This window comes from Aulonocara sp. 'chitande type north' Nkhata Bay, linkage group LG22 (genome assembly GCF_057382095.1).
Source record: "Aulonocara sp. 'chitande type north' Nkhata Bay isolate Kocher_YH1m ecotype deep benthic linkage group LG22, A_spYH_male_GT1.1, whole genome shotgun sequence".
In the NCBI taxonomy this organism is placed as follows: domain Eukaryota; kingdom Metazoa; phylum Chordata; class Actinopteri; order Cichliformes; family Cichlidae; genus Aulonocara; species Aulonocara sp. 'chitande type north' Nkhata Bay.
The window spans coordinates 18,056,222-18,200,400 of record NC_141364.1 but is presented as its reverse complement, the minus strand read 5'-3'; the positions used below and the strand labels follow the sequence as shown (position 1 = coordinate 18,200,400).

At 41.7% G+C, this 144,179-nt stretch overlaps 3 protein-coding genes across 6 annotated transcripts in view; 2 read left to right on the top strand and 1 right to left on the bottom strand.

Moving 5' to 3' along the window:
* Positions 1–729, top strand: part of fam8a1a (family with sequence similarity 8 member A1a) — a 5,006-nt gene extending 4,277 nt beyond the window's left edge. The window contains exon 5 of the mRNA XM_086280961.1: positions 1–729. This exon is cut by the window's left edge and continues 1,413 nt beyond it. The gene's annotated coding sequence lies outside the window, so the exon portion shown is untranslated.
* A 24,573-nt stretch (positions 730–25,302) lies between these two features.
* Positions 25,303–136,189, top strand: atxn1a (ataxin 1a). 3 transcript variants are annotated; one of them, XM_086279755.1, is made up of 5 exons: positions 25,303–25,557; positions 62,291–62,477; positions 106,606–106,721; positions 125,791–128,139; positions 133,339–136,189. In XM_086279755.1, the coding sequence occupies exons 4-5, from the start codon at positions 126,301–126,303 to the stop codon at positions 133,933–133,935; spliced, it is 2,436 nt and encodes an 811-aa protein (XP_086135881.1). In that variant the 5' UTR covers positions 25,303–25,557; positions 62,291–62,477; positions 106,606–106,721; positions 125,791–126,300; the 3' UTR covers positions 133,936–136,189. The 3 variants fall into 3 exon arrangements, with proteins under 3 accessions (XP_086135881.1, XP_086135882.1, XP_086135883.1); XM_086279756.1 differs by lacking the exon at positions 25,303–25,557 and adding an exon at positions 32,982–33,118; XM_086279757.1 differs by lacking the exons at positions 25,303–25,557; positions 62,291–62,477; positions 106,606–106,721 and adding an exon at positions 117,487–117,639.
* A 5,732-nt stretch (positions 136,190–141,921) lies between these two features.
* Positions 141,922–144,179, bottom strand: part of gmpr (guanosine monophosphate reductase) — a 7,446-nt gene continuing 5,188 nt past the window's right edge. For both annotated transcript variants that reach the window (XM_086280522.1, XM_086280523.1), the window contains exons 6-9: positions 144,152–144,179; positions 143,611–143,653; positions 143,059–143,218; positions 141,922–142,694 (exon numbers count right to left, since the gene is read on the bottom strand). The exon at positions 144,152–144,179 is cut by the window's right edge and continues 79 nt beyond it. In XM_086280522.1, coding sequence (XP_086136648.1) covers positions 142,514–142,694; positions 143,059–143,218; positions 143,611–143,653; positions 144,152–144,179 — 412 coding nt within the window. In that variant the 3' untranslated portion in view covers positions 141,922–142,513. The remainder of the gene's footprint in view (positions 142,695–143,058; positions 143,219–143,610; positions 143,654–144,151) is intronic.

Genomic DNA, 144,179 nt, shown 5'->3' with positions numbered 1-144,179 from the left:
GGTATATGCAAAGCAAGATGGCATGCGAGGCTCCTGAATGGCCTACTGTCCCCAAAATAAAACTGGAGGAAAAGTCCATCTGCAGTCCTGAGTCAGGCTGAGAAACAGAACACTCTTTACAAATTGCACCTTTAATTCTCACCACTGTATCGCTCTAAATAAGCTCAGAGGACAAAACTAAAGTATTGTGAGGTTTTTGCTCATCGCAGAGTGTGTAAAGTTGGAAAGCTTGTTGTCGTGGAATAATCCCGCAGCTCATGTGAATTTTAATAAGTGCGCTACTGTATGACACAATCTACTGTTTCCTTTTTTTTTTTTTTTTGGTGAACCTGAAAGGATTTGATAACTTTTACCTTTTGTGATTATGTAGTTGCAGTATGCAAGATTTTTGTACCACTAAAGTGCATGTCCACTATTGTGTGATTGTTTCATTTTTCTACAAACTGAAGCTAACTGTTCTTTAATACTTTGTAAGAAAAAGTTATAAATAATTTAACGTATTGGCAACTTGCAAACACATGGGCAGCATTGTTATTAGAGTACGACACTTTGCAGCCTCTTTCTTTCTTTAAGCCAACAATGATCAGTCAAATGTCTAACATGCTGATAGTTTCTTTGTGATTTATTAATGCTGAAAAAGAACATTTAAGAGTTGTTTTTATGTGCCCACGGACCATTTAATGAAGTGTTTTTTTCTGATGTGGTGACATAAAGTTGTCCAATTTCTTGGGGGGGGGGGGTACGGAGTGCAAATAGATTTCTAAATTCTCTGCTCATGTTTTCTCTCGTCAGTCTTGTAGCTTTTGTGACTCAGGGCAGCTTTTATTTTGAAAGGACCCGCGTTCGTATGACCGCTGTTACTCTTCAATTGTAAAGACTCGTTTTGTTAGATTACCCGTTGGACTGTTTTCTAACACAGACATCTAATCAGCCAATCACAGGGCAGCAATTCAGACAAGTAGACATAGTTAAGACGACCTGCTAGAAGTTCAAATCGATCTTGAGAACAGAGCATAAATAATGTAATCTAAGTGATTTTAAGGGTGGTATTTCAGAAACTGCTGATCACCTGGGATTTCCCCTCGCAACCAGAAACTTAACAGAAGTTTCTGTTTTTTATAATAAAAATACATTAAAGCATCTATTCTTTAAAAATATGAATAAAACATTTTAGTAGCCATAATGAAAGTTTACATTTGCTATTAACACAGGAGATTACGCTCTCCACAGTAAAAATGACTTCTCAGCCTTCAGAGGAAAAACAATTTCAAACACTGATGAAACTGGTTACAATTCATCGAATGGAAAAAGACATTTCAGATTTTAAACAGTTATTACGTCATATTTAATGTTATTTAGGCTGTGGAAAGAGGAAGGGTTGAAGATGTACTGCGGTAATAAAATAACAGCAGAAAAGTTTGCTTTTTACTACAGAGTCTGATACATTTGTTCCAGTCATAAAAGCAACTAACAAAAGGGCCCTTAAGAGACCAAAGGGTAAAAGAAAGAAAAGACAACAACACTGACAGATAATCTTCAGAATACATTTATGAATTAGTTTCACTTGGGTGTGCACGTCATGACAATGTTTGCACTTTACCACAAAAGGCACTTTGAATTAAAGTAAAGTATAGTTCCAGTCGGAACAACAGCAACAGTCCTTCCAACAAAGCACTCAGTCAGGTTGTTTCCCATCACATGTCTGCACACTATTAGTTCCTGTTTTCATAGAGCTGTTAATACTGACGTCTTTACGTTGAGAACTGACATCCTTTAACTGCTGCACACTTGGGACCAGGCCACATGAGGGCAGCAGAGTGACACAGGCTGAGGCGCAGATGCTAGAAATACGAACCATCTTGCTTATTGTGCCTAACATCCTGTTGTATCATCTTTGTAAACGAAGCAGCGCTTCTATTGTGCTTTTCTACTCTGAGCACTCAGATTGCTTTCTACTGTGAGGCCCATTCACCCATTCATACAAGCACTTTATCCTCTGACATTCATACACATACAGTGAACAAACCATCAATATTCCCATCAGTAGATGACCCGCTCTACCTCCTGAGCCACAGCCACTCCCTCAATTCCTGTCCTGTAGGCCACAGGTGTGTGTCAGACATGAACCCTGAACAGGTAGCAGTCTTACATTCATGACAGACAAGAGAAATCAAAAGGCTTTTGCATAGGACAGTGAAACATTTCCCTTTGATTTTAAAAAATAAAGTTAATTATATAAAGACAGGCTGAATTATGTCGCGTGGGGATACTTTGTTTGTGTATATGGTTTTATGTATTCAGTACAGGGGACATTATGGTCTATGTTTAGAAAAAAAGAAGTGAAGAAGTGTAACTTTGCAGCCCCATTAAACAAGTGGGAAGAGGACAGTGATTCTTTAAGCCTTTAAACCTGCAGTAGGTGATGCCCATGGACACTTGGGGGCAGCAGAAACCAGCTGTGAACACAATCGACCACCTTTTAAGTAGATGAACTTGTAAGAAAACATTTGCTGATTTACACCTCCAGTGCCATTAGCATTAATTCTGTGTCGTGTTTAATTTGGGGGATGACTGTCTGTCTGTCTCTGTTGGCTCTGTATTTAACTTTTCCAGGGTGCGCTGTACCTCATGACCTGTCACAGCTGGGATAGGCCCCAGATAAGTAATTAAGAAAATGGATTGGTTAGTATATTCCACTACAGGTGGTGTTACTGTGCATAGCACTGCTCTTTTGTAATACTACAGTGACTTGGAATTAAGACTCATTAACCATAATGGTACAGCACTGGTTCCAGTTGAATCAGTCATAACTGAACAAAACGTTTGGATTCTACTTACTGTGCAAAACTCTTGATCCACCTGTCATTTCCTTATTTTGTTTCCAAAGAGCCAGACAAGTGGTCTCGAGTAGCTTTCTGAAGGTCTTCAGTTATTTATCTGTTGTTTACTCATTTTTAGTGCAGTCTTTGTGCCTGACCAAAGACTGGGCCACTTATTACTGACCTAACAAATAACTTTGCAAGGAACCAATTTAACAGATTTTTAGCAAAACATCATTTGCTCCCATTTCTTTAGTTGAATCTACCAAAGATTCTGAATTTAACACAGTTTGACAGACATAAAACAGTATTTTTGCAACAACAAGGTAATTCCCAAAGAGCTACTATCTAAAGTCTTATATCTTACATTACAAAATATGAGGAAACTGGACAAAGAAGTGTGTGTAAAAAGCTATCTACAGCAGATGAATGAAATCTGAAAGTCATATCCTTAAGAAATAGGAAGGAATCCAAGACACAGGACCTGAGAGATGCATCTGGCTCTCCAGGTGATCCATCTACTGTTCACTGAAGCCTCATCAGATATGTGTCAGTGGAAGGGAGGCTGACTGGAAGCCATTCTTAAGGAAGCGACGCAGAGAGAAAAGGCTGAGGTATGCCAAATACCAAATAAGTACCAATACTTGTGGAACGATGAATCCAAGCTTGAAACCTTTGGTTCAAATCATCGGACAGAGAGATACAACAGCAAGAATCTAAAGCCATCTGTAAAACACAGTGGAGACTCTGTCGTGGTTTGAGACTGCTTTTCCATCGCTGATATCGGGAATCTTGTCAAAATGAACATAAATAAGTACCATCAGATTTTGATCCACAGGTAACAGATTCCTTTTTCAGCATGACAATGATCCCAAACACACTTTCAATACATAAAAAGTATGTTAAACCAGTCATCACTAATCTGGGAGTTAAAATAGAGGCAAATCTTAAACTTGAAAGCCAGGTCAGAGCTGCTGTAAGATCTAGCTTTTTTCATTTGAGGGAATTAGCCAAAATAAAGCCTATCTTATCGAAACAGCATTTTGAGACAGTAATCCATGCCTTTGTTACTTCTAGGCTGGATTATTGTAACGCACTTTATTTTGGGGTTAGTGATGCGTCCATTAGGCGCCTGCAGGTTGTGCAAAATGCTGCAGCACGTCTTTTAACTGGAACAAAAAAGTTTGAGCACATTACCCCAATTTTAATTTCACTCCACTGGCTACCTGTACATTTTAGGATTGTTTTTAAAATTCTCTTATTTGCTTTTAAATCTCTTAATGGCCTGGCCCCCCCCCCTACCTCTCGGAGCTACTACAACCATATACACCTCCCCGTTCCCTTAGGTCCGCCAATCAGCAGCTCCTTAAGGTACCAAAAACTAAGTATAAATCTAAAGGTGATCGTGCTTTTGCTGTAGTTGCTCCAAAGTTGTGGAATGATCTACCCTTGCATGTTAGGCAGGCCTCTTCTCTCTCTGAATTTAAAAGTCTTCTTAAAACATATTTATTCGCTGAAGCCTTTGGCATTGATTAGAGGGGTTGACTCAATTTGTTTTGACATGTTTCAATTTATTTTAGTTTTTTAGTTATTTATTTTATTTTATCTTATCTCATTTTAATTTTCTTTACTTATGCTTTTAGCATGTACAGCACTTTGTGAACTCTGGTTTTATGTTAAAGTGCTTTATAAATAAAGGTGGTATGGTAAAAGCATACCTGGACAGAAAAACACACAGTGGATTGGCCTCCCCAGAGCCTCAACATTACTGAAGCAGTGTGGGATCATCTTGACAGAGAAATGAACAAAAGGCAGCCAACATCCAGAGAAGAACATTGCATGTTCTTCAAGGAGCCTGGTGAAACATTCCTGAAGACTACTTAAAGAAATTAAAGGAAAACTTGGATAAAAGAGTTCAGGCTTTGTTGAAGAATAAAGATGGTCATACCAAATATTGACTTTCAAGCTTGGTTTTTGACTTATGTGCTCTATTTCCATTTATGGTTGCACATATTTCAATAAATCCCCGAACCTGTTTCCCATTTTCCAAGCAAATATAAAGAAACGAGGGGTTTTTGCACAGTACTGTGTGAAGAAATCTACAGCAGGTATAGCTCCCACTGGCACCTCTCACACATGAAGACTCAAGATACCTGCCTGTCCTTTAGAAAACATGATCAAGTTGTTATTCAGAAACAGCTTATTTAGTTATCATAGGCTCATAAATAACTTTAGCTACAGCTACTTTTTTCCTAGTGCCAAATTGTTGAATTTTTATGAGCCGTTTTCAAGCAGAGATTAGCTGGAGGCATATTTTGTCTCATGGTCCCATTGGGAAGACACAACGCTCGTTCGGCTCTCCTCAGAATGGTAGTTTTTAAATAGCAACCATTAATCCTAATGAATTAGTAATCATCACCAATCTCTTGCCAACTTTCTCACTCCAACATGCTCACAAATGACACTAATGAGAAATCACAGCCACCATTCACGACTTTTTACTAACTCTAGTCTTTTAATTTCATTGTCTTTATTGCCAAAGCAGATGTGGCTTACCCTCCTGTTTTCATCTGTATATTTCTTTCATAGCTTTATTTTTAAAAATTCTTAGCAAAATCTAGCCTTCGGGGACCACTAGATCAACTTGTAGGTTGCTCTGATGCCCACGTGTGTGGCCTGGAGCTCCAACAGGGGTAGAACATATGTAAATGCATCATCTGAATTATAAATGTATAGCACCCTCCATAAATTTTGAGCTAGTAGAACTTAGATATGAGTTTAAAAAGAGGATTAAAGTCCTTAAATGGCTTTGAGGCAACGGGAAAATTAGCTTTCTGCTGTATAATCTCTGTGCATGGGAAAACTATCCAAACATTTTGTCAGCTATTGTGCATGATTTTAAGAGTTCATCACAGTTCGTCCTTCAGTAGCAAGTTTTTGTGCAGAGAGTCATGAGTTGTTCTCTGTGCCAGGGAACTGAGAGAGGCTTAGCAATAATTACGCCTCGAGTGGCTCTAATACAAATTTCACAGGGAGACAGAGTGGGGAAAGAAAAACAACAGAAAGTGTGAGACACAGAAAGGGATTAAGAGAAAGACAAAAGCCCAAGAGGAAGGAACGGATTGGAAAAGAGAGTTCAAAATGAGAAAAGAGGGAGAGTGCAAAATGGGAAGAGACGACGAAGAGAAAGGGAGGAAGGGAGCGAAAATGAGAAGGAGTGAGTGTGAGAGACTGAGGGACACCATGCTTGAAAATTCTCTCTGATCTCTGAGCTGTGGGACCAGAGGCAATGGAATACCCCGCAGAACTCTATTAAAATTCACCCAGCCTCACTTAAGCGTTCAGTTATTATACAAGAGATGCCCTGCAAAGCTCAGCTTTCTCTGTTTGTGCTCTGTCGCACGCACACACACAAACATAGTGCATGAATGCACATGAAAAAGACAAACAGCCATGGCCATACACACACACACACCCACACAACACAAACCAGCACTTTGTCCTCACTGGTACACATACTAGTGACGGTGCCTTTGAACTGTACTTCATACAGTATACACACATACTTCCTGCCTTTATATGCAGTCTGTTATTGTAATTGTGAAATTTGTACAAACTTTAAGGAGTCACCATCTAAAACACAAAACACTAAATCGAATCGAGCTGGAAAGACTGATGTTTCTCCAGTGGTTATTTGGGCTGGCTCCAAAAGTGGTATAATCCCATAGAAAGTGGATGCAGCCACTAGATTTTAAAGCATCAGCAGTAGCATTTATTTATTTATATTTTGTCACACTTTGTTTTGGGGGCTGGAAGCCATGGATGACAGGAGTGGAGTGCTAAGCTTCCTTAGCAAGCTGCAGCCTGTTCAGGTGCAATGCATAGACATAGCGGCTAATTAGTGTAGGTAATGAAGTAACTGGCTAAAAAAATGCTAGAATTTCATCACTCATCAAATTTGAAGCGCAAGTTTCTTGAATGGCCTTAGCCACATTGCATGTTGTATTATTGTTAGGCTAATCCATTAAAATGCTTCAAATGTCACCAACAGCAAAAACATGGCAGAGAGGTTAACTTCTTTGACCCCAATTAGCAGATCCCAATCAGCTCCAGCAGCCTGCATCCATCAGTCAAAAGTGGCTATGCCCCTAAGTCTAATGTCCAGGTGGAAGAGTTACATAAAAACTCTTCTCTACACTTTTTAATGCTGTAAAGTTTTTATTTTTAAAATGTTAACTTTTAGGGAATGTCACACTTTTGGATCCAGCCTCACGTGGCCACTAGAGGAAGTAAAGTTCCTGTAACAAGAGTTTGGGATTTAGAGTTTTTAGCCGTTCTGCACTGATGGGGCTTGATCAATCGTCATAAACTTCCATATAAAAATGCCCAAATTTAGAGCCTGGCTCAAAAAAATGGTTTGAGCATAACAACCCCTAAGCGGGAGGTGTTTTGGGCGGCATGTCTATTAAAAACCAAATGATATACAATATTACAAGTGCGGGTGCTTTGACTGACAGGTACATGCTGACACCTGTCTGTAGTCTGTACCTGTTAGCTAGGCTTTGAATATGCTAATTCACGTAACTGAACTCCTTCTCTTGCGTAGGCTATTTGCACTTAGTGTTTTTATGTATCTATTTGTAAAATTAAATGGCTCAGAATGCTCTTAATTGTTCTAACAGACTGTCAAAGAAGTGTGTGCTGAATGTTGAGTGATTTTTTCCAATAAGTAAGTTAGCTAGCATGAATTAGCACAAACTGCAACTTGCTAACCAAGCTAGTTAGCATTAAACAATAACTTAGCATTCAGTCATCTTGATTAAATGCAGTCACTTCTGCCATAAAGCCATCCTGTCAGGCTTCAAAACTGGGCTCACAAACAGGTGACAGTGGCTACCTTCATGTTTTATACAGAAACAAAGGCTGACCAAACTATATGCCTGTTAGCAAACAAATGGACACCATAATAGCTTTCAACATATTTAATATGTATTATATATATTTTAATTGATTCAATTTGTCTAATAAAGTTGATCTGGCAAACTTACACACAGAGTAGTTAGCCTACATTTAACAGTTATGGTGAAATATTTTCTCACCTATGGCTTGTGTAACAGAGATACCTTCTAAGCGAATTGTTTAGGTGCTGAATACTCTGTGCCTGAATGTTAAGTGTGAGGGGAACTAGAAAGGTTGTGAGGTTATGATACTATGTGGGATCATCATTTCACAAAACACCTTTAAAGAAATGACAAAATTCATTCAGTGGTGTAAACGTCACTAACAGTAAGGCAAGGCAAGGCAAGGCAAGTTTATTTGTATAGCACAATTCAACAACAAGGTGATTCAAAGTGCTTTACAGAGACATTAGAAACAAGAACAAATAAAAAGCATGATTTAAAATTGATTAAAACAAGCAAATAAACTAACTAACTAATTAACAAACAAACAAACAACAGTATATAAAATCAAAACAGATAAAATCAGAACAGTAGATAAAATCAGTAGTTAAATGTAAGTTTTGAAATTTAAGCTTAAAGTGTGGATTTGGTGCTTTATTCAAATGCAGCTGAGAATAGGTGAGTCTTCAACCTGGATTTAAATAAACTGAGTGTTTCAGCTGATCTGAGGCTTTCTGGGAGTTTGTTCCAGATATAAGGAGCATAAAAGCTGAATGCAGCTTCTCCGTGTCTGGTTCTGACTCTGGGAACTGATAAAAGACCGGATCCAGATGACCTGAGGGATCTGGATGGTTCATACTGGGTCAGGAGGTCATTGATGTATTTTGGTCCTAAACCATTCAGAGCTTTATACGCCAGCATCAGAACTTTAAAGTCTATTCTCTGACGGACAGGCAGCCAGTGTAAGGACCTCAGAGCTGGACTGATGTGGTCCACTTTGTATTAGAGTAACTTACAGTATTAGAGTAACTTCATCACTGCCTCTCTGTGAGGCAGTGAGAAGACCAGAAGATTCACCAGGTCCAAAGGAGGTTACGGGACGCACTGGTATAAACTGTGACAGCATTTTCTACTTGACTTGTTTTCTTTTAGTAAACTAAGTAAAGTTTATACAGTCACACACACAGACACACACACACCTGTAAACTCCACACTATAAAGAACAGATAGAACAGGACTTTCCATGTGACTCAGCAAGCTTACATTTACTGGGAATTTTTTTTAAAGGACACCCCCACCCTCAGATAGCTTGCAAAATATTGTTACAAGCCTTTGGATGCTTTCCAACGCCGCACACAGCTGAGCAGAGCCAGGGAGCAGCAGCAAACTGGTTGTGTGTGTGTGTGTGTTTGTCTGCTGTAATAATGAGAACGTTTTGTACTGTGCATCATCTGTGAAATGCAACAGAAACCCATCCCTTTGTGTGTAAAAGTGAGCAAATGCTAAGTTGTGTTACTGTGTCTACTCAAGCGTGTGGCAGCGACAGGCTGTATGGCAGCAGAGCCTCTGTCTGAATAATGCTGCTGGAAAGTGGAGGCGAGAATAAGTGACTGAAGAAGAGGTGAAACTGGGAAGTAGGACAGGAAGGGTTTGTATAACTGATAAATTAATATAATGGCTGGTGGGATTATGTCCAATTCAAACCCTTTAATTTCATTAAAACATTTTTATTCTAAACAGATGAATTGAGCCTCTCTCTACACTGCCCAACAGAGGGAGTTCATTTTAAACTGTCTGCTTCCCAGAGCCAGCTCTATTGGTTCTCCAGTGGCGTCAGTGTCGGAGGCAGCTCAGCCAATCAGCACTCTTCTGGGCCACAAACATCTGAAGTAGTAATAATGTGGAATGTGCTGGCTCGGCATGAGCTGTCAACTGGAGCATGTAGTACTATACTATATACAGACGGGGGGAGGAGACGTGTGGAGAGGAGGAGGAAGTGGTAAACACTCGATGACAAAGCAGCAGTCTCATTGTGCGTGTGTGTACAACCCGTACTGTCAGCTGTTCTATTGCCTAATATGCAGAAATGCACCACACCCTCTCCGACTCTCCCTTTTCATAAGAAGTCATGCACACGTAAATATAATTTCCTAACAACTGCACTCTCGCACAGCTTAAAATGCCTTTATATTCAAATCCAGGGTCTGGAAGAGCAGTCTATGTCTAGGCATGCATTTCAGGGCTTGCAGCGTGAGAGATGAATATTGCTGTACTAATGTTGCATGCAGTCCTCCAGAAGACTCAACCTGGAGACTGTGACCTCTGTGAGGGTGCATTGCATGTCCGACTCGTTGGTTTTGGGCTTCTAGGTCCTCACAGTCAGCAACAAACCAGGATTAGTGCATCTGGTGGGGCCTCAACAAACCCAACACCAGCTTGCCTCTGGTGGAGGTATGCACAAAATGCCAGCGGATTTAAAATTATCCTCAAGTTGGCCCCTGGCGTGGGTGCACCGTATGCCCATATGTGTGGATGTGTGCCTGTTAACAGGTGGCATTTATGTAGGCGATTGTCTGTGGCTTAGTGGTGCCCAAAGGACACAGGAGAGAATCACAAAGCATAAATGAACAGGTTACTAGGAAAGATTAAGTTAGCCTTGTACAGATATGCAAATAAAAGTTATGTATCGCTGCCAGTCTCCAAGTTAGTTAGCTGAAAACCCCACCCTCCTCTCACAGATGGCAGCGTCTGATAGGTCATAATCTGGCGTGATGACTGACAACATGTGCTAATGCAAGGTCGGCTGCTGAGGTCTGCTATTAATAGCAGCAGGCTAGCACACGTGCAAAGAAGAACAGACACAACATATTGCACAAATCAACACTCTGCTGTGTTATTTAACTGCTGGGGTTCATTAAGTACTACATGCAGTACTTAATAATAATATCCAGTTCAGGTAGAACAAGAAACGGGCGCGCTGAAGGTATCAGCTGCCACTGAAGCTATTGTTAACATTTCCTTCTAAATTGACTCTCTTGTTATCAGAGCTTGCGGCTAGGACTTGCTCTTCAAATGCTTCTTCATTAGCTGCCGGTGCCCGGCCATAGGATTGGTTGTCTATCCTCCATTATCCATAATACTGTGTCCTTTTTAATTTGCACACACATCTTGCACAGCATGGCGGTGGTGAAATGTGCCTCTGCCCCAGTTGTGAAATAATTTATCCATGATCGGAAAACACAGTGTTTTCCACTGTAAATGAATCATATGCCTCAGCGCGTGCACGCACACGTGCACTCACGCACACAAGGGGGAAACCATCAGCTGGGATACATGACTCAAAGAGACGTGCCGTTTGGAACAACAGTGAGTAAAGACTTTTGTTGAGTTGTGGGGGCATTTATAAGGCAAAGTACACGCTGCTACTTTAAGCGTTATATCAAATACTAGGACTAAGGAAAGACTAAGGAACTGGTTGTGGACTTCGGGAGGTCTAGAGCAGGTCCACTGCCGGTTCAGATAGAGGGGGAGGAGGTGGAGGTGGTCAACAAGTACAAGTACCTCGGGCTGTGGGTGGACAATAAACTGGACTGGTCATGCAACACAGAGCACCTGTATAAAAAAGCCCAAAGCCGACTGTACTTCCTCAGGAGGCTGAGGTCTTTTAACATCTGCAGGAAGCTCCTGAGGATGTTTTACCAGTCGGTGGTTGCTGGAGTACTTTTCTATGCTGTGGTGTGCTGGGGGAGCAGCACAGCAAAGAAGGACTCATCCAGGCTGGAGAAACTGATCAGGAGGGCTAGCTCTGTGGTCGGCATGAAGCTGGACACTCTGGTGACAGTGGCAGAGAAAAGGACATTAAAGAAACTGATGGACATTATGGACAATGCCAGGCATCCTCTGCACACGGCCATTAACAACCAGAAGAGTCTGTTCAGTGACAGGTTGCTTCTCCCCAAGACAAGAACTAACAGACTTAAAAACTCCTTTGTCCCACACGCCATCAGACTGTTTAACTCCTCTCTGGAGGGGAGAGGGAGGGGAAACAGGAGGACAAAGGAGGGGGGAACAACTAAGCTGTAGTGCCTCTGCACCTCACTGTACAATACCTTTTGTGCAATACTTTTGTAAATAGTCAACAGTGCAATAGACCTCAATACTTGAAATGTGCAATTCACTTGTATTTTTATTTTTTATTCCTATTTATTCTATTTATCCCCTTGGTATATTTTATTTATATTGTCTCTGTATTTATATATACAGTGGGGCAAAAAAGTATTTAGTCAGCCACCGATTGTGCAAGTTCCCCCACTTAAAATGATGACAGAGGTCAGTAATTTGCACCAGAGGTACACATCAACTGTGAGAGACAGAATGTGAAAAAAAAAATCCATGAATCCACATGGTAGGATTTGTAAAGAATTTATTCGTAAATCAGGGTGGAAAATAAGTATTTGGTCACCTCAAACAAGGAAAATCTCTGGCTCTCACAGACCTGTAACGTCTTCTGTAAGAAGCTTTTCTGTCCCCCACTCGTTACCTGTATGAATGGCACCTGTTTGAACTCATCATCTGTATAAAAGACACCTGTCCACAGCCTCAAACAGTCAGACTCCAAACTCCGCCATGGCCAAGACCAAAGAGCTTTCGAAGGACACCAGGAAAAGTATTGTAGACCTGCACCAGACTGGGAAGAGTGAATCTACAATAGGCAAGCAGCTTGGTGTGAAAAAATCAACTGTGGGAGCAATCATCAGAAAATGGAAGACATACAAGACCACTGATAATCTCCCTCGATCTGGGGCTTCACGCAAGATCTCATCCCGTGGGGTCAAAATGATCATGAGAACGGTGAGCAAAGATCCCAGAACCACACGGGGGGACCTGGTGAATGACCTGCAGAGAGCTGGGACCAAAGTAACAAAGGTCACCATCAGTAACACACTACAACGGCAGGGAATCAAATCCCGCAGTGCCAGACGTGTTCCGCTGCTGAAGCCAGTGCATGTCCAGGCCCGTCTGAAGTTTGCCAGAGAGCACATGGATGATACAGCAGAGGATTGGGAGAATGTCATGTGGTCAGATGAAACCAAAGTAGAACTTTTTGGTATAAACTCAACTCGTCGTGTTTGGAGGAAGAAGAATACTGAGTTGCATCCCAAGAACACCATACCTACTGTGAAGCATGGGGGTGGAAACATCATGCTATGGGGCTGTTTTTCTGCCAAGGGGACAGGACGACTGATCCATGTTAAGGACAGAATGAATGGGGCCATGTATCGTGAGATTTTGAGCCAAAACCTCCTTCCATCAGTGAGAACTTTGAAGATGAAACGAGGCTGGGTCTTCCAACATGACAATGATCCAAAACACACCGCCCGGGCAACAAAGGAGTGGCTCCGTAAGAAGCATTTGAAAGTCCTGGAGTGGCCTAGCCAGTCTCCAGACCTCAACCCCATAGAAAATCTGTGGCGGGAGTTGAAAGTCCGTGTTGCTCGGCGACAGCCCCAAAACATCACTGCGCTCGAGAAGATCTGCATGGAGGAATGGGCCAAAATACCAGCTACTGTGTGTGCAAACCTGGTAAAGACCTATAGTAAACGTTTGACCTCTGTTATTGCCAACAAAGGTTATGTTACAAAGTATTGAGTTGTATTTTTGTTATTGACCAAATACTTATTTTCCACCCTGATTTACCAATAAATTCTTTACAAATCCTACCATGTGGATTCATGGATTTTTTTTTTCACATTCTGTCTCTCACAGTTGAAGTGTACCTCTGGTGCAAATTACTGACCTCTGTCATCATTTTAAGTGGGGGAACTTGCACAATCGGTGGCTGACTAAATACTTTTTTGCCCCACTGTGTGTGTGTGTGTGTGTGTGTGTGTGTGTGTGTGAGAGAATATATATATATATATATATATATATATATATATATATATATATATTCTGTAACTCTGTAACTTCTGTCGGTGCTGTGCTTTTTTGGAAATCGAATTTCCCAGAGGAACCCACCCGAGGGATTAATAAAGTTCTATCTAATCTAAATAAAGTCTGTGCTGCGGATTTTATGAGCAGACAAGAAATGTGTAATCTAATAATGAAATTCCAAGTCTTACATTCAAACAAGTGTGCATAGATGAAATTCTACAAATCCAATGAAATAAAGAGCAGGAGAGCTACAGCTAAAGAGTAACCGTCGTTCCTAATAAGCTGACAACCATTTGAACTGCTACATGAATTTTTTGGCTTCTTCTAATAAATCTAAGTTACAACTTTTGCCAGTTTGCAGGTCTGAAGACAACTGAGGTCAGTGTTGTGTCACAATCTTCCCAGGAATGGACGTCCCAGCAAATTCACACCAAGGTCAGACTCTCCACTGTTTAGAAAAAAACTGCAGAAAACCCAAGAGCTGCATCTCAGACTTTGCAGGCCTCAGTCTTTGGGCTTGTTCTGCAGTCAGGGGACTTGAGCACCTTGCAGTCATTGACTCAACCGTGAACACCTCTGTATACCACAGTGAGGACGAGAGCTAAAACTGAGTCATGCAGCTGGAGAATGATCCCAACACAACAGCACATCTACGACAGAATGAGTGAAAACGAAGGTGTAGCAATGGTCCAGTCAAAGTCCACGGATCTTAAGAGGGCTGTGGATAATAGAATACCTGCAAACCTCAATGAACTAAAGCAATGCTGGAAAGAAGAGAGACAGAGCCAAGAGAAAGTCATGCAGGAAAAATCTTTACAAGTTACTGCTGCTAAAGGTGGTTCTACAAGCTTCTGAACCATAGAGTGTACTTAGTTTTTCACTGGATTCTATGCGGTCCTGGGAAAATCTTCTTTTCTTTCACACGACACTACAAAGAGAAGCTGATGTGAACAGTGAGTGGTCAGGAAAATGCCGAGCAAACAGTTTCTTTTTCTTAACACATTCACACCAAATGACAGATGTGATAGTAAGACGAATACTCAAGCAAGGTGTGGTTGCAAATTGTTGACACTCAGCCGCATACAAGAAAACAAGTTACATGACATTACGTATGGGAAAACGGTAGCTGTACAAGGCTTTATCAGGGCTGCTACTATAAAGTTAGTAACCAGACAAAACAACAAGGCAGTTTTGATTTACACTTTTACACTTCTACACACAATCATTAGCTTCATGTAAACATATTTATTAAAAATACGTTAGCGTGCTTTGAGGCATGCATTAACAGTTCACTTTTGTCCAGCCATTGCTGTTACATTATTTCATCTTGTATTTCTTTCTCTGTTTTTTTAAATATCCATTTTGTTTCTGAGCTCATGACAAGTGGACTGTACCAAGTGTAGAAAATCATGGGGGCCACCTGGAATCGGTTACCTTAAGTATATTGTGTAGTTTATTTGGCAGTGTTAAGTTAAAGTAACTGTTAGGCTACTTGTTTGTTTGTTTTTTTTGTGGTATTAGTTAAGTTGTGTTGGTTTCTGCCGTGTGTCTCTGTGCCATTGACAGATATTGTCTTAGATAGTTGTAAGTCTTTTATTTACTTAATTTGATTTATTTTATTTTTTAACAGGGTTAATGATCATTAATAAACTTTGCTGGAAAAGCACCAGAGTTAGCGGTTGGATAATTTTCATCCATAGTCACTGGCTAGATCTTGAAAATAACCTAAAACAAAACAATTTAGTGAATAATGCCAACATTATAAAAACATATAAAGGGGAAAAAAAGAGGAAACAGACGTAATGAAGATGGCAAATAGGGGAATAAAACCAACTCGGCGCAGACAAAATTGATCAATCAACCATGTAACCATTATTAATTAATAGCTAGGCTCGAGTGGCCTTTGTTTGTTTGACCTCTTTTACCTGCCCAGAACTTCATTGTTTGACTCTTTTGGAGCTTGATCAGCCATTTCTGTGAAAAACACCAGCTTATTGTATTTCAAAGCTTGTGTCCCAACCTTGTCTCGTACCAGCTGAGCCTCTTGATGATAAGCCTCCAGTTCACTGTTTGCTAAATCTATAAAACTTTGGGCTTTGAGATGTCACATTCAAATGAAGCATTCAAAACACTGGGAAATATCTTTGCCACTCAAAATAATTATTTACATTCCACCCACATTGACTGCACATAAATCAACACTGTTCAGTAAGTGTAAGCAACGTAATCACTTAAAATGATGAGAGTTTCTCACTGAGAAGGCTCTTCTTCACTTATTTTGATGACTGCACAAGCAAAGAGGCACGGTGGTAACGATTAATCGACAGGGTTTTGGCGCTTGTGCGAGCTCAACGTTACGAGGCCTCTTGTGGCCAGACGTCTAGGGAAGCAGTGCGTTGATAAGACGGCAACTTTATTGATTCAAGTTTTTAAAAGGCCTTTGAAATCGAGCGTCTAGACGATCTGGCCTTGTGGATGCTCATGTTCAATTACACTGTAAGAGCAGAGCAGTCAGTTAACTTTGGAGGCAAAAATGAAACGGCGAGAGAGATTACAGAGGAGATGAGGTCTGCTTTCTTTTTTAAAAGTTTGCATCACAGTAAAAAATTTACTCACTCGTTATTGAATTAGACGACCGCTGTGAGCGTCTTGTTCTCTTGATCGCATTGAGAATTTTAAACCTGTTCCACTTGCAAGTGAAATCAAAGTGGTTCACATGAGAGAGTATAATTAGAAAGAACCGATTAAGGAAACTTCAGGGAAATCCAATCCTAGTATGTACAATGCAGGATGACACTTTTATTATAGGAAGAAGACAACATTTGGAAAACATGCTCATTCCCTTTCAGAGAGACTAAGAGAAGATCAGCACCCCTCTCATTACCCTGACTCTGTTAACAAAATTCACCACTGCTAATGCTTTATTACTACATTATAACTTGCTTGTTCAATCTATACAAAAAAATTAAAGGAAAAAAACAAATATAGAGTGTAAACTTCTGTTTTTGATGAAGAAATACTTCAGAAAATCCTCCCCGTACAAAAGATTTTGGTATCACAGTGGTAATAATGTCAGTCCTGGATACAAAGTGGGGCTTATGTATGTCACCAAATGTGCCATCTACACTATTTTTCTCATGACAATGAAACAACCTAAAACCTCTGTGTTTTTCTATCAACAGACTGATGGTGAAAATAACACTGAATGTGTACACATGGAAAATGCCTGCGCTCCGAGGCGTCTGAGAGACGTGTGAAAAAGCAGCTCTAACCTCAATATACACATGCTAAAGATTGTGGTCAGAGGCTGAAGGCACAGAAGGAGTATTGATCAATGAACGTGACTCGCTGTAATCAATGCCTGTTGGGAGACAGTGCATTGACAGATGTCTCCTGTCCTACTGCTCCACTTTGTCCTCTAACGAGATTTGGAAAAATCTAAATCCAGATCTTGATCTTTAGATATTTGCTTTCAGTAATGACTTGAAGGGAAAAAAGTCTTTTTCGAGGGAAAAATATAGCTTGTTTCGTTGTTTTGTCTGACCATCAAATTACAATCTGAAGAATTTATAAATCAGGAAGCATTCAAGCATTCAAATCCACACACTGGAAAAGCTCGGCGTGTTATATTTTAAGATACTCTGTATCAGAATGGTATTAACTAGCTAGCTTTATAGGTACTGATGGGTGGAGACTTGTCGGCTGTTTCTCCTTGCCTCCAGACTTCATGCTTGATTTCCCCACTCTGTGCCGAGCATGGCATCTTCCTCTCATCTACTAGTAAAAAATGAACAAACACATGCACCCACCGGCCACTTTATTAGGTACTTGTTGAACAAAATATCCAATCAGCCAATCACATGGCAGCAAGTCAGTGAAGTTAAGCACGCACACATGGTCAAGATGATCTGGTGAACTTCAAACTGGGCATCAGAATGGGGAAGAGCATTGATTTAAGTGACTCTGAACGCAGCATGGTTGTTGGTTATTTTGATTATTTCAGAAACTGCTGATTTACTGAGATTTTCTCGCACATCCACCTCTAGAGTTTACAGGGAATGGCCTGAAAAGGAGAGAAGCAGTTCTCTGGGTGAAAATGCCTCAAAATGCTTTAAGCTGATAGGAAAGGAAAGTAACAACCAGCCTCTTCTCACAATTGAGCTGTGAAGAAGAGCATTTATGAGGAGCAGGTGGTCTACAGCAGCACAAGCCCACACCGGGTGTCCCTCCATTCAGATAAGAATAGTAAACTGAGGCTACGATTCGCACAGGCTCACCAAAATTAGACACCAGAAGTTGGAAGAAAATTGAGTCTCAGTTTCTTTTCAGAATTTGGCCTTGAATAATTGAAAGAGTATTAGCAGGGTCTAACTAAAGAAAGTGTCCAGTAAGCGTATCTCCCATGCATTCTTTTCACTCGACTGATCATGCTGTTAATGCCGCTCTTCTTAGCAAGGCTGCTGTATTAAAAAAAAAAAAAAAAAAATTTAAATCTGGGCCAAAGTCTAATGTGCAATCATCTAAGTTTAAGAGGAATTTCTCGACGCCCTCAGATGCCGCCATCACAATAAATCAAAAGGACATTCTGCTCTATTTTTCGCCTCCCAGTCTTTCTCCCGCTCACTTGTGTCGCCAAACGTGGCTCGTCACACTGTCAGTTTTTCTCTCTGTTCCTGCGACACAGTCATACTGTCAAACACGCACAAAAGCAAAAAATCATGCACCCGGGCAGATAGACAGGGTGTAAGGGGAGTGCCACAGATTTGTCAGCTGCCTCTTTCAAGCTCATCCATTATCCAGCTGACTCCACTCTGACCCCAGAGTTAGTGGCCATGTACTGTAGGGACCTGTCCCCATATCACTCACCTGTGCATGCGCACGTGTGAACCTGTGTGTATGTGCTTTTGTGTGATTGCATCCCTTGCCCGGTCAATTATTAAAGCGACTGCTGAGCAGGAGGAGAGTGCCTCAGACATATTAGAAAGAAAAAAAGAAAGTGCTTGTATTTTGTTTGTTTGTTTTGGGGACAGAAAGTTGAATCTTTTTAGAAAAAAAGGTCTTATACAGAAGAAGAAATTACGATAAAGGTGAAAGTGAAATTAAATAATACAATCAACATGATTGTGTGCAGAAAGCCAGGGGCTCAAAGGGTGAAGCAGCAACTCGGAATCTGTGTAATAATAAGAAAAACATTCTGTGCCCCTCTAAATTTGCAGTTTCATCTACAAAGGCAGCAGTCTAATAATAAGTTCTAGGTCCAGAACTAAGAGCCAATTATTTTTTTCATACAGATGGAGCTTGGCTGTAAGACACACACACACACACACACACATCGCGCTCACGGATCTCATTGTTCTGCGCCTCTCTTTCAAGCTTTATTTATGTTTTATCAAAGGCAAAGTGTAACGTTACTGCTGATCTGGTGCAATGCTGACAGCCACGGTGTGAGCATGAGACATTTATGTGTATCAGAGTTTCTCCTTTCCAATTAAGACTGCGGGGTTTTTATACACATCACAATGAGACACTTTTAGATTACTTCCCAAATTCTGCCTCCCCGAGACAGCCAGACTCAGTTGGTTGCTGTTAATACACAGATTAGGGAACTCTCTTTGCATCCTAATCCTCCCTGCTTTCCTTCTCCCTTGTTGCGGAATAGGGAAGGTGAGTGAGAGCAGGTTAGCCGATAGCAGGCTTTCACTGTAGGATTACACTTGCAAGGGCGACTTTAAGTCTGTGTAATTTGGTTGCTGGGGAGGTGGTGAGAAAATGACGGCACTTTAGCGAGATTTGAAAGGTTACGCACCGATTTAGATGACGCCGAATCATGATTTCAGTTTCCTCAGATTCTGAATTTAGTGAAGATATCATAAGATGCATAAATGGTGTTGCTGTAGAACAACAAAGCGGGAGAAATGCCGAAGCAGCTAAATATATTGATGCATGTGTATTTTTTAGTTCACCTTTTGCCTTCAGAGCTTCCTTAATTCTTCACGGCACAGAATCAACAAGGAACTGGAGATTTTGGTCTATATTAACATGATAGCATCACACAGTTGCTGCCGATATGTGGGAAGCACATGCATGATGGGAATCTCCTGTTGCACTAATTCCCAAAGGTTCTCTATTTGACTGGGAACTGGTGATTGTGGAGGACATTTGAGCACAGTGGGTTCTCAAATGTTATGTGAATGGTCAAGAAACCAGTTTGAGATTTGAGGCAGCAGGATGAGCAGCATTACTCTGATAGGCTATGATCTTACTAAGTGTTATGTCCTTGTCCTCCTGTGCCTGTTACTTTCACTTTCTCTCCTGTGTGTGTGTCTGTGGTTGTATCTACTGTGGCAGTGTGCTCTGGCTCCTCAGTCAGTTTAAAAAAAAGAAAAAGCTGTCTTTGATTTGGACTTACCTATGTCTCTTTGGAGAAGATGCTTGTGGATTTGTGGGGAAACACCAGTGTGGAAAAGGGAAAACTGTGGAAGACAGCAAACCTGCGGGGAGAAAGAAACCGTTGAAGGAAAATGATTTTGGAACAGGCTCTGTTTATTCGCCTGCCTGCCCCTTTGCTCCCTGCTTAGATTATGACATTTTAGTCTTGATTGACTGAGAAACATCAGTGAACAAAATAAATCTGAGCTTTTAATTTTAATGTCTGCATTTGAGTCCAGATCAAATCTGGTTAATGACACTAAAGGGCCAAAAGTGCACCATAAAAATATCCTCTGCATCGTTACACCACAAGCAGCAGTCTGAGCTGGATGGATCCATGCTTTCATGTTGTTCACTTCATGCTGTTCTGACCTCACCGTCTGAATGTCACGGCAGAAACTGAGACTCATCAGACCAGGCAGACCAGACCAATCTTCTGGTGTCCAATTTTGGTGCACACTACCGCCTCAGTTTCCACGTGTGTGAATTTAGAGACGCTCTTCTGCATACCTCGGTTGTAACAAGTGGTTGTGTGAGTTGCTGCTGCCTTCCTCTCACCTCAAAGAAGTCAGCCCACTCTCCACTGACCTGTGCCAACAACAACAAGAGATTTTCACCCAATAATCACCCTCTAGCCTCATTCTGATGCTCAGTTTGACCTGGAACATTTTGTCTTGCTCATGTCTACATGCCTAAATACGCCTACATGACCATCTTTACCCATGAGGTGAGATCTTGCATGGAGCTCTGAATAATCGCACCAAAAGTTGTCACATTGTCAACAAGCTTCTTGCTGATGGTCTTTTAGCCCGGTCAAGCTTTGTGTAGATGTACTGTAATATCTTCTCCTTAATGTCCTTTAACAGCTCTTTGGTCCTCTCCATGGTGGTGGAGAGGTTGGAGTGGAAGGAATCCATAATGTGGACAAGCCTGCTTTATACATGTAATGAGTTTAGATATGGAGTATCTGTAATTGACTGATAGTCAGTCTGTGGGAGCCAGAAATCTGGCAGTGTTATAGTGGATCAAATACTTTTTTCACTCAATGACAAAACATTTATGTCATGTGTTTTTTCTGGATTTGTTTAAAAGGTGTTTATTTTGTGTAATTACAAGCAAAGCTGTGGATAATTCTGCATTTATGCAACTGTATGCTGCAGTATGTGACATGATAGCATGTAGGGAAACGCTGTAAACCAATAACCACTTCCACATTTGAACAATGGGGGGAGCTGTGAGTAGCTATGAAACACACCACCTCCCCTCTGCGCACAGAGAGGGGACTTGGACAGAGCGCAGCCTTGAAATCTGAAGTGACAGCTGCTTTCAGAGCATACAGGAGGAGCGCTGCTGTTCTGCTAAAAAAAAAAGTCTGTATTGGTTTGTTGCAGAGAATGTGATGAGCTGACACGATGATGCAGAGGTCCACATATACAAATGAAGAAAATGCAATGCCACGATTCCTGGAGAGCTCCAGCCCATAATAGGTGATTGTAGTGTGTAGAGTAGCATGCACTTCAGACACGCTGCTTCTCTGTCACTCTCCGCTGTCCAAAAAAAGAAATGTCCATGACCATTAAAATCTTTGAAAATCGCTGTAAAGCTGCCTTCAAAGACTGGTGATGATTAATTATATATATCTCCCTTGGTCCCTGCTTTAAGCTCAGTGTGTTATTTATTTATCTGCCAGATAAACTGTCAAATCCCTTATTTGTGCATACTTCTGTCTGTTAAGTGGATGTCTCTAATTTGGAGCTGAAATGCGTTAAAGCTTTTCTTTCTGGAAAGAATAAAAACAAAAGTGTGTGTGTGTGTGTGTGGGGGGGGGGGAATTATTTTTATATATGACTCATTTACTATGCAGGTACTAAGGATGTCACTCTCCATGTTCAAGGTCTGTTTCCATACACGCCCCACCTGGCACACTTCATTGTACCCGAGTGTATACTGTTCATACCTCCTACAAAAAACACAGGTACATCTCTAGGGAGGAACCCAACCCTCGAAGAATCTGCTCCTCCCATGGGAGTAGTTTCTGTTTTATTCTTCAAGCACGCTATGGCCCTGCACTACACACACACTGCTATGGAGTCACGTTGTGCTCTGAACGGTGCAAACCAATGTCAATATCAAACAGAGGGCTGCTGAACTGTCTGCAGAAGACGTTTAGCATCCTATATGTAAAGATTAGATCGGCGCGTTGTAAGAGTGAGTAGGTGTGAACCTGTGAGTGCATGCAGAGAACAAGAAGGTGCAAGTACATGCTTGCGTATGTGCAGGCCCGTGAGCTCGAGAGACACTGAGGAAGTATTTTTATTAAACTGGTGATCTATTTTGAAACGTGTGGTCAACTTACTGCTTCCGCTTGACTCTGGCCTTACACATTTGTTATTATAGGAAGTTCTATTTTAGCAACACGGCGTGAAACTGAAACTACGAGGTGCATTATGGGTGGTAGGTTAGCACAAAAGTACGCAGACATCTGGCTGATGTAGTAATGACAACAATCAGTCAAATCTCAACGTATTTAAATCTCCTTTATGTCTCAAAGTTGCAGATCACTTCCACAGTTTTGATGGCCTTCTGCATGTTAGTGCACTATTTCCTTTACTACTTGGACTACAAGGGCTTCCAGGATCAAATGGCACACATGTGGTCTGGATATTAAATGTTTGTTGTTGTTTTTTATTTAAATGAAGCTCTTCATTCTCTGCGTACACTTGCTTGTACACCGCATCTCTTCATGAATGTAATGCTAGCCCTCTAGCACACAGGGCAACCTACCTCTCTGTCTCTTTGTTTGGGATGCATGTGACAAGAGCACAATAGAGTGCTGGACAATAGGCCACTTATTGAGTGACTCGCAGGGAGTGGGACAGATCCCTGATCGTCTGTCACTCTGCAGCCTCGTGCACCCTTCGGCTCTCGAGCAGTGTCAGGTTGCATTCTCCTCTGACGAAGAGGCAAAGGCACTTGTTGTCACATTGGAAATCTGGGAGAGGTCACGGAGGTCAAGATCATAAAAACACAAAAAAGAGGAGAAGGGGTTAAGCGGGTGTTTATTTCTTTCATCTTGATAGCTTATTTCAGTGGCACAGCTTAGTTTTTGTGCTTATTTGACACATGCTTTACGCATGATTATAACTGATAATAATTAACTAGAGCGAATTGAATTTAGCCCCCTTAAAGTGAATTAGAGTTAATCAGGACACGAGTGCATAAACATCTTTCATAAGCATGTTTTCTAGCATCACTCCATCGTTGTGTTTATGTTTGTAGCTATGCGTGTGTATGTGAAAACAGTCGCTGTCGGCAGCTGAGATATTCCATCATGTCACTGTCAGCTGACTGTCAGTGACTGCCTTCAGCCGAACAGATCCTGAACTCTCTGGCTTTAAAAAAAAAAAAACATACCATGACCTTCTTCTCTTCTGAGAAAAAGCAGAAGTTTCCCGGTGCAGTCAAATCCAAGGATGACATGTTTTTTTGCAGCAATTCAAGCTGAAAACAGGACGGACCTCGTAGCATAAACAATAAGAACAAATATCTGAAGTGAATCTTGAGTTTTTGCTAAATTGCATCCAGGATCCACAGGCCTGCTGCGTGTTATATTTATTCATTCAGACTCCTAATATGCTTTGTGGCTTGTGTTCAGATAATATTCATTAACTTTTATGTTGTCTTCTTCATTTATCACACTTTATGGACTTTGTTTTGCTGCTGTGACACTTTTGTTCCCCTGCATGGGCTAATAAAAAATATCATCTATTCAAATTAGTAACACTAGATTATATAATACACAGATGTACAAATATACTAACCAAAAGAAAAGGAAAAGTACACAATGTGTCGCATTATTATTACATATGTTTTACATAATACATATGATATTATTAGATTTAAATGGTTGAAGCAGTGACCTGCAGCCTTTTGATATTTTAGCCAGTGGAGGTGGATCTACTTTATGACTCGTTATGCCTCCCTGCTGGTGACAGCTATGCTACGAGGCATTCTGTTTTCTGGCTGTCGATCTGTCCATCCTCTCTATGTGAAGGCGGTGTCTCTGCACGTCTGGCACAGAAGTTCACATGCACTGAGGGATGAAAGGATTAGCTTTAGGTGGGAAAAGGTCAAGGCCACTACGACTTTGTAAAAATGTTTTTGGCTGGTGCTGTACAAAAGTTATGAGCCACATTAGATATTGGCTGCTTTTTTGCTTTTACTCATTTTCAGTCCTTGTACGCACTTAACACTGACCTATGAATTAAATGTTAATTTCTGTCTGTAGGCACTTTGTTACTAGCAGGCTGCTGGAAAAACACATAATTTGTTCCCATTTCTTTTGTTGAATCTATGAAAAACACCTAAGCTAACAAAGTGTGACAGACAGGAAACAGTATTTTTACATCTCGAAGAGCTATTTGCTGAAAATCTGGCATGTCTTGAAATGGTGTGCACTGCATCCTTGAAAAAAAATCTGAGGAAACTGGACAGGTGGAGGACAAAAGAAGAAGTGTCAGGCCTAAAAACAATCTACAGCAGATGAACAGTCTGTCCTTAAGGAATGGGCCCTTCAGCTGATCCATTTACTGTTCACTAAAGCCTCATCAGAAATGGTCTCTGTGGACGGGAGGCTGTCAAGGAGTCATTCTGAGAGAAGGGAAAGTGCCATCAGATTTTAATCCACCAAGCAATACCATTTGAAAACCAGCTGGTTGGCAACAGCTTCATTTCTCATCATGACAGTGATCCCAAACACACTGCCAATGCAATAAATACATACCTGGTTAGAAAAAACAAACAATGGAGCATGATCAGTCATGGATTTGGCCCTCAGAGCCCGGACCTCAACATTATTGAAGCAGTGTGGGATCATTTTGACACAGAAATATTGATTAATAGATCCCCCCTTTTTAAGCCTTAAGTATAAATGCCTCAGAATTTTACTTTTGTAATATAAACTCAATGTTGAGCTGTGCGGGGTTGTATTGCAGATAAAGTGTTTACACTGCTGAGAAGCCACTTTTTGAGTGAGGCTGAGTTAAACAGAAATAATAATACTAATATTAACCATTCTTCCTTTCACACAGCGCGCTTTTGCATTTGCTCCTGAAAACGCAGCCCAATCTCCACTGTGAGTAAAACAATCTTACCAATAAAGGAATACTGTGTATTCCCACACTCTGGCAATGTCAGTGAACCTCTCTTGTAGCTCTGTGACTGCTTTCTGTGCTCCGAGCTCTCATATTTTTGCATGAGTAGTTTACAAACTGCTCCAGATTTGAACTTCTCTCTCGCCCTCCCTCCCCCGCTCTCTCTCTCTCTCTCTCTGAAGGTGGGGGCAGAGAGCTATTAGCTGAGCGCTGCAGACATCATTAGGAGGGGAGACGCTTTCCACCGTCAGCGCCGGAGCAGAGCAGGGGAGCCCTGGCAACAAGGAGAGACACAAACTCAACAGCCCGCTACACCCCGCAGTAAGTCGCACAAAACTATTTCCACAGAGCCGGTTTCGCCAACCTGTCACCGTTTTGACGTTGTCACTCTTCTCTTTTGGAGCTGGCTAAATTTAAAAAAATGGCTGGAAGAACTGGGAAGGGTGGCGCTGAAGCTCTGGTTTACTTCAAAGCCTTAGAAAATGTTTACTTCGCACTCTGACCTATTTTTAAGTGACCACACAGTACGCGGCCACGAGGGCTGTGGGTGGGTATACTTGTCATTTGGAAACGTCCCATTTAAACAACGCAAAGTGTTGTTTAAATGGGACGAAAGAGGGGCGGAGGTTCGGCTGGATTCTGACCGAGCGAGGAGCGCGTCCGCCGGGTGAGTTGGGAGTCGGGCAGGCGCTGTACTTCCAGTAACTGCGCCACTCGACCTCGGCTCAAAACATTTCCTCTTTGCAGACTATTTCTTTGTCGGACATGTCCGAATAATGTCGCTTCGGGCCACATAGGTCTTCTTCTGAACTCTTTTCTTATTGACAGGGACTGTCAGGGGAAAGCGTTACATTTTTTTTAAATCTACGTTTCACTATCGCGGAAGTGTTTTCTCCACACGAAAGGAGGCGAACTACTAACCACAGTCCACATGATTTCTAGATAAAAAAAAAAAGCGTAACCGCAGGTGTTTTGCATGTTTCGATTCTTAGGAAGCATTTATTGTTGCGCACGTAATACTACACAATGTTTTACGTTGCCAGCTGGTTGTAAAGGACATACGGTTTGTGATTGCAGGACTACCCGTGATGTCATTCATCCTAGCATGGACCATTATATAACGGGACTGTAGGGAAGCCTGTGATAGCAAGCTATTTTTACTCTGTTTACACCTCAGAGCAGGGTAGGCTATGCGTCCCAAGTGGTAGCCAATGCTTTCACTCACACTATAGTTTTTTAACGAGCATTCCTAATGGCAGCAGACTGATTGACAAAGTGAATGCTCAAGATTAAAAAAAGAAAAAGAAAGAAAAAAGCTGCGCTTCTTTCCACCAGCTGCATGCTTAAGTCTTCCTCTTTTCTGATGATATCTGTGCAATTTATAGGAAAAACACGAAAAAACAGAAGTGGGTTTGCATTACTTGTTGATTATGTCATTTTCATCTTTGAAGCCTGTCCTGTAGCCTTAAGCAATGAATGACTGGACACCCCATAGAGCGCTTTCAACACAGAGATATCTCAGCAGACAGCTGTGATCGTGGTTAAACTTGCTTTCTATCTAAAAGGCTTGTTTTGCTACTTTTTAAACGTGTTACTGAAAGAAATAGAAAATATTGCAACACCAACAAATTTGAATCTGCAGCTTTCAGTAAAAACACACTTTCTGTTTTATTCCATGGTTCTTGTAATTCACTCACTTGCAGCCACTGTGTGTTAGCAAACACTTGCAGAGTGAACCTATAGAGTCAGTGCAGCCCGTCGGCTCCGGTGTTATTACTTACCTGTTTTATGGTGTTGGACATTTCTGTTAGTGCTGTCGCTAGTTCAAGAACTTCTGTCCTCCGTGGAGGATGCGAGCACAAACGTACGAGTGACCCATTAATTAAATTCCTTGCTTGCTTTGACTCATGCCTGTAAACACATGTTTCAGATTTTATCTGCACTGCCTGTGATTGTTGTTGTCCAAGTACTGAAAGAAATGTGATCTCGTGGTTGCCATAAATCCCATATACAAGCTTCCAACATTTGTGTCAGTGCAGTGAAACACACATTTAGAAACACCTTCATGTGGTACATGGTGTGGAAAAATATTCATAGATCAGTGTGAAGTTACTTTATAATAGGGCTGCCACGATTTGTCGACTAGTCACGATTACGTCGACTATCAAAATCGTCGACGACTGATTTAATAGTCGACGTGTCGTTTGAAGCTTTGTAAGATCGCAAAAGACGCAGGAATAATAGCAGGATTTAAGAGTGTAATAACGGACTGAAACAGAAGATGGCAGCACTGCATGTACAAGGATGCCAGCTGCCGTTAAACCCCGAAGAAGAAGAAGCAGCTGTGTCCCAGAATTCATAGCGCGGCCCAGCTTAGTTTCCAACAATGGCGGTAGCTAGTTAGTTTTAATATTACTCTTATTATTCTTTCTGGGTCACAAAATAAACGTTTAACATATTTTCAGGCGAGAATGTAGCTGTGTAAACCTCAAATATCGGCTCAGTTTATCAGGACACCACATATTTTCAAAAGCGCTCCGACGTTTTCGGAGACGTCTGTTACCCACTAGCTCGATAGCTATCCGGGGGCTAGGTCACTAGCGCCGTGAGAACACCGGACTCCCGGCAAATTGTTTTCAAACCCACCGCCGTCTTTCGCGACTCAGGTTAAATATATATGAGTCACTTAGATAAATTAAAAATGTTGTTGTTTGGCTTTTTTTTTTTTTTTTTAGTATTTTATTTGTTCCTGAGTAAATGGTTTGGCTGAGATTAAAGTTATAGTTTTTACACAGCTGAATAAACGTCAAGCAGACAGCTGATTATCAGAAGTGTGAGATGCTGGAGAATATACTCCGGTGTCCTGTTATATTTTAGATAGCAAGGAGTTTATTCAACTTTACCGAAACAATCTGCAAATTTCATTAAAATTGAATAAACTATCATCTTGTCTTTATTTTTAGTTAGCACCTTAAAAGCTTAAAGCTGTAAGCTAATGATAGTTATAGAAGAGCAGATGCTGCTGGTGCAATAAGCTGTAGTTTTACGTCCAGTGGATGATGATCTGATTAGTCGACTAATCGCAAAAATAATCGGTGACTAGTCGACTATCAAAATAATCGTTTGTGGCAGCCCTACTTTATAATTACTTTTATTGTTTAATATTAAATAATTTGGATTGCTTATTTATTCAGAAAGACAGCAGAAAAAGTGTGAAGAAAAAATAATGCACACTAGTTTGACTTTTGTCTCTTTTCTGTAAAAAAAATACATAATCGACACTGGCCAGCCATTTTTTAGGTACTGGTATTCGGTCAGACCCTTTCGAACACGCAGATCAATGCATTGAGTTGGTGGCATGTGATTGGCTGTTGTATTTGCACTTAACAACATGGCCATTAAGTCTTTATTAACCATACTGAAACTATTATGTATTTTTTATGTGTGACTGGTATTAAATACAGCAGGTTGGAGAAGAGAGGAAGGGGTCGCATCCAAGAGGTACTCGGGAAATACACAGCTCAGCTTCAAATCTTTAACAAGGGATGGATTCATGTATAATGATGGGAAGGATGTGGATAATGAAGTGAGTGGGATCCGGTGTTAGTCCCTGTGGGATGCCATGGAAAGGTCTTTTTAATTGAAATAAATTTCTCTGCTAGCGAGGTCAACTAGAGGCGTCCAGGAACTGTTCACGACTGAAGCTTTATAGATGTTAATCCACCGCGGTGCATTTTTAGCACGCAAATATCCACCGCTGTATGATGGCTGACAGCGTGCAGCACGAGCAACTGTTTGCCTTTTGTCCCGTCCCCTGCACCTTCCACAGGCAGCAGCTTTGCCTGAACCGCTCAGAATGTTTCTGGTGGTAAGAATGCTTATGGACGGGTCTGTCTCCTGCTGTGTGCTACCTGTGAAAATGAGCAACTTCCGCCAGTGTGCTCACCTGATTCTCCAGACTCTGGTGTTCCGGTGTGAAAACAGCTTATGGCTGGAAGATAGATGCATTATGAATGCTTGAGCAGAAGGGAGGTGTTAATATAAAGGGAAGACGGGCAGATTTTTAGAAGGGAGGTAAGCAGAGGGTGTTGTAGTGATTTAGGTAGAGTGGCAGCGATTTGCCCAGTGCTAATCCAAGACTGTTACCATGAGATGCTGAAAAGTAAACTTAGATTTTGTTGTGCTAGTTACAGTTTGAATTTCAAAGAGTTTTAGATTGAGTTTGTTTGAGTTTCAGAATATTTTTTACCCACATTTCTCCAAAAAGCGTTGCCTTACTTGTAAGGAAAAGTATGAAGCAAAAGTCCAAACTGTTGTACAAGTCGTGCGGCTGTGAATCAGGCATGCTGCTTCAGCCGCTCTCCCGCCGCACGCACGCACACATGCGCACACTTTACCACTGCTGCTATAGCCTTTGATTTGAGCCGCCACTCACTTTCAAATGGTAATGAGTGGCAATTAGAAGCCAATGTCCTAATCACAAGTCATTTAACTGAGCTTGGCTCATTTGCCATATGTGTGCACGGACTCACACCGTCAAACACACATGAATACACACATCTGCTAGATCACGCTAGAGTGTCGTCTTTGGAACTTGCGCTGTGTGTGTGTGTGTGCGCGTGTGTGGAAATGAGCGGGAGATTTTGTGTCAGTGTGTTTGTGTGTGTTTGTGAGAAAGACATAAAGAGAGATCATTTCCAGGTAATGATTGGGTGGAGATTTCACGCCTGAATGAATAAGTGACAGAAATGGTTTAATACTCTGAGTGAATGATGGGTGGGAGGATCAAATAGATCGACAAATGTGCGAAACAGGTGTCTGCGTGTTTCTGTGTGTCTCTATTGAGCCATTATGTGGAACAAAATGCTTACTCTTTACATTGGGTTGCACAGAAAATTTGACAAGTTGCACTGATCCACTTGTAGTGCAAAAATGCCATAAATAAAGTGGGATTTGTCATAGAAATGTATTGTAAATTCTAATTGGCAGTATTTTTATGCCTAAAAAAGACAATAAAATTATCATATAAATTACATGTGATTTTTGAGACTACTTGAGGCTACAAAAAAAAGAAATTTGCAAATTTTTTAAAAATTGTGGCATGACTCTTGAGTTTCGATTTGAAATACGTTTCATGCCTTCACGTGGGAAAAGTGTTTCAACCTGAACCAAAATCCTTATCGGGCGCTTAGATCTACCCGTGTAGTTTGGTGCCTCAACCTAAAGAAGCAGTGACTGAAAATGAAAGTTGAGTTTAAAATCTCACAGTAGAATATCTAAAAGCGAAACTAATGTGTGGTATTCCAACTTCAGTCTCATTTTGCCGAAAGTCTTGTGACTTGTGGTGCCGCTGCGTGCCTCCTAGTGTGGTTTTGTTGTTTACCGCTACAGTTTGCGCCCATGAAGACAAGTCAGTTAATAAACTGTTGTGACTATTGCGCGAACGGCTTCCGGGCAGTGCTGTTCCTGCAACTTTCTCCAGTTTGTCCCTGGGGATCCTCAGCTACTCCCGTGTCAAAGTTGAGCTTAATCTCTCCAGTGGGTCCTACGCTGACCTTTCCCACTTGGCTTTCTGGTAGTTCTCCATCATCAAGCATCCAAATCAGGTGCCAGAACTGCCTTACCAAGCCACAATGTTCAGAATAGTCACTAAACACCTTTATGTCTGTTGCTGTAACACAAAAAAATGTTATTTGCTGTGGGATAATGAAAACGATGCCGCATTCACACCAGACCGCAGTTGCGAGTTAATCTGTGGTTTTCTCCTTTTCTGCTAAAAGTTACCCGAGAAATTGACAGAAAGGAAACAGTGTTGGTCAGAAATGCAGGGGTATAATAAAAAAAAAAGAAGCTCAGAGGTATAATAAAAAAAAAAGCTCAGAAGTGTGGGATCGAATGAGGTGAGCCCGAAAAGAATGACAAAAAGCCAGTGAGGTGAGCTATGAGGGACCAACAAAATAAAGTGTGTGAGGAAAAATGGTTTTAAAAAGGTAGAGAGCAGTGGGTGGGGATGGGGGCAGATCAAGCGATCGAGCTGTCTTGTTGAACTGTGCGGTGTGCTCAGACCTTTTCAGCTTTTCCTTTTATCCTCCTCTATTCACGAGTGCGGCGAGTACACATGCACGCACTCGAGATAAAGGACACATTCACGTACAGTATGCTGCTATTAAGGGGATCAATGAACGTTTCCTTGTGCCAGAACACTTCACCATGTGTTATCATGTTTTTTTTATTGACTAGTGTACAGTCCTGTGTTCCTTAATCTGTCGTTTGTGCCCTTGAATCTGCAGGAAGAGTGAAAAACATGCCACTGTTTGCTTGCGCTATTTGCCAGTATTTGTCCCGATCATAGTTTAGTTTATTAGTGTACAGCTATCACGACATTAGAGGACCTAAGAAAGGATTGCTCTTGTTTGCCACTTTGCAGCATTCAAATCAAATCAAATCAAATCACTTTTTATTGTCACATCACATGTGCAGGCACACTGGCACAGCACATGCGAGTGAAATTCTTGTGTGCGAGCCCCACAAGCAACAGAGATGTGCAAACACAACAACACAAACGAGCAAAATACAAGAATGGCCAACCTGAAACTAATAAATATATGTACAATATATAATAGTGTATGCATTTCTGGATGTGTATACTAAATATTTTCCTACGTGTGTGTGTGTGTGTGTATACACATTTTTACAAATTAAATAGTAAAATAATAATAATAATAATAATAATAAAATATATAAAATATACAGAGTTGAATATGTGCAAAACAAGTGGCATTTATATACAGTGTGGAGTGCATAATGTTGAATCCTTGTGTGTGTGTGCTCAGACATTAGAGCCTTTGTGACCCTGTTTCTATGCTTACCGTCTTTATTTTGAAGTGGCTAATCAATACCAATCTTCTGAATGACCAAGATAGTCCCAGTGCCCGAATGAGCGAACGAGACAGACAGAGGAAGATAAATAGAGGGAGAGAGGACTAAAGCCATCCTACAAACTTGTGTTACGCTGTCGGGTCGATAAGCTGCTGTATGGCTCAATAACCATGTGAAACAGGGAAGCTGGCTTTGGGACTTACTTTGGCTTTTCGCTCTGTAATGGCTGCCAGTGGAGCTGACATGATATAGGGTCGTCTGTTTTCCAGGAAAACGGTGTAAAAGGCTGAAATAGTCTAAACTCCAGGGTGTATAAATAAAAACAGAATAATAGGTAAATGACGAGCACGCAGGCTACGAATTTGAATCTGTAAGCCAGTAAGATCCCCTGAACTATAAATGAAAGGCAGGTGAACATGCAGTAGTTCATTCACCATGCTCCCGCTTGTTATCTCTTTTCCAATAAGGAACGAAAAGTTTTAGTCGTGGGCCTTTTGAATGCTAAAATAAATGAAGGAGAACCAAACAGGTAACGGCTCAGCTATTAGTAGGGAATGTGTATGTGTTATTGGTTTTATATAGGGCGTAACAGAGGAGTGTCTCTTTAAGATGAGGCTTGAAAGAGCCACAAAACATTTGGTGGGATCATTGAAATCTGGTTTTGTTGCTAAAATTGTTAATTTGCTTATTTCAAAAAAATATTCCTACTTATCTCCAAACTACAAAATCCTTCTCTTCTCTTCTCTTCTCTTCTCTTCTCTTCTCTTCTCTTCTCTTCTCTTCTCTTCTCTTCTCTTCTCTTCTCTTCTCTTCTCTTCTCTTCTCTTCTCTTCTCTTCCTTATCAAAGGCAGTAGAGGATTACAGAGGGGAGTTGACGCTGACTGGCAGGCAGACAGCTCCTGCAGACTCTTCTTTTCCCCAGCAGAGCTTCAGGCTCGGGACAGGGATAAGCTGACAACCTGGGACACAGCCAGATAGATAGAAAGAATGTTAGGAATTGGGGTAATGTACATTCATTGGAGCACAAATGTAATGAGTTCTACATTACATTCACAAATACTGTTTGGGTGAAGGTTATGGCACAAGATTAACAACTAATGAATTCTTGTGCTCATTCTGACTTTATTGGAGCTGATTTATGGGGCAGTACTACGTTAATTAATCAAAATACACTGTTACTTGTGCTATAATTGATTACATCAGGTCATGGTTAGCTTTATTAGTCATCCCAGACAGCTGGATAAACCGAATTGGACCATGCCATTCAAATTCTTCCTTTCATCTTTTCAATTACAAAGAACATTATACCCGTTCTTGCAAGTCGCTTTTTGTATTCATGCATTCAGTTATGTCATGTAAACCAGTCTAGTATGAGGCAGTCGTTTTGTAATTTCCCATTTGCAAATTAAACCTTAAAGTTTAACAAACTGTAGACCGAGCTGGAAATGAAGGTGTCTGGACATGCAGAGAGTCCATTACATCACGCTAACTTGTTTGAATTGTGAATTCCAGTTAAAGTGACTCTAAGTGCACCTCTATTTTTGCTGGATTTACCTCAGTGGGTAGCAAAAGCCCCATGTCCCCAGTTGCAAAGTGGGTGTGTGGGTATCAACAATGACTTAAGTCTGAGCCAGAAGGATATGCATTGAGTGAGAGGAATTCAATAACAGGAAAATGGCCAGTGATAGAAACAATCCCTGGAATACCAAAACCCACCCTTCACCAGTGTTATTCTTGGCAAAACATTGCTTTCCATTACTACTGTTTACTCCTTGTAAGGCCAGGGTCAGTGCAATGCACCAGAAAACTATGCTGCCTGTCATTTCATTGATGGTCCATGACGTGGCATGTGGAGTAAAGACGAGAATTCAAATAAGGGCTAGATGCTCTCTCTATCCTTTTTTTGACATTGCACCGATATGTAGTAACAAAAAATCATGGTTAAGCATATGGCCTGGGCCATACATGGGCAAACACTTGATAACAGGTCGAGACAAGTCTGTGCAACTAAACCACAAGCAGTATTTAAAACAGTGTCTGCAACACTGAAACTATTTCCTCTGACAAATCTGTGGTGTGGTTTGAATAGAGCTGGGTGCAGTGCTGCATTTCTCTGTCTATCTGTATGTCAGTCCAGCTGGCTCCATGTCTGGCTGGTAGCTGCGGCTTGGCTAGTTCACCTTTATACTGGATGGCTGGCTTTGGGTCAGCCTCATCTGGCTGGACATTTGGCTTGATACTTGGCTGCAGGCTAGCTTTCTGACAAGCTTTCAGGGTACATGTCTGACTGACTGACTCGCTAGCTATTATTTCTGGCCTTTCCTTTAGCTATGTAGTAAGCTCATGACATTGGAACAGGGTCATTTGGCTGTGACAGTCAGGGAGGTGTGCTAAAACACTCCTTCGGAGCGATCCAGGATGATACTTGCCCGGCCGCGATCCCCAGGAGTCCATTCCCAATTACAGTTTCAGGACCTCTTTGGAGAAAGTGTCTTTTCTTTTTAGTTTGTTATTCTCTTCCATCGGCATTAGACTAGAAAATATTTTCACAAAGTTACAGCACTTGACAAATTTATTACACCACCTGTCATAAAAACAAGAAAACGCAAATTTAAAAGAATAAATCACATTTTCGTACCCACATTCGAGCCGGCACACTGGACCGAGAAGTAGAACATCCAAACTAACTAACATGAATTCACACTCGAATAAATCTGTCGCACAGACACTTGTGGGAATCGAACTACCACCGTTCCAATCAGTAGACAATCTATGTGCTCTATGTGCTGAGCTACAGCCACCCTCTATTGAGGAATGCAAGTAAATAACTGTAATTTGGCATCTTAATTAAAAAGATTTTTTCAGATTTTTTGTTGTTTGTATAACAGTAAATTGGAAAATCTTTATAGTTTTGCCATTAAAAATATCATTTTAATAAAAGAAATGTGATAAAATATTTTGATAATGATCAGTAATTTAGTGCAGCTGTGGTATAAAGATTACATTGGGTGGTGGTCTAATAAATTTGGTTGGCACTGTAAACCAGTGGCCCGCAGTTCTTGTTTGATGAAAGTCACTGTATTGTATGCATTACTGGGTGATGAGAGCTGACTTGTACGGTGGTAGCATCACTCCTGCTTTGAGTGAGTTGACACAAGTATGGTGCAAGACAATTATAGGAATTCATTTCTGTACAATAAAGAGAATTCATTTTCTTCCTGCTGTTTTACCGTCTATAACAGTTTTCTCTTCTATGCTTTTTTTAATAGCGTCACGCTTCTATTATTGATTTGATTGGAATGGTGTTTTGCAAGATAATGCGATCTTTGTTCTCAAGTTTAGAAATAATTCCCTGAGTTGAGAAAAACAAAAACTGTATATATTATGTGTAGATGTGTACGGAGCCTGGGAGCTGCCATATGGAGGAAAGACATAGCTGGTAAAACAGGAGACCGTTCATGTGTGAAGTGATTTTTCTGACACGACTGTGAAGGAGTGAAGTTATTTATAATTTTTGTAGTATTTGTAGTATCGGTGTTGTAGAGGGTCGGTTGGGTGCACGTGGAGAGACGCCTCCTCTTGTTGAAAATGAAGTTGCAGCTTGTTATTCGCCGTGCTGTGGCTACAAAGAGGAGCCGCCCGTGTTTTACCAACAATTTGCTCATGAGTTATTGATTTGGAAAGCTTAAATTTGTGAATATCATTCCAACAAAGTAAAAGGGAGACTGCCTGGGCTGTCCGACAGCTCTTATTATTGTGTGTGCACAACTTAACCAAAATGGGGAAACAGAAATGGGAATAAATTGCATCTTGTGGTCACAATAAATCAAAATGCAGGAACAAAAAATGTCAAAATAAGACAAAAGAATAATCAGAAAGTTGTAATTTAGTATAATGTGGCCTAAAAAATGCCTGTTCCTCAACTCTGCTTTCTATTATTTTTGTGTCTTCAGTTTTATAGCTGTATATTTGTGTGCATTTATTCAGGCATTTGTGTGTTAGTTTTTGTGGATGCTGCAGCTCAGTCATGTTTTCGTGAGTGTGTTCAACAGTGGGTGACTGTGTGGCAGGCCAGCTGATGAGCTATGACACAGATAAATGAGGTCAATGTAAGGTTTCACTGTGGCCAGACCAGGTCCAATTCTCTGACACTATCATCTAATATTAGCTGCCAGAGAGCTCAGACTAACGGGGCCCAGTCTCATACCTGCTATGGGTATAGATATTGTTTAAAGTGAGCCGTTCTTGTAGACACTCATACTAACATGCAGTAAGGCCGTCATGAACACAGAGTAAGAAACAACACGTACGGGATGGCCATGAATAATCTAACTCTTATTGAGATCAGACATTAACAACCTTACATGCAGCTCAGTATCAGCATATATTTGAAAATATGTGCACGGATACTGTGCTATAGCCAGCGTACACACCTATCCACAGGGACTTGCCCAAGGGAATTACCTGTGGTAGAAAAAGAAAGTTCCCTAATGGGAAATTACTAAGCACCAAAAACTTTTCTGTTTTTGTACATTCCCTAACTTTGACTGCTCTTAAGGGAACTTTGTAACTTCCCTCTTACGGGAACTCTCTTACATCTGGTAATGCATGCATACATGTGCAGTATTTAAAAATACCCGTGTACTGTTTGCAGTATGTCTACAGGGCTTGAATTTCAGCATAATGTTGCAGGTATTGCGCGTAATTTAATTGATTCGGGAAAATCTAGTGCTGGAGGTTTCAGCACACAGTTACAGAGAGCAGTTAATGTTCAGCTCAGTGCTTCCATCGGTGCAGAACGACCGGTCAGAAACACTGCAGAGATGGACTGACATCCAATCTGGACGACACCTGGCACGCTCTCTCTCCCTTTCTCTGTGAGACTGCAGACTAGGAACCTGCGAGTTACTATTGCCTGCTCTAACCTTCAGTCTTCGTCTCTGACCCACATGTTATTTCTAGCTGCACACCCTAACATAGACGCCTAGAACCTGGCCTGATCCCCCATCCCCCATAAACACTTCCCTTCTCTTTGGGAACCATTTAAGGTGGAATCCCCACTTAAGTGGTGTGTTGCTCCAGATATGATTTTCCGGCCCTGGCCTGTTGTTTAACGGTCTGACAGTCTATTAGAGAAACTAAACCACAGTTCAAATGGCTTCAACTGAAGTCTGGCAGGTGGATCCCTTTAAAAGTATCTAGGTCGAGGGCTTCTTCATGTTGAGGCTTTTCTGCAAATGTTAACTTGTTTCAGTCATAGGTCTAAGCTGTGATATTGTTTCCATTTAGTAATGTAGGCGTTGTGAAGAGCTATAAGATCATAACAGTAATTAAGAGCCTTGGAAATAAATTGACTGGGCTTAGCTTTCATTGTCTGCTGTTGACACTGCTTCTGTGCTCTCTGCTATTTTCCTCTGATAGCATGGCCCGTTAAGGCCACAGCAGGGCAGCACTGTTAAAACAATTTGTTAGAGAACTGTATTAGTTTTACTGTGTGTTTTTCAAAATTCAGAAATAATATTTCTGACTGAAGATTTGGTAGTTTGTATATGGGTGCTTACTATGCCTGCCTGTCAGATGTCAACATTCACCACTAACGTAACTGTGTAACTCCCCTTCTCTTCTCCCGTCAGACCTTTCCCCTTCATTTAGCCTCAAAATTCAGGAACAGCCTTTTCGAGGGGAAAAAGATGCTCTCTCTCCCCCTCCTCTCCAGTGCTTTGGTTTTGGATACCAGCGCCTAGTCAGCTCGGTTTAATGCTACATGATGTGCCATTAGCTCTCCTAGCTATTTGCCCCCACAGCATCTCTAGCAGGGCTGCTTGAGATGAAGCTGAGTGCATTTGCAACCTGACAGGGCACGCTACCTAACTGTTGAAAGGGTGGAGGTTGAGAGCACTGAGGTAGCGTACACCTTTAAGAGGCATTTTATGGCTACCATTTACATTCTTACCTAAAGCAAGAGAAATGGTGTGGAGAGAGAGGGAGGAGAATCCATGTGTCCATTTGGGTCAAGGGTGGAGTTAAAGCATGCAAAAAACATGTTGTTTCAGGACATTGAACTTGAACAAACTACACCTGTCATAACAGCTATTTCAGGAAAGGGCGTAACTGTTGCAGACATCATCGTCTCGAGTTGCTGTTCAGTCTTTTCAGCTTTCATTATGATAAAATAGAGACAACAATGGCATGCTTTAGAGATAAGATGTTGTGAAAGGTAAGTGAGGTAAAGCACCTCAGTGCGTGAATGTAAATGCAGACAAATATGAAAGAGATGCCGTCATAGCGCAGAAACAGACAGACTGGTTCATCACAGCAGATAACTGCGTGGACACGACTGGTATGTTAACTACACTGTGTGGTGAAATGCACAGTACTTAAACACTGCAAGTGCGTGGTGTAGTAAACAACATAGAACCGAAATGAATTCGCTTTAGATCTTTTCCAGCTGGGATCAGAACAATATGTGATTCACATAAGCAGTCGGTACATCCGTAGTGTAAACAACACGTGTGTGAAAAAAATGTAAGTTTAGTGATAGATTTTGAGAAATGGCTATGTGATTCTGTACTATGACAAATGCTTACAGAGTAAGCATGCTTACTTTCAGCCCAGCCCGATTTGCTATCGTAGCTCAAGCCAAACAACAGCTTATAAACATTGCATGTAGAGCCTCTGAGATCATTGGTTGCGATCTACCTTCCATAGCTTCATACTATGCCATCACAATGGCTAGCAGGATTGTTTCTGACCCCTTCCACCTAACACATCACCTGCTCAGTCTTCTCCCAACAGGGATAGGCTCGATCAATTAGATGTACTTTTTGTATTTGTATTGTGTTGTGTTGTATTGTGTGTTGTTGGGTGTGTCTTGTAGTTATATGTGAGCACACTGAGACAAATTCCTATTAGCTGTGTTGTTTGAATGGCTACAGCAAGGTTGAGCAAGTAAATCACAAACAGCATGAAAGGAGAAGCTGGAGTGGAGTTGGGTTGTAAAGCGGCTTGCAGTGCGCAACACATGGTGTCACGCTAAAGCAGCATAAATGTTACACAACCATATGAGATTAGCCAGTTGAATGTGTAAAGGTGCTGAACAGAAAGTAACAGGTTAATGACAATATTACTCAGTTTGCGACTTAACTGAACCACCCTGGCTGTAATAAATAAATTGGAGGCTATTTTGTTTAATGTGCTTTGGTGTGGTAGTTTTAACGTAAACATGCACAAGAGAGCGGGAGAGCCATTTGAGGATACTTTATGTAGATGTCCAAAGCTTTTCTATTTCTTGAACTTGAAAAACAGAGATAAAACCAACTGGAAACTTCACAAGGTCTCTTATTGTGGATATGAAACAAAGTAGGGAAGAGGTTTCCTGGCCTCCTGATGGAAACCCAACAGCAACATTGATGCACACACTGCTAAGTTTATTCACTCAGATAGACCCGAGCTCTGTGATATTTGCTCTTGAACAGGGCGACCCTGAATCACAACTATTCACAGCAGCTAACATCTGCAGATACCTTGTTGCTTGAGTTCCTGTAAAACAAATTAGAACAGCAATGGTCGGGTTTAAGCTTGTCAGTGCTTATCATGATTCTTATGAGATACTATAAACAGGGCTGTAAGTGCATGTTTCATCTTCCCATGATTCAGTTTGCTAATAGGTTCTCTCCTCTTTGCACCGCATTTAGTTTGTATTACACACATTGTATGATGTGGCACTTATTCATCAGTATTGTTTTAAATTGCAAGATGTGAGAAAATGTCAAGGTGGGTGTTTGTTTTGAGGAGCTGAGCTCTATATTTAAGATTCGAGGAGGTTAAAATATGAGTCAGCTGTCTTGCACCATGGTTGCTAGTGCTCGTGGCTTGTTTATAGTGTGTTGTCTTGGTAATGTCAATATATTGATAGTTAGGGAAATACACGTTAGGGATACTTAAGAAAAGGCTGAAGTACTTTCAATATCCTGCTCTGTGCCAGTATCTTATTTAGAAAATTTAATGCAGCTTTTCCATGTTATTTGCATGCTATTCTGCACAATGTGAGCATTATCAATCCTTCTAACTGTGCAGCATGTGTGCTTGAATGTGTGTTTTAACACAAAGTGCCAGTATGAGTATGTTTGACTTCCTATCTGCTGACCTGCAAGTCCAGGCCTTATCAGTATGACCCAAAAGCTATCTGTATTTTATCAGTTTCTCTTGGAAGTGATGTTGCATCAACAGTTCCTGAGTGATCAATGTAAAACTGGACACATCCACAACTTCAAAAGGTTCATGTTTCAAACGTGTACTTTCATTTCCCAAAATCACAACACAGAAAAATCCAGTCCCCTCTCCCAGCCTATGATCTAATTCTCAGGAAAATTGCACAAGGCTGCTAAGAAGCTGCTGGATTTGCAGGTTTCTGTTTGAACTTTTTGCACAGGTCTTTCTCGGCCCTAAGTGCGTTTGCCAAGTGCAGCACATGATCGGAGTGGACCAATAGTAATACTACTCGGTCCCGTATGCTCCAGCTTTGGAAAAGAGATTTGTAGGGTTTTATTGTTGTTGTTTACTTCTAATCTTCTAAAACTGAGGCACAGTTTCATAATGCCTCGTAAAAGTAGTAAGCTTGTGTCCTGCACTCATTTAAATGGGTTTCTGTTTGTAAGCCCCGCAAGATGGAAAAAGCCTCGGATCAGTTTGTGTATTTTGTGCACGGTGTGCACATGTTGAGAGATTTGTAACTGGCATTATACCTCTACCAAGCATAGCCCAGATCAATTGCTTCATACCTGAAAGCATATGTTCAATACATCATTTTGGGATAAACTGTGAAGTATGATGCGTCTCTAAAGCATTTTTCTCTGTAAAGCTGATAAACAAGAAACCCTGATGCGTTTCTCATGATTTCTTTTATTCTTATTAGTCTCTAATGTGGAACTTAGCATTTGGAAAATCATGCAAATTTGAATTTTAAATTCAGGGTACCACAGTATGTCATTGGCACCTCTTGTACAGACATGTAACTGAAAGCCATTTTAGTTTTTTTTGTTCCAAAGTAGAATGATTCATGACAGATTTCCAACATTTGTGCGTGACTCAGAATGAGGTGGATCTGCCAAAAATAGCGCACGTCTGTGTCTGACTACCTGAAGTTTAATTAAGGATTGCAAAGGTTTGTTTTAGGTGCTGCGCAAAGGCTGAAGGTAAATGAATCGTGCTGCTCCAAAACAAATGAATGGTAATTGTAATAACTGACATTTGGAATCGATTGTTTAACAAAAAAACAAACATGTAAAGCAAACATATATTTTTATACCATGAAATACAGAAAATTAAGCATTTCTGTAATAATGTAATCTGTAAAACATCTGTCCTTTGAACAGATGTGTTTGCTGTTCAAAGTCCTGCAAGAGGTAACTGGCATCTGAATTCCCTGAGAGCTATTTTTAGTGGTTCCAGTATTTGCAGATCTGCAACTTTTCTGTGAAAAGTTCCAAGATCACAAATCAATGGACCAGATCATCTTTTAACACTGGAGGTGCAGTGAAAGGTTTAAGAAATCCTGGTCTTGCACAGAATAGCATAGTGATAGAAGCAAGAAAGAAAAAAACCCAAGCAAAACAAAAAAAGAAGCAAAAAAATAAATAAATACTGTGCTATTTTCGAAGTAATATCTCAGATAGAAGCATTTTGCAATTCTATAGCAAGGCGAGCATTATGACTGCAGAATTTATTGTAATAATAATAATAAATAATGGATACTTTTAATGATGCCTTTCAATCCCCCCTGGATATTCTTAATCCTTTAAATTGATCCTTTAATTTGTGTTCGCGTAAAAAGCTCAGGGTAAGCTGTTCTTAAAATATGCAGTACTACATGGCAAAAGCAGTTTGAATTCATAATCAGCTAGTTTACATTAAAAGCTGACATATATCACATATCACATTCACACAGATGAGACATGAGGGTATCTTTCAACAGTTAGTGGACACCCACTGAAGCAATAGGGCGCTTTATTTTTAATATTTGGGGTGTTCTGGATGTGCTGTTATAGCATAATTATGCAAAGCACCAAGTAAACAGCATTTCAGTCATTTTTTGTTCTGCCAGCACGAGTAAGTGGTTGGCTCCTGTACTCTCCTTCATGGCAGGTATCACCCAATTATTAAGCCAACTTATGGACCTGTTATCTTGTGCTGTATTTATGCACATATAATGGACACAGGGCTAGATCTAAGTATGTGTGCATTTGAGTGGCTGTGTGTGTGTGTGTGTGTGTGTGTGTGTGCTGAGGTGGGCTAAAAGGAACTGCAGTAATTTCACAGAGAAGAAGAACTGTGCGCCTGCCCCACTTTCAGTCTTTTAATCATGTATAGACACTCGGGGCGCTCCTCTGAGTAAGTGTGTGTGTGTCTGTCTCTGTGTTTGTACGGCACTCGTGGTGTGCGTGTGTGTGTGTGTGTGTGTGTGTGTGTGTGTATGAAAGAGACGTACAGTATGTGTCAAGGGGGGAATGCACTTAGAATTCCCTGACCTCAGACAACCCTGTGTGTGTGTGTGTGTGTGTGTGTGTGTGTGTGTGTGTGTGTTTATTTTTTCTAATGCATGCATTTTTTTTCTGCACAGAAAGGCAGAAGCAGTCACTACTAAAACCTGCCCTCATTTAAACTTTCGAGTGCAGTGCTGGCAGTGATTCACTGTTTTATTTTGTGAGATGTTAATGCACTCTAAAAGTACTGACAGAATACAGCTAAATACAGTAGCTACAGAAATAATGTAAATGTTAAGGATGTCCTAGCAAGCCTACGCCTTCGTACTTAAAAACAAAAAACCTTGCCAAACAGATGTGATAAGAAAATTCACCATTTATATATTATCTAAAGCGCTTCCTTACTTATTTAACTGGGGCCATTAACAGCTAAATACAAATCCCTAAGGGGTGTGCGCGTTTGAGTGAGTGCACATTAAATTTTTGGCCCCTCCAACTATGTAATCTCAGCATGACCTTGTAGCAGTTTGTAGCCCCATGGTGCCCATCCCTGTGACTAACGCCCAGTGTAACAAGCTGCCACAAGCAACTGTACTGTTATACTTTACAAGACCACAATATAATGCTGTCTGTAGCTGGACTACAAGCTCCTACATGCCTCTCTTGCCTGTGAAGTATTTGTGATATATACATTGATAGCAAAAGGCCATACACCATTTTAATAGCTGACCTCTTTTAAAAAATAGTGCCGTATTTAGTCCTCACTCTGTGGAAGTATTTGATCCATAAGTTCCTGTTCCAGAAAAGTGCGCACAGTGAAAGAGGAATTAAGGACCTGGCAGTATGCAGTTAATTTACAAGAACATGTTGGACTTTAAACCAAACGTTTGTCCACCTTCGTCCTTGAAGGTGCTCTCCATGGGATTAAGAAAACTAAAGAAAACAAAACAATTCATGTATTTTAATTTGATTAATTGATACTATTAGAGTTTTCAACAGTGTGTAACTGCAGGGCTGAGGAGATTTCACACTAAGGCATGTTTGAGCTAAGCCCCTGGAGCCTGGAGAGCAGCACTGGACATCCAAGTATTGACACCTTGTCTCACTATGGCTTGCTAAGAGGCAGCAGGGTGTGGCCAACACAGGGTTAGGTACTCTGACCCTTTGACCTTGGTTATATAATTGACTGTCGCTCTGTTGTAGGAGTGAGCGGGAGCAGTCTTTTATGATGTGTCACAAGACAAACATAACTCAACAGTGACATAAAGCCTCAAGAAGCAACTGCGCTGACTTGAAATGTCACATTACTGTTGATGTCAAGCTCCATATTTAAGCTCCTAAAGGAGGGAGTGTGTTTTTTTATGGCTTTTCCCCGGGCCTGTGTTTTTGATGAGTTTGCAGGTGTGGACGCACATAATGCAAGCTAAAAATACACACGTCACTTGCAGTCAAGGTTAAACAAAGATAACTGGACCTTATTTGGGTTAAGGGCAGTGCAGCATGTTGGAAGCGAGCCATGATCTGTCCCGCACGCATGCACGCGCTCACTCACACATCTCTCACACACACATATAGTACACACACCTGTCAGTGTTGGCATCTGCTCAGTTCTCTTTCTTGTAGTCTCTCTGTTCCTTTGTCCTCTCTGTCTTGGTCACTTGGTCAGGGACAGCTGGTGGGGCAGTGTGAGCACCTGTACTTTTTATGTGTGTGCATCTTTTTGTGTGTGGTTAGGCTTATCAGTGTGGCTAGGAGGATGTATCTGCAGTGTCCCGGCCAAATGTCTGTGCATCAGCATGTGTGTATGTGTGTATGTGTGTGTGTGTTCAGTGTGTGTTAAGTGAGCGTATGAGCACCTGTGCTGCCAGCAGGAACCTGCCACGGGCGTAGTGCTTCCTGACGTATGCTGGTGACTTCCTAAGGTCACGCTGTGAACCCCATAATAACTATTATCTTCTTAAAGTTGAGCACAGTGTCAAAAGAGGGATGGTAAAGTATTTGGTGCAGGACAGATAATGCCTAATATGTGCACAATTATTTTTGATGTGTTTTCTTTGGTTAAACACTACCCTGAGGGCAGGCCACATGCACACACTTCTGGTGTGCACGTCAGGTCTGCCTTATGTTCAAAAGTGAGATTTTCAGTCATTTGTAAGGATGAATCTTTTTTTTTTCTTTTTTCAAAAACAACTTAAACTTAGTCAGCATACAAAATAGTTTCAAACAAGAACAAAGCAGTTGTTAAATTAAAAGATTTAATACTGCCTGCAGGCCTTCATAATAAGATATGTATGTTTTTCTCCTCAAACTTTATCTCTCAGCCAATAGCTGTTCTTGTCAGCAGCTGTGTTTGACCCACTTCTATTCAACTCTCAAGCAAACATGCAAATAAAGTGTATGTAATGTTGTATTGCACTAGTATCCCATGGTACATGTTTTTTTTCTTTAGATGGAGCAATTACATAAGATGCCTTACGCCAGACTAATTTTCCTTATCATTTTCTGCAGCTTTGTCTTTTATAAATTCAGTTCCTGTACAATGAGACACCCCTAATTTCTTTATATTTTGTTTCCAAGGAGCCCACTTTTATATTTTTTTTTTAAGTGGACTTGAGGCTTTCAGAAGGTTATGCCACTTAACACTGACCTATGAATGATGATATGAAGCATTAAAAAAGGCACCTGACCCAAGAGTTGAACCGATCCAGGTATGCAGGTAGGTATAATTCAGCACTGAACCAATTTCAAATTGCATCTTCAGGCCCTTGTTATTAGCACCCTATTGCAAAAACGCATAATTTGTGCTTATTTCCTCAGATGAACTCTATTTGAAAGATATTTCCTCAAATAAGAGAAAATGCAGGCATTGGACCTTAGGCTTCTGGGTGAAAGCCCTGTTACTACCTCATGTGACCTTCATTGGTCTCCTGCTGGGGAAAGGATGCTTCCTTCAGTACATATTAAAAAAAAAAAAGTATTAGTAAAAAATAAAAATAGCCTTTAAAGCTGATAGATGAAGAGAGATTTGAGGTTTAGCTCTAAATGTTTGAGTGGATTCACCTTTTTTTCACGGCGCTTTTCACTTTTCTGGAAGATGCCACCCCAACATTTGGTCCGATCGTAGCGTAGTTTCTGTCCTCAACCAGTGAACTTTAACTTTGGCTTGTACAAGCAATTATAACTTCAAGAAGAAACGACTCTCTTGGCACGGCTAAAAGCATGACAGACAAGAAAAAGAGTAGAGGTTGACGCCTCATTCAGCACATTCTGACAGGAATGAAAGTGTGGGGGCGAGTGAGACTAAACGCTTGTGTCAAGGTGTTGAATGAGGTCTCTTGAAACCTGCTCGAGCAGCAACAGTTTGGATCCGCTTTGCTCTCCTGTGGTAGAAAGTCCGTAATCCGGCCATTATACGTGTTGTCTGCCTGACTGTCAGATTACTGCTCGAGAGCGCGCCTGTAGCATTAATGCTGTTTGCTGTCCCCGTTCATATTTAACTCAGCTTCGGACTTAATTTTCAGTGGTGGGTTTGCTGGTTTTGAGCTCTCGTTCATATCGGCGTCTCCTATGTCTGGGTGCATCGAGCGTTCTACACGTTTCCAGAACACATGTGCTTGCTTGTGGTTGGGAGTGGGAGAGAAAACCTTTGCAGGGAATCAGTGGCAGAAGATTATTACTATGCATGCGTGGGTAGTTCTTACTGTACAGTATGTCTTTTAAATGTTTGGAAAAATTGCAATTGAAGTAGTGCAGTGTGTGTGTGCCCATGTGTACACCTTGAAGTGGTTTTTCTCGGTGCATGTGTGTTCCCTGTAGGTCCTCCTCCCAGCATATTCCCCTTATCCTCGTATTCGGATCTTAGGGAGGCGATCAAAGCCGGGCTCCCTGCGACTCCAGCGTCTCCAGGCTCTCTGTGCTAACGTGGCTCGACTGAGCAATGCTGAGCAATTCCCTGAGGTGGCAACTTGCGCTCCAGTGTTCAACGCTAGTGAACTCTGTCGGCTTCACTTGCACATGTTAGCTCTGCTGTACCAGCGTGCCATGTAGAGAAGACCGTTTGTTCACTTTTTCCTCTCTTTTTTCCCTCTTTCATTCAGTTTTCTTCTATGCAGATGCACTTTGGACTCTGTGTCTGCTCTGAATTTTACTTCCCCCCCACCCTTCAGCTCACATCTCTGTCTTGTGTCATAGTGATGTTGTTATGTTGTGATGTGTTACCCTGGAGAATACTTGCATCAGTAGACAGGAAGAGAGTATATAAAAACAAAAAAAGAAGAAGGAAGGAAGAAAAAGAGGAAGATCTTAGTGGGGAAAAAAGACAAGGTGACGGACAGGAAGTAAGAAACGGATTATGTTGGATTTGATTAAACCTTTGTTAGTTTACTTTTAATTTTCTGGTTCAAGGACACGGCACCACATAGTAATCTTACCAAGGAACTGACTGATATACAAAGTGTGCTTCTACTTGCTTATAGCTTTCTTTTTAAAGCCTTTTGTAAAATACTAAACACAACCTCAATGACTGACCTTCTAGTAAAGTTCTTTGTTAATATTATCATCTCATGGCTTTAATTAGTTGTTATTATTTCATAAGTGGTGTAACAACATCAGGTGACAATTAATGGCCCCTCCTGCAAAGGCGTAGTGCAGAGGCGTTAGACAGTGAGTAAGTGCTTTCAACGTAAACCTCTGAAGCATTTCCCCAACACAGCCAGTTTCTGTTGGTGCCTCAATGCTGAGTGCTGACAAAATATGTGCACGTGTGTTTTCATCTGAATTTACCTCTGTTGGTAATCTACTTTATGAACAGAGTGTTAGAGCATTGTTTGATTGCCATCTCGGTTTGCTGCTGTCACAGTGTATTATGTTATATTTTTAAACGAGGTAGCACCATAAATAATGTAAGAAGTTCTGTTTTGGAATGTCGAGCTTTTCTGACGGCACCGCCTTGTTTGCAAACAATGGGCGGGTCTGAGTGTGACTTGTGTGGCCTGACCAAGATTTACAAATTTGATTTCTTATTTTTATTTGGTATAGCCCAAAATCAGTGCTTGAGTCCATAAACTGAGCATGAAAGTTTTCACTCTTCCCCCTCGTGTCTCTGGTTCTCTTAGACCATAGAGGGACACAAACTGTCAGTCCAGCAAATATAATCTCAGAACAGTTTGATGTGTATTTCCCTGCCTTTCCTAGACCTCACACCCCTCACTATTTGTGGAACATCCCCGGGCCTCCCTGAGCCTGGTTCTGTTAGAGGTATCTGCCTTCCTCGCCACCGTCGCCAAGCGCTGGCTCACAAGTGTTGGTCACGTCATTGGGTTTCACTGGCCAGCGACATTCTAGTCTCGACCTTAAAACACTGAATGCCTCGAAATTACTTTTTTGTAAAATTATGAAATTGATTTTGTGTCGACATGTGACAAAGTTTGTTTGTGAAAACAGCACACAAAGAAAGAAATTACTGTCCTCAAAGCTGCAAGACTCTCTTGATGAAAACAGTAATTTGATGTCACAGACATGGAGCTGTTGCTGTACTGCTATGTGCCTTTGTTGTTTTAACACGTTCATTTTAATCTAGATTAACCCTTTAAGTGACAAAAGTTACACAAATACCCAACCAAACTAACCGTTTGAGGCAGAGGTAGATTTCAGTATTGTGTGGGATAAAATGCTGCAGGCAGAAATAAGTTTTGAAAGCTGCTGTTTGTCAACACTACTCTGACTCTCTGACTATAGCGTAGAGTTAAATTAATATTCGTGTTTCCAGGCAGCTAAAAAACATAAATAACTCATACATACCCCTCCTCTTTAAACAAACTATCTGTAACTGAGTGGAAACAGTTTATTTAGTGAAACACTCAAATTAAATATTCTAATCTCAGAATATTTTAATAATAGTGCTTCTGACATCTGACATGTCAGAAGCACCAATTACTGAGATATATGTGGTGCATGTATGAATACTGCATGAATGGCAGTGAAGACATATCTGTGTTTGTCAGCAGGAAAAAGCCCGATCATCAGGTACACAGAAGCACATTTGGGACACTTTTTAGAGTGCTACACTTTGACCCGCAGTTGTAGTGCTGAGGGTTGCTAAGTGAGTTGCATAACCAAGAGTTCATGTTCCTGTTACAGCCTCATTGTGTGTATGGGGCTCTTACTTTCTTTCACTGTCACTTGTTTCTTTTCATTTTTAGTTAATTTAGTTGTGAGGGACCAGACAAAGAGCGATTCATAAGACCCTTATGAAAAGGACACCGAGGGAACAGTTTACCCTGCCCGGGATAGGGTTACCGGTAGAGCTGGGCGATATGGACCAAAATTCATATCTCGATATTTTTTAGCTGGATGGCGATATAAGATATATATCTCGATATTTTTTTAATCCCATAAAGTAAGAACAAAAAGAGAGTTCTTGGTCAAAGGTACTTGTCCCAGATGTCACACATGTAACTTTTATTAAGATACAACTGTAGATGTACACGAAAAAATTGTCAAAAATAAATTGTCAGCATTTATTAAATAATAATGCTCCATTTTTTTTCTTTTCATACATAACAAAAAGCTAAAAATTGTAAACTAAATGTAAAATGTAAACTAAAAAGATGCAGATCTAAAATAACAAAGGCATCTTGCTCTTTAAAAAGTGCTTACACTGAATTAAAGTTTTCTAAAGTGCTTCTTTGTGTGTATTGCTGAACAATCATCTGGTACTTTGTGCAAAAAACCAAACATGTAAACAGATTGAATGAAATTAACAAAATTACATTCTTTGGTCAGTGGGTCTTTGTGCAAATCTCCAATGACAATAACAATATAGAAAGAACACAAACAAGCAAGGCCAACAACTGTACAGCTTACAGATTTTGTGCCAGGAAAACTAATCTGTCAACATTATCAGGCTTCAACGATGCCCTGTGGCAGGTTACAATGTTTCCACTGCAACTAAAAATCCTTTCAGAAGGGGAGCTGGTAGCTGGCGCACAAAGATATTTCTTGGCCAGGAGGCTCAGTGCTGGAAAGGCAACTTCATGTTCCTTCCACCATTTGAGAGGGTCAGCATCACTCTCTACACAAACTGACAACAGGTAGCTAGAAAATTCATTTTCGATTGCTTCCCTTTTTGTGAAACCAGTGTTGGTGGCTGTGCTGTGCTGGAAGAAGCTTGCCAGTGATCTCTTTTTTTTAGCTGTGTGTCCTACTGCTGCTTCTTCTTGGTCTGCAGACTCAGGCACGGCTGGATCAGTCAGCTCAGACAAACGCGTACCCTGATAGCTGAGCAGAGACTCTGCCTCCAAGATGAGTTTATGTTTTAGTGCATTAATCTTCTCACTAGGGATGTATTTTGCCCTGAACCGTGGATCCACAAAAGAAGCCATGTCCAACAGGTCACTGGTGGATGGATCTGCATATTTATTGTTGAGGTAATCCACAATGCGGGTCTTGATGGATTTACACAGCTCACTATCCTCCTCTCCAGGTGCCAGGAGACTAGTGTTAAACAGGTGTAGCACAGGTCTGACATAGGACAGGGTCACATACTTCTCTCCTGAAAGTGCATCAGTGAAGTCCTGACAGGGTTTGAGAGCTTTCTGAACTGCTTCCAGGACCTCTATGTCCTGCCAAGTAGGGACTAGAGGTCTGGTTTTCATGTCGACAGAGAGGACTTTAGAAAGTGCTCTTTCCTGCTCCAGAACTCTCTCTATCATGAGAAGCCTTGATCCCCAGCGAGTTGTTGCCTCTGTGAGTAGCTGGTGACTTGGAAGACCCAGCTGTATTTGCACTTCAGCCAGCTCTCTTCTCTTCCTCCAGCTGTAGGAGAAGCTGCTGACGACTTTCTTACACAGAGAAATAGCCCGGGTAATGCGGGCATCATCCATAGCATGTCCTGTGACACACAAAATACAAACTTTTAAAATCACTTTAATTGTTATGTTAAGATGCAAATCACTCAAAGGCAAATTAACATCCATCTCAGTTGTATAGAATGTGATGCATAAGACTTAACAATATTTGCAAAATGTGTCGTGTATTGTATAACCTAGAAATGGTTCTAGTTAAACTATCTTGGTAAAATCACCAGATCACCAAATGATTAGAACATGTTTTTTTTCGTTTTTTTTACACCTTTTAATCTCACTATGTATTTAAAAATGTATCCCTGTCTTGTCTCAGCTGTGGTCCTCATTTAGTGTCACAACTCAATCTAATACAAAGACAAATACACCCCAATACGTTTATTGGATTTAATAGGGATAGTTTATTTATTTGTTCAACTAACTTTCGATTTCTAAGTGATAGATGTATATGCTGGCTATGACTTATAAAAATATTTGTCTTGTGGTCCATAGGCATGTTTAGCTCTACAAGAGACTCTATACACTTTTCATTTATTAGCGTTTTTTTTTCCAAATCAAAAAATTCAGTATTGCACTTACCAATGGCCAGATGAAGCCTGTGACCAAAACACTGGATCCTCGACCACTTGTTCAGTTGAACCGCCTTGACAATATTAGCCCCGTTGTCAGTTGTTATAGCAACCAGTCCCGTCGGGTTGAGCTTCCAGGTTTTGAGCACATCCTGCAGGGCTTCAGCTATATGCTCTCCGGTGTGGTCTCGAGGAAAGTAGCTGGTCTGGAGACAGGCAGTTTTCAGTTCCCAGTCTTCCATGAAATGTATAGTCACACTCATATATGGCTCGCATGTCCTGCTGGACCACATGTCGGTTGTCAGTGCGAAGTGAGACACTTTGGTGAGCTGGGCAGCGAGACTCTGTCTAACATCAGTATACATTTTTGGCAGTGCTTCTCTGGTGAAGTATTTCCGGCTAGGTAACTGGTATCTTCGGTCAAGAGTTTTTAGCAGCTGTATAAAGCCCTCTTGTTCCACAGTTGAGATGGGGACCATGTCTTTAGCAATATGATAGGCCACTGCTTTAGTAATTTCCCCCCACTTCTCACTTTTTGTATCATATGGCACAGCACGAGTATATGAGTGTTGTAAGGTGGTCTGTTTCACGGCAGGAACCTCGGAAGACTTTGCGGTCTGGGCTACAGCACGCAATTTCACACACTCTTCATACTGCACTTTATGGCGCAGTTGTAAATGGTGGTAAAGATTAGTGGTGCTCGAACCTTTCGTTGCGACGCTTTTTCGACATTCTCTACAGAATACATTATTCTGCTGCTCATCTGACACTTTGAACCCGAACCATCTCCAAATAATTGAGCCATTGGTTTTCTTTTTTCCGACGAGCTCCTCTTCGCTAGCTCCTGTGTCCATCTTGTTGCCAACTGGAGGTTTAGCGATGGGGGAGGGGGTTTGTGTTCAGTGAGGGTGAGAGGCGGGGCAAACAAACCCAGATGAGAGAGAGGCAAAATAGCGGCTCCACAAGTGTAATTATAACGCAACATAGACTATATCGATATAAACGATATTGTCACAGCTTATGTCTTGTATAAAAATGGGTGCCCGAGGGCGAGCGTCTGGTGGCCGGGCCTTAGTCCATGGGGCCCGGCCGGGCACAGCCCGAAGAGGAGACATGGGCCCATCCTCCCGCAGGCCCACCACCCGCAGGAGGCGCCATAGGGGTCGGGTGCATTGTGTGCCGGGTGGCGGCCAGGAGCGGAGGCCCTGGAGGACTGACCCCCGGCTGCCAAGACTGGCAATAGGGACGTCACCTCTCTGGTGGGGAAGGAGCCTGAGTTAGTGCGTGAGGTTGAGAGGTACCGGCTAGATATAGTCGGGCTCACCTCTACACATGGCTTGGGCTCTGGAACCAGTCTCCTGGAGAGGGGCTGGACTCTGTCTCAGTCTGGAGTTGCCCCTGGTGAGAGGCGGCGGGCTGGGGTGGGTATCCTAATATCCCCTCGGCTTGCTGCCGGTACGTTGGGGTTTTTCCCGGTGGACGAGAGGGTTTGTTCCCTGCGCCTTAGGGTCGGGGAACGGGTCCTGACTGTCATCTGCGCTTATGCGCCGAGTGGCAGTTCAGAGTACCCAGCCTTCTTAGAGTCCCTGGGGGGGTGCTGGAGGGTGCTCCACCTGGAGACTCTGTTGTCCTGCTGGGAGACTTCAATGCTCATGTGGGTAACGACAGCGAGACCTGGAGGGGCGTGATTGGGAGGAACGGCCTCCCTGATCTGAACCCGAGCGGTGCTCTGTTATTGGACTTCTGTGCTAATCACAGTTTGGCCATAACGAACACCCTGTTTGAACATAAGAGTGTCCATAAGTGCACGTGGCACCAGGACGCTCTAGGCCGTAGGTCGATGATCGATTTTGTAATTGTAATTGCGGATGAAGATGGATGGATGGATGGATAGTTTTACTTGCATATAGAGCTGGGCGATATGAGATTTTTTCATATCACGATATGTTTTTTTCATTTCAGGTGATAACGATATCTATCACGATATAAGCCAAATAACTATATTTGTAAGATTTAAATGTGCCGTTGCTCACAAGTAAAATGTGAAATAATCAGCAACTTGTTTTTATTTAAATATTTATTTCCCATAATAAGTTCAACAGGGTAGATGTACTTAAGGAACATGAGACTTTTTCAGATAAATAAAGGCAAATATTGCAAACTACACAAAAGGCAGCCGCTAAAGCGTTTAAGTTTCAAAATAGAACAAACAAAACGGACTAAATTGTCAATTCCACTTAGAAACAAAATATTAATTCTAAAAATAAATCTTAGTTTGTTTTTCAGGACTCAAAATTGACTAACTTTTGTCAATATCAAATAAACTGAGAACTAAAAGGAAATTCTCAATCTCTCCTTGTTGTATAGCTGAGCTTTTCAAACAGTTTTAACAGTTACTTTAGTCTGACAAAAGCCGAATGACGAATTAGCGCTTCCAGTCAGAGACTGAGGCTACGTCCACACGTACACGGGTATTTTTGAAAACGGAGATTTTCCGTTTTCATTTTAAAAAATAATCCCGTCCACACATAAAGGCAGAAATGAAGGAAAACGCTGCTATGAACATGCCAAAGCAGCAGGTGGCGCTAGATTCCTAACCGTGCAGAAATGTTGGCCAATCAGAAGTCTAGAAGCCTCGGTGGGAAAAAGTAAACAAAGCTGGGGCATAGAAGCAGAACCGAGTCGTATGTGTGGAGGGACAGTAACTGTGTGTATATGTAAGCATTTAAACACTGCAGAGAGTAGAATTAACAGTAACAGTATTGTAGAAATTAATTTCACCGAAACAATAACGTGGCGCACAGTGTGACGCATGCACCAGTTTATTGTATTTCCAGACGTGCTTTCGGCACAATTTATAGTGCACGCTACTCTGTTTTTTGTCAGACTTGAAATAGCCGAAATACCTTCACACTACGGAACTTCTATGGCTCTTCCGTTCGACAATCTCTCCGGCATTGGAACCATCATCTGTTTTCTCTTCGGTCACGCTCGGTTGATTTTTCTAGTCGGCACACTCATTTCCTCCATTACCCGCTGGCTGCTTCCCAAACAAACACACGTGCGGCTTGGCACTTGTGCTGTACGTAACAAGTCATGCGACGTGACGCTGCGGCTGTGATTGATTCGGCTCTGCGCTACTTAGTTTGGATTGGCTGTTCTTTTTTTTATTTTTATTTTTTTATTTTATTTTAAGAGGACAAGAGCGGCGAGGTCTATCGCGATAGCTTAATTTCTCTATCGAGTAAAACTTATATCGCGATACATATCGTTATCGTTCTATCGCCCAGCTCTACTTGCATAATACTTAACGAATAGAATTGGAAAAGCAAAAATCTGTCATCGTTTTGCATGTAAGAATATAAAAGTTTCAATTTAATTCAAATGAGTGAAATTTATTAGGGGATATATTTCACAGGAACGTTACCGGTACTTTTGCAGGACTTAAGCCATTTGGTCATAATTTCACCTCTCACGTGCAGCCAGTCGGATGCAGGACATGCTGTGGTCAAACAACCAGCTTATTGCTGTTTTGTTGTGCGGAGCCAGTGAACCGGCCTGCAATCCAACACCTTTGCAAAGCTGCACTTTCCTCAGTCCTTGGAATCTTACTCTTTTGGCACATTTCAAACTAGAAAAACAGCTTGTTTATAGGAGTGTATGTTCTGCAGAATAGCCAAGTACTACTCATTTTCAGCAGAGTTCACTTCCAAGGCCATCTGCCTTATAATGCCTTTGGATCCAGAGTTTGTGAACTTTCTTCATTTGCAAAAAGTTCAGATCAAGTACAAAGACAACACAAATGAAGATGGCTTAGGCAGGAAATCAAGGACACATGGAGTTCCCTGCTAGCCTCTTAGGAGAGATTTATTACATTTATCATATATTGTATTAGGGTGAGGGTGGGAGGAACACATCATGTGAGAATACCAGAGTTAAATTGACGTGACATGTAACAGAAATGTGCAAGCTTAGAGCTTTTATGGGAAAGAATGTTATAAAGTACGTAGAGCGTCTGCTTTCTTGCGTCCTCTTGCTTTAGCAGCAGCAGTACTGTTGTGCTCTTTATACATATATATTTACTTGTGTCATTGTGAGGGCACTCATCAATGCACAGTGCACTGCTTTTTTTATTATGCCTCTCATCCTGACCTTAACCGTCGCAGCCAGATTACAATCTGACCTTAACCCACAGTCCTAATCTAAACCGTGTCACCTAGACCTTTAACCTTGAGCTGTTCTCAGATATGCACCACAGCGCTGAACTTTTCGAAACATTACCCGACCGAGGTACACGCGAAAAGGCAAATGTCCAACGCACCTGGTTCGGACACACCGGGTCTTTAACCTGCTGCTTCTTTTAATCTGGTGCTCAGGTTGAAGCTCATATCGGTGCTCGCAAAGATATCACTAAAATTTCTCCCTCTCACACGTACGCGCACAGCCTCTGTGTGACAGAGGGACGCCAGGCAGGAGACCAATAAAAAAACAGGCTGAAAGGGGCAGTGCACAGTTTCACAGGTGCACATGGAGACACACACAAAGGCACAGACACACACATTGGGGCTGCCAGTATTATTGAGTGCCCTTTGCAACAGATGGAGAACTGAATCCGAGGCTGCTGAGTTGGAGGAAAATCTTGCAGTCGTAAGTGTGAGCATTTACAAACCTGTGCTTATGTGTAAACTTTTCACAATATTTAGAACACCCCCCATTTCCAAGAAGCACACAGGCAAGGTGAATCCAAGTGAAACCCCCCCCACATTGAACAAAGAGGAACATCTGATGATTTAGTGAATGGAGACATTTAAACATCCTTATATCCTGATATAAAAACTTTTAAAAATGGGACTGAAAGATGTAAATTAATGACAAAAAATGTCTGTTTATTTATTTTGGATTGTTGACATGGACATGTTTTGAGACCATTTTCTGAGGATGTGTTTTGTATGTTTGCTCTGCTAATAAAGCTTTGAATCAGATTTTTGTATTGTAGGCAGACTAGTACTGTCACGGTTTGCGGGGGCAAGCCGTGTGGAATATATATAGGACCAAAAGGCGGCAGCTCTGGTGCAGGTGAGTGTTTATTAACAACAAAAATGCAAACAACAAAGGCGCTAGGAACATGAAACTGAAACCTAAACTGGGTAAACTAACACACAAACCAGGAATGACGGTGCAGGGAGGTCCGGGGAAATACATGCAGGGAGACCGAGGGGAAACAACACAGACGAACCAGCAACGAGGACACGGTAACACACACTATAAATACACATGCCAGGAATCAGGGGATGGGAAACAGGAGGGGAACACACCTGGAATACATGATAACTGACAAGGCAGGGGAAACGTAAACAGAACACACTGACATAAGACAGAGCCCTTCAAAGTAAAACAGGAAACACATACACGTAATGACACAGACTCAAAGACGCGGACTAAACACAGAGACTTACTACACTAAGGAAATGCACAAGCAGGGAAGACATCAACCAGAGGGAACACCACTAAATGCTAGAAAATACAAAACTATCAAAAGTACATAACCAAAAACACTGGGTCACCGACCCAGGACCATGACAGTACCCCCCCCTCAAAGGCTGGCTCCAGACAGCCCAACAAGAGAAAAAAAAAAAAAAAAAAAAAACAGCCAGAAAAAACAGAAAACAACCCGACCAGGGCGGGCGGCGGGGGCCCAGGAAGGAGGGCTCGAAGCAAAACAAAACCGGAGCACCAGAAGGCCAAAAGACAAAAACAAAAAACGAGCCCAAAACCAAAAGAAACGAAGCACACCAAAACACAGGAAAAAAAAAAACAGTCCAAAACAGAAGAGTCCAGGGGGCCGACAGCACAGGAGTCCAAAACAGTTCGGGGGGGGGCCGACCGTGCGGACGGCAACGGCGGCGACGTGGATACAGTTCGGGAGGCCGGCCGTGCGGACGGCAACGGCGGCCACTCAGGCGATGGCGGTCCGGGGGCCGGCCGTGCGGAAGGCAGCGGCGGCCACTCAGGCGATGGCGGTCCGGGGGCCGGCCGTGCGGAAGGCAGCGGCGGCCACTCAGGCGATGGCGGTCCGGGGGCCGGCCGTGCGGAAGGCAGCGGCGGCCACTCAGGCGATGGCGATCAGGGGGCCGGCCGCGCGGAAGGCAGCGGCGGCGCCCAAGTGTCAGGCGCACCGGCCGAGGCTTGGAGGGCACAGGACCAGGCGACGCTGAAGCAGAGGCAGGACCAGGCGTAACAGGAGCACAGGCAGAGGCTGGACCAGGCGTAGCAGAAGCACAGGCAGAGGCTGGACCAGGCGTAGCAGAAGCACAGGCAGAGGCAGGTGGGCCAGGCGTAGCAGAAGCACAGGCAGAGGCAGGTGGGCCAGGCGTAGCAGAAGCACAGGCAGAGGCAGGTGGGCCAGGCGTAGCAGAAGCACAGGCAGAGGCAGGTGGGCCAGGCGTAGCAGAAGCACAGGCAGAGGCAGGTGGGCCAGGCGTAGCAGAAGCACAGGCAGAGGCAGGTGGGCCAGGCGTAGCAGAAGCACAGGCAGAGGCAGGTGGGCCAGGCGTAGCAGAAGCACAGGCAGAGGCAGGTGGACCAGACGAGGACGAAGGCTCTGAGGCCGGACCAGACGAGGACGAAGGCTCTGAGGCCGGACCAGACGAGGACGAAGGCTCTGAGGCTGCAGCTGACGAAGGCTCTGAGGCTGCAGCTGACGAAGGCTCTGAGGCTGCAGCTGACGAAGGCTCTGAGGCTGCAGCTGACGAAGCACAGGCTGGAGCTGCAGCTGACGAAGCACAGGCTGGAGCTGCAGCTGACGAAGCACAGGCTGGAGCTGGCGTAGCAGATGGTGGCTGGATGGGCTCCTCGGGCCCTCCAGCTGATGTGGCATGGTGCTGGTGCGGTTCTTCTGAACCCCCAGCTGACGAGGAAGGTTGCTGAACGGGCCCCTCGGACCCTCCAGCGGAGACACGAGACGAAGGCCGGAGCAGTCCCTCGGACCCTCCAGCGGAGATACGAGACGAAGGCCGGAGCAGTCCCTCGGACCCTCCAGCGGAGATACGAGACGAAGGCTGGACGGGCCCCTTGGACCCTCCAGCAGAAGCCATCACAAAGCCAGCAGGCATGGAGTCCACTGGCAGACATGAAGGAAATGGGTGCTGTGCTGAGCACTGGCCCTGCTCAGACAGCACTGACACGGGGCACTTCCCAGGTGGCTGCTTAAACTCCAGGGGTCCAGAATCAGCTGAGGACTGGGACCTAGCCTCTGGGGAAGCCCTGGAGCGGCAAACAGTGCCAATGGCGGCTGAATCATGAAAAGCACCTTGAGTAGGACTTAGGCTTTCTCCCTGCACGGAGTGAACGGGTGGAACCGGTAATGCTGGAGCCAGAGCTACTGGGGCCTGCGCTACAGGCGGCACTGGAGCTACTGGGGCCTGCGCTACGGGCGGCACTGGAGCTACTGGGGCCTGCGCTACGGGCGGCACTGGAGCTACTGGGGCCTGCGCTACGGGCGGCACTGGAGCTACTGGGGCCTGCGCTACGGGCGGCACTGGAGCTACTGGGGCCTGCGCTACGGGCGGCACTGGAGCTACTGGGGCCTGCGCTACGGGCGGCACTGGAGCTACTGGGGCCTGCGCTACGGGCGGCACTGGAGCTACTGGGGCCTGCGCTACGGGCGGCACGGGAGCTACTGGGGCCTGCGCTACGGGCGGCACGGGAGCTACTGGGGCCTGCGCTACGGGCGGCACGGGAGCTACTGGGGCCTGCGCTACAGGCGGCACTGGAGACTGAGCTGAGGGTGGCACTGGAGACTGAGCTGAGGGTGGCACTGGAGACTGAGCTGAGGGTGGCACTGGAGACTGAGCTGAGGGTGGCACTGGCTGCGGGGGAGCTGACTGGGCTAAGAGTGGCTGCGGGGGAGCTGATATGCTGTTCACAAAGTCATCTGCCGCACAGAACACCGCCCCTGAATGAACAGTCATACAGTCCGCAAATGGAAAACAGTCCTCATTCACCACAGCCGGCGAATTAGATGTCCGAACATCCAGCTGTGGGGTGGCGCGCTTGCGGCGCGATCGGCGTCTCCTCCCCGCAGACGGCTCCGACGGGCCGGGCAAGATCACATCCGGTGAGTCGGGCAGCGAGGCAGGAGTGGCTGAGAGAAGGTGGGGTGTGTGCCGGAGAAAAGCCTGTATGGTCGGAGGAAGTGAATTTAGTAGCCATGGCAGGCCGGAAAAGAGCCGTTGTAGCCGACCTTCCACGGCGAGGCGAAGCTCGTGCGGAGGATTCTCCAGCCACAGCCCGAGGAGGATCTCCACATTGTAGCCGATGTCATCCTGGAGCTCCTCGGACGGATTGACTGCCGCTGGGTCCATGGTGGCTGGTTCGTTCTGTCACGGTTTGCGGGGGCAAGCCGTGTGGAATATATATAGGACCAAAAGGCGGCAGCTCTGGTGCAGGTGAGTGTTTATTAACAACAAAAATGCAAACAACAAAGGCGCTAGGAACATGAAACTGAAACCTAAACTGGGTAAACTAACACACAAACCAGGAATGACGGTGCAGGGAGGTCCGGGGAAATACATGCAGGGAGACCGAGGGGAAACAACACAGACGAACCAGCAACGAGGACACGGTAACACACACTATAAATACACATGCCAGGAATCAGGGGATGGGAAACAGGAGGGGAACACACCTGGAATACATGATAACTGACAAGGCAGGGGAAACGTAAACAGAACACACTGACATAAGACAGAGCCCTTCAAAGTAAAACAGGAAACACATACACGTAATGACACAGACTCAAAGACGCGGACTAAACACAGAGACTTACTACACTAAGGAAATGCACAAGCAGGGAAGACATCAACCAGAGGGAACACCACTAAATGCTAGAAAATACAAAACTATCAAAAGTACATAACCAAAAACACTGGGTCACCGACCCAGGACCATGACAAGTACTGCCATACTTTTCATGCCTACATGTACGTGTCACTCTTTCTTCTCATAGTATTTTTTACAACATCCAATACTGGGAAAAGGACTTGCACAGCTGATGTCCAACCATATAATAGCTTCATACTTTATTACAATGCATGTGCGGTTGTTGAAAATAACCACTTTCAAGGCTTTGTCTGCTTTAACTGGGGATAAAAGTGACTTTATTCATCTATAGGAAGTGCATATGGGAGCAAAGAGCATGACAGCCATGAATCTGGGGCTCTGAGGCAGATGATGAGCTCATGATTTGTGCATTTCAACCACTAATAAGCACGTATTTCCTCTTTGAAAGACCCTCACATCAAGTCATCTTTGGTAAAGTTGTTGTCCTGGCCTTTGTGTATGCTGTTGCTGTTTTTTGTGTACCTTTTCCCACGGCTGTGTGGGTTTCTGTGTGTATACGTGACTCTACGAGCTGGATGTGTTTTGCTTCTTTCGTATGCCTGGGTGCTTGTGTGTATGTGCTTGAATTTTGTGTTAAGTTAGTACAAACAAAAACATGCATGCTTTAGTATCACTTTCTGTCCCCGGGGTAGGGGGTACTCTTGGTTGTCACATGATCGGCTGACCTGATTTTGCGTTGCTGAGTCAACGTGTTGTTTCGGGGTTCAAGTTAACGCTCGACTCGGCCCTGTGACCTTGGGACATGTCTTTGTCACTGTGGTAACAGCCTCGGGGTTACTTAAAATAAGGGAGCACACTGGATGGGAGCACTAAGTGTTTCTCGATGTGCTTGTGCATCAAATTAGGCACTGTACCACATTTTATTTGCCCGGGGAACATTAACTCACTTCTTTTTAATGAACATCCTGCAACAAAGCCATAAAGTTGGATTCACACCTGGGCGATAAATGATGCAACAGCGCCCTGCTTTAGGTTATGGTGGAGTGCCACTACAGTAGTTGGGAATTAAGTACTTTGCACAGAAGGTGCAAAATCAAGTGTATTGGTTGCCTGAGCGTTTGATGCAGGGAGCTTGAAAATGGAACTTATTTCCCTGAATGGTATGCATGCAGAGTAGGAAAGGAGAAGTGCGATTCTTTCGGTATTGCTTTAGACATAGTGACTCTCGATCAGAGCTTTCTGAGAAAACGAATTGTAGTGTAAAATTTTTTAACATTTCCAGGCTATGAGATGTGGTTTTCACAGAAATACTACCTTCATTATGAGGGTCTGCTCTCAGTTTACTAGAGACATTTGGTCAGAGAAAGAGAAACGCTGTCCTTACTGGAAACTGAGCTAAGTTAATGCGCAAGAACTAAGTAGTTGTGATTTTTGTTTAGAGAGGGAAAAAAAGAGGACACGAGCCTCAAACCGTGTGTCTCATGTGGGTAAACAAAGCGTGGTTACCATGCTGATTCGGCGTCAGTGTATAAATAGCATGGGTGTTTGTTCTGAATAGTCTTCAGAGAGGGAGAGAGCACAACAGAAAAAGGGAAAAGCAGAGGAAGAATCACAAGTGCAGACATTTACAAATGCACATGGTTTAAAGACTTCTATTTAAACAAGGACTGGGATTTAGCAAGTACTACAGGCATTGTGTGTGTGTGTGTGTGTGTGTGTGTGTGTGTGTGTGTGTGTCAGCTTTGTCAAGAAAGGCAGTGGTAGCAATCACTCTGTCATAAACAACAACATATCTACAATTTTCCTCGTCAAATTTGCAAACCCATTTCTTAACACAGAAGGCAAGTGGAGTTTTCTTGTAATAGCAGCATCACCCTGCACCTCACTAATAGTTATTTATGTAGCTTCTCTTTGTTATTTCTTGAACTTTTATGAACAAAGATCGCTTTGCTATCAAGCTCATTGTTAACGTCGACCTGTTTTGCTCCTTTCCTGCTTCATATTTTTATTCCTGGACTGTATGAGACTTGCCTTGACTCAAGTTCATCCAATGTCTGAAACAAAATGTTTGAGCTGCTCTCGCTTGAAGGACACCCTCCCTCCAAGCTAACTTTCTTCTGAATGGCTGCCCCTCGTGAACAGGGGGGCTACTAAGGCTACAATATTACAATTTAATGGATATTGCTTCTCTATGAGAGCTTAATGTTCCAAGAGTAGCAGTGTTTCTGCACAAAACTGAAATAATTAAGAGGAAAAGAATACTGAATGATTAAGCTGATTATTGTACTTGCAGAGCACTGGATGTGGTTATTATGCTATGATAATTGAGCTAAAGTAAGCAATAACCCAGACCTAAGTAATCTCATAGGATGCAATATTGAAGAGAGAAATAAAAGCCTCTCTGTCTCTGTTTATCTGCAGGGAATTGTGACCACAACTGCCGACATACAGACGTGAATAGACGGCGCACACTTCTTCTCCCTTCCTTTCTGCTGGTGGAGAGATCAAGGCTTCACATCAGGAACTACGACTGCAATCCGTTGTCAGCTCTCAGCTGAGCAGAAGGCTCCACCTACTCGGCCAAAGTAGCTCTGCCTCTTATTCTCAGGTAGGATTCAAAGAGGATGGAGTCAGGGAGTCAGTTGTCTCCTCCCCTCACACCTATCCGGTCACAGCAGATGGCTGTCCCTCACTGAGCTTTCTTCCTGTGAAAAGGGAGTTTTTCCTTCCCACTGTCGCTCCAAATGCTTCTTCATATGGGTTGTCTGATTGTTGTGATTTTTCTCTGTATTTGTATTTTTTTTCTTACCTTACAATATAAAGGGCATGTTGTTGTGATTGGGCACCATATAAAGAGAATTTAATTGAATAAATTGGATTGAATTGAAGAGACTTTTAACATGTATGTCTGCGCTTTATTATCAGGCAGATTCTGGTCCAGTTGATCTGTTATGATAACCGTTATGAGTACACAAGCTAAGCTGCTATTAAAATCCAGTAAGACCCGTGGTGCCCGCACAGTCTATGGATATACATGCGTTAAGTTTTAATGGGTTAAATCCATCTGCTGTATTCAAGCTGTCGAGGGATTGTTTGTAGAGGAGGCATGTATTTTTATGCCAGATCAGCGGTAACCATGGAACCATGCACGGTAACATATAAGCATCGCTTATGGTTTATAGCATGAAGGATTGTGATTATTGACCAGTTAAACACAGTCACCACACAGTAACTACAGTGACCACAGTAACTTTTGCTTCATGAGATGACAATATGAGGAAGTTGAAGCTCCAGCAACACTTGGACTATGTAGGACAATTTAATTACTTCCCTCGTATTGCTTATTATAGATAACATTTTAAATAGGGTATGAGTAGAGTAGAAAAAATAAAATAACCAATCGTACAATGCCTCAAACATCAACAAGCATGTGCTGGGTTTATGATATTACGGATTAGAGCCAGTCATTCTCCCTGGCAGTCAGTACAGTGACATCTCATACATGCAGTTATAAGCAGGAAAAGTAATATTACAATATGAAATGTAGTTCTAGTACAGGTTTTCTTGTGTTGTAGTTTTCAACACTTAGTGTGTTCTTGAAAACCCACGCTAGAGACCTTACGCTGCGAAAAACCAACAAACGATCCGAGAGCGCTGCGCTAGGCGAGCTAGCTGCATGAGCCAAGCTATTCTCTGACACGACCATACGTAGCAGGCTTTAGTCCAGTTCAGAGGGGTGCGGTCATGGTACACTGACGCATCTCTTCTCCAAGTATATCAAGAATCAGTTATATGTTGTTGGTTCACTGTGCAACCTACGTGAGTCTGAACCAAACGAGTCGAGCTGCAGGTATGAGACCAGATGGGTCGGGCCTGTCCTTTTTCTTTTCTTCTTTTAATAGCAGTTTTCATAAGATCTGAGGTACTTAGGTGTGCTTTGGGTGTATGTGCGTTTCTGTGACTCAGAGGATAAACTTCTTTGAATGGAACTGAGCTCCTGTCCTTCTCGCCGCCCTCCTTCATGCTTTTTGACTTTTGATTTTCTCATTTTCGTTTTCACTCTTCACTTTCAACGGCCCATTGTGACGTCCCTCAACTCCTTCACTCATCAATATTCCCTTTCTCTCTCGCTCTCAGTTTCACTACCCATCCTCTAGCTGAAGAAGCTTTCTGCTCTTTTCCCTCTTACTGAATCCTCGGCCGCTTGTATTGAAGCTTCTCCGCCAGCCCTTTATCACCGTCTCGCCAGCTGCATGTTGAAGCTCCATTCTCTCCTATGAGGGATAGCAGGATGAATAGAAGGGCTTACTGAGGGAAAGAGCGAGAAAGCCAATCCCTGCTTTTTGTCTCACTGAACATCTTTTACGGTCTTCCTCTCTCCCCTCTCCCTGTCCTAAACTCTTCTGTGACCAATACCGTCACCGCTTTCTCCTGCTGCTCATTCTGCCTGCTCTGTGAGAGGGGCTGTTGTTATCATGGGATAGTTGTAGACACAGACAATATAGAAAGAGAGGATTTTTTTTGTACCAGTTATTTTAAAAAATATATCATAAAACCCAAACATGATTTTTGGTTCTCGTCCCAGTTGCAGCGTGCCACCGGCTGCTGCAAAATAAGTTTTTGTTTATCGCCCCCTCAGCGTACGGTTATACTCGACTCACCAACAGCATCATTTTATTTTTGCTGTGAGCTACTTCAGGGACTTGCTTCATACCTCTACAAATATGTTTTGAAGTACAGACTAATTAGCTTATTAAATTAACATTGTACCAATTTATAGAGGACTAGTTTTGTGGATGGGAGTGGGGGAGTGTAAGTATAATAAATCAAAAGGTAAGATAAAGAAGAAACAAGGTTGATAATTGGGGAAAGAAGTGAACATAAAGTAGCCTTTTTGGATTTTTCTTTTCTCTAAAATTCAGTCGCTCCCTGCTCCCCTTGTCCTCTTCTCTTCCTCTTTCTTCAGCCGTCATTCTCGCTGACTGGAAATTGCACATTTCACTCCCCGCTGCTTTCTGCTCTCTCTCTCTCCATTGTAAATTCACTGTTGACAGTTGCCTTTCTCTGAACACAAAGTCTCAGAAATGAGCAGATGGAGGGGTGACAGCCTAAAAGCTCAAACAATGACACTGGGCGGCAAGTCGCCGTGGCTGTCGGTGTAGCATATAGAGACTGCCAGCTATAAAGAAGCTAAAGATGTAGAATCAGAATGAGAACGCATGACATAAATCAACTAAAATTGACATTTGACACGTGGCTTATGTTGTATCCTGTGTGACTTACAGTGAGTCTAAGAGGAGAATAAGCTTATGTTACAACGCAGCTAACAAAGAGGTACCCAGCTGATTAGTGACATGTTCACCTCACCTGTCACTTCATTAGGTACGCCTTGCTATTACTGGGTTGGACCCTGTTTTGCATTTAGAACTGCTTTAATCCTTTATAACATACATTTAACAAAGTGCTGGAAACATTCCTCAGAGATTTTGTAGCGTCACACAGTTGCTGCAGATTTGTCGGCTGCACATCCATGACGCAAATCTCCCGTTGTTCCATGTTCCACCCGATTGAGATCTGGTAACGGTGGAGGATGTTAGAGTGCAGTGAACTCACTGTCATGTTCAAAAAACAGTTTGGGATGATCTGAGCTTTGTAACGTGGTATCCTGCAGGAAGTAGTCATCAGGAGATGGATACACTGCTACCTTACACAGCTACCATAGAGTGGGAGGCGAGGCACACCCTGGACAGGTCGCCAGTCTGCCGCAGGGCTAACACCGAGACAGACATCCATTCACACACACATTCTCACGTCTTTGCACTGTGGGAGGAAGCCAGACATCTGTGCCTGAATTCTGACCTTAATATCTGAATCTTGGAACAGAAATCGAAACTCATCAGACCAGACAACATTTTTGCAGTCTTCTGTTTATCATTTTGATGAGCCTTTGTAAATCGTAGCTTCGGTTTCCTGTTCTCAACTCACATAAATGGGACTGCTGTAGCCCATCCACTTCAAGGTGCTTTCAGAGATTCTCTTCTGCATGTCTAGAGCGTTATTTGAGTTACTGTTGCCTTCCAATCAGCATGAAGCAGCCTGGTTATTCTCTTCTGACCTCTGGCATTAGGAAGGCATTTTTTAGACCGTTCTCTGTGAACTCCAGAGATGGCTGTATGGGGAAAATCCCAGCTGACTGGCAGTTTCTGAAATACTCATATCAGCCCATCTTTCACCACGCCACGTGCAAAGTCACTTAAATTACCTTTTGTCCCCATAGTGACGCTCAGTTGGAAGTTTGTAGGTTGTCTTGGTCGTGTCTCCACGATATATATATATAAATATATATTACAGGGCGGGCCATTTATATGGATACACCGTAATAACATGGGAATGGGTGGTGATATTAAAGTCCTGTTTGTGGCACTTTAGTATATGTGAGGGGGCAAACTCCTCAAGATGGGTGGTGACCATGGTGGCCATTTAGAAGTCGGCCATCTTGGATACAACTTTTGTTTTTTTCAATAGGAAGAGGGTCATGTGACACATCAAACTTATTGGTAATGTCACAAGAAAAACAATGGTGTGCATCATATCATCATCATATATCTGCTCATTCATTTTCTTTTCGGGGCCTGTTTGCAAAATGCGCTTGGCTTTCATTACGTTATTGCACGGAAGGGTTAAACTTATTTATGTCTTGCAGGGGGAAGTCTGACAGCTTTATGTGGATTCAATCAATTTTTTACAGATTGATAAATTTTTTTTATTTGAGACTGGAATTACTCATACCCACTCTCACTCTTGTTCACGGTTAAACTCAATGCTGCCTACAGCAACAGCTCACAGTAATCTCTGAGATGTCAAATGACTAATTAATCCAGTGATGCTTTCTGTAATACAGTTTCACGGGAGCCTCTGGATATCCAGCAATGCCAGGGGCTGTGAGTGCTTGAACAAATGCTCAATATATAAAATAAGCCGACCCAGTCCCTTTTGTTGGTCACAGGCTAAAAAGTTTATTGCCAATTACGTGTCACTTGTACAATACGAGAATGTAATTAACATCAACTCCTCTAAAGTAAGAAATCTAGTAGATCTGGGGCACAGTGCTGCCATGAGTATGTACACAAGTATATAGAGAGGTCATCCCTTCTATGTGTGTGTTTGTGTGTGCGTGAGAGGGAGCATGGATTTCCCCTTCTCTGTTTTCTTGTAATCGCTACGCTCTGCTTTATTTGATCTGGGCCCGACTCTCATAGTAGAATTGAATTGGGTTTGGAGAGCAGGGGAAACACACACACACACACACACACACACACACACACACACACACACACACACACACCTGAGAGTGCCAACTGCAACAACAGCTGTCACGAATTACAGTGACAGAGAGCAAACGAGAAGAGGGACAGCGGGAAATTAAGGTAGAGTTTTTAGAGTGACCAGATATTATGGTGGTATCTTTGCATCCCTTTTGATGTTGATAGAACAATTAGCTAATAAGTAAAATCATATCTTTCTCTGTACTTCTGCTCTTTCTGCTCTATATGTCTTTTGTCTCGCTGTCTTTACTCGTCATGCTGCCGCTCTCCACAAAAACACTGACGCACACACACACACTTGAACTGCCTCTGCACACTAAACAGTTAGTTAATTACCTTGCTCAGTGTTGTTGGGTTCATCCAGACTGAATTACTGAGAAGAGAGGATAAAGGTAGAGAGCAGAGGAGGCAGAAAAAAGAAGTGAAGTGTGTGTGAATGAATCGATATAAAGAGAGGCATTCACAATTGGAGGAGCGACCTGATTTGTATACGCAAGAGAGCAAAGAAAAAGGAACCAAACTTATTTGAATGTTTCATCCAGGTTTGTTCTTTTCCAAGTAAAAAGCCTCAAAATTTGGTAAAGAAACATTTGTAAGTACATTTCAGATCATTTGCGTATAAACCTATGTTGCATGAAGGTAGTGCTCCATGTAACAGAAGCACAGTTGATTTGGTAGAAGAGAGTTTCATGAGAAATGCAGCTTTGTCTGATTCTTACTTTACTCCCCTAGAACTTGCTAGTTTTTATACAGTAGCTGTAAAGATGTTGAAGTCTGGCTTAATAATCAATCCACCTATTAGTTAATGAGGTCAGTATAATTACCTATTTTTATGGATGTTTATGTGCATGTTTATTTTGTTTGTCTCTTTTTTACATACTGAGGTTGTGTAAAAGCATTGAGCCGGCCCTCATTTCTTTATATTTCACCTCCAAGGAGTCAGACTTTCTTGAACAATATGTCTCTGAAGGTCTGTTTTTCTTCGCTGCATTTTCACTAATTTCATGAATTTCAGCTCAGTCCTTGTACTGGACCATTTTAGAGTCGAAAATCAGCCTTTGCTCCATTTTTTTCTGACACACTCATTTCACTGGCCCCTCAGTTGATTCATCCACCCTTCACTGAAGCTTCAACAGAAGTGGAAGGCCATGGAGGTATTCCCAGTTACACTGAACCGAAAATCAGTGGCAACAGGTTGGATGGAGTGACTGATATAAATTTGAAAATTTTGTTTCAAAATGTTGTAAATGTGTAGGGAGCGTCTACAGCTGTCTGTAAAACACGGTGAAGGCTCTGTCATGGTTTGGGGCTAGATTTCAGCCAGTGCTGCTGCTGGTCTAACTGTAAACGCAGACCCCAACTGGTCGCAGCAGCCCCTCCCTGACCCTGGTTCTGCTGGAGGTGTCTTCCTGTTAAAAGGGAGTTTTTCCTTCCCACTGTCGCCAAAGTGATTGCTCATAGGGTGTCATATGATTGTTGGGTTTTTCTCTGTATCTACTGTACAATATAAAACGCCTTGAGGCAACTTTTGTTGTGATTTGGCACTATATAAAAAAAATTGAATTGAATTGAAGTGCGGTCAAATTTTAATCCACTCTACACTGCCAATGCAGTAAAAGCACAGTTGGATAGAAAAACACACAATGGAGCACTATCAGTCATGGATTGGCCTCCCCGGAGCCTGGACCTCGACATTATCGAAGCAGTGTGGGATCATGGTGACAGAGAACAGAACAAAAGGCAGAAACATCCAACATCTGTGAATGTCCTTCAAGAAAACTGGAGAACTATTCCTAAAGAATGCTTGGAGAAATGAAAGCTGCCTAATAGAGTTCAGGCTGTGTTTAAGAATAAAGGTGGTCACACCAAATATTGACTTTCAAGCTTTCACAATTGAACACTGAATCGCTAAACCTCAAAGACCTTTACACAGTATTGTATTATACTTTCACCTGCAGCTGCCAGAAGAATGGGTTACATGCTATGTAAATGGTATCAAGATATGTATTCAACTAAAATGGGTGGGTGCTATTAGGTTAAAATACTAGTTATAGCAGCTACTTCCAGCATTTTTTAGATGTGTATAAACGGCTAACAGGAAACATAATCTACTGAGATAAATGATCCAGTTTTATTTGGTTTGGTTGTACCTCCGGAAAGCATCTGAGGAATGCATGTGGGGAAAAGAAAAAAATCCTGACGCTTGGGCCTATTCGGGGTCAACTCGGATCCAGTGGGCCGCTGGACAGAAACCCTGCTGTACAGTACGACAGTGTATTTGAGCGAGATCACCCTATAACATCCTGACTGTACATTAAAGTGAAATGTGAAAATGTCATTTGGAGCTGTGGGGTATTGACTGTAATCGGTGTGGAAAAACATGCCGCTGTAGGTCATTACTAATGAGCCATACGCATGCTGGAACATTCAGCGTGCTGAGGGTGGATGCCTGCATCTTCATCTTTGCTGTGTACTGTGTCATTGTGAGCATGGCTTAATATATCTAAGCATTTACTCTTAAATGTGTATGTAAGGGTGGATGAACTGTGTGTGAGAGAGATTTTTATTCAGCGTGGGTGCCATTATTCACATAAGTGTACTAGTCTCTGTTTGGTGTGATTAAGTGGGCTCTTCTCAGCTTAAACCCACTTTTGTTGCTCTTTTCTTTGTTTTCTCTTGATTCCCTTCTGCTTTATAGCATTAAGCAGTGAGTAATGACGGCTGACATCATCTCTGGCTAGGCTAGTCTGACTAATTGGCCAGAGCAATCTGATTGCATTAGATGTTATTCCTTCAGGGCATTCCCTGTCTTCCGTGCCTGCTTTGAACGATATCCCTCATTGTTTGCATGGAGCAACATATTACTTTTGTGCGGCGTTAGGGTTTTGGCTTTATTGTATTCATAGCAGGGTGAAACAAACTGCATCGGATGTGAATTAGTACGTTTGATTTATGGTTTGTGTGTTTTAACCCGAAACATGAATAATTTTAAAAGCGGTGATTGCTGTCGAGCCCTGACTCGTCTCGTTAATTGCTATCATCTAGAATGCACGTCTCAGGACACCTCAAGGATATTACAAACGCACTACGGGGATGCTAATATACCGCTGAAATGTCTTTGGTTATTGTGCGGATGCTCTGGGTGCTCGTGCGAGAAAGCAATAAAAGTTGAAAAATGAAGTTGTGCTTTAGATTTACTAACAGCCATAAGAGCCGCTCATCTCTCTTCGCCTCTCTCCACGTATTCTCCCGTTCTTGTCTCCTCCACAGAACCTGCTTTAAGAGCCACCTTTTCAAGTGAAGTAAAATGATTATAGTAATGGACGCCCACCCCCTCCCACTCCAACCTCTCTCTTGCTCACCTTCACAGTTGCTGCTCTGTACATTCTGTTCTGTACATTAGTGTAGCCCCTGGGATGCCCTCTCGCTCTCTCCTCTCTGCAGCTTAATGCAATCACACCTCCTGTATAAGTGTGCTGTGAGAGATGGAGAGAATCGAGAGGAGCGACGAGGGAAAAAGGGAAGGCACAGGTGGGTGGCAAACTGGCAAGAGTGATCACATCATAGGATGATAATTACCTGCAGAAAGGAATCAGAAGTCATGCAAATTAGATAATTGACAGGTTTCCCTGTCAGTCACGGTAGGTCTGTACTTTCTTGGAACAAATGCCATCTGTACGATTAATTTCCTGTTGCCTGTGTGATGTTTTTATGCACTTTTTTGTGTGTCTGCAAGATCGCATTCAAGCAGCAAAGAAAAAGGAATCAAATAGAGTACAAAATAGTTCCAGCCACTGCTAATAGCTAGCACAGTTCAACCCCAAAACCAAACTTATAGTTTGGCATTCAGCGGGACAAAATGCAGGCGAACTGAATAAGTTCAAAGGCAACTGAAAACATGCAGGCACACTTCTTATCTGCTTTTATGCCTGGATGTTCTGAAATGGTCAGAAGTTCACAATGACAAACACTTCTCTCCAGGAGGAGCTGAGCTCAATTCAGCAACTTCAGCTTTTAGTGAGATGAATGAGCATGGCCTTTGTGGTGCCTGGGAAGTCTTTATGCTGAGACCTATAGAGAGTTTATTGCTTTTACAACTAGGCTGTATGATAAAGTGCCATCTTTGTCGCCACCCACACTCTCCCACTCACTATCCCCCCACATACCTCACTGTCTCTCTGTTACTGCACCTCTGAGTTTTGTTCCCTTTGTTATCGCCTTCTTTTTTTCCCCTTTTACCTCCTTGTCAACTTTCCCATCATTTTTCTCCCTTTCATCTTTCCAAGTGTCCTGACTTCCCTTTCAGCTTCTCTCGTTGTTGACTTTGTCTCCCTTTCTTCACCTTGTCTCTCTTTGGTTGTGCTTTTATTTTAATGCTGCTATATAATATCCATTCCTAACCTTTGCATCTGCACTAGTAACGGGATCAATCTAGTTCTTCACGTGAGCTGACTTACCTTTTCTAAAAGATCTTCTGAGCACACAGGAAGAACACAGGAAACCAAAATATTTTCTTGAAAACAAATGTTTTCCTGTGGGAATCCTACTGACCGTATTTGAGAGGAAAAAAGTCACCATTATTCTTGTTCTCAAGAGTGCTGTTTATACCAAGCCTTCATGAAATAGTGTGTACAGTGTGTGTGGCAGGGCTGATGGATTGCCACTTACCAATATCGCTAATACTCCACAGTTATGCCGCTGTACTCCATCCTTTTATGTGTGGAGAGGTGGAGGCTAGTAGCCCATTGAGCTAAACTGGTTTTCCTTCACTTGGGGGGGAATGTAGTGAACTCGGGGCCCTGTGGTCTCCTGAATTGTATAACAATGGCAGATGGGCCTTGGCTGAGGAATTTTAATGGAACAGTGGAGGGTGATAGCCAGCAGACATTATTCAACACGGCCATCTGAGACATGCTCAGACTTTGCACCCCTAGAAAAAAAAAACTACTGTCATTCAGTTTGGACCTTTTTGTGGGTCTTTTGTTCCCCCCCAAGAATGTCCTTTTTATAAATATCCATCCAATCTTTTTCAATTCAGGGTTGCAGGGTCACTCAGCTGTCACAGAGTGAGAGGCGGGGTACAGGTTACCAGTCCATCGCAGCGCTATAATATAATATAGCCAATCAAAAAGATCATTCATTTACCATTAGATAAAAACAGTTTGCTACTTTCTTTTTTTTGGATATGCCAAGAGAAGATAAATTACACTCATCATTACAGAATTCTGAATCTTATACATAATATCTTCTTGTAGGTAGCCATGCATATCCATGCTTAATTGTCTGTTATATTCTAAATGAGACCATCATTTACACCCCTTAGGAAAATGTTTCCTGGGGTCATAAATGACATGAGATGTAAGGACGTTTTCTTTAAGATGTCTTTATAGTCAACTGGCAGAGTCACCTCCTCCTGGGACTTTTCAGACCTAGAAAATTCTCAACATACTTTCTCTGCATCACTCAAAGAGATCATGCCACCTACTCATGCGACAACTGTTTATGCTTATGGACGGTTTTGAATCACCAGTTATGTATGTGTGGATTGCCTGAGGAAGGACCTTCTTGCTGTGGGGCTAACCACTTCATCATCATATGTTCTTTGCCTTTTATTTTATTATTGTGTAAAATTTGTTGGCCTCTTAAGGTATAAAAAGTATTTAAGGTCCTTTACATATCATCAGAATTTCTCCTTTAAATAAAATCTGTTGGTTATGTTGAAACCCCCCAAATTTATTATGAATCCATTCAGGGACTTCATCCGGCCTTGCAATAAAAACATGGAAGTCCACATCACACATCAGCATGAAGCCTTCCGGCTGCCACTGCACATAACTGTAGGTTATGCTGATTAGTGTGTGGGAAGCAACATGAACATAAAGCGAACTGTCATACTGTCATATTCAAAAATATGTGGAAACTGGGGTGGGGGGGGATGAAGCACATTTCTGTTCTGCATAGCCTTCTGTAGATTATTGGGATTGCTAAAATAATTTAACTGTTAGTATAAGTGGTGATGAGAGCACAGCAGGCATCAGACTTGAAATATTATTTACAGCAGTTAATTTTTTACCTTCTAGGGAGAAATTGCTTCCTTCTCGGTTGTGCTGACGATACCATGCAGGGCTCTCTCACCACAACTGGAGAATAACCTCAGCTCTGTTGGAAGACAGTAGTGTGTGTGTGCGTGTGTGTGTGTGTGTGCGTGCGCAGGACATGTGTGTCTACGGAGGTGTGTGTGAATGGGATTGACAGTAAGGATTACATAAGCGCAGTGCCTGCTGGTGCAGGTCGCCGTGAACAACATGAACAGAATGACACTCAGAGATGTAAATCATTACAAATTCCTACACACACACGCACATACGTGACAAAGAGCACGAAGGCTAGTGTATCTCCATGTGGTCTGTGTGATCAGCTGCCAGATTATCTGAAAGAGTGTGATGAAATTTTTTCCCAGTAAGGAGTAAGACTTTTCTGCTTGTTATCCTCAGCAGGTTGACATTTTGAGTAATCACTTCTAGGGAACTACATTTATTTCCCTCCCACTTTAGTGTCTTTGTTGCACTTTAGATTGAAACGGCTGAGTTCCTGGAAGGTGTTTAGGGTGCAACGGAGCATGCAAAAAAAAAAAAAAAAAAAATCACATTACGTATAAGTGCATGACCAAGCATGCAGGAAAGATCAAGCGCCTACAAAATGTACACATGCTCAGATACTCACAAACACAGTGAACACTTTGTCTTTTGTTATAAACATAGCTTCTATTGCTACACACTTAAAAACCAAAATAAATTACAGTTCTTTTGTTTTTAGCTCTTGGCTAACTTAAAGGCTGTAACAAATACCACTTTTCGGCTCTTGAGATTCAGTAGTGAACCATATTAAACATTTAATAATACCCTCCTGTATCTAGTGTGCTCCAAAGATTTTTCACTAGCTAGAAGCCACTAAATAGCTATGATAGCTATTGTAGCTTAATCAAGCTGGCAATGGTACAGTGAACTGAAGGGTGAAGGTTATGATTACAAGTGGAAAACCCCCAAATATATGTATCACAAAAGAAATATCTAAATAGCAAAAAACTATAAGTATAGCTCTCACTGACATTCTGCAAAGGATTGTTAAGAGAAAACACTTCAAATTAAAACAATATTTGATGTAATGTGTGTCGTCAAAAGCTAAATGCACTTGTGGCTTTTAAAAGTAATTGTTCGTCTTTACCAGGCATTTAAAAACATAACAAACTACCTCAGCATAACGTATTTATGTCATCCCAGCACCGACTGTATATTAAAGATGGAGGTACCCACTGTTGCATAACCCATTGGTTTGTCCTGTTGAGGTCAGCATCGCCATTTTTATTTTTAGAGACACAGAAGGGCACTGCACACTCACAGGATAACCACGCCCTAAAGCACAGTCTAAGCTGTAATGGATTTACTGAGAGTGTAATTCTGCCAGTTGATTAATAAATGTGGTCACCAAGGAGGCATCGCAAATGTTTATTGAAATTCAGAGTAAATTACACCTCTAGTCTTGTCTGGCTGTGTATAGTTCTGTAACAAGGAAATAAATGGCATAATAAATTCAGGTTGTCATATACAATGTAACATGTTACCAGCTAAATGTTTAAACTTGATGCCCAACACAAGCAAGCATAAGGATATGAAATTAAATGAATTAAACCATAGCTATGAAGTTAGTACACAGGAGCGCTAATGAGATCTCACTGATATATAGCTCTAATATATAGTTCTTGCCCTCTATACATCTATAGAAAGTAAAAGCTAAGAGAAACATTGCCTAAGCTGTTCAAGTAGCAGTTGTTCAAGTCGCTCAGTAAATGTCAGCATTTACAAGGTTATAAGCCGTAATTAAACCATCTGATGACAAGGTTAGACAAGGTTACCTTGTAACAAACGCACTATAAACAATGAGGTAACTTAACAACAGTTCCTGTACTTACTCAGTGGTTAGCTGCACGCACACATGCCTGACAAAAAAAGCATGCAAACACAAACTCCGAGTAATGATTCACAGTCCATCAGGAGCACATTTTTTCCTCTACTTTTGCACACTAACCACCAGCAGTCTCCTACGTGCCAGCATGGAGCGTTCTGATTGGCCGCTCCTGAGCTGCCAGTTTAGTATATCTTAGGATGCTGTTCTTCGCCACAAACTGGTTCATGTAACTCTGCTTTGGGCCCATTATTTGCAAACTGAAAACTAGCAATAGCAATGACACTATAAACTCATCTGGGAAATGTTTGCTGAAGTTATAAATCACATAAGCAATAAGGTTATTTTTCATATATAACCAAACTTCTGTTCCTACAATGGGAGTTGCCCCCTGCTGGCTATTAGAAAAATGGAGGTGTAAGACATGCAGTGGTTTCAGACTGCTTAGTGTTATTGCTGAATAAGATTACTTGCTCAGATTAGTTGTCTGCACAATACGCTAGGAAAGGGGAGAGTACATACGCTCACACAAATGCAAGGGAATCGTTATTTAAAAAAAAGTGTTATATAGTGTACAAATATAAAGCTGTCTGTTGCTAAGCCTTTCCTGTTCTTCCCTCTCACTGCAGCAGCTCTGCTAATGAACCTACATTACTCCTTTAATAGAAATCCGTGTCTGCTAGCCAGCAAAACTCCACTCAGACGCTCATGTGCACAAAATACCACCATGTTTATACATCGTTTTGCAGGCTCAGACGCACATGCACAACACATACTGTGCATGCAAGGCGAGGCTGCTGCAGATGACGTGTCATGTGTGGAGGACACACGGGTCCAGTTTAGGCACAGATTTTATTCTAAATGACGCAGGAGTTTGTGAATTATTGAAACACTTGTCCTCTTTTCTTCCTTCTCCATCTCTCTCTCCCCTTTCCTTCTTTAGATCTTTTATAGCTCTGCGTTCCTTTTTCTCACATACACTCCTATGTTCCGCTGTCCTTCCTTCTTTTTTTTCAGTCCCTCTCTTCGATTCTCTTCTATTAAATAAGCAGGAGGGAGGATCAGATTGATTTGTGAAGCAGTAGTTCTGTTTTTGTGTGTGTGTGTGTGCACTTGTGTGGTTGGAGGGATGTTGGTTAATCCGATGTTGTCCTTGGGGACAGATTTGGCCCATATTACAGCCCGCTATTACAGTGTCAGAAATCTCCTGTGTATTGAGACAGTCATTATTTACTGCCGTTCTTCGTCCCAACTCTCTCACTAGCATTTTTATTATACAGCTCCACCCTGCTCTGCAATTGCACGCACACAGAGCCACAGTAGGACGGCCTACGACAAAATCCATTTACACGCATACGCTGGGGCTGTTCAGTATTGTTGAGCAGTTATTTGCACAATTACTCATTTTTTATTATTATTTTTATTAGCGGCTGCTTCTTCACCTCTCTGCATCAAATTTAAATTGGCACTCCTCATTCACATGGTTTGAGTGCAGCTCTTTAAAGAAGAACAGCTACTTTTGGCCGCTCATTTATTCACGAGGGGTCGCCACAGCAGGTCGCTCCACACGTTTGATAAGAAAAAAGAAGTTCCAAAACTTGAGATAAAAGTCAATCAGCAAGGCCTTGCTTTCATTTTTACATTGTGCTAATTAAATTTTATAAATTAATCGTTGCAGACAAATGATATAAAGTCTCTCACACCATTTGTTATACCTGCATGATGGATGTGACTAAAACTCACAGCAGAGTATTCTACAGCTGTGAGGTCCCTCTTTTATTCCCCTGCAACGTTTTGCATACAGCACAGATTTTGACCGTTTTCCTGAAGCCTTTGTTGCTCAGAAGATTCATGTTAGCAACCACTGCATTGTTTGTGTTGCCTTCATGCATTCATTATACATTAAGGTAAGATAAGATAGCCTTTATTAGTCCCATAGTTGGGAATTTCATGTTGTTATGGCAGCAGAGTGGACAGGGCAGGAATAAATTATGCAGTTTGTCGTGTGTTTCCAGGTAGTTTGATTTGTGTTGCTTTGTGGTACAAACACATGTATTTCCAAACAATGGATGATGACCAACTTCGAGGGATGAGCTCTCTGTCTTCTGTTGTGCCAGGAAGACGGTTATTTTTTTTGTCTTTTAATTTAGTGCAGCAATGTCAAACTCATTATACATGCTGGGTTTTTCTACTTGATAAAGAAATGCTGATGTAGTAAATGAAAGAAATGTGGCAGCAGAACTCTTTGGACTTAAATTGTAAGAATAAATATGTAAAATTACAGAAAAGGAAAAAGAGAAAGTTTCTGTTAATTCACAAAAACCCTTTTCTTGATTTATTTTACCCTAGACTTATTGTAAAAGAAAATCCTATAGTAGATTGTTAACAAACAGGAAGTTTTCTGTCATTTTAAAAGCTTATATATTACGTAATTACTTTGGTGTAGGATGATTGGACATGGGGGAGGTCTTTATCAATAGAAGAAGTTGCTAGACTGATTCTGGCCCCTGGGGCTTGTGTTTGACACCTGTGATTTGGTGTTATCGGAGTAGTCCTTTGCTGGGAACAGCTGTGATTGGCACATTCAGACATGTGGTCAAGTGCCAATTTAGAGAGCGCTTGATTTCCTTTGTGTTTTAAATAGCATGGCTTGGCTTGCTTTTCAAATACTGCTCGGTCGTGCTCATTTAATTGTGGCAGGCCAAAATCATGATCGAGATTAAAACTCGATTAGCGTTGCAGGCCTGTGTGACAAATGCTATTTACAACAAAGAAACAACTCTGGGAATTTAATACATAAAAAGTGACAACAAGCGCCATCATGCTAACCAGATAACCAGGTACACCGCTACTGTCCTACTGAGCTTATCTTTTCTAATGGCTGTGGCCTCTCATTCTCTCTCTGGCTGTCACACAAACTTCCAGATAAAAGATCCTGACTTGGGATGTTTGTGAGCCTGGACAGCAAGTGTGCATGTTTGTCTCCACAGATTTGGTGTCATGTGACATGCATCATATAGAAGTATGTTAGGTAGATAATGCAGTTAAGCATCGGCAATGAGATGGTTGTATCGATGCATGCAAAATTCAAGAAAATACACAAATAAAAGCCTAATGTCGAGGTTTGTTGCTTTTTAAATATTTTTAATTTGAATAAGTGGATATCAATTTTAGCACAAGTTAATTAATTTGGATGTTACAAATTTAACTAAAGGAGGTGTTCAAAAATAATCACATAAAAACTTTATACATCCAAACAATCAATGAATTAATCAAGCAATCAGCAGATTTAATTATTTTTTTCAATGAAATTTGCCATTTAAAAGAACTTACCTGAGTACATCAGTTTGCAGTTATTGGGCAGGATCTGCTTTTTCTTCTCTCCCTCCCTGTCTTTGTGTCTTTTTCACATCATTGATTCCTCTGTTTTTTCTGTTCTTCAGTATTGATACCAGCTATCACTGGTCCAGTTATTTCTAAAATCCCTCCCTGCTGTTTTTTCATTGGCTTAGGTTTTACTGTAAAATTCAAATAGAACCCAGAGCACCAAGATATTCTCTGTTGTCACACCGCAACAGAGTCCAAAAAAAGCTCTTTCAGCTGATACGATGCATTTACATGCACATAAGTATGTTGTGTTTTTGACTCTCTAGTTCTTTTTATTTTCTTTCCCTCTCTATTGAAATTGCGGCCAAAGGCTCTTTCCCATAACCTTTTCAGAATTGTGTGTGCAATTCTGCACAGAAGTCTTAAATAAGAGACAGATTGAAAGGCATGTAAGCCTCACACATACACCCACTTGCGTGAGCACACAGATACAGTTGTACTGTTCAAGCCTCATTACACGATCCCGAGGGATTTATGTAGGAGATATTTCCTGTTTGGGGTTAGGGAGCGAAGGGAAGTAGTGAGGATGAAATATGACGTAACAACAGCGGTGGTCTTCCTGTGTACTCTACTAGAACCAGGGTGTTACCCTGATTTTAGTCTTCCATGGTCATTGCAGTCGTAGAGCTGCCATTAGCGCGGTGCGGTTGGTAATCCTGGGGCAAACAAACAGGAAATAGTTGTATGACTCACAAACTGCAGATAAATTTAAGCGGCACACAGCAAATGTAGGCACAATTATTCACATTCAGATAAAAAGTACATGCAGGGTCAGTAGTTTGTAGGGCATAACTACGCCTTAGATTTCCCTTCTTCTGAGTCTAGTTGCAAACTGGGCTTGCTGCTTATCTGAATACATAAATGAACTGGATTTGATTTTTGCTCATGCGGCTGGCTGTCAACCAACCAACTGTGAAGCCGCTGCACGTTTCAGAACGACTGTAGTCATGTAGCAAAATAACCCACATCCTTGAATTTTGTGAATATTTGAAGTTTAACATTAAAAAACAGGAACTACCTCTTAATCTTTTCACTGTTTTTCTAATGCTAACATAAAGTTGTATGAGCATCACATCAAGTTTTATGTTCAGTACATAATTACTTGCAGTGAATTAGGTTTTCAGTCGAAAGACTAGGTTCACTGCAGAAGGCAGGATGTGAGCGCCACTGATTTCCTTTAGAGGTGTCAAGTCATGTGCTAAAAACAGAGGCAATGTAACACCTCACTTGCTGTGTGGATCTTACACATTCACCTTGAGACAAAATAGAGGAACACCCACACCCGTCTGCACACTTTCACATACACAAGATGTCAACAATGATCACTTCATGTACACAAAACAAACTAAAAGTTGAACGGTGTGACAAGTCAAACAAATAGCACTGTAGTTCAACGACTTGGGATTTCTTTTGAATGTGAATAGAGGCGTTCAGTTCAGTTCTCCTGCCTATCTGGATGTATGATTGTCTGGGATTACTGGCTTTATTGTAGAATTTGGTCAGCTGATCAGCTGCAGCTCCTGAGGAGCATAGAGGGCAAGTTGGTAACTGGTAATTTTAGTGGCTGGTAATTTTTATAAGCATCTCACACCTGCTATACCCTGTAGGGACAATGCTTTGCTATCACATGTGTAACTCTGATATATGCAGGGGGGGGGGGGAAAGTAACACCAGTCACCTTAAAATAGACTAGAAAGCCATGCTTTTGCTCTCCATAGCAACAGTTGAGCACTGGCTCGCAGTTGATGGAGTGGGCTCTCTCAGCACCATATTCACACTGTGTGCATTTGTGTTTGCATGTGAGTGCGCTGTATGTCTTCCTGTGAGTGTGTCTCTTGTTTATTTGCGGACGAAGCGTTCCAAGACGTTGTTTGTTTGGTTGACTCCATCACTGTGGAAACCCAGAACTAGGAGTAAAACAGTGAGACTTTGTCTCCTGCTAAGCCCGATAATGAAGTCCTCGCTGTCTCTTGTCGGCTGTGAACCCCTAGAGGACATCACCACACAGTCTGTGTACAATTATTTATTCTCCTATTTCTGCAATAACACATTTGTAGTATTAATGAGAATGAACAAAGTATGAATCTTAATCAGTCTCGCTTTGCAAAACCTGCTCTATAAGCACTATGTACAGGACTGCACTCAGTTACCTTCCTTTAATCAGTCATGTACGTGCACCCAGGAAACTAACTACTGTAGATGATGCTGTATCTATTTGTAGCTCCAGGGCGGACACAAACACATAGAAAAGGGTGTGCACAGACACACGCACACATACAGTGTGTAGCGTCAGGCACAATATGGGGTTGCATCTCTCCAGATGGCGGGAGCCGCCCACACACTGCCAGTTGTTATACAATATGCATTGTATAACAGCACAGAGCAACAGGCCCCCTCCCTGAAACAACACACACAAACACACATGGAGACACACAAACACGTACGTCCCTGTGCACATACAGGCAGTAAACACATAGAATCCACACAGACATGCACTTGTTTACATGGAAACATGGGACTTTTTTTGTTGTTGTTGTTGTTGTTGTGCTTGGAGACTATTTTTTTTATAGCACATGCTATTTTAGATGCATTAGTGCCTGCGATTCAGTCGCAGGATCCCAGCAAGCTACTTAGATACCTTGATCAGTCCGCAAGACAGCTGGCCAGATAGCCATCCAGTGAGACAGTTAATAAATGTGTCTGTTAGCCAGTCGTACAGCTGTGCACAGAGTCACACAGCTGTTCTGTTGACCAGGCTGTCAGCCATTCAACCAGCTGTGCAGTCAATCAGCCAGACACGTTTTAGCCAGTGAACAGTGGGATGTGCTCGCATGCATTAAGTTAGAGTAAGTTATTTAAATGGCTTTTTATGTTTGGAGGCTTACTTTCTACAGATAATTAGACTTCTGATGCATTTTAGATCACAACTGACAGCAAATTACATGAACCAAGAGTACAAGTAATTTCAGATTGTTAACACAGGATTGCTGATACAGAACAGTAAACACGTGGCCTTGTTAACGGTGCTCTAGATTCAGACTGCTGCTTGGCACAGAACCATCTAGACCAGGGGTCAGCAACCTTTAACACCCAAAGAGCCATTTGGACCTGGTTTCCACGCAAAAGAAAACACTGGGAGCCGCAAATACTTTTTGACATCTAAAATGAAGATAACACTGTATATATCGTTTTTTACCTTTATGCTTTGTGTGAACAACTAAGGCGTGTTGCTTAAATCCATGAAGTGCTACAGAGAAAATTACATTTTATTTATGTAATTAACACATTTTGAACTCTTAAAGAAATATAACAAAAGGAAAGACACCCAGCTGAACTAAAATGATCCAGCAAACAAAAACTGTTGTGAGCCGCCACCCTTATGTCGCCTTTGGGCTTTTGGAGCCTTGACCTGACTTTTAAAAAATAATTGGAAAAAAAGCACTATGCTGCTGAAAGATGAAAAATAGATATTTGCAAAATTCTGCCTAAATATGTATTTTACCTGGTTAATGTGTGTGGCGGGGCGTGGTCTGCGGCGCCACTGCAGGGGGGGCGGACGCACCTGAGTGGGACCCGCAATCACGCCTCGCCGCCTTATGTCTGTGCTGTCTGTGCTGTTGTGTTGGCGTGTGTCGGGCTGTGGGCTGCAAGGCTGCAGCCGGCTGTGTGTGAAAGGTGGTCAATAAAGACATGCTGAAAAGCGTGTTCATGCGGACATCGTCGGGTCTGCCGTGATGTGTTTACAATGGGACTTCTGCTCCTGGGCCACTGCGCGCGGCGTCTGCGGATCGGGGCTGTGCGAGGTCACTTTCATCTTTGCGCGGGACTGTAAGCTGTCATCTGTGAGGCGTGAGCGCTGTTTGTTTTTAACATAGTTCACAGTGGAGAATGGCTGCTGACATAATGTGGATCCGAAGATCCATAATTGGCCTACCTGGGGTTGAAAGTCTCGATAAATGCACGGCGTTTTGGCGGGTACACCGGCTTCCGCGAATGTGACGCTTATTTTGAGCGATGAAAAAATAATAGAATATAATTTTATTTTTATATTTCAATATCACAATAATCTTCCAATTTAGAACTACAAGTTAAAAAATAACTAACATAAATAAAATACACTTCAGCTAAATACTTCTAATTTATTTTCCCAAACCACGCGGAGCCGCAGGTTGCCGACCCCTGATCTAGACGCATGCAAGAGACATGGAGTAAGCACTGATTTTGTTTCTATTATTCTGTTCTGTTGTCCTTTCTATCTGTATTTTAGTCTTCGCACAAGCAGCTTCTCTGTTTTGTCTCAGCATCACTTTGTTTACTTTACGTCTGTGATGGTGGAAGACGCCACCACTCACCTCGTCTGTCCATCTTTTCTTTCTTCCTTTCATGTCCATATCTACTCAGTAATAGATACTGAGGAATGTAACCTTTTCACCCAGCTTCCTCATGTAGACATTGAACAGGTGTGTGTGGGTGGTTGCACGTGTGTGTGTCTGTGTGTGCGTACACGCCTAAGTGTGTGTGTCTTGACCTTTTGTCAAGCACATTCCATTCTTTCGTGGCACGCTGCTGATTCGGCTCTGCACGTTTCACAGCCCTGATCCGTGCTGACGATTTTTCTTATTGTGAGCGACTAGCGTGTATTAGTCTGATGCCATCTTTAATCTTAATGTCACTGAACACTTTTTAGGTACTTAAACTAGAGAGTTGTGAGGGGAAAAGAGCAAGAATTTAGTTTTTTTTTCTTATATCTTATACCTTTTAGTACTTCTGCTACCTTTTTCCAGCTTTACAACTACAGTCACTTGTTGCACTGCAGACTCGGGTTTATATGTAAAACATATGACTCAAACTGCAACTACATACGAGTGTGCAGCTGAAATTTAGTTCAGAAAAAGTTTTCGAACATAGCTGTTTTACTTTTATTAAATTTGATATTTAAAGCAATGCTGAAATACTTCTCACAGGCTTATTTTTTCCCTTCCACCTCACTTCTCCTACTGTCCCTCCTCGTCTCCTAACCTGATTCACTTGCCCTGTTTTTTGTGTCTCTCCACTCCACCGGCTGGTGCTTCTCTCTCTCTCTCTCTAAGTGCATTAAGAGGGTCATATTGAAAAGGTATTATAAAGGCTCTTTGAGAGTCAACCAGTGTGCCCTTGCAATCTTATGACTTCATTACAGTTTATTCACACTGACACACATGAACACTTGCTGCACAGCTGCAGTTAAAACACATTTTTATCTCTGTCTGTATTTGTGCCTGTGTGTATACCAGCTTGTGTGTGTGTTTCTTTTTTTTTAATGCTAGCAAGCCCAAAGCACCATGTGATGATGTAACGAGATACTGAGCAGAGCAAACAGTGGAATCCCCTAAACACACAAAAACACACACACACATGCGCGCACAGGCATGCACACACGCACACACACACACACACACACATGTATGCACATATACTGAAGTTGTTGAACTAAAAGTGAATGGAGCATATAGAAAAGTCCCTCCAGTCAAACACTTGAGTTTTTCCTTCATTGAGTTTCCTGCAGTAAATTGTTGTAGTGGCTCCCCTCTGTGCTCTCGCCTTCAGCCCATACACACACACACACACACACACACACACACACACACACACACACACACACACACACACACACACACACACACACACACACACACACACACAGTGGAAACTCTCTTGCATTCACTCTTTGCTCTGTCTCTGGGTGTTTTTCTGCCCAGCACCATAAGTCTGAATGACAGCATTGTCAGCTTTATGATCGCCCTGTTTGTGCTCAAAGGGTGTGTGTACGAGCGTGTTGGGAGAGTTTATGACTATAACTGGGATTACCTCACCTAACGACTCAAAGGCAGACGGTGAAGAAAGTCGCCCTCGGTGGAAGGTGCGCTGGGCTGATACAGAAAGGTGGGAGGAATTGAGAGTGCGTTCAAAAAAAAAAAAAAAAAGAAGGGGTCGGGCGGAAAAGAAAGTGGAATGAGGGACAACCACGGGGAGGAGGGAAGGAAGGGAGATATTTATACTCAGAGTGAGATAAGAAAGGAAACATTTAGACAAGAAGTCAGTTGGAGGAGATAAAGAGAGAGAGTAAAAGAGCTAAGAAATGAGAAGATGACTATGCGCTGTCTCGTTCTGACAAGAATCATAGATTTACTAGGTAAATGAGGCATAATTACATGCAATAGTGTTAACTCTGGATTTGGTTATTTTTTTTGATCAAGGTCTTTTTATTGAACAAAGAATTGCTTCCAACAACAATTATGGCAAAATTAACAAACAGTTGTGCCCCCACCCCCCCAGAACAGTGTAACTAAAACCCAGCCAGAGAGGAAAGGAGAGACAAAATAACATAAAATAAAATAAAGTTACAGATACAAAGTAAATAATAAAATAAATGAACAACAGCAAGAGGAAAAAAAAAAAAAACAACCCCACTCACACGCACATTAAGCAATAGTATCCGGACTTAATCTTTCAAAGTAAGTAAGAAAAGGTTGCCATGTGTCATAGAACCGCCGAACCGAACCTTTTACAGTGTAGCGGATCTTTTCCAGCTGAGTATAGTACATGACATCCTTAACCCATTGCCCATATACAGGTGGAAGTGGCTCTTTCCATTTCAATAATATCATTCTACGGGCCAAAAGAGTGCAGAAGGCCAGAAGATCAGAGTGTGATTTGGAAAGACTGGCATCACAAGGCGTCACTCCAAAAATAGCTATAAACGGGCAGGGTGCAATTGGAACACCAAATATGTTGGATATGGTTTCAAATATGCTTTTCCAAAAGCTACCCAGTTTTGGACACGCCCAGAACATGTGAAATAGGGAAGCAGGCTCTCGTTTGCACCGGTCACATGTGGGGTCAAACCCATCCTTGATTTTGCTCAGTCTAGTTTTAGACCAATGGAGACGGTGAACAACTTTGAACTGAATCACCACATGTTTAAGGCAAATAGATGATGAAGAAATGCTATTGATTATCTTGTGCCAAGTCTCAACTGTAATCCGTTGGCCAAGATCACTTCCCCATCGTTCCCTAAGTGATTGCAATGTGGACAGCCTAAAATTACTCAACAGCTCATAAACATCACTTATAACCCGCTTAGCATTTGGCTTAAAATCAAAAATATCATCCAAAAGGGATGGTGGTGGACAGGACGGAAAGCAGTCAGTATTAGAAGCAACAAAATTCCTGAGTTGTAGATACCTGAAAAAGTGTGACTGAGGGATCTTGAACTTGTTCACCAGCTGTTCAAATGAGGAAAAGATATTGTCCGTGAAAAGAGCAGCCATTGACGTTATTCCCAGCTTTGTCCATATGTTAAATGCCTCGTCCGTCAAGGATGGGGAGAACATGCAATGTCTATGCGGTGGTGCATTAAGTTCAGTCTGTTTAAAGTGCCGTCTGAGCTGATACCATAACTTCAGTGAGTGGACAACAAGAGGATTCGTGGTGAAGCTGGAGATCGGTCTCGCCAGAGGTAATCTGGCACACAGCAAAGACACCAGGGAGGATTGACTCACCGACAGCCGCTCCAGTGTTACCCATGATGATGATAAATTATCATGGTCTTTCATCCAGTACAATAATGCTCTTATATTAGCTGCCCAGTAATAAAACAGAAAATTTGGGAGTGCCAAGCCTCCTGCGCTCCGCGGTCTTTGTAATACACTCTGTTTCAGCCTAGGTGGTTTTTTGTTCCAAATGAAGGAGGAGATTTGACTATTTAGATTATTAAAAAAAGACTTGGTTAAAAAAATTGGAAGACACTGAAAAAGATATAGAAATTTAGGGAATATAGTCATCTTAATGATATTTAATCTATCACCCAGCGAAAGAGGCAAGGACTCCCACTTTCCAAAATCCTCCTTTAGTTTAGACAATAAAGGAAGATAATTAGTTTTATACAAGTCTCTATGATTCTGCGTAATCCAAATGCCCAAGTATTTGAACTTGTTATAGCTGAGCTTGAAAGGTGCTAAAATACACGAAAGTTCCCCGGTTATTGTACCTAAAGGCATTGCCTCACTTTTCCCGAAATTCACCTTATATCCGGAAATTGTCCCGAATTCCTTAAGTACATCTAAAAGTTTAGGGAGGCTATTTGAAGGGTTGGAAATAAACAAGAGCATGTCGTCGGCATAAAGAGAGACTTTATGCTCGATATCCCCACGACGTATTCCCTCAACCTCAACACAGTGTCTTAGAGCAATAGCTAGCGGTTCAATTGCGATGGCAAAAAGGAGAGGTGACAAAGGGCACCCCTGTCGTGTGCCACGCTGAAGCTGAAAAAAGGGGGACAGACTATTGTTGGTCCGAATGGCCGCTACAGGGTCACAGTACAATACTTTTATCCAGGATACAAAATTACTCCCGAGGCCAAATTTTTCAAGCGTATGGAAAAGAAAGTCCCATCTCACCCGATCAAACGCTTTCTCAGCATCAAGTGAAATAACAGTTTCCAATACAGTACCTTTGACATGGCTATAGATTATATTTAATAAACGTCTAATATTAAAAAACGAGTACCTGTTTTTGATAAAGCCTGTCTGATCAGGTGAGATAATGGAGGGCAGATGTTTCTCTAAACGGCGGGCCAACACTTTAGCAAGGATTTTGGTGTCGGTGTTCAGCAGAGATATTGGACGGTATGAGCCACAATCTAAATGATCCTTATCCTTTTTTAGAATTAGGGAGATCACTGCCTGACGCATTGTTGGAGGCAAGGAGTGTGAGAGGAAAGATTCTTCAAAAGTCGATTTTAACAATGGATTCAATTGGTTAGAAAACTTCTTAAAAAAATCGGAAGGATACCCGTCGGGGCCAGGTGATTTTCCAGACTGCATACTCCGTATGGCCATTTCAATTTCAGCATCAGAAATGGGCTCCTCCAAACTGGTGGCCGCATCTTCCCCTAAGGAAGGGATATCAAGTTTCTCAAATAAATTTTCTAGAGCCAGGTCATCCTTAGCCGGGGGGGAGCTGTATAAAGTCTGATAGTATCTAAAAAAAACTATTATTTATACCTTGGTTATCCGTGCATCTTATTCCCTGGTCATTCCGGATCTCAGGGATAGCTTGATTAGCTGTTCTTTGTCGTAGCTGATGAGCTAGCAGCTTGCCTGTTTTTTCTCCATGCTCATACGAGTAGCTACGCAACTTCGAAATTAGATACTCAGCCTGTTTTGTAGATAGAAGATTATATTCAGTTTGTAATTTCAGCCTACGTTTATATAATACTGGGTCAGGGGAATGGCTATATACAGCGTCTAGTTTAGTAATTTCGTCAGCCAATAGAGTGAGTTGCTCAGTATCCCTCTTCCTTTTGTTCGCACAGAATGAGATTATCTGGCCTCTCAGATATGCTTTTAGAGATTCCCAAACAGTTGATGGTGACATCTCTGGAGTTTGATTGATGGCAAGAAAGAAATCTATTTGAGACCTAATATAATTAACAAACTCTTCGTCTGCTAACAATACTGGGTTGAACCTCCATGGCCGATAATTGGAGTAGGCATTGGGAATACGCAGTGAAAGAACAACAGGTGAATGATCTGAAATCACCATGGCCTTGTAATCACAGTCTGTCACCAAAGGGAGGAGTTTTTTGTCCAGAAAGAAATAATCTATACGAGTATATGTTTTATGGACATTAGAAAAAAAAGAATATTGACTTGAAGTTGGGTTACGAAATCTCCATACATCAGCTAACCCGTAGTTATGAAGAAAACGCTGTATAACACGTGCTGATTTTGAAATAGGCGTGCATTTGTGCGAGCTGCGGTCCATAGCAGATAATGAGCAATTTAGGTCCCCACCAAGAATAATATTATGCGTTGCCATGTTGGGAAGCCGTGCAAAGACATTAGTGAAAAAACTATGATCGTCCCAGTTAGGGGCATAGACATTCGCTAAAATCAAGGGGAAACCATATAAATGTCCTACAACTACAACAAAACGGCCTGCAGGGTCTTCATCTACAGTTGTGGCTATAAATGGTAAAGTTTTGCTTATCAATATTGCTGTCCCCCGAGCTTTAGAATTAAATTTAGAGTGATATATCTGGCCTACCCATCCAGACTTGATTCGAAGATGATCAGAGGTACGCAGATGCGTTTCCTGGAGAAATGCTATATCCGTTCTAAGTCGTTGTAAATGAGTAATAACCTTTTTCCGCTTGACTGGATGGTTGAGTGATTTTACATTCCAGCTTACAAAATTTACCACCCGATCACTAAATGATCGCGCTGTGCTCATCCCTGCTCAAATAGTAAAATATGAAAGCTCCAGATGCACAACAGGCATAGGAGAAGAGGAAAGAGAGGGGAGGAAGAAGAAGGAAAAAAAAAAAGAAAAAAAAAAAAGGGAAAAACAAAAAACACATTGATAAGTAAAATAAACATATCTGGCTGAAGCCCAAACCAAGAACACAATGAGCAATTACACCAGATCGAACATGGTGACTGCCAAACCCCCTGCAAACAGATCCACACATATAGCCTAGTGCTTGTTTGGGTTACTATAAGCCAGACTCTTAGGCTCCCGCTGGCCGCTTGACATAACATATCCTACAAAGAAAAATAGTCAATAAAATAGGAAAAGAAAAAGAAAAAGAAAAAATATATATATATACACATACATATATCGACATCCAAACAAAGTATAGAACTTTTCTAAACCCAATGGTATTGCCATGAAATAAAATGAACCAAAATGTGTTTATGAAATAAGTTTAAATGTCTGAACAAGAAGTGTCTCTTCAAGCTTTTCATCACCGTGCGAACGCTACAACAAACAGTCATGTACACTCAGCCGTAACTGAGACAACCAACCGTAGCACTGACGCTCCCACATAGAGCGACAGGCACAGCCTCCTCAAACGTTGATAATATGTTCTTTAACATATTCCATTGCCTTCGCCGCATCCAGAAATTCTTTCTCCTCCCCGTTGTGCGTGATACAAAGTCGCGCTGGGAACCTGATCCCAAAACGGATACCTTCCTGCTCACGGAGAAGTTTCCGGACTTCTGTAAAAGCAGCCCGAGCTCGGGCCACCGAGGTCGTAAAATCCGGGAATATTGCAATCGGTTGTCCATTGAACCTCAGCGGAGCTTGGGTCCTGGCACGGCGTAGAATTTCCACACAGTCCTGGTAGTAATGAAGCTTGGCTATGATGGCCCGCGGGTTACCACCCGGCCTTCTCGGGGCCAGACTCCTGTGTGAGCGGTCGACAATAACATCTTTATCCATACCCAGCGCTTCACGTAGTAGCGCGGATACGGCCGTGGTGGAGCTCGAATCCGGGCCCTCCGGGACCCCCATGATACGGATATTGGATCTCCGCATCCTGCCTTCCATGTCATCACATTTATCTTTCAGGTCAGATAGCTCCTTCCTCAAAGTCTTCACCGTAGATTGCAAGGTGACCACCTCATCGCTCCACATTGACAGCCCATCCTCTACTTCTTTCACCGTGGCCTTAACTCCATCCATTTCAGCGCGCGCTGCCGCCGTATTGTTAGCAATCTCATTTCTCACTTCTTGCACGTCAGCCCTAATGTTATCAAAATCTTCTTTCAGTGCATTCCTGAGTTCTTCTTTTAACACCACGCTGATATCATCTTTAATGGATTGAAGAAGCTCTAATTTCAGGGCATCAGTGTCCACAAAGCGCCCATCGCTCTGCTGAGCCCGTTCCTCAGTGGTCGCTGAGCCGGGCGCCGCCCTTGGGCCACCATTGGTATTCTCGCCCGAGGATGCGCCGGGCCTAGCCGCAGTTCCTCCGGTGTACTTGTATTTCCTTAGGTTCAATGCCATTTTGTCTCGAGTGAAGCTTTAATATAGTATATAAAACTGTTAGCTTCCCCTGTGACATAAAATGAGACTTTGTAGGTTGAAAAAAAACTATTTCTGAAACTCTGTTAGCGGGAGCCTTCAGAAACACGTCCTACTCCATTGCTGGCTCGCTAGCGCCCCCTGGATTTGGTTATTTTGTATGTAGTATGATATTGAGAGGAGATGGATCAAAAGAAGTGAACAAATTGAGAGATCTTTGCATATAAAAGGAGGGGATTTCACATAGAGTGAGCCTGTGTGGGTGTACATTATGTTTATGAACTCAATAAAATATCCCCACTGTCCCAGCGAAGAGGACAGAATGCACCCACTCATGCACAGTGGTGTTCACACTCTCAGAGGCCCATAAACTAAGAGCGAGTGGCAGGAAGCCATGATGACCTGCCATCAGCCAGCGCCCAGTCATGATAATGATATCATCCTCTCTGTCCCTCTCACACGGACACACACACGGACACTATTTATAGCATCACATATTTATATAAGAAGGAGCTGCAGGTGGACACATCTGTGCATTTCACAGTAGAGCCTTTCATGTGTAGGGCTTTAATAGGATAACGACTGTAAATGTGCTCTGATCAAGTGTTGCAAACAGTGCATCTTAAAAGGATGTGTGGTTTTATTATCGGCCACTGTGTAAGAGCACTCTGCTATCCTCTTGAGTCAGTCTTTCACTCTCTTTAAATTTAGTTAGTGCTTGTATCAGTCAGGCATACATGGGAACCATTTGGTTTGACTTCTTTTATATACTGTGAGATGGTTCCTGCTGACAGCGCAGTGCTAACATTGCGAGACAGTTCACGCTCACATTCACACCTTTTTTAGAGCCATCAGTTAGCATGAGAGGCATCTGTTTCCACTGTAGGACAGTGCTGGAGCATTATGCAATATATTTTTGTATTACTTTAAAAAGGTAACACACAATGAGAAAATGGAGAGAACATGTATATCTGGTCGCCTTTCTACATTTGTGTAAAGATGGAGTATCAAGTGAACAGCTGAATTTAGCTGCCTCATTTCCAGGGTCCTGGTATTATGCACGCTGGCGCTGCCATATAGAGAACACCCGGATGGTAAAGTGAATAAAAACACCTGTTGCACTCCTTTTGCACTCATATTTCACAAAACCTTGTTTAGTAAAGTCGTCTTCAACTAATGGTCGCTAACCGAACGTCGTATAGCATCGTGAATTGGAGAGATAAAGGAGAGACAGGAGAGGTAAAAGAGAGCTGGATATCACAGCATAAATACAAGGTATTTGTGTTGGGTAAATAAACTCACTACTATCATATATGTAAATTATTTTGGTTATTTTATTTCTAATCACAGAGCAGCAATGATGTACTTAGTATAGCAGAAAAAATTATGTCAGTATTGGTTTGATTAGCCTTTTAGATATCACTCTTACTGAATGTAACAAGCAATGGGCAGCATGCCCCGTGAGGATACCCTGAGTAATCCTCCTTTATGACACTTACTGTTGATAGAGATTTCATGTATTATAGTCTGTGTCTGTGTTTGTATGTGTTTGTTTCTTTGCCCACTGGCTCCTCCCACAAGATCAGTTGAACAAGCAAGCTTGGGACACCAGTGCATCTTAAGCCCCTGAATGTTCTTGTCATTATCATCATGTCATCACCTAACATCATGCTGAAATAACCTACTTTAGGCTTTCATGCACATATAATGCCTTATAAAAGCATCGTATCTTTTTTATTACATGACGATAACATCAAAATTATATCCACAAAATTTCGGTAATGCAGGTTTAATTATGATGCCATCAGGTTGCCTGGAAACCGTCCAGCAGTCAAAAGTTACTTGCCTTTTTTGCAATTATAACACCACATGAAAGCATCCTGCCATTTTAATTTAATAAGAATTACATTTCATCTATATCCACTAAATCTGAATTACACAAGATATTTTATAACGTCCTCACGTTTTCTAGCAGACACATAGCAACATGCTAATTAGCACTTTTTTTGCATTCATGGAGAGAACACTTCGTAAAAAGCATCGTATCATTTTCGTTAGATGGCAAATAACAAGATCAATTTCCAGAATAGTTTAATCAGTGAAATGAACGACTGTGCCCATAAGCTCGTCAGGACCAAAAGTTTCCCCGCAGCCTCAAGTATCGCCCCCTGCTGCCCATTAAAAAGAATGCAGGTTTAAAGCACCTCCACGTTTACTTCACTTCTCCGACCTGGTAGCTAGTTTCACTTTTTATGTTGTCTCTGATTAAAACAAGTACCTCTGAAACACATCCAGACCACACGGCCACCTGTGAACATGTGATGTGTGACTGGGCTGATGGTCGAGCAGCGTCATACCTTTACTGCCAAATCAAGGAGGTTAAGTGACAGTCCCACGAGCAGTGTCAGGAAGTGTGAGCGGCCAAATACAAATGCGTCAGTGAGAATGTACAGCGGTGTGTGCGCCTGTGTGCATACATTCTCCAATGTAAATATAACAGAGTACTCAAAAACAGCATCTCCACACACACACACACACACACACACACACACACTCATTACCGTGGCTTTGTTCAGCTACATTCAGTTTTAAATGCCGGTAGTGAGTCTGGTACTAACTCTGTGTTCTTAGACCACAGTAACAAAGCAACAGCCTGCTTTCTGGCTTGTTCTCATATTTATCTTTTTTATTGTCTCGGCTTTTCAGGCTTCATTGCCCTTCTCTGTTTTTCCCGTCTAGTTTATATTGATTTATTTTGTGTCTTTTTAATAGTTCTTTTTATTTGCTTATTCTTTTATGCCCTTGCAGGTGCTAACATCAACATGTATTAAAATCCTTCTTGAAGTCCTGTTAAAACCTAGTTAAGTTTTAAATATGTGACAGCTCAGAGGGTGCAGCGGGAAAATCTTTGGCTCCTTTAGGTGATTTGTTCAGTTACTTAAAGCGTGCGCTGCATTGTCACCGTCAACATGCTGTACGTTACGTAGTGTGAATGGTAAGGCCTTGTCATTTGTGTCAAACATCCCTCAAGTGCTCCTTTGACAAGTGTTCACAGGCCATACATGTTACGTTGTGGAATTTGCAAGCGCGGCTTGTGAATGGTGGGCGATGGCAGATAGACGAAAGTGGGTAGGTCAAATAAGGAGAGGATGCGTAGAGCCGACAGCCAGCGTGAGAGACGAGTGACAGATTTCGAATGACAACAATAAAAATAAAGCGAGGTGGGAGGATGAGAGACAAGGAGGCGGTTTGTGAAAAGAAAAAGAAAGAGAAAAAAAAAAGAGCCAGACAAAGAGAAATTGCGGGCGGGTGGAAGGACTGAAGAGAAACAGAGTTAACAAGGCATGCAAGAATATTATTTCCCCAGACCAAGCAGCCGCATTAACAACCACGGCAAATAATGAGTCCAACTTTATCAGCCGTGCAGATAAGTGATAAAGCCTTACGTGTACAGCAGCGCACATTTTTATGCTGCTGCTGCGAGACTCATCTTCTGTGCAAAGCTGCGAGAAGGAATACAGCGATGCTAGATTAGAATTTTCTCCCAGGGCAAAAATGAAGGAGCAGGAGGAGGCATGTGTCTTCATTGTGTTGTCTTTATTTTTTGTCGCGTTTCAGTCAAAGATAAGAGAAAATATTTGACAAGTGAAAAAATAATGCTAGTGAAGATGTCAAGCACTCGGCATAAAGACGCTGTGGTGTGCACACTGGTGTTTAATGAGAAAACAGTGTTAAAAAACAATGAGAAAAGGGGGCATTTACTGGAGACCCATGAGGATATTACTACACAGTACACACAGCCCATGCTTTGTGTGACACTGCATTACGTTTGGTGAAATTCTGTCACAGTTTGAGTTTGGAACTCTTTACCTGTTTCGCTTTTTCCTTTGCTAAATTTACATATGACAAAATTGTTAACTGATTTTTGCAAAAATACCTAGACTTCCAGTTGTTCGCTTGAAGACGGTGTATCTAATTTCTTCCTCTTTCCTTTTATGTCAAAGGTTCTTCTCTGCCTGACTCAGCCACTTTTCTTTCCCTTCATCTGTCTGTCTGATATTTCTGTGTATCATTACTTTGGTTCAGAGAAGGCTTGTGCAGAGCTTGTCTCCCAGCTGAGTGTGTGTGTGTGTGTGTGTCCCGCCAGTATTGGTAGCAGTCTCTCAGGAGTGCTGCATTAGTCTTTGAAGATCTTAGAATAAAAGAGAGTGAGAGGGCGGGAGAGAGAGAGAGACTCAGACGAGGTCCTCGTTCTTTTATCATATTCTGCCACAACTCGGTTTCTTTATTTCTTCGTTTGTGTTTCGTCTCTGTCTTCTATTCACTCCCTCTGTTATCACCCCACCCCTATCTGTCGGAGCATTTTTTTTCTCCCCCTCCTGTCTTTATTTTATCTGCTTCACAGTCAAAGACGCTCTGTTTTCATTCTGCAGCAGTGCAGTGCGTTTGAGACTCGGTTTTTACTTCAGTTGCAGACATAAATCGAGTTTAGGTTGCCGTCCACGTTATTAAACATTCATTGATAAAATGTGACCCACCGCATAAGCAGTAACTTAATCCACAGCGCATTTAGGCTGATGCATTTCTTTTGAAAGAAAAGAAATAGGGAATGATTTCTCATTCAATAAGAGGCGAATTACTCTTACATTAACTTGTGACCTTTCTTTATGAGATGGTCAGATGAGTCCGCACTGCTGCCCTAATCTGCTTAATTTTTCATTTTGTAACATGTGACCTCAGCAGGAGCACTCTGCTAGTCAGGTGATTGACTCAGTGAGCACCTGAGGCATACCATACACATATATTGTGCAGTGTAACACACTTCACATGTATAATTTAGCCACAATAAATAGTCATTAAGTCAAAGACATGAGGTAAGAAAAATAAACAGGATTTTCACTGTAATCTAAATGGAAATCTACCAAACTGAATGTGTAATGTTTTTTGCAGTTTTGCTTGTATATACAGCCAGTATGGGTTCAGCTGTGATTAAGCCAGAGGTCTCCAACTCCAATCAACGACAGCTACTGTCCGGCACAGCTGAATCAAATGGTTGAATTACCTCTTCACCATGCCATCAAATTTGGCAAAGGCCTGGTAACAACATTTGATTTAAGTGTGTTGGAACAAGGATCCATCTAAAATCTCCAGGACAGTAGCACTTGAACACTGGAGTTGGAGACCCCTGGATTAAGCCAACATAGAAGTGCTAAAAACTGCAGTTCCTCGAGTTGGCCACTTGGGGTAACTTCAAAAAGAGCTTTTATAGACACCAGTAATAAGCAGATTTCCCTCATTTGACTACTATAGATGAATATGATTTTTATTGTTTTTGTACCCATTCATATTATTATAATTCTGCTTAGACAAGTAGGTGCTGCGAGCCACGAGTTGTCTGTAAGGTTACACTTATTTTAATTTGAGTTGCTCACTTGGACCTCTTCTGTGTTTTTGTGATATTAGCTGATGGCAGAACATTGCAAACAGAGCAAGATGTCAGCAGTCACAAATGCTCAAGAACTCAAGCTTCAAAACTGGAGTTCACAAACCAGTAGGCAATGTCATAGTTGCTACTTCCATCCTTTATATACAGTTTGCCACTCTTGGTTGCAATACAGTGTTGCTCATCTTAAATCACACCCTCTACACTCTGATATAATGCAAATGTCCTCAGATGCTTACAGGTGTCTACAGTTAATGTTTAGAGCTGTGATAGAGGGGACTTTCTGGAGGCACTTTCTGTCCCCCCCCCCCCATAGCTTGAAAATATTGCGGTTTTGTTTATTTGCTCCTATGAGCTTGTTTTTAATTATTCCTGTAAGATTTTCAGGCTCCTCGTGGTGTTTGAAGTCTGCTGAAGAGCTCTGGTTGCACAGGCGACATCAGAGATGGTTGAGCCACGATTGTTTTGTGTGTTTTTGGGTTTTTTTGTGACGTGATGCTAATATTGTGTCTCCTTCTTCTGCTTCTCAATGGGAGGTCATCTGAGTAGCATGAGTACATGTGTGTATGCATACGTGTGTGTGTGTGTGTGTGTGTGTGTGTGTGTGTGTGTGTGTGTGTGTGTGTGTGTGTGTGTGTGATTGATAACCTGATAGGGCAGGGAGTGAGGTTGAATGGACTATCTGCTTACAAGTGCTACCTAGAAAAGGTTCATAGAGAATAAACTGTATCTGATGAGATTATGAGTATATAATTAACAAAACAGACTAAAGATGTAATTCTGTAATTATGTAAATGAAGCCGCTCCAGAGCATGTTTCAATAAAAATATAGACACAGATATCTGCTGTTCTTCATTGTCCATAAATTAGGATTGAAAACAGTCCTGTAGTGTTTGTGTGTGTCTGTACCTATATTTTTACATCTTATATATATGGATATGTGGATTTATGGATAGTTTCCATTTTATCAATTACTGCTATTGCTTACTCAGTTATTAATAAATAATAATTGTTGTGACAGCAGGCAATTACGTTACAAACTTGCCTTTTCAACAAATGGCTAATGTATCCTTCCTATTTATCATTTTACACGAGCTGCATGACACACACACACATGCACGCACACACGCGCAGACACACAGAGTGGTAAGGTCCAGCTGCCTAGCTGGCGGGCACTGAGCTCGCAGCAGTCGACCATAACAACCCTTTCTCCATCAATCAACGATAGAGTGCTCGGCTGTAGTAATGATGTCATCACACTCACACAAACACGTGCACACGTATAGACCACTCAACACACACTTATCTCATCCTCTTTGTTTTGACCTTGAGTTGCTGGTAGATGTGTGTGCCTGCGGTTGTCTCAGTGTGTGCAGAGTGCAAAAGGAATGAGGTTTTTTGTCACTGCTTTGCAAAGATAGCAGGCGAGGATGCAATCTGTTTCTGATATCAGGTACATAAATCTTGCACACATCAAGTATATTACAAATGCACGCACAGACACACACACGCACATGCGGGCGCGCACGCACACACAGTCCCAGACAGACCATTACAAATGCTTTTCAATTGCAACTGAAGTCAAGGTTGTCTGAGTGTGTGTATGTGCATGTGTGTGTTTAGTTTCTTCTTTTCTCTGAAATGCTCTGCAGCACACTCATGTGGTTACATAGAATCAGACATTTAATTTAATTGTATACACTGCATGCATGGATTCAACCTGGAAATATACACTGGCTAATTTGGCTGGCTAAACTTTGCTAGTACCAGTGTGAACCCCATTTTACCGTTAGAGCTGCCTTAATTTCTTAATGGCGCAGATTGAACAAGGTGCTGGAAACATTCCTCAGATTTTGGTCAATTTCGGTTGACTTGAGAACATCACACAGATGCTACAAATTAGTTGGCTGCACATCCATGGTGTGAATCTCCTGTTCCACCAAATCCTAAAGGTGCTCTCTTGGATTCAGATCTGGTGACTATGGAGGCCATTTGGATACACTGAACTCATTGTCGTGACCAAGAAACCAATTTAAGACATGTGTTATTCTTGAGGATGACACATGTATGTATACTTACACTGACAAATGCACAGATCTTCTAAGTCCAGTTGTGCCTCTGCCAGGCTCTGAGGCAGGGGGCCAGCACAGTGAGGTGAAGAAAGTGGCAAGAACACTTACTGGCAAATCAGGGGCCAATTAAAAATGCTCAACGCTGTGTGTGTGTGTGTGTGTGTGCGTGTCCGTGCATGTGTGTGTGTGTCCTTGTTTTACTGCCAAGGAGAGGGTTGGCAAAGAAAGCACGCTTCCTATTCTCTCAGCATGCCCTCTTAACGCAGAAGCTTACACACACACACACACACACACACACACACACACACAGAGCGAGAAAGGACAGGCATTCATTTGCCCTAAATAAAGACAATGGGGTAAGACAATCCCACGGCTGTGTGTGTGTGTGTGTGTGTGTGTGTGTGTGTGTGTGAGACAAACACACAAGTGTAGTTTTACAAAGTAATGCTAAGGCAGGACAATACCCTGCCTGTGAATTTGTGTGGGATAAGTAAAAACAAAAAGTAGAAGGGCTGTCAACCTTCACTCAACTGATCTGGCATTAGGGTCTTAATCAGTGGGGAAATATTAAGTTAGTTGCTTTCCTAGATTTTATTGACAGCTAGTGGTACAAAGTGATGATTGCAACCTCGTTCCTTCCCCAGCTGATTGTGACTGATTAAGTAACGTGAAGCAACATTTTCCAACTTGTTAAAAAGATGTTCTATTTTGCCTTTTTTTGCAAGTGTGGAATGCTCCTCTTATTAAATTACAGTGAAGGCTTTTGATTGATCGAGTCACTATTTTGTTTATTTATATGATATTTTACTGTCACGGAACACTGAACATCAGCTGTCGTGTTCCCACGTTTCAGAGCATTTAATTGGGTTTTAATGTGTTAGCTAACATATTTCAGAACTTTCCTGAACTGTATAGTACTTAATCTATCAGCGTAATTACTGACCACTAAATGTGGTGGTAAGCAGTTTTAACTGGACAGTGACACTAACATATAGTGCTGCGCAAAGGTCGTGAGTCACCTGTCTTTTCTTTATATTTTGGTTCTACGGAGCCAGGCTTTCATATGGTCAAGTGTTCTTGAGCAATAGTTCTCCAGGCTTTCTGGTTTACAGTCCAGTCCTTGTACCGAACCTTTTTCAAAGCAACGAGTTAAGTGGCTTTACAAGCAAGAAATAGAAAAAAAATCCAGCAAAGAGCAGACACAGTAACTCTGTCTGGTCTCATCAGAAATGGTTGGAAGGTTGAATGTCAACAAAAGAGTGAGGTATGCCAAAATACACAAGAAGTGTAGTACAAACAGCAGCGAAACAAGTCTTATTGAGTGACAGAGGACTGAACAAAAGGCAGCCAACTTTCAAAGAAGAACTCCTTCAAGAATCCTCGTGAAATACTGACGACTACTGAAAGAAATTACAAGGAAACATGTTCAAGAGAGTTTAGGCTCAGGTGTTGAAGAATAAAGGTGGTCATACCAAATATTGGCTTACACGTTTGTTGTAATTGTACAAACTCTGTTTTGGCCTTACATGCATATAAAGAAATGAGAGGTGGTTCCAGAGTTTTGCACGGATTTGTGTCAGGTTAATTAGGCCTGTGATCACAGCAGCAGTATTGGTGTTCCAACTCTTATCCATACTGTAGCTTAGCACTCAATTACATATTGATTCTTTGTTCTTTTAATACAATCACACACAAAAAATATCCTACATGAGATCAATTCTCATTTACCAGTGTGTTTGAAAACTATGACCTCCATCAGTTAAACTGTTCTATACTCTCAGCCTTATAATGGCATTGTTGTTACTTTAGGCTTTGAAACGACTAAGAAGGAAATGCTATTGGGTGAACTAGACATTCCTCTGAGATTGTTCTTATTTTTTCATGTGCGCATGTGCATGTGATTGTTATTTGTTCATCTTCCTACTTTTCAAAAACACATTTTAAGGTTGTATGCTAAAAATAGTCCAGGCCTGTAACAGGAATGATTTGTTTTTGGCACAGATTCTAACACAGCTGCCACGTACACACTTCCAGTAACACGGCAAACATTAAGTAAAGGATTACTGAAGGACACGGCTCTTTCCAAACACATGTGCGCCTATGATAACATTCCTGTTCTCAGCACCTTAAACGTGCAGAGGGCTGATTCTTCACTTGTGGTATGACAAGATTGTTGGAGTCTAGGGAAATAGGATTGTGGTTGAGGAAGGCATTTCCCTTAAATTACAATGATGGTCAGTCACTCAGTCTACACACACACACACACACACACACACACACACACACACACACACACACACACTGCATTCTTCTGCCTCAAGCAACCAAACAGCTGTCAGACACTACGTCAGCTCCTGAAGTATTCCGTCTATGTGTTCTTGTGATTGTGATCGTCTGCCATACTTATAATGACGAATTGTGTGCTGTACTACAGCAAAGGTAATTGGTAAGTAAGTGAAAAGAGAAACTGGATTCTTGAGGCTTTGAAATGGTCTTACTATCCCTCAGTATTTACAGGAAGATAAAGTGCAAAAATCTAGACTTTGAAGGCTTTTTAACCTTGAATTTATCTACTATTTACTAACATTCTGCACAATTCTGCAAAACATTGTTAAATTAAGGTCTGGTTGAGCTCGGCTCTTGAACCCAGCATTTGTGGTTTCTACAGTCTACAGCAAAAAAAGAAAGGAAAGGGAAAAAATGCACCATACATGTTCGACCAAACTTGTGCAGTAGGCATAGGATTTGGCTGCAGTCATGGTAGAAGTGGGTGGATGTTTTATTTGATACACTTGGCGAAAAATGCAAGCACTTAAACAGATGAAGTGATGGTTGAGTGGACAAAAGCATTCATGCCGTAATCACGCCAGCATGCAGTCAAGTACAGCGAAACATTCACACAGAGAACATTTGTTAGGCGTGTTGAATATCATCGCCTTTGAAAGAGAGAGCCACGCACTGTTACATGCATCATTGTGAACCCGCTTACCCAAAGTGAGGGCACAGAACAGCAGCAAAGTCACACAAAAGACTGCAGCTTTGGTGTTTGGTCATTTGTTTACTGGCTCCAACACTTAAAGTAGCTGCTCTGGGAAAAGGCTCTGGGCAATATACCAAACTTTTGTACTGTATGATCACAAGTTTGTCTTGATGACAGTGTCAGACAAGTGAATCAGCATACATAAAACGTCTTTCACCGACTGCTGTTGTACAGGGTCTGTTGTTGAGACTGAGGTAGATTAGCAGCAAATAGATGAATACTGGAGGCATTTTGATCATATGAGCGTTTGCACAGTAGCACTGAATGTGGTCTTTGTTGGTTTGGAGGTTGAATGCACATAATGCAAGTCACTTTTGACAAATAAATTTAATGCTGTATAATTCTGGTACAATATAATGGAAAACCTTAAGGCACATTCATTTTCAGTACACACAATAAAACAACCTCTCATAAATACACACAGGAGCTGGCTACTCCACTGCGGTTTAGAATTAGATCAGCTATTTATTTAATGTGGTTTAAACTGAACCACTCCTGACTAATTTAGCCTCCCTAATTTATGGATGTGATGGATTAATACAGTGTTTATATGTGTAAAATAGACAGCGTACAATGTGGAGTATGGAAAAAGCTTCGGTAGGGGTGGGGTAAGAAATAATTATATCGTATTTATCACAATTTCATTTAAAATTTCATGTGATTTTCTTCTCTTTATGAAAAATGAAATGGAACAACAAAACCAAGATTAGGACTGATAAAGTTGTGTCACACTATATTTACAGTATTTTACTGATAGATTTTGTGTATTTAAAGTTAAATTAGAGTTTTGTTATTTATTTTAATGAGCTTGTGAGTTATTTAGTCTTCTGGATTCATCCCAAACATTCATTTTTATTGCTATTACTAGTTCATGCCCATCCCACCTGTATTGTTAGCCTGTTTGAGCAGTGAAATTGAAATGGTACTATGCTTGTATAAGGTGTTGTAGCTGCATAAATGGAAAAAAAGGATCATTTTAGCAAGTGGTTGCTAGGCAACATGATGATGATATAATATATTATGTGCAACTGAGCCTTTGTGGATATAAATGAGATGTTATTGTCATGAAATTAAAGGCAAAAATAAAAGGTCATTTCAGGTTGTTGCTAATAATTTTCTTGGATATTAATTAGAGGTTACAGTCATGAAATAAAAAAGTTGCTTTTATAAAGTCTTATAAGTCCAAAAATCCCCCAAACAGGTCATTTTAGCCTGTTTTTGGATGGTTGCTAGGCAACATGATGACATCATAACGTCTGATATACAGGGTGGGCCATTTATATGGATACACCGTAATAACATGGGAATGGTTGGTGATATTAAAGTCCTGTTTGTGGCACATTAGCATATGTGAGGGGGCAAACTCCTCCAGATGGGTGGTGACCATGGTGGCCATTTAGAAGTCGGCCATCTTGGATACAACTTTTGTTTTTCCAATAGGAAGAGGGTCATGTGACACATCAAACTTATTGGTAATGTCACAAGAAAAACAATGGTGTGCTTGGTTTCAACGTAACTTTATTCTTTCATGAGTTATTTACAAGTTTCTGACCACTTATAAAATGTGTTCAATGTGCTGCCCATTGTGTTGGATTGTCAATGCAACCCTCTTCTCCCACTCTTCACACACTGATAGCAACACCGCAGGAGAAATGCCAGCACAGGCATCCAGTATCCGTAGTTTCAGGTGCTGCACATCTCGTATCTTCACACCATAGACAATTGCCTTCAGATGACCCCAAAGATAAAAGTCTAAGGGGGTCAGATCGGGAGACCTTGGGGGCCATTCAACTGGCCCACGACGACCAATCCACTTTCCAGGAAACTGTTCATCTAGGAATGCTCGGACCTGGCACCCATAATGTGGTGGTGCACCATCTTGCTGGAAAAACTCAGGGAACGTGCCAGCTTCAGTGCATAAAGAGGGAAACACATCATCATGTAGCAATTTCAAATATCCAGTGGCCTTGAAGTTTCCATTGATGAAGAATGGACCCACTATCGTTGTACCCCATATACCACACCAAACCATCACTTTTGTTTTGTTGGGTTAGTGTCAGACCAATAGCGGTGGTTTTGTTTGTTAACTTCACCATTCACATAAAAGTTTGCCTCATCACTGAACAAAATCTTCTGCGTGAACTGAGGGTCCTGTTCCAATTTTTGTTTTGCCCATTCTGCAAATTCTGTGCACCGATCTGGGTCATCCTGGAGTTTGTAAGGGTGCCATTTGTGAGTAGCTAATATCCGCCGAAGGGATGTTCGACTAATGCTACTCTCCAGTGACATGCGGCGAGTGCTACGCTGTGGGCTCTTGCTGAATGAAGCTAGGACAGCCACTGATGTTTCTTCATTAGTGACAGTTTTCTTGCGTCCACATTTTGGCAAATCCAACACTGAACCAGTTTCACGAAACTTAGCAAGCAGTTTGCTGACTGTAGCATGGGAGATGGGTGGACTCGTAGGGTGTCTTGCATTGAAATCTGCTGCAATGACCCAGTTACTGCGTTCACCAGATATCAACACAATTTCGATCCGCTCCTCACGTGTTAACCTCTTTGACATGTCAATGGCTGTGAACAAAGAGAAACTTGTAAATAACCCATGAAATAATAAAGTTACGTTGAAACCAAGCACACCATTGTTTTTCTTGTGACATTACCAATAAATTTGATGTGTCACATGGTCCTCTTCCTATTGGAAAAACAAAAGTTGTATCCAAGATGGCTTCTAAATGGTCACCACCCATCTGGAGGAGTTTGCCCCCTCACATATACTAATGTGCCACAAACAGGACTTTAGTATCACCAACCATTCCCATGTTATTACGGTGTATCCATATAAATGGCCCACCCTGTAGATAAGAGCCTCTAGGAGCCTAAGATGTACCTATGTGCCAAGCTTGGCTGCTCAACTCATTACGGTCTAGGAAGAGTTGGCAGTCAAAGAAACAAACTCACAGACAGAGATTTCCTGTTTCATAGTAAAATGGTACCAACCCAAACAGCCAGAGAGATCTCCTATTCCTTATTGCTCATATTCAGACTTATTAAATTCATTACTTTGCACGCGTGATTAAGTCATGGACAACAACTTTAACAAAGCTATTAAGATGCACAGGCTCTACTCCCATTATTGGTAAAAGACCAAAGTCAGAACAAGACAAACTGTTGATTAATGAACTCAGAGTTCAGATATCCATTAAGCTCTTTTTTTTCGTTTCTTAAAGCCTTTGAACGAATCTACTACCTGGACTTGCTGAATAATTTTCAGCTGACAGACATTTCTGGTGTATTTGTTATTATTCTGAAGATGTGCGGATTCAAAAGTATCAAACTACCATGAACAAGATGTTGCTTTGAAATAGAGAAAATATTCAGTCAAAAGATTAGACCACATGTATTAAGCACTGTTAAGGGAGATGGACTGCTGTTGCGGTACTTCCACCTTAAAAGCCGTATTGAGCAAAGCAATTCAAGTGCAACAACTCTTACAATCACTTACAATAAGCGTGATTAGGAGGTTAATGAGGTAAAACTCTTACACCGTAGATTTCTTATATTTTCTGTGTGTGGATATTAAAAAGACATTATTAAGTACTTTATTTTATAATGACTAATAAATAAGGTCTGACAGTATTGGTTCTGCTCATGAAGCTGTAGAAATCATGTTACTTTTGTTTTTTTACCCTTCACAATCTAGAACAGAGATTTATCTCAGCTTGTGTGTGAGGAGAAAGGAGCAGGTGTCTCTGTTTAAGAGACCCCAGGTAGTTGAAGGATTAAATAGACAGCTGATTCAGATTACAGGCACAGTCTGAAGTAATTAGAGCATCATGTGAAGGGTGATTTAGATATCAGTTATATGATTAGCTTTTTTGAATTGTAACAAGTCTATTTTATCGCAATAATTCTAATTTACAGATATGAGAAATGAGCAAATAAAGCATTGTTAGTTAGTTGGTTTGTTTTTTGTTTTTTAATAAGAGAAGCTTATAAGCTGATAAATTGTGTTGATAAGATGAGAAGGTCTGTTTTGTTTTCCCTGAAAGTTGGTGCAGCGTTAGATGAAAACCCTCGCTGTCTGTCCTGCTTTGCCCTCACTTCTTATCATCCTCCTCCCTTTCTGCTGACATTTTTCAGCTTTTCATACTCCCTGCTGTGCCTCGCTGGCTATGCCAGTGTTGTCATCCCATTGAGTTTCTATCTGCCTCTTCTCTGCCACCATCTGTTTCTCTCCTCTGCCTCTCTGTTGTCTCCCTCTTCCTCCCTGCTTGCTTTACCTCTCTGTCCCCTCTTTTCTCTCCATCTGTCTTTATTTTTCATCACCTCTGGATTGTCTGTACTCTACTTTTTCTTTGGTCTCTCAACATATTTTTTGGCTCTCTGGTGCTGGGTTTTCTTTCTCTGTGTGTAATGCTTCTTCCCTGCATCCCCCTTTTCTCCCTTGTATTTTTTATACCATGTGATCAATTCCTTTGCCAGTTAGTGTTTGCTAATCCATGGCCTCAGTGCTCATCTATTTTTTCCTCTTTCTCCTCCTTACATAAACCCATTACAAGTCTCTGTAATACACAGAACCCCTCTTGCTTTCTTTGTGCAGACACTTTAACGCATGTGTAAATGTTTAAGCCTGATTCTGTTGCGCACTATCAGTTTTAACCAGATATTTATTTTCTCTCTTCCTCTCTCCGTCCCACAGAGTGATCATGCATAACTTAAAAAGTGTGAATGGAATGACATATTTTACTATCACAAAACCAGCCAAATGCTGTAATCCCATCTCGGTTTCTTATGAGCTGCAATGAAACACTTTCCCACAGCTAAGACAGCTGCATACAAACTTCCCTCCCACACCTCCCCACCTCTTTTCTTGTTGTCAGACATATAAGAACTAGGTCAGTAGGATGTTTGGCATCCCACATATACCCCATAAACATTCATAGACACACACATACTGCCGCTGACTAACAGCAGGGAACATGTGTCTTGTATCCCCATAACATAGCCGTCACTCCAGCACAACCTGCCTAATTAGTCCCACAGAGTGTGTACACACTGTCGACAATCAGCTAGTCTGTCTCTTATGTTGGTGCGTGGGCGTCTGCTCGAGTCAGCTTGTTGCACATTTGATGTCTTTAAAGATACTCTGGAGTTTCTTCCCCGAGTATGACATGCACTGTGTATAATGATGACCTGCAGTTTTTAAAACAGCGAAGCACTTGAAGCTTCTCATAGATATGGAAGTGCTAGATGTCCCCCACCTTTTCTCTAACAAATATCACAAATCATTTTTAACTTATGTTCATGCACAGCAACAATCGCAGCATAAAATCCACCTATTCACACATAATTCATCAACATCCACATAATCATGACAGAAGTGGGGGGTTTTGTCTTATTGTAGGACTTTTATTTACTTGTTTGTAGCAAAATAATCAGAACCACGGTTTTTCTTCTTGAATCAAAGAAGAGCAGTGATTATTTTTATTGACGGAACAATGCAGTCTGTCCTCAGCTGTGTGTCCAGATCCATTCTTGCTATTGCTGACACAGCGTATATGAATATATGTGAATTTATATAAACATATGCGCTTTCCCCCTATATTTCCCTATAAATTTTGAGTAACTTTGTTTGTTGTTTTCATTCACCAGGGAGTGCTGTGTCCCTGAGTCAACACACTGCATTCTGGGATAGTCTGGAACCCTCTCCATGGGCTGTACCACCTGCTGACACACCTGGGGGCTCTGGAGGGGTTGTGTTGAATGAGGTAAAATTGTCTTTGCATTGATACCATGGTGAAAATTATTTTTTAAAAAGCATCTTCTGTTCTTTGCTATGTAATCTAGTTTCGTCTGTGCACGGCGACCCGCTGCGTATCGTGTTTTTAAGTTGCTAGAACTCAGGTTGTGCTTGACAACCTAGGACACAGTAGTTGGCTCATTACTGCTGAATCACAACTGACAAACTGCTATCACATTGTTATTTCAACCTAAAAGCTGTTAGTCTGCCATGGTTAATTTGATGTTATTAGTTCTGGCATCAAGGACTTTTCCAGATCAGTGTTTTCTCTTTGACTAAGAGTCCAGTTTTGCAATAAACCTGACATTCCAACTGCTGCACAGATGCGTGTTTAGCAAGGTTCAAATCAGCGACTTCTACATGTAAAAAACAACACACCAAAAACCACCTTTCATATGTGAGGTAAATGTACGGCTTGAGAAGGAATTGTTTGGTTTACAGCTTTGTTTGCATTGCATATGTATTTCTAATGTTTTTCTTTCAGTATCTGCTATCTAATATTTCTCTACAAATAGAGCTGCTGTTCTTCACATTTCTTGAAAAGCACAGACTACAACTGCTTTGATTTTCTCTGAATTACTCACTGCGAAAGTGCTGTCTTTTTGTGGTAATATCGATCCCCAAAGGGGAAATTCTGTTTCGCTTCCTACCTTTACCGCAGGGAAGTAAGATGGCAGGGTCAGCTACAGAATAGCACCTTTGGAGCTGCTGCCGATTATCTCACTCACAGACATTTCAGTGAGGTCAAGGATTTGAACTCGGGTCTTCTGTTTGATGGATAGCCTCTCACTATAAGCTGTTTTCCCAGTGAGTCACAAGGAGAGAAACAAGTTTTAAAGTAGAATATTTTAACTCCTTTTAAGCCCAGCTTTGGTAATCACATCTAGTAGAGATGCTTAAACACTGGTTTGAAGACAAAAAAAGTGAGCTGTACTGTCAGTAAGGCTGGTTCTTATACAGTATGTCATTGCTTTTTCTTTTTCTTTTTTTGGAGTAGAAAACATGTTCCTGCCTGTTGTTGTGATGCAGTGGCAGTAAGGGAATGCACTGTGGTCCACATCTCTATCCACCAGTTTACTGCTGCCTCAAAAAAATAAGAAAGAAAAAAAAATCACATATACTGTAAGTACACATCCACAGAGAGAACAACAAACCCATTTACCCCACAGGGAGCAGCCAGCACGGCAGTTTCACTGCCTCTCTATGCTTTTGTATGTCTCTGTCTTCCTGCCTCCCTAACCCCCCCCCCCCCTCCTTCCTTGAGTTAATTGAAACTCAAATAAATGAAGATTTATTAGCGTCATATTGATCAAAACATATTGTGTCCTAAAAAACGTCTCACTGCACTGCTTGTTGAAGAGTACAAATATGAATTTAGAAAATGTCCCTCTTCTTCTTCTTTTTCTGTAACGGTGTTGAAGTGCACACGGCTGTTATTTCCTCCTTCACACTATCACCCTTCTTGTCAAATCCAAACAGTAAAAATGTGTGAGTGCTCGTGAGTGTGGGTGAGAGAGAGTAAAGCAGAGAGACAGAGAGAGAGAGTGTCGGTGCTATTCTTGGCTGGTTGGGGAAGTCTTGGCTCCCTGGCGTATGGGAAAAGGGCTCTTGGCAAGTCTCGAATCGAGGCATTCCATTATGTTGTCCTCTTGAAACACACACAGACATGCAAACTTGTTTTTGCCACTTAAAAGGACGTCGCATTCACCAAAACTTACTCAAAGGAGATTTTAACCATAATCACTATGTGCTAAATCCAAATCGTTACATTCACGAAACATTAAGAATTTACCCTAAAATGTGATGGTTTACATTTCAGTTGTAGAAACACGCCAGTAGCTTTCTAGTACTAGTACTTTATGCCCCGAGGCTCAAAGCTAGTTTCACTGTCACTCAGTTGCGCACACACGCAGACAGCATTCAGCACAATATCCTTCGAATCAATTGCCTAAGGAGTGGGAGGCTGTCTGCATGGCTTCTATCAGCTAATAGATCTCTCAACATCCCTTTCTCTCTACCTCTGTTACTCGCTCTCTTTGTCCGTCTCACTGCAGCGCAAGTACAAGGTGACATCACTGTCTCGTTCACCGTCTCTCTTATCTTCTTTCTGCTTCGCCATCATTTACTTGTACTTTAATCCCGCTCCCCCACTCCTGGTCCCGGTGTCCATCTCTCCTGCCCTCTTTTTTTTTTTTCTTTTTTCTTTTTTTTTTTACCCTCTTCTCTCTGTCCTTCCCTCTGTTTCTCTACCACTGCAAAGGCTTACATAACTGCAGTCAAACCCTCTGGTGTTCCAGGCAGAGATTGGGTTTGGTGTTGAAATGGGGTCATGGTCAGAGGGTGTTGTGTCTCAGGAGGACACGTACGACCATCCTGAAGGCAATTTGTGAGTGTTTGAGTGTGCGTGTGAGACTGGGGTTAGGGGGAGTCCCAATAAAGATAGTAAAACAAGGGTGTGTGTCTTTCTAAAACACGAGACAGCTGCATGCATACGGAAGCATATTGCACAGAAATAAGCTTGTTTTGCTAACTGCACACAATTTGCTGGTCTTTCAGTTTGTGTGTGTTTGTGTGTGTGAATAAAAACAAACCGAGAATAATGATGTTAAAAGAAAGTGACAGATTAGTTGGGAAAGTGAAGCGAGCAGTGACAAGCCTGTGTGGTCAGTCTGTCTGTTTCCTTTTTGTCATTCTAGCTTCAAAGTCTGAAGCAGTGGGAATGTTGGAGTGAACCAAATCCAACTCACTGTTTGTGCATACTTGAAGCTTTTTTCTTTACCACAATCTCTAAATATAAATTGCTTTGTCAGGTCAGGCGAAGTTGGAAAAATGAGATTGAAGCACTAACATAAACTTCAGTTATGGTATTTCTAGTGTAAGCTAGAAAGTCAAAGTAATTCTTTGGCTCGTATTATCAGCCAAGACGTTGCATATATAGCTGGGGAACAAATTCAAGGCCAGAAAAACCACATAAAGTACGTTGGCATGGTGCTTAAGGTCACTACAGCCCGTCAGAACAATTTCAGTGTAGTGGTGTTTTGAAGATGCTGGTGGAAAGTGTTGCCTAAACACACAGTCGCATTTAAGAAATCTTGAAATGCCGTAGTTCCTTATCAACAAATAGGCAGAAATTGAAGCAGCCTTTAGAGTTTACACATGTAAAGACTTCCACTTCTTTGTTATGTGTGTCCAGTGATGAAATCAATCAGTCCTGTGAGGTCTTTTCTTTGGAAAATGTAGAAATACAGTTACCCACTAACTGCATGCTTTCTGTCTTAGTGAGAAAGTTTCCATCTTTATTTGTCTACGCACATATAACATTTAAAATGCAGCTTTATTTTCTGTTGCAGTATTTTCAGTTGATCACAGATTTGGAAAATAAAATATTATCTCTTTGTTACCAGCACAGAAAACCTTATTCCCTTCTGGGAGACCGAGAGGACAGAGCACAGCTATTTTCCATAGTGTGCAGGGTAACATGAATGGAGGGATGTATGGATTTGTATGCTACGTTAAACTCTATTCTTTTCATCACACAAATTTTAGCCTCACAAGCAGGGATGCTGCTGGGCAGCATGCAGACACCTGTGGAGCGTGGAGCCTTTGTGTTTGTGAGAGTCTGCCTGTGGAATTTGTTTGTTTGGATGATTGCTGAGTACTGTACTGGCTCTGGTGTGCGCTGCACGTGTGTCCTGTTGAGTCTCAGGAGTGTTGGATGTGTGTTTGTGTAGAGCAGAGGACTTTGATGAATGTGTGCTCAAGCAGTGGCGCTGCCGCTCTGACATTTTTGTCCGTGTGCCTTTGAAAAGGTGGAACGCATTATTCATAGACAAGGACACATGCTGAGCAGCCGCTCACCTCTCCTTCATCCACAAAAGGCCTGCTGCCATGCCCATTCATGCCAATTAGTGCCAGTCTGCCTGTCTGTGTCCATTACAGCGGGCAGTTCACCTTCAGCGAACACAGCAGTATGGTTCTCTGTCCTAGATGTCGACACATGCAGCGACCATCCTAAAATCTGAGTGAATTCTTCTTTTTTTTTCTGTCAAGGAGGGAAAAAAATAAAGTGTATGTGCACTGACAAACAACTCCAGCCACATTATGTATTAATATTTGTCTGCTCAGCCATTCTGTTTAGTGCTGTGATCTCTGCAGCACCTCAGACTCGCGCACATGCACCTGTCAGCATAGTTCTCAGCCTGACATCAGATTTTGAAAGCTCTTACTCATGTCAGCGGAGTCTGATTTTTTTTTTCTTTTTCTTTTCTTTTTCGCATTTCTCCCACTTATATGAACAAATCATCAGATAAACATGGGCATCGCAAATTGACTTTTTGTATGAAAAAATGGGATGGAAGGAAGGAAATCGGTTTAATAAGAAAAACTCTGTCAGTCACACTCTACATATGTTACATTGTAGGAGATAATAAAAGAATTATAGAGCATAACTTTCTTCCCATCCAATTGGAAAATCTTATTTAGGGTGAGCTACTAAAATTCTTTATAGGTGCTGTTCACCTGCAAGCTACTTCTCAACCCACCTCCACTTCAGCTCTACAAAGTACAAAGCTTACCTGATGTATCTGACTAAAACACGCCTGCCACTGATTTGCTGTTGCTCTCCCCACCTAATGATTTGAATGTGTGCGGACAGAAGGGAGGGAATGCCCCCTAAACAGTGCCATATTGGCAAATTACTGCATCAGCTTTAACTATAGTGGTTCTGACTGAAAATTTTAATATGGGAAATTTTTTATTCTTTTCATCTTGAGTTTGATACCAGTAGAAGTACTAGTACAGGCCTATGGTACTTAGTGCATGATGTGTTGTTAGGTGGTTTCTAGGCAAAATACTGTCATCATAATACCATGCTCATTTAAAGTTTTGTGATAATAAATTTTATGTTTTTGTTATGAAATTAAAATGATTCTATGCTTTATAAGGCGCTTTGGATGAATAAATGCTAAAAAGCCTTTTAGCCTTATGTGATATAGATAAGAACCTGGTTCTTATCTATATCACATAAGTCAGGAAGGTACATTTTAGCAATCTGCATGCCCATTGGGTACTCAACCTGGGTGCATGTTTTGGTTGTTCAACTCCTGATTGTGAAGCGGGAGTTCACGGGCAAACAAACTCATTATGTGTATTATAGTAAGATTTGTCAGATGAGTCAGCAAGACAAACATTTTTAAAATGCCTAAAACAAAAAGTAGTGAAGGAAAGTAATGAAGCAACCATGAGTAAACTTTAAAAACCTTTAAAAAACAAACAAAAAAAACCCCAAACACACAGATTCAGTAAACCATTTCTTCATTATGTGAATATGAAAACGTTTTTTGTTTTTTACAATTTTTGTTGCTTCATTAGCTTAGTGCAGGGGTGCCAAACATCTGACCCATGAGCTAAAATTGGCCTGCCCAAAGGTCCAATCTGGCCCACTAGATGGCTTAGATTTTTTTACTGTATTTTCATTAGTTTTACTACAAAACTACAAATACTACATATTTATATATATATATGTATGTATGTTTGTATGTATGTATGTATGTATGTATGTATGTATATATAGATATGTATAGATATGTTCATTCAATATTTTTATTCAGACATCTCAGGGATTAAATATATAAACCTCTAAGTAAAGTAAAGTAAGGGGTACAGTATTTCTTTTTTTACTCCTTTGGCCGACTTAAGATACAAATGGGCTGTATGCTTGCACTAACTCCATAGGACCACATGGGGTCAGCGTATGTAATTTACAGTGACCTTACTGGTTGTTGTTTTTTCTTCTTCTTTGTTTATTAACTACAGTCACTGGATAACTGGTTCTTCTTGTGAACCCTTTTACATTACACAATAAATTATGATTCAAGCTTGTGGAGAAATATTTCGATGTTCTTAAACACTAATTGAGTCATATTTAGAATTTAAAACAGGATTACTAATTGTATGTATTGCATTTCTTGAAGGGTTGGGGAAGGTGGTTGAATGGACAAAAGGGTTCTAGTTGTGTGGGCAGAGTGAATGAATAGATTGCATAATGGTGTTTGGATTACATTTATCTCTCTTTTTTACGCCTCTTTTCTGTCTTTTACTTTTATCTCCATTTTTCTCTCTTCGTTGGGGTCTTTTTTTTTTTTTTAACAGAAGATGAAAAAAACCCAACTCATGTTTTCTGTCTCCAGCTACCTCCCATCCCACATTTCTCTTTTACTCCCTTTTGTACTGCAACACACATACTCCGAACAGGATTATATATTGTCTTTGAAAAGATATCTGAGTGTTTATGTCTGCATTTGTTATTGAATAAGTGTGTTGGACTTTTGCCTGCATATTTGTGTGTCTGAATGTCAACGATGACTACTATTGTTTGCGTGAGTGTATGTGTGCCTGTGTGTGTGTGTACTCAGTAGGATTATGCAGCAATAGAGGAGCTTAGCAGTGATTTGCCCATCCATTCCAGTCCCTCCCTAATCCTGCAAACACACACATGCATACTTCTTTGTGTGTGTGACTAGCAGGGATCTAATAGTGTGTGTGGATTAGTAGGTTTGTGAATGGGATGTGGCTTGGGCCGAAGTAGCGCACTACACTGCCAGCAAGTTAACAGTCTGGCAGAGGGTTTGTGAGCGAGGGGAAAAATGAAAGATATTTGCAGACCGTGTAAATGCCCCAAAGTTCAGAGGGCACTATTAGCATAATTATGAAATGATTACAAAAGGTTCTGAATAATAGATTACTGACAGAACATTAGTTCATAAAGTCTGTCTGGCAGACACAGTTTGTGTGTATGAGTGTGTGACCATTAGATGGCTCTACACGTGCTCTCTCACCAGCTTGCGCACACATACACACACATAGTCACACATAGGCCCAGAGACAGATGGAAAGACATGGATAAACAAGGGAGCTGAGACTTTTGCCGACGGAGACGGGAGGGGATAGATGGGTAAAGAGAGCGTAGGATGGCGGGGGTTGCTGTTGTCATAACCACAGCGTGTGTGAAGTTTGCGTGGGCGACTGAGAGAGAGCGGCACAGAGATTCAGTGTGTGTGTGACAGGGAGAGAGAGCAGAGCAGTGTGTGATATGTATATGGGTGTGTGTGTATATATAGAAGCTTTTCATCAGTTTCCTTAGTGACTGGCTGTGACTGAGACTGTGCTCTGCAGAAAGGCAGAAGGCTGAGACAGAATAAGGCAGGTTTTGCAGTGAATTTTTCAGTGCACTTAACAATTCATTGATTCTTGATGAGAGGCGATCATTGACTGAGGTGTCATGTTATGAGTGAGTCTTGTTGAAAAGCTCAATGCGTGTGTTTTGATTCAACCTTCATTCTGGCCATTTCTAATCAAACTCACTAAGGAGTGTGGCTTGTCAGTCAGGTCTGCATTAAAGTGCTTCTTGTTGTTTAAAGTGGAAAGATTATGTCAAATTATTGTCAATCAAAGAAAAAATGTGTGTTTTTCTAAAGCTGGAGATGTGCGATGATTATGATGTCGTGTTATACACATACAGCACATTCACCATGAAGCAGTTATGTACATTTGTAGGGATTCAACAGGACACTTTTATGCTAAAGGACAATGAGAAATGGGTTTTGAGGAAGGCAAGTCGTGCCAAGATTGAGCAATAGTGATGTTTTGGAAGCGTATTGGTTTCCAATTTTCAGTCACACCCAACTGAATCAGTTGTCTTGGTTGGGCTTCAGGCTACATTTGAAACAACAGGTATCATTTATCTTTAGATTCAGCAGTTGGCGAAAAGTTTCACCAAGGCTTCAGGCGAGACGGTCCACCTGATCAAAGGAGGGAGGCGTGCAGGGCTAGACTTCGGATCGCCAAGCAAGAAACTAAAATTTCTAATTTCTTTCTGCTCATTCTCTACTCCCACTTTGTCTCGCTCTCTTTGTCTTATCCTGCTTTCACTTGTAAACAAACCCACACAAATAGGGCTGCTCGATTATGGCAAAAATGATAATCACGATTATTTTCACTGAAATTGAGCTCTCGATTATTTGACGATATTTATTTAACCCTTTAAGACCTACCATAGAACCAAATCCGCCAGAGCTTATATATATTTTTTTACATGTTGTAGTGGCATTTTTGGGAGCATTTCAAGTTGCTATACATCAATACAACTGTTATAGCCCATATTTTAATAATATGTATGCATTAAGTCCATAGTAAGTACATTAATTGCAAAAAAGTGCAATAAACTACAAAAAAATTGAAAATCGTTTTTGTTTGTTTTTTTTACATATATTTCTACTTGGGGAAATTTAAGGGGCTTATCCCTCAAAACTTTAAATACAAAAAAGTTGCAAAAAAATAGTTTACAACAACAGGAAATTTATTTTGAGTGTCTTCATAGTTTTATTTTGGAGATACAGCAATTTTTATATACTGCAGGAAAAACAAAGAACAATCCTATGATGCAAATTTGCAAAGAAAACAGCAGGTGCATCAAAACAAACTATTTCCAGCAGTGCAATTCGAGTTCTAAGCATCCCAGCAACTATTCAGAAAAGTATAGAGTCAAACATGACTTATAAAAACACCAGTATAGGCTTTTAAGGCCTACAAGTAAAAAACTACATTTTCCGCGAAAATGACGTCACTTCCGGTTTTGGACAGGAAATGGTGGACATGCGACAGTTCGCGTTGACGTCTGTTTCAATGTGGGAAGTGTTACGAACAGCTGATCGGATCGGCAAAGCGTGTTAAAATACTAAAATGTACTTTAATGTACTGAGACTTTATCATAGTTTGCATTGTATTTGATTTAAATGGAAAAACTAATGACTTGTTCTTCTAGTGAACTCTTCATACAGTGAATTATGATTCAAGCTTGCTGAGAAATATCTCTATGTTAGAAGGCTACAGGCTTACTAATCATATTGTATTTCTTGGGTTAGGGCAGGATGTTTAATGGACAAAATAGTCATAGTTGTGCAGTTTTTTGCTTTGCTTTTCCTCCTCAATCAGATATTTTGAGTTAATTCTTTTGAGCTTCATTTTGATGTTAAAAGACTCTTCGTTAACAACGTAATATTACGATTTTATAGCGCATATGCAGTGCATCATGAAGGATCATGATAAAATGCAGTGGTGTTGGTTACATTTCCAAAACTGCCTTCAAATTCCCCGATCTTAACATTTCTAAAGAAATGCACAATATTCAATTTCTTTAGAAATGGGTGGAATATTTTTGAAACAGGAAGGAAATTTCGCAACTTTCAGTGCCATAGCAAATCACGAACTGTGTTGTCAACATGAACGAAAGCCCAACCGTACTAGATGATCGCTTATCGGTAAGAATGCCCTATGAAAAATAAAATAAAAAGACTACAAATAAACTGTGACATTCCTGCTTTTTAAAACTCTTCACATTGAGCATTTTACTCTGTGTTTTATATGTTACCACATTCATTGCAAATATTGAAATGTCTCCTGCTGCCAGAAACTATGAATACCCAGTGTTGAACATTGGAACCCTGGAATGATATCAAGCTGACAGGAAGGCCAACTAAAACAAACAGGATGTCTTTTTAGTGCATGTTTAGACCAACTAAATCTTTCGGGAATCATTTTTCTGTAAGTTAGTTAGTCATTGCATGTGTGCGCACGTGTGTTTGTGTGTGTGTTAACATCCTATAAGAGAGTGCTCATTTCTCTTCTGTGCGTGCTACATCTCTTAGCATTGAAGAGCACATTTCATCTATATTTACTTCCAAATGGTCTTTTAACTAGGTCAGCTAACTAACGGAAATAGACTCCTCTACAATTGTAATCAGTCATACCATCTAGTGGTCAAAACTGGGAAATGCAGGCTTGTCGAATCCGAGCATGAAACCAACTATATCTGAAAAGGGGGACGAAAAGAGGTTCTGATTTTCCTTTTGCCTCCTTGATTTAATTCACAAACCCTTACACCTTTATAAACAAGACACCTTTCCTCGGTTCCTCTCCAGCATATATCAAATATGTCTGGCGTCACCGTGATCAGATCAGATCAGCCTTATATGCAAGTCTATCGGTGTGTCTCGACGAGTTTTCCATGTGTCACTCTTTCATGCGCTCACTCTGTTTCTGTCTGCCTCCCTCTCTCTAATCTCTACTACTCACTTTCTCCCTCCCTCCGCCTTTATCTCTCCCACAGTCCCCTCTCTGCCCTTCTCACTGTAACACCCTCCCACCCAGCCTCTCTCTCTCCCTCTCCCTCCCTTTCGTTCTCTTTCTCTGCTTGTAAGCGGTCTCTGGGCGTGCAGCCAGCTGGCATGTGTGTGTTTTTTGAATGAATACCTGATGAAGTTGGACGAGCGAACTGTGGGAGGGGCCCTGTGTGTGCTTGCGTGTGTGTGTGTGTGTGTGTGTGTGTGTGTGTGTGTGTGTGTGTGTGTGTGGCAGACAGTGTGAGAGCTCTGGCTCGCATTCAGCCCCTTGCATAATACACGTTGGAGCTCTGCATGCGGGACTCCCTCCCTGTGGGCGTGTGCTAGTGTGTGCTACCAGTTTTGTGTGTACGTTTGTGCGAGTGTGTGTGTGTGTGTGAGAGAGATCACCTGAGTGCTGTATTTCAGTGGTAGTGAGGGAGCTTCCTGCCTGCCAGATTTAGTAGAAGGTTGCTGGCTCTGTGTGTGTGTGTCTGTGGTGTCTGTTTGGGGGGAGGGGGGGGGAGAAAGGCAGATAGCAGTTTGTAGCACAAGTACACTGCTTGGGATTTACCGCCTGAGAGAGAGAGAGCGTGAGAGAGGGAGAGAGAGACTCGGGGTGCTTTACAAGGGACACAGCAGAGCAGGAGAAGGGAGCAGTTAAGGGAGCAAAGGAATGAGAGGGGGAGAGAAAGCATGCTGCAGAAGTGGGCTACTCCTGCTACCCTGGTAAGTACACTTCACACAGTTTTGCGCTCGCTCTGAATGAAGTGTGTATGGGAGCAGCAGAGTCAGCCTGTGTGTGTCTCAAATGCTTGTGGTGTTGTCTCACAGTATGCCTTTTGTAAATGCGTACTGCCCTAGTTTATCCTACAAACGTCGTTGCTTGTTTCTTGCATTCGTCCGTTCTCCTGAAGCTCTTCTCTTCTCTTCTCTTCTCTTCTCTTCTCTTCTCTTCTCTTCTCTTCTCTTCTCTTCTCTTCTCTTCTCTTCTCTTCTCTTCTCTTCTCTTCTCACATTTTTCTCATTCTTCTCCTTCCATTGGCTCTCCCTGCCTGCCCGTCTGTGTGTCTGCCCCCTCTCCCTCCTCCCTACCCCAGCCTCCATCCACCCAACCATCCAACCAAGCTCAGGGCTGCCGAGGGGTGAGAAAGTGCAAGTCATGCAACACTGCCTAAGTGTTTGTTTTCTGAACAAGACTCTCTCTCTTTCTCACAGTCATTAATTTCTCTCCATCTCTATCTCCCTTTGTTTGTGTAACTCTTAACCACTCTCCCTCTTTCTCAGTTTCTCTCCGCCTTGCTACTCTCTTTCTCGGCCCCCCTTGAGCTTCTCTAACTCTGTGCCCATCTGTCATTGGCAGATCCTCCATCACTCTCTCACTATCTGTCCGTACTCCTATATGTGTGTTGTTTGTTGTTGTTTGTGTGCAATTACGAGCGGAGGATGACAGTGAATAAAGTGGCAGCCTTGTCAAAGTTCCCAGTCTGGCAAGGGTTCTTCTAATGTGCACACGCACACACATAGGCAGCGCCGTGCTTGCAAACACACACTCACACAGATGAATGCAAAACTACGTCAACAAAAAGCTGCAGAGAAGCTTAGATCAAGAAATAAGAGAAGGAGAGACAGACAGTGAAGTATAAGCCTGTAGCAACACTCTACTTTCTAGTTGAACTATATTTAGCTGTGAGATAACACATCACGTTGGACTTATCCCTTTGATCATGATTATGATTATGACTGGGCAATCATGCACCCACACACACACTGAAAGGCATATACATTATGTGCAGCAGCATTTGCATAAAAAAAGTTGCAATAGCATGTAAAATGTAAACAAAACCCGAGTGAGATGATTTGCATTCATTTAAACCGTTATTTCATAAAAATATCTTGAAATGAGAAATGTGTTTATTAGAAAAACACTTGCTCATTTAACATTTGATGTCTGAAGAACATTTTGAAAAAGTTAGGATAATGTCACATTCACCACTGTGTTGCATCACCCTTTTTTAACAATACTATAAGTGTTTAGCAACCAGTTGCTGTAATATTTACCCATTCTTTATAGGATTTCAGCTGCGCAGCAGTTTACTCTTTTGTCTATTTCCTTTCATAAGGGTGAACCAAAGGGAGTTGTTTAGAAGCAGCACTCTTACCATAGAGCCAGTATGTTGGTATATGTGCAAAATGTGGTTTGGCATTATCTTCCTGAAAAAGATTTCATCTGGATGGCAGTCTGTGTTGCTTTGAAATCTCAAATATTTCTCAGTATTAGTGGTTCTTCACAAATGGCCCCTGCCATGCTTCCCTATTTGAACTGTGTGCTGATAACAAGTCAGATCACCCCTCTTCTCTGAGGTCATTTTCCTTATAGTTTCCAAAAGATGTTAAAGTTGTAAAGTTCTTTATTTAGGTTGTTGTCCCAGCTTTCTCTCATATGTCTTTCCACGTCAAACTTTAGTATGTTAGTCTCCTTTGTCCTGTTTTACATTTTGTAGATAGCTGTATGTCTTCTGTGTTTTGTGTAGTTTGACATTGCTTGTCTTGTTGTCTTGATTGTTTTCTGCTGTGTCTTGCTACCCAGGCATTTCCTGTTTCCCCGATTACCCCTTAGTGTGTCTCTGTGTGTATAAATAATCATGTCTTCCCGTTGTCCTTTGTCACAGTGTCTATTACCTATCTTGTGTGCCGTCTGCAAGTTTTTGGTCATCGGTTGGATTTTTGCATGGACTTTCTAACCGCCTAATAAAAGGTGCATTTTCTGTTTAAACGAATCTGCCTCCTGAGACTGCATTAGGCTCCTTATCCTGCAAATCTCGTCACCTTTTAATCGTTCTATACGTTGTATTTCACTCACTCTGTAGAAGCAGAGATGCCATGCTGGCCTGCCATTTTCAGCATCTTGGGACTCAGTGTCTTGTCCAAGACACTTGGGCTTGTGCAGGAGCGTATGATTAGTGGCCAGCCCGCTGTACCATCTAAACCGCAGCTGCTCAGAAAGTGCAGCCGCATTTCTGGATCTTGTTTATATAAATATTTTTTTCTTTTTATGGTAGAGCTTGAGCTGGCATTTGTGGATACGACGATGAAATGTGTCGACTAGGACTGGTTCACAACTGACAGGAAATACCACTACAGAATCTTGTGCTTTTGGCCTCATCCCTTGCATGCAAAGATTTCTCAGGGATGATTGTCAAATTAAAAGACATAATTTTTTTAAATTGCTGAAATATTTGACACCTTTCCAGAGTGGGTAAACACCTCCCCCATCTTTAACTCTGAATGTCAGGTTCTCTGGATGTTTTATGTAATTGACCTGTTTCCATAGCTCTAGGTGCTTTTTAATATTATGCTTTTTTTTTTTTTGTCTTTTTACTCCTCCACTAACCCTTTTCAAACTTGCTTCTGGCTTCAAATTCATTATTTAAACAGCATCTCAACTTTTTTGGAAGATCATTTGTAGTTTAGTTTTGCTTGTTTACCAATGCTCAGTTTATACACTACTGATATATTTGTTTTTATTCCTTTGCATATTGACTTGTTTCCAGATCGACACAAAGTTTCATTTTTTTGTATGTCATACATCATATTCTGAAATTTAATGATAAATTGGAATGTTTTCAAAAATTGTAATGCAAACAGATGCACTGTAGCAAACACTGATCGTGGAGCCTCACCAGAATTTCTGTGTCTAGATGTCCACAACGTGTCTGCTGTATGTTGACTTAATAAGCCAATATGCTTATTACAGTGCTCCTGGGTAGAGATGCAAAGTATAATGGGTTTTTCTTGCTTTGATGGGAGTTTAATTGGATTGTGTTTATTCTGTAGTCACTACAAGTCACTGTTATTTAACAAGATCATATATTTGGGTCATTAGCGAACTGCATTCTGCAGATGTTTGATATAACTCACCAAATAGAGAATGTAAATGTTTGATAAGGGATCCAGTGGTTTTAGAACTCAACAAACATGGGAATTTTCCCAACTTGAAAGCAGTTACAGATCGAAAGTGACAACTACAACTAGAAACTGTAATAATGGATGTATTGGAAAGATAACATCAGCATTCAACATATTTAGTATATTATAGAGGCCTGTTTGACAGATGCATGCAAAGATTTGAGTGAGCAGCTTTTAAAATTATCATTCACTCTATTTGTAGATTTTTAAAGAACTTCCTCATCAGTTTGTACATAGTTTTGCATATAATTTGTCATTGTAGGGTTAGGTCCTCCAAAACAACTGAGAGACTCTCCAGAAGTTCTTCTATGAATTTGAGTTGTTTCATTGTTTTCCCATCTCTTTGTGTAATCCAGGACTGACTTTGTAATGCTGAGATCAGTGCTCTGTGGGGACCATGCAGTCTGTCACAGGACTCCTTGTTCTTTTTGTAGCTGCAGATTTTTCTTTCTCTTTTTTTTTAGGTGGATTCTGGCCACTGGAACTTTTTCATAGCTGTTATAACTCTTAAAAATAAGTCATCTCTGTTGATGTCTGCATTGCAGGAACTAGAACCTTTCAGAGTTCTTAAAGCCCTGCATTTTGGGGTCTTTGACATACATGTGTGGTGGAAAAATCCAAGTAAGCAACAAAAAGGGGGGAAATGGAAATCATAAAGCATATGTCAGATTTTCTAGTTTGGGCATCCACCCACAGTGAAGCAATGTAGTATGTGTAGATGAAAATTGGCAGCTTTTTCAGTGTACCGGTACTATATATGCCACTAAGTTAAAGACAACAGCTCAACTTTAATGCTAAAAAGAGACTTTTTTTGTATTTAATATGCCAGTTTTTCAGCGATAGTTTGGAAGGATATCGATTTGTTAGAGAGACAGTATGACAGTCCAGTCCAGTGTTTAAGTAAATATTTTGTAATTGTTGTATTAAACAGTCATAGTTGTGGGTGGCCTTATGACTTCTGTTGTGGCGCCATAACCACAATGCACTCCATTACTGTGAGAGTAAAACATAAAGTGTTTATAAATTATAGATTGCCTTTTAAGGTGAGGGTAAGTCTCCAGGAGATTAATGTTCATGAGTACTGTGTCCTCTGAAGTAGCAACTGTGAGAGAAAGGTGGCATATATGAACCTGCAGTGAGTGAAAAATGCCAGTATTTGCTGACCTGCACACAGGTTTTGGTAAGGTGGAGAAGCGTGTTTGTGAGTGTGTGTATAGAGAAAAAAAAGGCTCAAGCACATGGAGGACAGGCAGCTTGGGTTACAGGTCATCTGATATCTACACACACCCACACCACAGCGCACAGTCCTGCACGTACACACTGCAAGCTCAGCAAGATTCAGGTGACTTAGCTTTTCAGCGAATGTGTGTTTGAGTGTCACTTTCAGTGAAGCAGTCCTCTCTTTGTGCAATGTAGGTCAGCTGAGCCTGCTCTCTCGATCCCTCTCCACGTCTCCCATGCATCTTAAGCTTTTCCTCACTCTCATACCCTCTGCTCTCCAGTCTTTCTCACCTCCCTGCCTCTGTTTATCCCTTTCTCGACCTTCCTCGGTCTCTTCCCTCATTAACTGTTGTTGTAGCCATGCTGTTTTCTTTTTTCTTTCTTTAAGATACCAAAGTTTCCCACAGTGGATGCGAGAAGGGGATTTACAGTGGGAATTACTCTTTTGTTCTACTTTGAGTTCTTTTTCTTTCTCTTTTCCACTATGAACACTTCTTTCTGGCTCTTAGTAACACTGCAGGATAAAATGGAAGCAACCGGGAGGATTATGAAGTTAGCATTGGTGTCTCTGCTCCCACAGCACAGCTGTGATTTCTAGTTATATTTGTATATTTAAATGCTTTATAATTTCCCACATTACCTTTAATGTGACATGATAGTACACTTTTCCAGCAGAAGTTGTTCAGTAGCTGCTATGCTATTGTTGTCATGACTTGTTTACCTGATTTTTGTCTAAGGTTAACTATTATTTTATGTTGCACATATAAGATTTCTCTTGGAGTACAACCATTTTCATGTGTCTGAATCAGTTGTGACAAATTGATGCTGCCACAGACAGCAGCATGAGCAGATCTGAGCTGCATGTACCGACATTGTCCGTGTTTGAGGTGACAGCTGATATGAAATGTCTCTCATCTTTGAACACTCAGGCATATAACGTTCCCTTTACCTTAGAGTCTTAAGTTGAGCAAGAGCTTGTTGAGTTGTTTTTACGTAGCAGATTCGGATTCCTTTATTGTCAGTCAGTCAGTACATCACAGATGCATTGCTGAATGAAGTTATGAGTACAGAAGGGAAGAAAAACCACCAAAAACATCACAATAAAGACAGAATGAGGTTAAGATTATAGGGCAACTGACTATTACACATGAACAGTAAAATAAGATAAATAAAAATAGTATTGCACGGTGTATACAAACTCTTTAAGACTGAGGTGAGGTCAGCTATTGGATTGATGTGCATTATTGTCTCTGTTTTTGTATTTTGTGACTAAACAGCGTGACTGAGGTTAGGTTTGCTGAAGAGACATGTCAAAGATTTGTTGCAAAAGGATTCCAAGAGTGTACAAGTGAATACTAATGTAGAAAATAGGGAGCATAAAACCATTAAATGGAAGAATGATAATTGAGAATGGTTATGTAGTAGGAGAGGTGGACAGGCTGAGGCAAGAGAGTCAAGTGGAGGTGGAGTGACAGAGAGGAGACAAAGAGGGAGATACAGAGAGTGCATCTCAGGGCTAAAAGCTCAGCGATCAACATTCCCTCTCAGCACACATCTGAATCATGCCGGCTCGATTAAACAGATAAAGTATATACTTGAATAAGCGAGTGTGCGCTGTGTACCATGAAACAAAGGCTGCTGTGTGCTCCGTGCGAATGTGAATATGCATGTGTGTTTAATCAGAATCAGAATCAGAATCAGAATACTTTATTGATCCCTGGGGGAAATTATTTTTTGTTACAGTGCTCCATTTTAAACCAACATTAAGACAAGACAGACAATACGCTAACTAAGAATAGTACAATATATACATATATATACATACATACATACATAAGTCACTTATAAATAAATATTTGGAAAAGAAACATGTGTAGTTGTAGCAGTAACCAGTGTGTTAAGTGGATGCGTTGTACAGGGAGATGGCCACAGGCAGGAATGATTTCCTGTGTCGTACTCCTACTCCTACTCCTACGCCTGTTTCTGCAGCTGTGTTGTAGTAGCATTACAACACGTCTTAAATTACAGGAATCTGCTTGAGCTGCATGATGTCCCTCGCTCTAGAGAACACACATTTACACACATACTGTGTGTGGGGGAATTAGCTAAGAAGGCAGTGGAAGCCTCCAAAGTTTGGTTGAAAAACTACATTTTTGGGGGTTTTTTTTAGCAACTTTAGAGTAGGACTCAAATTGAGAACCACTAACTGTTAAAATTTAATGCAGTATTGTATTTTATTTGATGATATTGCCAAACCAGCTAAATAAATGCAGCTGTAACCTGTTTTTAATCAGTTTCCTCAGTCCCGTTTGACACGTTTTAGTGAATGGATGGATGGTCCACATCTTCCATCCATCTTCTTCATTAAAGACGCTTTTAGAAAAAGAAAAGTATTTTCAGATGTTAATCATCTGGTTCCTTATTGGGCAAAAATAGTGAAAACCTTTACTTTTATTTTGTCAAGTCCATCCATTTTCTTAACTGCATTTCCAGTTAGGGGATTGTTTGGTGCCACAACCTGTCCCAACTGTCATAGGGCCAAAGACAGGCTACGCTCCGGACAGACTCTCAGTCCATCACAAGGCTTTTTTCAGTCTGTAGCATCACTTAGGCGTTGATATAATTTGCTGTTTTACTGCAGAAATGGACGGTTTTCTAAATGTGTAACTGTGCAGGCGGTCACAGAAACCAGGGACGGTACAAACTCACTGACTCTACAAAGAACAAATAAATTGGTGAGCCGTGCAGCAGTGTGTTAGTGAACGATATGTGAGCTACCTGTGCGTGTGCGTGTCTGTGTGTGTGTCTGTATGTGAAGTTGTGCTGTGCTTCAAGAAAAAAAACACGTGTCAGCATAATTGAATATACACAGGTGTCAGTGTTTGAGTAAGCAAGCGGTTCATGCTCGGTGTTGTGTGTGTGTGTGTGTGTGTGTGTGTGTGTGTGTGTGTGTGTTGGGGATGTATGTGCTTGAAATTCCTCTACATTATTTATGAGTTTCACACTGAGCTTCCCATCTTTCACAGTAGGGGATGCTCGCAAACAGATGGCACACACAGGAACAGGCACACACATGTGGTACACTCATTTATGGTATACACACAGGCTTGTAATCAAACTCTTATTATTAGTCATTTACTGAAAGTGCCTGGTTATTGTTGCTTGGAGTGGTCATTTTTATATTAGCAGGGTCTCTTTTCTTGAAATTGCAGTTACCCATGACTGACCTGTGTTGCTGTTAATCACATTGTTACATAAAACACCTCCATATCCACACAATCTACAGGTCACGCTTGTTGCAGTGGGCTTTTTGTATTTGTTAGCCTCCTAATTCTCATCTTTGTCACCTTTTTAGAGCTGTTACTTGACCTCCCGAATGTCCTGCTGGCTTATTCTTCGTAGTTCAAAACGTTGTCCTTTTATGGATTTGTTGGTGCTAAAGTGTTGTTCCATTGTTAAATTTGTTGTTGCAGAAGTTGTTTTGCTCAGACACATTATTAACCTGTCTGTCTTTATAGGTCTGTAGATGCGCTGCATTCACTAGAAGGGATTTTGAAAATGGCTCTGTCATTATAGTTGCAGTCTTGCTGAAAAAAAAGCACAGAATAAGAATTATAAAGTATTCTCCTATTCATCAGTTAACGAGCCACACCTTTTCTAACCATCTATTTTTTCCTCTCTCTTCCACAGGATTGTGCTGCGTGCGGGCAGACTTTCTTTCACAAGGAGATGATTCCTCATGAAGTGCGACGCACTCGGCCCCCCATCGTCCTCTGCGACAGCGGCAGGTTTGACGTTGTGACGCTCTCCACCTCCACGCTGAGCTCACCCATCAGTCGCTAAAGATCCCCGGACGGAACGGACCGCCCTTCCCCCTCCCCTTTTAACCAACCCTCCATATCGTCATCCCCATCTTTAATCCTTCCTCACCTGCTTGTTAGGGCCTGGATTTTTTTTGTCAAGAAAAGGCCTTGGGTGAAGTGGATAGAGAGGGAAAAGAGACAAGATTGGGGAAGTTTCATTTTGTGGCTAATTAATGTGAAATAAAGGACCGGACATCAAAAAGTGAGAAAGCGAACAAAAGCGACAACGAAAGTGAAAGAACGAGGAAGCAAAACAAGGGGAAAAAAAGAAAGCTGTAGTCCAAAACTCGAGGAAGGATAACGCAAGTATAGTTGAGGGGCGTGAGGTGAAATCAGCATGAAGTCCAACCAGGAGCGCAGTAATGAATGTCTGCCCCCAAAGAAGAGGGAAATCCTCTCTAGCACGCTACCATCTGAAAATCGCTCACCTATCATGCCACCTGCCACTGAGAGCCAGCGCTCAGAAAACATGACCTGGCTCGCCAGTGTGGCTGGTGGGAACGAGAGCAGTGTGGGTGCGCACCGTAGCTCCAGTCACTCTGACGGATCGCAGTATAAATCTCCCTCCTCCATATCAGACTCTTTGACCTCTGCCTCCTCACTGAGGGTGGTCTCATCTCTTCCTACAGTGTACACATCCCACCTGCCACAGACCACAGTTGGAGGAGCTGTCCATTACACCCATCTGCCTCACAATATGCAGTTTATAGCCTCACCTTACACTGCCCCATACAGTTACATCCCCTCTCAATTGCTTCCTCCTCCACCTCCTCCCCCCCTGTCCTCCTCTTCCTCGGCTGCACAGAGACCCTCACACACAGAGACGGCCTCTGCTCCTTCACAGGCCTCCAAGCAGGACCAGCAGCGAGCATCCACAGGACGTACCTCCATGCCTCCTCCTTCTACAGACCCTGTCCCTCACCATGTTCAAATATCAACATCCCCACGGACTGTGCCATCATCCCATCACCAAGGAGGCACTCACCTTTCGCCCCACTCAATGTACCCTCACCATACTTTGGGACACAGCATGTCTCAGGTGGTGGTGCAGTATACGGATGGACCCACCAGAAAAGAGCAAGGTGGCTCTCAGAGACCCAGAGAGCTCCACAATGGAGAGCTGGAAAGGGGCCGGCGGTATGCCGCGCCACTCGAGTCTAACATCTCCAAGTCAGGGAGCAAATCACGGGATGCCACATCCTCTTTGTCTTCCTATGAGGCTCGACAGATGGTTCTGCCAACAGACTACTCTCCGCATGATCCATCAGGGCTGAGAACCTCTGTCATGTTAATGCCCAACAGCCATGGGGACCACCAGCTGGTACCACCCAGAGCCAGCCCTGAGAAGGTGACAACTTCAGCCCCTGCACACCTGGAGAAAAGTGGCAACATCATGGGCAAGCCTGTCAGTCGTGCTCCATCCTTATCCAGCACCACCTCCTCTTTCACATTTCCACCCCCACTAAGTGTAGACAGCCTGAAAGCTGCTGTCAGCACACTGCCACCCCAGACCGTCATCCAGACCACCCACAACGCCACAGAGCCACTCTCAATGGGGCTCTCTTCCACCAGTATCTACCCTCAGCAACCTATTATCGGCTATATTGCAGGAGGCAGTGGTAGCAGCTACCACACCAGCCTACAGCAACACTTACTCATTCCAGGCCCCCAACCGGTCATCATCCCTGTCAGTGGAGGTGGAGTCACAACATTGGAGCCTGTAACCTCCCATGTTACATCATCTACCCAAGCTGCACCTTTTCCTACTACACTCCCACATACGTACATTGCCGCCACCGCCCCCAAAGGAGAAACTCTGGAGACCCACACTGGCTCATTTCACCAGGATGCCCCAGGTGCAGTGGTCCAAGCCCAGCTTCATCTCCCCATTGTTCCTGCTCCACCAGGGCTGGTGGCGACCTCCGCCGCACATCCCCCCTCTAGTACGGTGCTGCCTCCCTCGCTCCCCCCATATTTCATCAAAGGTTCCATCATCCAGTTGGCTGATGGCGAGCTGAAACGTGTGGAGGATCTGAAGACAGAGGACTTCATCCAGAGTGCTGAGATCAGCAGCGAGTTGAAGATAGACTCGTCCACAGTGGAGCGCATTGAGGGGAGCCACACCTCGCCCAACTTTGCTGTGGTTCAGTTCTCCGTTGGTGAACACCGTACACAGGTGAGGGAAAAAATCTGAAACATTTAACAGACATCGCAGATTCAGGAGTCCAGTATCGCAATCACACGTTTCCTTAATCAGTTTATCACGTACAGGGGTGTTTTTACAATTTTGAGAAACTAGCTTATTTGCTTTCTTGCTAAGCAATAGCATCGTCTTATCTTACAAACTTTAGCTGCTGGTTAGCTTAGCATGAAGTCTCCTCTGACTAACAACAAGATTCTTAAAATTCACTGCTCTAGCACGTAACCTCACCATGAAACTGTGATGTGTTCGCCTTTTTTTGCAAAGGAATTAAACAAACAAGATAGAGGTAGAGCAGGTCATTTGCTAATCGAAAGGTTCCCCGTTCCTTCAGTCTTTCCCAAGACACTGACCCTGATGTGTTTACTGATGTGCGAGTGGGTGCTTGAGAGGTAAAAAGTGCTCGAAGGAATAAAAAATTACACTGCTGTGTGAATGTGTGCGAATGAGTAAATGCGACTTACAGTTTAAAATCACTTTGAGTGTTCGCTCTTTAGCAGCAGAAAAGTGCGAGTAGTGGTAGTAAGTAGCAGTCCATTTATGGTCTTAAATTTAATGTGCTGATTAAAGTTTATTTGTGTTTACCTTCTCACACAGCTAGGATATTTGTTTCCCCTTTGCATACATTGTTTTAATGTTTGTAATAATGTGATTTAATAATTTCTCAAAATGTTCACATGTGGTTTCACGATCTTTACAGAGCTCTGTTTGCATGAGGTTGTCAAAGTTTGATTTATCTCATTCATGCACACAAACATGTAAATGAAAAGTTACTCGGTCCTTTGGCATTTTCCAGGTGGGACCGAGGTACCAGCACACCTAAATCTAGTATGTGACTAATCTAGTATCTGGCTAAACAGTCCAGTTCTGGTTTTATTTTTAAGTTCTGTGAGCTTAAAAAGAATCTATAATAAGGCTTCTATGTGTATCATCGTCTTCCACAAATGTTTAAAGTTTTCAAGGTATTGAGGACTGGAATCTACTTCAGGTTGTCTTAGTTAATTAAAGCCATGTAAATGTGTTGATATATTGCTACATGTAATGCTTTGCATATTTAAAGTGCTGATTTATACATTTGAATTAGCAAAGAAATAGAGCTTTCTGTAATTTATTCTACCAAAGTACCAGCTGTTGTAAAGTTCTTCTGTAGGAAAAGTACATCCTTGACTTACTGATGCTACTTTTAGCAAGATTAACTTTTTCACTCTTCTTTTGTACATTTGTCCATCAGTCTTTGACATTTTCTTGCTGATGTTTTTGACCTCTCTTCTGGTCATCCTTCAGTTGCTAGGTGTTTGTAGGTTTTCTTTATGTACTGTCTATTTTAAAGCCTTCCACCTCATTTCAGTCGGATTGATGTCTGGGCTTTGACGAAGCCTTTCCTTAAGCCTTCATTTCTTCTTTTGCAACCAGTGCTTGGTAGATTTGCTCCTGTGCATTAGATCGTTATCCTGTGCAGAAATATTCAACTGTGGGTTAACTTGAACTTTGGTAAAGGTGACTTTATGTTATCTTCATATCTTCATTCATTAATAGGCAGATGTTTGGCTCTGATGTTTTTCCCCTTCCACTAAAGTTCTCTTTTTTCTTTTATCTCTTTCCGATCAGTCATGTGCAATTTGACGCTAATAGTTACCTGCAGACCCCGAGATGACATGTTGGTGGTCTTTTTTTATTTTTTACATTTTTTTAGTGGTTAAATTGTCCTTTTTTGGGACATTTGTTTACTTCTTTTCTTTTCTACTCTGCCACAGTTAAATACAAACATACTTGAATCTCTCATTAACATTGATTATTGATTGTTGGGGTTTCCTCTATATTATTGTAGAGTCTTTACCTTATAGTATAATATGTGCCTTGAGGCAACCCTTGTTGCGATTTGAAGCTGTATAAATACATTTACATTTAAATGTGAATTGCAGCAATCTCTTAATATCCGATATTATGCCACAGTTTATCTTTCGGGTTTTTATAGGAACACTTATGCTCACGTACACTCATGCAGCCTTCGCCCTGTCTTTGAGGATGTGCGTTGAAGCCAGTTAATCTTTTTCATCTGTCCATGCTGCGACTCGTCCACCCACACAGCACATCTCTAACCATCTCTCTCGCCCCCAGCTGCTCTTTGATGTCGTACCCCACAAAAGCTGACCATCTTTCAAAGACTTCTCTTTCTCTCTTGTGCTCCTTCAATGGTTCCTAGAGCTGGGCGATATGAGATTTTTTCATATCACGATATGTTTTTTTCATTTCAGGCGATAACGATATCTATCACGATATAAGCCAAATAACTATATTTGTAAGATTTAAATGTGCCGTTGCTCACAAGTAAAATGTGAAATAATCAGCAGCTTGTTTTTATTTAAAATTCAAATTCAAATTTTTTTTTTATTTGTCACGTACACAGTCATACACAGTACGATATGTAGTGAAATGTTAAATATTTATTTCCCATAATAAGTTCAACAGGGTAGATGTACTTAAGGAACATGAGACTTTTTCAGATAAATAAAGGCAAATATTGCAAACTACACAAAAGGCAGCCGCTAAAGCGTTTAAGTTTCAAAATAGAACAAACGAAATAGACTAAATTGTCAATTCCACTTAGAAACAAAATATTAATTCTAAAAATAAATCTTAGTTTGTTTTACAGAAGAACAGACAAAACTGACTAACTTTTGTCAATATCAAATAAACTGAGAACTAAAAGGAAATTCTCAATCTCTCCTTGTTGTATAGCTGAGCTTTTCAAACAGTTTTAACAGTTACTTTAGTCTGACAAAAGCCGAATGACGAATTAGCGCTTCCAGTCAGAGACTGAGGCTACGTCCACACGTACACGGGTATTTTTGAAAACGGAGATTTTCCGTTTTCGTTTTAAAAAATAATCCCGTCCACACATAAAGGCAGAAATGAAGGAAAACGCTGCTATGAACATGCCAAAGCAGCAGGTTGCGCTAGATTCCTAACCGTGCCTAAATGTTGGCCAATCAGAAGTCTAGAAGCCTCGGTGGGAAAAGGTAAACAAAGCTGGGGCATAGAAGCAGAACCGAGTCGTATGTGTGGAGGGACAGTAACTGTGTGTATATGTAAGCATTTAAACACTGCAGAGAGTAGAATTAACAGTAACAGTATTGTAGAAATTCATTTCACCGAAACAATAACGTGGCGCACAGTGTGACGCATGCACCAGTTTATTGTATTTCCAGACTTGCTTTCGGCACAATTTACAGTGCACGCTACTCTGTTTTTTGTCAGACTTGAAATAGCCGAAATACCTTCCCACTACGGAACTTCTATGGCTCTTCCATTTGACAATCTCTCCGGCATTGGAACCATCATCTGTTTTCTCTTCGGTCACGCTCGGTTGATTTTTCTAGTCGGCACACTCATTTCCTCCATTACGCGCTGGCTCCATTACCCGCTGGCTGCTTCCCAAACAAACACACGTGCGGCTTGGCACTTGTGCTGTACATAACAAGTCACGCGACGTGACGCTGCAGCTGTGATTGGTTCGGCTCTGCGCTACTTAATTTGGATTGGCTGACCTTTTTTTTTTTTTTTTTTTTTTTTTTTTGAGGACAAGAGCGGCGAGGTCTATCGCGATAGCTTAATTTCTCTATCGAGTAAAAGTTATATCGCGATACATATCGTTATCGTTCTATCGCCCAGCTCTAATGGTTCCTCTTACTTTTTTCCTGAGCGGCGGTTATAGCTTTGAGTCCACACTCAGAGAACTTACTCCAAGAAGTCAAAAGTTATATAATACAGGAGGGGAAAGTGTTGCCTGACGTAAGATTTGAGATTTGGTACTTGTCACGTCTTTCGCTTGTATCCTTCTTGACATAGCTCTCTTTTCATTTCCTCCCTCTTCTTCTTGTCCAACCTACTCTCTCTTTTTAAACTTGTCTTTTCATCCCCATCTTAGAAGCTTCCTCCACTTCCATCATCTCGCTCTTTTACGGTATCCTATCCCTGGCTTTGCCTTCTTTCGGATGTTTCTGATGTTTATTTTCCTTCTCCTGAGCCTGCAGCCGATCTCTTTTTGTCATCCATTCATTCTTTTTATACATTCAAACACTAATACAGACCCAGTCAGGGCTTTAAGTCCACAGTTTAAATCAGAAGTGAAAGAAAAATCACAATTATTGCATAAATATCTTTTTGACTTTGCAGAACACTAACAGAAAACGTTTGTATTTCTTTCTAACTTAAAGTCTTAGAAGACAGGAGCAGCTGGATACCCTTACTGCTTCTTACTGCCTTACTAAGAGCATTGAATAGCAGCCATGTGCTGCTAATCAAACACTCTTGATTAACTGATGATCAGCAAGTGTGAGCACCTCTATGAAAGTAGAAGTTTTGGAAGTTTCTCACAATAATGTGAGAGACTCTGAAAGTTGTACAGAGAACAAGTTATTGCTGCTAAAAGTGTTTCTACAAGCTACTGAATCCTGGTGTGGACCTCAGAGTTCTGTGAAAACGTCCTTTTTCAGATGAGAGTTTCAGGTCTCAAGCTGACACCAGTATTAGTAGTATAGCAGTGTAGTGTTTTCAGTATTCGTCATGACAAAAAGGTTCACAAACAGTAAAGTAATATGCAGCAGATTTTCTCCATGTTTTTTTAATAATGTGTACTTAACAGGGTCAGTGTTATAGGACATGGTGTCAACAGGAGGCCGCAGAATTTCAGATTTCAGTTTAGAAAATGGCCAAACAGAGGCATGGCAGGTTTTCCTTTAAAGCTTTTCTCAAATAAAATTCAGGACACTGGCTGCTGTCGTGCTGCTGGGCTAGTCTGGGAACTGGGTTACATTCAATTTCCTGTATTTCTTCTTCTTTCTTCTTTTTTCTCGTTATCCTTTTTTAGACACTGCGTTCTTATCGAAGCTCCAAAACTGAGTGGAAAATAATGTTAAAGTCATGAACTTTCATAATTAACATGTTAAAACCATGGTTTAGTTCATGCCTTGATTTTTGGACCTGAGATTCACAAAGAAAAAATTCCCCATATTCCGATCTAATTTCCTGAAGGAGCTTTAAACATTACAGCTTTCGGCTCTACGTGAGATTGTTTAGTTTAACAAAATCAAAAGATCAAAGTGGATTTTTTTGTGAAACAACAGTATATAATGTAAATAAGGTATTCATTCGTTTGTCCCCAATTCTCTTTAGGTGAGCGTGGAGGTCTTGTTGGAATACCCCTTCTTCGTCTTTGGCCAAGGCTGGTCTTCATGCTGCCCGGACCGGACCACCCAGCTTCTGGAGCTGCCTTGTACCAAGCTTTCTGTAGGCGATGTTTGTATTTCACTCACGCTCAAGAACCTGAGGAACGGATCTCTGAAGAAGACTCAACCCCTGGAGCCGGCCGCCCACGCCTCTGTCCCCTCCAGCCACGGACACCTCAAACCCCCTAGAGCTGTGTCGGACGCTCCTCAGAGCTGCAGTGGAGGAGGTCCCAGGCACAGAGAGCGGGAAAATGGCATCAGCCAGCGAGGGAGTGGGGAGAGTGGAAATGGAGGTAGAGGGATCTCCGGTGTGGAAAACGGGGATCTCGTGTTTGGGGAAAGAGTTTCCAAAGGTCAGGTTGTCGGCAGTACAGAAGCTGGCTCTACTAAGCCATCGGGAAGCAGGAAGCGCAGATGGTCTGCGCCCGAGGGTCGAAAAGTAGAAAAATCAGAGGAGGAACCACCTTTGACCCTTCCCAAACCTTCCTTCATCCCTCATGAGGTGAAAATCAGCATTGAAGGAAGGTCAAATATTGGCAAGTGAAGGCTAGCAGGACTGTTAACAACCCATGAAATAAAAAATAAACACAGCTAAAAAGATTCTACAAAAACCCCATAAATGTCCACGGTGAAGGTTCATTCGTCGTGGTTTTGTTTTTTTGTTTCTTTTTAGTTCACATCCTGTACTGTAGCGGTAACCTTACCCTACACCTTACATTAAGTCCATGTAGTTTAACACCTTTATGTTTTTTTTTTAATAGATTGATTAATTATCACATGAGCAATCTGTGCAGTTTTGGTGATTTTCATGAGAAGATTTCTGGTGAGGGATTTCTGACCTGTGCGTTGAATGTTTATCGGTTGCTCTGTGGCACACGGGCGCGACATTCGATGGCTCTGCTTGGCCGGCGACACATTACGCTGAAATTTCCACCCTGATTGCCCATATGGAAAAGATATATATAAATCTTATAAAGTTTGTATCTGTCTTGTGTGAAACTTGTATGAAAAGCATATAAGAGTGAAAACGGATATAAGATCCCTTGAAAAATTATATAATGAAACTTGTATGTTTTGGATACTTACTAAAACAATGTATGAAAGTAATGAGAAAGTGGCCACTTTCATGAGTAATCACATATAAGTTTTTACTATTTCTTTTCCATATGGGTGGTTCACAGTCGCACTCTGTGACAGTGATGTTACCTGTGTACTCGGGCAGTAAGGCTGCCTGGATTCGCCTCTGGTAATAATGAAGGATTTGCGGGTAAATCATTAAAAATTTTCACTTGCTAAATCAGACCAGAAGTTAATATGATCTGATTGTCACTGTGTCATCCGGGCCTGTGGTTGACCGGAACCTGAGGTCATCGTGTCGATGCCCGTGTGCTGCACACAGTTGTGAGGGAACAACACTTACTCTGCTCAGTTTGTAGACAGTGGAGTCTTTGCTTTCATTTCATGTTAGTGTTTTTCATTTGACTTTTTTTCTTCTTTAACCCCTCATCTCCCATCTCACCACATAGGTTTTACATTTTTTTTCAAGATTTTTTTAAAACCTTAATCAGGGGTCCTTTTTAATAATCAATCGATCGCGCCTAGGTGGGTCAATGTTCATGTATCAATATGCGATGCCCCTAACCTTAAGCAAATGCAAACACACTGGGTTGGTGAACCCAGCGTGTTTGCACTCGAACGGAGTCTTCGCATACGATCCTAGCGGTTTTGTTTGAGTTTTATTTAATGAATCACTTTAATTTTTCTTTACGAATCCTGAAAGGTCGCGTGAGGGGAAGCGAGAGAATCTCCACGTTAGCTCTGAGAGGGTCCGGATGTTTCAAAGCACTTAACACACCTGTCACTCTCATCATACAGCCAACAAAAAAAAACAACAAAAAAATGATGATGTTGTGTGTTTATTTACAAAGTACTGTATGCTCTTAGATTTTTTTCTTTCTTTTTTTAAAGACAAAGGCAGAAAGTAGCAGAAGCACTTTGTGAAAGGTAAAGAGGTTGTTAAGTAACGTGGGAGCAGATGTGCCATTAAATCACAGAGCAAGGGACAAATGTGAGAGCGAGAGGAGTTTCAGTTAGTAGGTTAGGGTAGAGGAAGTGAGATGAAGCGGGAGGTATCGCGGTTTTCGGCATGTGCGCGGCAGGAAAGTATCGGAACGTGTCTGGAAAGTTCGATTAAGACGGGAAAAAAGAAACAAGTCTTTGAAATATCCTGCTCAAGATCTGTTTTAGACTGAGAGCAACAATCAGAAGCTCACACCCACAGACTTGTGAAGGTCATCATATGTTTGTAATATGTGTGTGTATGATGCTGGTGTGTTTGCTCACACACACGCACGCGCTCACACAGACACAAAATAGTCTCTAAAACTCAATACGTACTGTACTTGGCAATCCATATTTAGACAGCTGCAGAGGCAAGCGTTTATTTTGGTGCATATTGTCCCTACTGCAAAGACACTAGTGGACTGACGTTGGATTAATGCACGCGGCACTGCTACAGTGCAGCTGTGCAGAAAAAAGTGCTCTGAGCTGTGTTTGTGTATGGGTGGGAGTTTGTATAAGAGTGTGTGTGCACTGTGTATAGGAAAATGATATAAAGACAACGCTAAATGTCCAGTGTTTCTACTTGGAGTCTTTAATTAAGAGAATCCTGCAATTTGCACATCAGGAGGAGGGAGTTCAGTCGAGACGCGATTTTTATTTTTTGTTTTATTTTATTTTATTTTATTTCATTTTTTTAAGGCCCTGTCCCAAAACTAGCCCTAGAGCCACTTGCCACACTGTAGAGGAAACGTTTCTGATCAACAGTTATGGCAAACATGTGCCTGCCTACTAAACTGAATTAAAAGCCGACCATTTCTCGGGTTGCTTAAGGAGAATATCTGCCCCTGCTGATTAAACCGGGGTGCCCAGAGTGTAAAGGGGGGTTAGGGTTCGCTTTTGAACACGGCCTGTGCTCAGCCAGCCAAAACTCATTTATCCCTTAGATAGCAGTTACCTCAACAGATGTGCTTGCGTGGTCAGTCGGTCGATCGTCCTCACGGAGTTTGGGGTTTTTCTCTAATATGAAAGCACGAGCCTTCGGTGTAATTGGCCATCCTTGATCATTTGGCTGATTCTTCTTCTTCTTAAAAAACCCCAAAACAAAACTAAAAATAAAAAAACAATTGGCCGGTTAGTTGTTTTTTTTAAATCTATACCATGTAACATAGAGGTGCCATACAACATGTAAACATATCTCAGGTTTTGTGAGATTAGCTTTGACATGTTGCTGGCACAATGCTGTTGTTAGGGAGGCAGCGGCTTCCTGCAGGCATGTCTGTTGAGCATATCTGTTCCTGCTCAGCCTGTATTTATGTTTTATGGCTGTTGCTGCTTGCCTTTAGAAAAAGAAAAAATAGAGGCGACAATGTTTCAGGTGGTGGGAGTTTACCAGGGTGATGGCAGGATGGATGTGTATTCAGATGGATGAGGAATGGGTGGATTGGTGGTCGAATGAGCAGACAGACTGATAGTGAAGGCGAGCGAGTAAGAAGAGCCCCGAATGAGATTTGAAAATGCTTTATTTTTTATAATAGAACAGGGTTCTCAGATCGACACCCACACAGCAGCGCATTTTCATTTGGTCCTGTTCCTATTGAAACATCTGGTAGAAATAGCAGTAGTTATATGTGTGTGCGCATGGTTTGGAACCGCTGTGTGTGTGTGTGTGTGTGTGTGTGTGTGTGTGTGTGTGTGTGTGTGTGTGTGTGTGTGTGTGTGTGTGTGTGTGTGTGTGTGTGTGGCAGTGGTTTATAAATGTATGTCTTTTTTCTACATGTTTCTCCAACCCCCTTACCAACAAAAGGAAAAATAGACATCTGAACAAAACCGTCAGCCACTCAAACCATTCAGACTCTTACTGTTGATCAGGTAGATTATTATTAATAATAATAATAATAATAATCCAAAGCCAAGCGACGCTGTGGTTGCTTTGGTTACTTTAGAAAGCAATAGTTAAAAAGTATTCAGGCAGTCTCCTTGTATGCGAGTGGAGCGCGCGCTCGGCGAGTCATTCCACTCAAAATCTCTGCAATAAACATTTTAATAACAATCCTCCAGCACGACAACCAAAAACAGTTCTTTTTGCCCAGAGAAGAAGTACAATTTTCGTCTCATACTGCAAAAGGTTTGCAGACGTTAACACACCTGAACCCAGCTCACTCCAGGTACCGCAGTTCCCCTCCTCATGAAACTCATTTGAATCCTCAGAAATTGCAGTTGCAACACCAGTTGCTGATCTTTCAGGGAAGTTTCTCATATATGCAGTAACCCAACACAACCCCTGAAACCTCCTCTGTCCCTGCTGGTCAGTCACAAACACTGCTGTTACACTGTCAACGCTGAAGGCGAACCGACTCGGTGTGGCACGAAGCCAACCAGCAGACTTCTTTTTTTCCTCTTCGTTTTTTTGACTCCGCCAAGCTCTGCCTCTTTGCCACGACTCCCGTAGTGACCTCTTTAACTTTGTTTCAGGTACCCAATCATAGCCAGCCAGCCTCACGAGCACCTCTTCTGAGGCAAAGCAATCTGTTTAACCCTTAACGACAACCGTTCGCTACCTTTCAGTGTGGCCTGATGCGGATATAGGAGGTCTGCCCTCCCAATTACATCATCTTTTCATATTCGGTCTCCTGTTCACAGTCAGCTTAAAAAGGCCACTGAGTTTATATTTTACTATAGATGATAACATAAATCAATCAGCAAGGTTTTTTTTTTTTTTTTCCGAGGGTCTAGTGTAGTTATCATTTCCCAAGTCTTTCTTAAATCCCATTGAAATGTACCACAATGTGCAATACTTTGATTTTGTTTTCCCCCTCTTTACTGTGCCAAGTGTATGTAGCAAAAGTTCGACTCCAGTGTCTGATCCTCGTTAAAGGCTCGTGTATTTCTTTTAAATATCTGTTGACGTGTGTGTCACATCTGAGTCAGGATGTTTGTGAGGAGAAACAGCAAAGCGTTTTTCCTTTTTTTCCTCTCTTTCCTCTCCTTCCCTTTCGTCCTCGCGGCCTTCCTCAGTTGTGAGTCTGCACCGTGTGTCGTCGTGCGTGTAGGATGTATGCTTATGTACACCTGGTGTTCAAATGTGTGTGAGTGTTTGTGTGTGTGTGTGGGGGGGGGCGGAGTGTTTTCTCCTCTAATAGTCTGTGAGATCATAAACCCTGACCCTCGACGGTTCACGGTGAGACCCACAGGAAAAAGAAACCTCATCGCTAGTGGGGACCACTTTTTTTTTTTTGTAGAAAAAAAAGAGAAAAAAAAAGAAAAAGGAAAAAAAAAAGATTCTAAACCAACCGAAAGAGATGCACATGTATGTAGATGTAAAAAGACTTGATAATGTTTCAGCACTTTCTAATCCTGGGACGGGGCTCGGTCTAACCCCTCTCTTTCAGGCCGACGCCTGTCCCAGGGGTAACATTCATTCAAAACAGACAGAGAGAATGAGAAAACAAACAAACAAAAACTAAACGGGGTGACTATTGATGAATAAAAAGAGAGAGGGGGAGAGATGGCTCAAGTTTGCACATCACCTTGCCGTAACCTTGTGTTTTATCTGTCTGTGCTCCATCTCGCTTGGCGCCCGGCGCGTTCTTGGGTCCAACGGGCCGAGGTGTTAGGTGATTCCTTGGTTCTTTTCTACTAGGAAAACCCCTTTCTCATGGAAAGCGTCCCCTCTTTCGTTGCGTTCATCTTTTCCAGCGCACACCGCCAACCTGCCTGAACGGATAAATTCGGTTTCTTGATGTTCACGGCTTGGTTCGGTTGTGCGGTGCGGAAAGAGCGCGTGCAAACCTTTGCTTTGTTTGCATTATCTTTGGTGCAGGAGCTTTTTGTTGTTGTTGTTTTGTTTTTGGTCTCCTTGTAGCACTCAGTATAATGTCAGGGGACTTAAAACTATGTAGAGAATGTGTCATTGTTGAGTTTTTCAAGACAAGCGTCCTCACTGGAGGAACAGTGCTAATGTCATTTTTTTTTTTTTTTTTTTAATTGGCTTCTTGCACAACTTGACAAATAAAATGAATGTTGGTGAGTGAGCTTTGACTTTTTTTGATCAGAAAAAAGGCATGTGTGCTCTTTGTTTCTTAATGTTTGTACTTTCATTTTGCGTAAACAAAAATGTGTTTTTTGGCACTTTTGTTGTGTTTTAAAAGTGAACAGAATTCGATCAGGATTCCACTTTTTTCATGAATTTATTTTTCTTTTCTTTTTTTTTGTATGATGTCTTGTCGATGTCCATAGCGCTGGATAACCAACTCAGGCAGAAAGAAGAAAAAAAAAAAGTGTAGAGGCCCACTTAACAGTTAGTTTCACACCAGTCAATTTGCATAGTGGGCTTTTTGATATGGGTTATAAGATATGTAAATTTATTACCTATAATTTGATATTTGAATTGATTTGATTAACAAATGTTCTTATTGGAAATTAACTATAAATTATTATGATATTATGTGTATTATGCTGGAGATGGCTTGGATTACTCTTTAGTGTACTGATCATCTCTGGGCGGCCTCTCTGTGGAAGGCGATAAAAACACTTCAGGACAGGCTGTGTGGTTCTTGACCTCTGACCCTGCCCACTGCCAGGGAGAGGGTGGAGTTGATCTGTCAGCTGTGTCCTTCCTGTGATCTGAACACTCAGCCCTGAGGCTAGCAACCTGTCTGTCAAGATGTTTCTCAGTTAACCTGCGTCACCACGTACTAAAGTGAGACTTACTGGCCTGTGAGATGGTGGCGGAGAACTGGACATCAGCGCAGACCTGCATGGACAGTCTGGCCTACAGGGGGGGCCACAGCAGTTCCCAGCCAACTTGTTTGTACTATATTGTACTCACCAAGTCCCTGTGTCTCACCACCCCATTTCCTCTATAGCAATGGAGAAACCCTGTTGGTGTATGTATTTGACATCTGTACAAACGCACCTCTTTGGAAAAACAAAATGAAACCTTGACATATCTGGAACAAATGGGCAATTTGTGTTTTTCTTTGAGTAGCAATGCATACGTGAACAAAAGATCTGGATATCTGTACAGAACGCAGCTACTGTGATTTCACCCAGTGCTGAAATTGGTACCTTTTATAATATCTCCCTCTAGTGTTTAGTGGGCTACATAACACCTGCCCTACAGTTTTGAGCCTTTCTGAAGCTTTGGAGTTATGGAAGTGCTTGCTCTGTCTAAAAGCCACACTGCAACCAAAAAGCTGGTATAGAAGAATACAAAATGAAACATGGTACTCAAACAGATTAATATTTGTAGCCCCTGAAGGTTATTGATTTTTGCCTCCTTGCACAGAGCTCACTGTGTGGGCTTAGCTAACTATTACAGTTTGGTCCTATTTGGACACTGACATTGTGTCTCTGTACAATCACAGTGGATTATAAATTGAATAAAAAAGATGTGATTTAATTGCAAACGTTCGGCTTTAACTCAAAGGGCTTCACAAAGGTTTTGCATTAACTGTTTAGGAATTACAGCCATATTTAAAACATAGTCAAATCATAGTCCCAAGGCTTGAACGTAATTGGACGACTGGCAGGGAAGCATTTTTTTGAACCTGTTGAGGCCTGTTCCCCCATTATTTCATGACAAATTAAGCAGATAAAACTCTGGAGTTGATTCAATCTGCTGACCTTGTATTTGGTAGCTGTTCACTCTGAATAGGAAGTGCAAAGACATGTGAGGGAGTCTATCTGGGAAAAATAATAAATGAACCTGTCAGAGGCTTCTTGATTGATTTAAAATCCACTGTGGTGGTGTACACAAGCAAAATTATAAACACTTAAGGACCTAAATATACATTAGAAACAAGTTTTCAAGGACCCAACATGTGACCAGCAGCACAAAAGAAACGACTGTTTCATTCCACCTTCAGTTGTAGTACTCTCCTCCTGATCTTATAGCAGCTACTCCATGCAGCTTTGTTTTCACAGGAAGTGGCAACACCAGCAACAAAGAAATATTAGAAATATGTGAGCAGTAAGTGATGAAAGAAGTTTCGTTGTAATGCAACATGAATCTAAATGGTCTCAACTCCAAGCCAGACATCTTGGTAGTTGGTTTACCACTTCTTCTTTTTTTTTGTTGAAACTTTTAAATCAGAAAAAGAAACCGAAATCTCAAAAGCTTCTAGTTACAGTTTATTGTCCAGAAAGAGGAATTATGTTAATCATTCACTGATTAATGACTTCCATTTTCTGTCTTGACTGCAATAAACAATGTAATACTGTTAGTTATCACAGTATGCATTACATAGTGTAGGTTTTCATTTCCTGCGTTTAATGGCATCGTTACGTTACTTTACAATGCAGTAAAAGGCACAAATCTCTAGACTTGCATGATTTAAAATGAGGGACACATTTTTAAGTAAATATACCAAATACTTGAAATGCACAAACTGTGAAGACTTCATTCTCATTATGAAAGCGTCCCAACTCAGTTCAAACTGAAAGACCAACACCACTGAGGAAACCAGCACAAGGTTCTCCATGCAGTTTATTGCAACACAATTTCTGCCTTGACAATTAAAGGCCGGAGTCTCTTAATCTCGCATATCAACTTGCACATTCATTTTAGGATACACTTCAGCAAAATCATTGATCTTCCCACTAATACCAACACGTTCCTGCTGAGTGTGTTTTACAAATCTCATATTCTTGCTTGCTCTTGATATGTTGTTAATGTTGAAATATCCTCCAGTAACAACTTTATATACAAGTTTCTGAAAAATCTCTACTGTAGTAGTTTCACTGCCGTTTCCCAAAACTGAAAGGTAGCAGGTGAAGCGTATTTGCACATTCCCATTCAAAAACAATGTCTGCATAAATTACAACAGTACTTTATTGGTTTCTGCAAGCATAGAAACACACTCACTGTGAGATTAAAGAGAGTAGAGTGTTGTTATCCATCTGGGTAATTCAAGTCAAATTTTTGAGTTGGTTTAATTGCAGCCCGAAGGAGTTGAAAGCTTTCGGACAGCAGATATCCTGAGAGAAACAGGTGCGTGGTGAAGTGAGGTGTAGGTCTGTATGTGGTCCTGCTGCTACTGGGAGAAAGTAGTACCACCCCCTTAAGTGAACATATAGCTAGACTGCTGTGTGACACGGATAAAGGTGGTTCTGCGGCTCAGCTCTTTGAGTTTGGCGGCACCCACATAGGTGCAGGTGGAGCGCAGGCCCCCCAGCACATCCCGGATGGTATTTTCCACATCTCCTTTGTAGGGAACCTCGACCGTCCTCCCCTCTGATGCCCTGGGAGCCAAGGAAAGAGGTGAGAAGGTGGACTTTAGAAACCTTTCTTTGGTAAAATATCTTCTCATCTATTCTAGTACAAGACCAGAGCATGAAAGTTTAAAATGGGCTCATCTTTTTTTTATAAAGGCAACTTTTGGAGTTCTAGAATTCTTTTGTCTGTGTTATGAATCATCAAAGTATGAAATGGATTCAATAAGAAAAAAAATGTTGCAAACACCTGAGTGATTAAAGTGTGTCTATAATAATACACTGTTACTGTAAGCAATCAAAAAAAAAAAAGGAATTCCCATAGCAACACAGATGAAGCCAAAATGAATGACTCACAGGTGTTGCTGCGAGTCTCAGGGTATCACTATCTCACCTATACTCGGCAACTCCCCCAGTGTATTTCTTCATGGCTGTGTCGGAGCTCATGCCGTAAAATAGTTTGTACTTCTTGCCATTTTTCTCAATGACCTCCCCGGAGCACTGGTCGTGGCCTGCGAGCATTCCTCCCATCATTACAAAGTCAGCACCGGCACCTGAGGAGCAGAGGCACAGCCAGAGTAGGCACAGAGGTAAGATGTATAGAACAACACAGCAAGTTTGAAGAGACAAACACAGCGCACTGTTGACCACAGCATTCCCGTAGCCATGCAGTGTGAAGAATGGGGAAGCACACGAAGCTGAAGTCAGGGAATTTGGACAAGGGCATGAAGTCATGGAGATTATATCGTAAAAGACTAAAAAAAACAGTATAATCACAATTGTATGTGACACCATTATGTAAATGTTTTTACCTCAAGATATGTTTTTTGTAGATTACAGCAGGTAAGCTGTATATACATACAAAAGTAATCTGGGAAATAGATTTGCCACTACTTCACTGTAATTTAACTGGGGCATTTCTTACAGCGTGGGGTTGGTTACTCACCAAAGGCCTTAGCTACATCTCCAGGGCAACTGCAGCCACCATCCTTAACAGAAGTTAAACACATGTCAGTTTACTGGTTCACATTAGGTCAGAGAAGCAGGTTTAATGTTTAATTTTAGGACTAAACTGCTCCCCCTATTGGCTGGAAACCTTCAGTAACATGCATGAACAAATCTAGTGATGCATAATCGCACATGTTTTTTGGTTTTTGCACATGTTTACAGTGTGTTACACCTGCTGAACTGACGAGAAAAAACCTGGTCTTTCAAGCAATAAATGCTCTTCTGTTGCTCACTGTTTGCCACCCTGTCCTCCAAGTACAACACAATTTAAAATGGAAATCTCTTTGATGCATTTTCAGTATCTACATGAAAACCACATCATTGCACTCTGCTTTGTATCATTTTCATTTCAGCCTCTTGCATATTTGCAGCATATTCTGCAGACAGCTTTCCTACTGTTGCAGAAATTGCCAATATTTACTTTAATTACTGTTTGACTTCATTATTTTTATTTAAAAAAAATTATATTGTGGACTTACAGAGATAATGTGACCTTTGAGTCCATGA

Bases quoted from the DNA above. Each gene is read 5' to 3' on its own strand.
- atxn1a (XM_086279755.1), top strand. From the start codon at position 126,301: ATGAAGTCCAACCAGGAGCGCAGTAATGAATGTCTGCCCCCAAAGAAG. The intron at 128,140-133,338 runs GTGAGGGAAAAA...AATTCTCTTTAG, and splicing joins TTGGTGAACACCGTACACAG to GTGAGCGTGGAGGTCTTGTT.